Raw genomic sequence first — 144,179 nt, forward strand, 5'->3', positions numbered from 1 at the left:
ATTCCCACTTGACAAAGATTAGTGTTACATTTAGTTAAGGCAGGACAAACATAGTTTTTCACTTTTCAAGTCAGAAAAGTGCAGTAGTCGAAACAATTCTTTTTTACTTGCTAGAGAATTAAAGCAAAATGCTGAAAAAAATACAATTAGTGCCCAGTGAAAAAGGCTATCATTCTATGTACTAGTTATTGTTTTATGACAATACAGGAAATTAATAAAAATAAAATAACACGATCCACCCAGTTACCCCACCCACCCAATTCCCCCCGCTTACCCTCAAAGTTAGTTGTTTGTGTGCGATTTATCAGGAATTTAGAGGAGGCTAGTGCTTCCCACCTTGGTGTCATATGTAGATCTTTATTTTAATAGCTAGAAGCACCATTCTACCGTTGAGACCATCATGCATTCGTAGTAATGCAAGTGAACATTCGCACCCAAAAGTATCTCGGGAATCCCTGGTGCGTGAGAGAACGAAGGCAAGTCTCTGTGCAAGTAGTAACTCAAGAGGGCTCGATCAATAAATGCATGAGAGGGAAAGGGATTGTATGGAGGAGAAGAGCGACTGCAGCTAACATTTTCATTGATATCATAGTTTACCTGCTTCTAACAAAGCACTCCTCAGGTGCTGTCGCTGGGATGTCTTCCTCCATGTTGCCTTCTTTGACATCTTAGCTCGGATAGGAAGTCGAATTTAGTTGCATCATCCAGCATTTCTCGGTTGGTGAAGTGTGACAATGCCTGTGAAATAGAAATGGAATACCGTGTACAATTCAATTTGTTCCCTGAACTTCCAATAACAACTGATATGTAAAGCTAAATAAAAGTTTGTTTCTTTATCCTCAAATACGCTAGTTGAACTGTGAAGTAAGGTTCGAACCAATGCACTGTGTCTTCGCCAAGAATCGAATCCATTGTCTTGATTACAGAGGACATCTTTTTACTACTAAGTTGAAATTCATCCTATGTTATGATAATTGCTAAATGTATTTGTGAAACTACCTTTGTAATAGGAGTTTATCTCTGTTGATGCAGCAACTAAGTAAATAAATATTTTAATATTCATTTCATCAAAAGTTTGTCTTGTTTTTATGTGTAAGTAATGTTAATAGATTTGACGTCATTGTCAAAATTAACGAAGCTTAAAGGAAACTAGTAAAAATGTACTTTCACACAGTATACAGTGCTCGAAAAATTTGTGTTCTTCCTTTACAAGCCTAACAAATGTGTCTTACTTTAAATCTTTATGGAAATATTCATGGAGGTACTAATATTTTGTGTTGCTATTAAAGAAAATTAAAATCAACAGATATTTAGTTCATCACTAATTAGCTCAGTCAAGTGGCTGTCCATTATTAATAATAATATGTATTGAATAGTGATTGAATTTTATAGTCGTGTCATGTTTCTGTGACGACATTTATCATGCACCCCCCTCATTAAAACAAAATAAAATTCCTGATGCAAATGAAATTTCAAATTCTTGAAGTTTACTGAGCGAACAAAAAACAAACATGTTCAATTTCTATTATTATTATTATTATATAACCCTTACTTACATGTATTTTCGTTGATTGAATTTTGAGATTATTTTTTTTAGTGTCATGACAAAACATCTTTCATTTTAAGATGATAAGTTCTATAGAAACAACATGCAAGTATTGTTGCCTTCTAAGAATAACAGAGTTCAGATCAACCCCGACCTACCTCCAAGGGAACCAAGAATTAGTGACACTCTGTTTGTTGTGAGAAATGACATGCAGTGGGCTGCATAAGCATTACCAAGCAAATTGTCCATTACCATGCTTATTTTATGTTTTAGCCAATGAGAGCTTCAAGAATTTAAACAAAGTATCAAACAAGCTGCTGACAACCTACACCAGTACACATAAACATCTATTCCTTAAAAACTCATAGGATTCAAGTGAAATTAATAAAAATAACTAACTAACTAACTCTCTACCCTTCTTAAACCCGAAGGTTCATGGCTGCAGCAACACAGGCCTTCCATCTTTCCCTATCTTGAGCAAGTTCTATATACTCTTTTCCATCCCTACTGATTTCCCTTAGGTCCATCTCAACGTTGTCCCTCCATCTTCGTCTTGGCCTTCCTACAGGTCTCTTACCATCAGGTTTCCCAACAAGAATCCTGTAAACTCCTCTTTCCTCTCCCATTCGTGCCACATGGCCTGCCCACCTAAGTCTTCTTGATTTAATCATTCTAATAATATCTGGACTTGAATACAAATTATGTAGTTCTAAATTATGTAACCTTCTCCACTCATCTGTCTCCTCATCCCTTTTAGGTCCAAAGATTTTCCTAAGGATCTTATTTTCAAATACTCTCAAGTTATGTTCCTCTTTCAATGTAAGGGACCAAGTTTCACATCCATATAATACTACAGACAAAATTACTGTTTTGTATATTTTAACTTTTAGTTTCTTAGATATTAAACGAGAAGACAAAAGTTTATGAAGAGAGAAGTAACATGCATTTCCTGAATTAAGCCTACTTTTCATTTCCTCTTTAATATAATTTTCATTTGTTATAATTACTCCTAAGTATTTGAATTTGGAAACTGGTTCAAACGAGTTGTTATCAATAATTAGATTTTGATTATTACCTAACACTTGGTTTCGGCCTGTAAGCATATATTTAGTTTTCTCTTTGTTAACTTCCAAACCTATCTCTTTAGCAGTTTTGAAAAATATTTTAGCATTATTCTTAATTGTATTCACTTCATCCCCCAGTAAGTCTACATCATCTGCATATGCTAACAACTGAGTCACACCATTTAATTTTAGTCCTTCTTTAGTTTCTTTTACTTTCCTAACAGCATATTCTAAGGCAAAATTAAAGAGCAATGGAGATAATGCATCTCCTTGTTTTAACCCATCATGAATTGTAAATTTGTCAGACATATTAATACCCAGACGAATTTTACTTTCTGTTTCACTGGTGCATACTTTTATCATACTAACAAGCTTCTTAGGTATTCCAAACTCTATTAATATATTATATAGTTTATCTCGTTTGACTGAATCATATGCTTTTTTAAAATCAATGAATAGCTGATGGACATTTTGATTATATTCCCACTTTTTTTCAAGTGTCTGTCTGATGTGAAAAATTTGATCTGTAGTTGATCTGTTACGTTTAAATCCACATTGATAATCACCTATAATTTCATTAGCATATGGGGTTAGTCTTGTTAAAAGAATGTTAGATAATATTTTATATGTTGTTGAGAGTAGAGAAATTCCACGGTAATTATTGCAGTTCATTTTATCACCTTTTTTAAACACAGGAACAATTATGGATTCTTTCCACTGTTGAGGGATTTCTTCTTTATTCCATATTAAACAAATTAATTTATGAATTTGACATATTAATGAATTTCCACCATATTTAATTAACTCAGCTGGTATTAAATCAATGCCAGGTGCTTTGTTATTCTTTAGCCTTTTAATAGCATCTTTAACTTCAGTCAAGTTAGGTTCTGGAACTAAAGGTTCTGCTGTGTGTACTTCAGCCATGGAGAATTTACCAAGTAATACTTGTGCATCCCTATGTACTCTTCGCGACACCTTATTGTCCGCCCTGAAAAAATTCAGTCCTGAATTCGTAAATTTGGCAACATAGCACTTCAGAGCCAACTTGCAACAGTTCTTCTTTCTAAATAAAAAAGGCTCTTGTGAATTTTCATTCTTTCACATTCCATGATGGTAGAAACCCTAAACTAGTAATACAATACATAATTAATTAAACAAAACTCGTAAGTAGATATTTCTTTTTTACGGTTCTTCATTCTGAAATTGAAAGTAGGGAAATTCATGTGCAGTTTGAAACACTGAACAGGTTCTCCTCCACCTGGAGGAAATTATAGACATGTATGTATTGGCTTCGTTAAACTGGTAGCTAAATTTATCGTGATCTACTTGGAGTAGAGATAGCGTGATTGTTCATAAAGAGGGTGGGGTACCGGATTCGATACCCGGTGGAGGCACATAGTGGTTCGGATCCCACTTTAAACTGTAGGTCCAGTCCCGATTAGTCTTACTGTGCATAAAGTGGACTTAAAACACCAAATCAACAAATCAACCAACCATAAAGAGGTTGATCGTAGGTTCGATTCTCTATGGAGGTATGACTTTTCTTTTTCAAGAGTATAGCGTTGGGCGCAAAGTTTATCCTCCATGCTTGGAAATTAACTTTGGTCTGTGTATTTCACGAGGTGAAAGGAAACAGTAAGAGGTGCAGCATTTCCTGAAGCTATTTCGGTGTTAGGAGGCAATCATGTGTCACGTGGAATGCGCAGAATCAAGATAGGTAGAGCTAAGTCTGAGGGAGGTGGTTCTGAATATTGCGAATTTAGTGGAAAGATTGTTAATTCAAATACTTCGTTGAAATAAGACAAGTATTTTGGATACAAAGCAGTGGCGAATTAACGATAATTCTCTGCTTTGCATATCGCATGAGTCTTGGTCGCAATAGGCATTTCCTTACGTGAATTGGTGATTTGCTATTAGTTTTAGATGCATCGGAAGATGGAGGTGAGAGTATTAACATCAGTCAGAAGGAACGGACATAACATAACCAATCTTAGCCACTTGAACCTTAAACATCCCCCTTCGTTACAGTACTGCACTACATTACTGCTTAACATAATTCTCTCAGTGTGTGTGTGTGTTAGTATATCGAAACGAAATAATGAACACTTTAGGTGTGCAGAACAATACAATATCTTAAATAACATTACATACAGCATTCCGAATACATGCGATATGTGAATTGGTCATAATGTGTGTTAAGGGGGGGGGGGGATGCACAGAAGGGACATCCCTCGAAGTGTGCATCAGATTAACTTTTACAGTGTTCTAATACCAAGGGTGTGTTTTCAGTAGAGGCACATATTTTTGGTAAATAAAAAAGCAAAATTTCGGTACAAAAACAGGGTCGATTTCGGATTCAAAAGCAGAAATAAAATAAAATTTCGGTGTTATAGTGGTAAATAATCACATCAAAAGTGCTATATAAAATGACATTTTGGTTTTAAAATTGTGAATATAATCCTACATTTGATTTAAAACCTGCACTTATTACACAAAATAAACTTATCCCTTCTAATAGCACATTTATGTAGTTACCAGAGTATTAAGTTTATTCCTGTGTAAAAGGGTTCAATTTTGCTTCTCAAATATTTACAGCAGAATTAATTAATTTTCCATGAATTGCATAACTCTCAGGATACTTCAGACTTCAGAAAGTGTCGCGTCGGAATATAAACGATAAATTTCGTGTTTAAGAGTCAATTTCGCATTTTGCAGTTCATTTCACATTATTTTGTAACAAAACTGGGTAGAAGAATGCACCTCAGACCTTTCAGAAACATGAAAAATGAACATTACAGCATGTTATTTCATATTTCGTGTTTTTGTCAAAAACAAAATTTGCGTGCCTCTAGTTTTCAGCTAGGAAAAAAAAGAGGAGGGGGTTGGATTTGAACCCGCGACTTTTCATGCTTGATGAAAAACAAGGATACCACGTTCTAACCAACTGCTCTACAAAAACTTACTGAGAACATGCAATTAAAAACATGTTGACGTGTGTGAAAGCATCCACTTTCTTGTGTTCCAAGCACATTTTTCTCCACAAGTCGTGAAAATCATAATTTTTTGAGAACTGTTTGATATCATGCAGGGTATTGTAAATAAAATGTCGCATAAACTCCTCATAAATTTGCCTCTTTCTGCTCAATCTTGATGGCAATTTTCTTTAGGTGGAGAAAAGTCCTATTCAGTGTTTCAAATTTATCTAATTTCAACTCGAGCACGCAGAATCCTAAAAATTCCTCAAGATACTTAATCCAATTTACTATTTCTGTTTGAGTGTGTGTGTTATATTAGCGGTGTATAGTTTCTAAAATCATGGAATGTGCGAAATTGGAAATATTTCACAGCAGCATTTTTAGTCTAGTTGAATGACCAACTCAAAGTTGGCAACCCTCAGCTGGCGCTCAAAGAATTCTTTCTGAGCGGTCAATTAAGAAGTTGGGAAGAGTGCATTTAATTATTATGTAAGCCATACTTACATTCTTTTCCCTTGTTAATTGAATTTGCCAGTTAATCCTGCCATTCTTTGAGACAATTTTACAAGACAAGCTCTAAGAAACTGTTAACATGTGAACATTGTTGTACTGGTACGTACATTGTTGCAAGCCATCAAAATGAATCGGGTAAAGGTATGAATCATTATTCTTTAAATAGTAAATTTTCACTTTAATACCTTGTCTACAGATTTTCCTTCTTAAATTTCCATACACCTTAAATGCTACTTTGAGGTACACATTTTTTATATAGTTCATTAACAATATCGCAACAATGAAAAAGATTTTGCTGTTTTTGATAGAGATATTCTACAAGGGGATAGTATATATAATATAATATCCATTGTTTGTATTGAGTAAAGAAGTACAAAATTATCCACAATATATTTGTGAAATAGGCTATTAAAATGTAATGAAGTCGTAAAACTTCATTGTTGGATATTATATTTATTTGACGTAACATTTACCATAATGCTATAGAACTGAAACATAATAAGTAGGGCTATGTTATTAAAGAAGGAACTGAATAACCTTTATTATGGCCAGAAAGTAAAGTTTATCATAACTTCATGCTTTAAGGTTTGTTCTTAAATTGTAAAAGTACGACAGCTAAGAAACTAAAGTCTCACCATCTACCAATTCATAGCTTGCATGATCATGGAAAATTTACAAATTAGTATACTTGTATATTAGCTCTCATATCGTGAAAGTACAAGGGCAATCACATAATTGTGGATAGCATTGAGCATCCTGGAAATCATATTTTGTTTTATCATGTACATTTAATTCAATATCCTATTGAATTTAAGTAGTCTGTGTACTTACAGTTTGCTTTGAATTACAGTTAGGTGTGAGTATGTATCTTGACTACAACATCAAATAATTATTGTCAAACAATTTTGTATTTCCAACTTCTCGATCTAAATAACCATGTACATAAGCTTGTGATTTTGCAAACTCGAGTGAAGTGTTGCTAAAATATATTAATACAATTAAAAAAAGAACAGTAAGAACTGAATTTCCATTTCATTTTTTTTTTTTTTTACCTCCATCTTCTACCTCTTGCGACAATGAAGACAATGAACACAATGAAACCAGGGTTCGAACCTGGATGAACCTGACTCCATAAACCGTTGGTTGTACTTGCCACATAATATGAAAACATATCCAACGATTATTTTGTATTTTCTGTGAATGTAAGGTCCTCTCCGATAGTGCAGCGGTAGCGTCGTCACTTTGTAATCAAGAGGACTGGGTTCGATAGCCGGTGGAGGCACATGGTGGTTTGGATTCCACTTTAAACTGTAGGTCCAGTCCCGATTAGCCTTGCATAAAGTGGACTTTTAACATCAAATCAATCAATCTATGAATGTAACAATAAGTGCTGCTATTATTTATTAATTTGTGTTGTTGTTAGGTACAAATTAATATTTAACAAACATAATAAAGTTGGATCTGAGGCACTGAAGTGAACTCCTATCGTGAAGCAAACCAGTAACCCTTTAATTACAAGACGATATCGTCAACCACTGTAGTACCATTTAGACCCATTATACTTCCATTTACAGAAGATACATAAGTTTTGTATTCATTATTAATATTTAACTTGTCTAAGGTTGTAACAATATAATGTAAATATATATTTTTAAAATACATTATAAGTTGTCTCATACACGAAGTTAACTTCATTTTTATTCTTCTTTTTCAGATAAGCATTTGGGAGTTGAACTTTTGTAAACGAGGACGATAAAATTGATTGACAAATGCAGCTGTCCACCATCGCAGCTTTAAGATAAGATGCTACGAAATACAAATCGTCAATGAGGATTGTGTGTAATTTACATAACAGAGTAATATACGCTCTTTGGAGTGCATAGGCCTACATTGTTTTTCGTTTCGCCAGACAACTTGGTGCAATGGTGATGATTTACTAGACATCAAGAGTCCATAATCTGCACAAGAAATGATGATGTATTAGACAGAAAGTGTGAATTATATTTTACAGCAACTTAAAGGAAAAACAGGTCCTGTGGTGCGATTTGTTTGTCTTGTGTACTAATGAATGGCAAATAATCATTAAGATATTTGTTAGTTGCAATCTTAAGGGATATTTTTAACCAAAACCTAGGACATTCAGTTTGTCCTGAACTGGATGAGTCTCGCACAGGAAGAAGCATACCTCTCAGAGAACCAGATAATGATTTACAGGTTACGAGGAGAAAATGTACCAAGATACATTGAAACAAAATATTAGCGTAAATTTTGATGATATCCTAAGTATCTAATTTGAGTAGTCTCGGTAAGCAGAATTTGTTGTAGCTACGTACTTTTGACTTTCTAAACTAAAACTATTGTTGTATTGTATTTGAGAAAACTAGTTAAATATGTTTCACAACAACGATAACACTTTTCACCGATGACCATCTTAGGTCTCATAAAATTATAATTTAGTTAATATATGTTTGTACATACAAATATATGGGTAATAAAGTTTAAACTAATTCTCCCTTACTTAAAAATGAAGATCAGGCTTTTATTTTTGTTTGGAAAAATATATTTTTGTAGGAATGCTGATCAACCAAGAAGTTGTGTATTCCCAAGATAATTGTTGGAGATTGCATGTATATGTACTCATGTCGTAGGTGCACTAATATAAATAAGGTAGGGACACATGCAGTTCTTGGTTTTTGGTGATGGAAATATAACAACATTAAATTGTAGATACAGTTACCAATTAGCCTTTCTTTGCATAAAGTGTACTTAAAATAAAAAAATTAAAAAAACATTATTATTATTATTATTATTATTATTATTACAATTTTAATAATCATCCTTCTTTCAGTTCGGAATTTGCTTGACAATATTGCAAATTTGCAGCTGAAGAAAATTCTTTTCAATGCAAAAAGTAAAGAAGAAAAACTAACACTTAATTTAGTTACGAGTTATTTGGAGGATTAACAGAGTTATAGATACTAATTTCAAAAAGTAACTAGTGTTAATTGAAAATCTTGTCACTTGTTAATGTAATTAATTCGTTACTTCCAAGGACTGGATATCAGCCAAAGCTGCTTGAAGGATTTTTTCTCAGGGAGGCAGTAGTGGAGTGATGACATCCTACAATTAAGAAAATACTCATAAATCTTCCCCTTCTAGGATATTTTTTCGGCATCCCACCACCCACTACACGTTCTCCATGTTGTCCATACAAGCTTCAGCTCACCTTTCCCCAAACTGGGTGAAATATCCTCCCCAGATAGGAATTTCCACTTCGAGCTCTTGGGGTGGGGCAGAGTAAGATTTCTTATCTGGCCCTTCAGTTATAAAAGCTCACATTTTACGTTTTATTATTATTACTATTGTTTTACAAATCAAAGAATTGAAATTCAATTTAATATACCATGGTGTTGAACTTCAGACCTGAGTCCGCTTATCGAACTGCAAACTGAACTCGAATTGCTTCCTTTCCATGAACATCAATCACTTTGCCAATGAACAGTTCTTTGTTCTGTGCACTTTCTTTTAGAGATAATATTTTATAAGATGCCTCTTAATTTTCAGTCTTTCGTGGCACCCCTCGATCATGTTTTTACGCTACAATTTCACAATTCGAATTACATGAAGTTTTTCCAGATATCTCAGGGGAGCAAGTGCTCCCCGGCCTCCTTTTCTGCGGGAAATCATCCAAACCTGAAATGTCTACCCAAGAAAATTTTGAGGTAATACTAACGATCACCATCGAAACAAACATGTCTTACTGACTTCTATTGTAGACCCAGGACTCTCTATGTTTTATTTTTTTCCAAAATTGTTGTTTTTCTGTAAATTGTTTTAAGAATGAAACATAACTCCAGAAATAGTAAGTCCAAAGAACTCAATCTTTAGTCACTTACAAGCAAAGGACTGGAGAATGACTAGAGAGTAACTATTAGAAATATTGGTATATTGAAGACTGAATTTCCTGCTGGAAATTTATGAAGAAAATATGGTAAAGATTTCTGATAAAAGCGAGAATTGTCGTCAAGTAGTGTTGTACAAAATGGATTATCTGTAAGTATCTTCAATAGGTTGGTTTCACGTGATGTCAGGATGCGCACAATCGCCATGTTTGCAGCCAATTTTATTCGTCGTTTGCAAGTAAATATCCACCTCGTAGCATTCGTTACATCTGCACCAACTACATGTTTATCTTAAATCACGAATGTCTGTGTTAGTATCTTCTGTCCGCCGCTTGAATTCCGTATTCTTACAAGAACTGGCCTCAATCATGGCTGCTTGAAGTCATAATTCAACAATTTGTGACATAGGTGAAACACGCTTATTATCTCGTAGTCAACGTAGCAGTTGCTTCAAACGTAGTTGTATTATTCTTACTTGCTCTGTTTGGTGTATGAACTAACCACATGATTGTTTTTATTTTTTGTTAATATTGTGGATTATTTTGACTTTTTACTACTTTCCATTGCTGATACACTCCTTTTTTTTGTGATAAGAGTATCTAACTGATCTCATAAAAATCAATAACATTGTTGCACACCTACGAATTTTGTCTAAATTCCACTAATCAACCTGACGTCATCTTTCATCAATAAATACCCTGATCGACAAACCTGTATGTACTTATCTTGATTATGCACATAGATCTGGCAACATGGCACTCAGTTGCCATGACAAATGGTGCTGCCATCTGTTATCGAAAACTTACCGCAAAATCACCTTTAGTACAGCCTTAACACATTTTTCTGCTCCTCCGGAAATTTCTCTCTCTCTCTCTCCTCCTGCCATCACTGGTTTCTGATGCCGTGGTTGTATTGTGCCCAAATAGGCCTAAAAGTTGAGGCCGAAACTTAGCAACAAGATTTCCTGTTCCCGTGCAGAGTTCCATAACGATATCTTTATAAAAAAAAATAAAAAATTAAAAGGTCAATCAAGACAAAATTCTCTGACATTTCCCTGATCTTTTTTGACACCTCAAATTCCCTGACTTTTCCCGGTTTTCCAGGTCTGTCGCCACCCTGTTAACAGATACAACTATCAATATTTGTATTGAGAAGGTACCTGGATGGCCAAAGATAACAGTAAGGTGCAGTTATCACATCGTCCACAGTTGTTGTACCTGTTCGATTATGAAAATGTGTCTGTTGAGTTTTATGGGGTTTGCAATTATGTCGAACAAAACCTCAAGGAGTGGAATGCATAGTAACACTGGTTGGAACACAACTGGTTAGCTAATGAAGAAGTTGTGATCATTTAAACATAGGGAATGATTTATCAGACACCTTGTATATACACAAACCAGTTTATATCACTGTCGATCTCAATAGTTTTCTTCTTAGTGTGAACATAGTGGAGCCTTGGCCACCATTGAATAATCCTCCTAGGCGTTTCTCTGATGGAACCCACATCTGTACTATCATGCAGACGATTATACCTTCAGTAAAAAAAGTAGCCAGAATTTGGCTGTTAAAAGTCCCACGTTGGAGGTACCGAGAATTAATTTTGTCTGTATGATGGCAACACTGTACTGAATCACCACGAAGAGGGGTACAGTAATATATCCATCAGTTTGTGCACAGCAGCTGTTTACGTTAGTTGTGTTGACGAGTGTCCGGTGATTTGAAGAATGGAGACAAATATCGAGCAAAGAATATGTTTGAAATTTTGACAGACTGTCATGTGCTGAATCGTTGAAAATGCTACAAAAGGCCTTTGGTGATTCCTGTCTGTCAAAAACACAAGCGTATGCATGGTACAAGGCTTTCAAAGAAGGCAGCGAAGTTGTTGATCATTTGTCCCGTTCTGGTCGACCTTCCACGTCGACTGCTGACAAAAAAGTCAGAAAAATCAGGACAATGGTGCTTGAAAACCAAAGTGTGAGTGTGAAAGAGGTGGCTCATGAACTTGACATATCACACATGTCCGTTCACAACATTTTGACTATGTGTTAGTCATGAAACGCATCGCGGCATGACGTGTTCCGAAGGAGCTGAATTTCCTGCAAAAAGCAGATCACAGGGATGTTGCTGAAAACATGATTTTGTGGGCCTCTAGTGACTCAACCTTCATGAAAAGCATCATAACTGGTGATGAGAAACGGGTGTATGAGTATGACATGCAAACAGGCCAACAATCTTTGGAATGGCACTTCGAAAATGAACCAAAACCCAAAAAATCATGCCAAAGTCTCTCAAAAGTGAAGGTCATGCTCATTGTTATCTTTGATTATTGTGGTGCTGTGCACTCAGAATTCCTTCCAGCGGGACAAACTGTGAATAAAGAGTTTTATGTGACCGTTATGAGGCGTCTGCGTGAGAATGTTCACCGGAAAAGACCAGAGTTATTTAAAAACAATTCTTGGATTTTGCACCATGATAATGCGTCGTCGCACACGTCGACTCTTGTTCGCGAGCATTTCGCCAAAAAACTCAACACATGTCCTCGCCTAAGCCCCATATTCTCCAGATATGGCTCCGTGTGATTTTTTTATCTTTCCGCGACTCAAGTTACCACATCGGGGAAGGCATTTTGAATCAATTGAATCCATTAAAGGAAATTCGCAGAAGGAACTCAGGGTAATACAGTCTTCTGGATTTGAAAAGTGTTTTGAAGACTGGGCTAAGCATTGGCATGTGTGTGTTGCATCTGATGGGGCCTATTTTGAAGGCGACAAAATAAATGTTGATGATTAACCACATATTTTCTGTTTTATTCATAAATTCCAGGTACTTTTTGTACGTAGTAGTATAAATTAACAATGAATTCCTGAAGATTGAGACAAAACATCAGAGTAAAAGCTAAACTGTAATTACAAGCAGGTCTCGAAATACAAATGTTTATGAAACGGAACACTTTACTTTTGTTACCATGGTATTATCTTTCTTTTTTTTGTGTGTGGTTACTACAGCGATGAGATTAATGACTAGTAAAATGGCATGCTGTACAGGGCTACTATAAATGATTCATTCAATTTCAAAACACTATATTTTCCAAAGTATTGCACATACAGATATGAATGATACATGAAAATAACTGTAAACTCACCCAAGTTTGCATCGTGACACACTAGTTGGCAGCACGAGTGCACTGCCTGTACAAAATGGCAACAAACCGAGAAAAGAGTTTTTGTGCGTTGGAATATGCAAGATGTCCATCTGTTATTGCAGTGCAGCGTGCATTCAGAAGAGAGTACAGAAAAGAACCACCATGTAAACAGAGCATTTGTTTACGTACCCCCACTGCCAAGAACACTGGTAGAGCTCAGGGAATGCATCAATGCTTCTCTGATGACCATTGACAGGGGATTGCTACAAAATGGAACTCGACTACCGCTTGGATGTGTGTCGTGTGGCCAGAGGGGCACACATAGAACATTTGTAGAATGTGAGGAAAACTTTGTAAGTTCACAGATATTTTCATGTATCCTTCATATCTGTATTTGCAATACTTTGGAAAATACAGTGTTTTGAAATTGAATGAATCGTTTATGGTAGCCCTGTATAACAAATAACAATTTTGCATAACCATCAAATAATATAAAATACATTGGACTCCTGTAATTTTCTTTTTTTAAAAAATTTAACAGACAAAAAAAAAAAGACAAAAAATGTGAATAATAATAGATTCGCCGAACTGAGGATTTTTTTTAATTAACTGCACATCCTCACTATCCACAAGACATGACAAATAATAATACTTATCAAATAAAAATGTAAAGAAGAAAACCACAACGTGCTATCATAATCTGCTAGCCTCATGGCAACAATGCATGTCTACGTAGGAGAAAAGCTTATATGAATGCTTAACATGTTCTATTAACACTGAAAAGAAAAATGTAGTGAATTATCTAATATATATATATATATATATATATATATATATATAAAGAAATTAACGAACCGGAACAACATTCCAGTCCACTCAATTTCCAACCCTCGTTACAAGTCTAAGTTAATACAGTAATACTGCATAGATTTCTGTATCAGTTTTCGTAGATAAGTTTACCTTACACTCCCGTTTCATCATCAGAACTAACCTTGAGATCGACCCAAACAACATTGTTCATATTGAAAAACACACATATTCATGAGCTACAGAAGCAGTTTGGGAAATACAGAAAGAGCACATAACATGTATTTTAATGTGTAGTAAATGTGGGAGACATCAACAGGGCTCAAAATGTATTCAGAAATTTCTCTTTGGGGAGATCCACCTCTCCCCTTTTTCCTTGTCAAACCACATACATGAAGTCATTTAGCCTTCACTTTCTCTATTCCCAATGTTATGTACTGGGAAAATAACATGTGTTTACCTCGTGTGCAGTGTGTTTTAAAAGTGATGTATGAATCTAAAAGGCTATTACTTAAAAGTAATAAGGTTCATTACAACAAAATATTGTTCTTTTACACAGAGGAAAATTTAAAATTCCAAGATGACATCAATGCAGGAAAAAGCTATTAGTGTTATGGCTTGCAGAGTGAAAATTTTGTGTTTTGGTGTAGAAGGTTCTAAACAACGTTTGGAAAAACATTTCCAGGCTCCAGTAGAGACAAGTATCAAGAGATAGTACGAAAAGTTTGAGACTATGGGAAGCGTAGATGATTTGCCACGTAGTGGAAAGTCAAGAACAAGTGATGATGTGGTGGATGTAGTACAGGAGAGCATGCAATGGAGTTCAATGAAATCTCTCAAACAAAGATCCTTGGAACTGGGAGCGGCGAGGTCTACGTTACAGAGTATCTTATGCGAGAAAGTGAAAGTCAGGTCCTACAAGGTGATATTTGTGCACGATCTGATAGAAGAGGACTGTGACATGAGGAAGGAATTTTGTGAAGTAATGATAACCCGATTAAATGGTGGTGCCCTTCAGTCTCTCATTCTTTTCTCTGATGAGGCCACGTTTTTTTGGGAAAGGGCAAATTTGGGGGGTTGAGAATCCAGATGAGTTCGAAACACACAAGCAGGCTAGCCTCAAGGTCAATGTGTGGTATGCAGTTTCCATGGTCCATTCTTCGACTAAGACACGGTGAACGGTGCAAGGTACCTGTCACAGACATTCCATGTCCCGGAACTTCAGAGGTTAGGCATCATCAATGAGGTCCACTTCCAGCCTCCCCACCTCACACCACCACTTTGCCCTTAAAGTTCATGAGTTTCTAGATGGTCAATTTGGGGAGAGATGGATTGGCCGCAGAGGACACATCCCTTGGTCCACAAGGTCACCAGGCCTTACGCCTGGCTGTGGTGATATGTTGAGACCCAGGTGTACACAGAAACAGACAGATCTTAAGATAGATTGATTGATTCGCTTTATTTTACTTCGATTTTGTGCCACTTTTGGCTAATTTGCGAAGCTGGGGATGAGTGATGAAATTGATGAATGGACACTCACAAATATCCATGCCCAGGCCAGGATTTGAACCCGGGACCCCTGGCTTCGTAGCGTGATGTGCCAAGGGGGCGACAGATCTTAAGAATCTGAAGTTCAAGATACATGTGATTCACAACATTCTGGATGAGCACAGAATGCAATCCCCTGATTCAAACAAAGATTGCAAGTGCATTTGGAATTGAATGGTGCCCAGCTGTTTCCTCTGTGTAACAAACAATATTTCATTGTAATAAACCTATTACTTTAAAAGTTATGGGTTTTTAGAATCCTACAGGACTTCTAAAACACACTGTGTGTATATATAAATATATATATAAAATCAAAGAAGGTAAAAGGAAACACTTACCTGGGGAAAACATCTACTGCCCTCAACCTCCGCTACTCCACCCACAACCTGGACTTCACTGTCGCCGTCCACACCAACCACCACAACATCCCTTTCAATGACTGCTTCCGAGTAGCGATCATCCATCTCCTACCTAACTAGCCAACACCTCTGTTCGCAAAAGATGGGAGAGGGCCTATATATCGGACATGAGTGCAACCACCCCACCTGGCCTGAACAAGGCCAACCAGTAATGTCCCTACCTTAACCAACCTGATCCCACCCTCCCAACATACCTATCCCTCCTTCCCTCCCGACCCATCCCGCCCACTCACAGTTTTAAACGAGCCTGGTGATGAAACTGTTTTTTTTTCGTTCTACGCACCGCTTCTTCTTCGATGGGGACCTGGCAACTCTGCAGGGCCCCAACTTCCGGTTCCATCTCTTTCTCCTCACACCGATGATGCTACGAAGTTAGCGAAAAGTTTGAATTTTTCTACTGTCCGGTGAGTGTTTCCTTTTACCTTATTTGATTTTTACTTAGCCCTTTGGCCCTCCTTGGTTTTATCCATTATTCCTTTATATATATATACACACACACAATAAATACATAAAGCTTGTCCTAGTTCAATTGTCATGACAAAAATCATATAATTTAGGAAAATAAGAAGAAAATTGTTTCATATATATTTTATAAATATCTGAATCATAAAATGAAACAAAATTTCCATGGGATCAAATCACAAAGAATTGTATTCTTGACAAATATATCAAAAAAGGATCACTACAATGTTACAAATATTATTCATCCAAATACCTACATTTTACTGCAATTCTTTCTAAACAATTAACTCCACAGATAGTATTCTAAAACTTCAACAATTTACAATAAAATTGTAGCACTCACACAACCATGCTAATTTTCTCAAAGCACTTCTACAAACATATGTACATTATATGTATACCTAGAGCAGCAAGTACTTAACATGTCATCTATACAACAGTTATATAAACTCTTCTATAAATTTTATGTTCACAACTATGTTCAAAAATATCCTTGTGTTGATGGAATGTTTGTGCAACTTTATTTTGTGACAACTCTACATCTTTACATTGTAACTTGGGAGTGGAACTTACTTCCATTCAATGAAATATCAGTAGCATGTACTTTAATTCAAATAGGTTTCATTTGGTTACATTAGAGTGAGTGCAAAGCATAATTGAATAATTTTTACTGAAATTATTCACTGTTCCATTTCTCTTTGGCCCAGGGACTAGATTCTGTACTGGAACATCCTAATGTCCTTTTGTTCTTGATCTGTTTGAGCTTGACTTCAGGACTGGACCTACATTTCAAAGTGGGATCTGAACAATTTTGTGCCTCCATCGGATATTGAACCCAAAACACTTTGATTACAATGCGACGACATTAACCACTATGCCATGGGGGGGGGGGGCATAATACATTGACAAGAGTAAGGGCATGGCTAGCTTCGACTTCAGGACAATGAAGAACTTAATTGTATTTTATCCTATTTTACAGTACACATAATTTTAACTTTTAAGAAATCGCTGATTTCCTTTGTTGTCCTTATGAAGAACTGACTGGTTTGAAAATTTAGATTAAGAATACAGGAACGTGTTCCAACTTTGGTATTTTTATTGATGAATTTAACGAAACATTTAACTTGTATTTTCTGTTAATTTTCATTCTTCTATGTGCTGCCTCAAATCAAAATTACAGTAAATAAATGGTACAGTTGGGAGCTGAGAAGACTGCGAGTGCGGGGTGAGGTTCGGGGTGAACAGGGAGGAAGTGTAGGGAGGGGAGCTTCGACTTGGTGTTCAATTTTTCAGTGTTGCCAGACATGCAGAAGTCCCTGTAGGAAAGGGTGAGAATCTGATAATGGAATCGGGACTTACAGTGTGAGGTGCAGGAACTATTCGTGAACCTCCACAGATGACGTCAGTCACGGCACATCTCAAAGACCAGCAACGGCATAGGAATTCACTCTTCTTCAGTGTTTTCCGAAATAAATTTGTTTTAAAAATTGAATGAATGTTCTGGCGTATGTGTATAAGTAAATGTATATGTATAGAGCAGACTATGTCTAGTAAACGAAAAGAGGGAAAACCGGCTCGAGGATTGAGCAAAGGTTTATTCAGAATTTCTTATTTGAGGGGTGTAAGTGAACGCTTCAATGTGCCAAAACTTGAAGTAAGTGAGAATGATACTGCCAAGCTTGAGGAGACATTTTTTTACACACCAAAGCAATCTTGAGAAAAAAATGGAAAATATGATCATTATAAAATATTATAATTTTGAAAATTGAAGATTTCCTGTTGGACCCCTCTGCTCACAGGTGTTTTTTTTTTTAATTTTCATCTTTATTACATGTAAAATAAAAACATCAGCAAGAAACAGTGGTTGAAAAGTGTTGTTAAAAATACTACTAAAAAATATATTGCCTTGTCATTGTAGTATGTCATACCTTCATATGCATATACTAGGGATGGCCAGATCCGGATCCTAGCGGATCCGAAATCCGGATGGTTCCGGATCCGGATCCTAAAATTTTTTGGATCCGGAATTTTCAGATCCGGATCCGGATCCGGTACTTTCGGATCCGGATCCGTTTTGCCATCCCACATGCGCTTCTTTGGAAAGTAAGAATGTGCTTATAACATAGGCCTATTGTTACCTGCTAATATATATATATATATATATATATATATATATATATATATATATATATATATATATACATACACATATATATATATATATATAGTGTGTGTGCGCGCGTGCGCGATTTGTAATTAATTAATACACTTACAAGGGAGGTCTTAAGTCTCCCCCTCCGATTTCCATGAAACTTGGCAGGTGTATAGAGGCCCCAACCCTCAAATGTCAAGATGAGGAGAAATTGAAGTGGGGATCTGACCCCGAAACTACGTAAATATGTCATAGGAAGAAACAGGGGGCATAGGGCCTCTCTATACACCTGCCAAGTTTCATGAAAATCGGATCAGGACACAGGGGTCAGATTCTTACTTCAATTTGTCCTCATCTTGACATTTGAGGGGATTTTGCCCCCTAAAACAGTTTTTAGCTGAAACAAAAAACATGTAATTCTTCCTTTTGGCCCCTCTATACACCTGCCACGTTTCATGGAAATCGGAGGGGAACACAGGGGTCAGATCCCCACTTCAATTTGTCCTCATCTTGACATTTGAGAGGAGGTTGGCCCCTAGAACAAATTTTTTGCCAAAACAAAGAAACACGTATTTCTTCATTTGGGCCCCACTATACATCTGCCAAGTTTCATGGAAATCGGAGGGGGGGACACAAGTCAAATGCACACTTAAATTTGTCCTCATATTGACATTTGGGGGGGGGGGTTGCCCCCTAAAACAGTTTTTTAGCTGAAACAAAAAAACACGTGTATCTTCATTTGGGCCCGTTTATACACACACCTGCCAAGTATCATGGAAATCAGAGGGGGACACAGGGGTCCGATTCTTACTTCAATTTGTCCTCATCTTGACATTTGAGGGGATTTTGCCCCCTAAAACAGTTTTTTTTTTAGCTGAAAAAATAAAACACGCATTTCTTCCATTGGGCCCCACTATACACCTGCCAAGTTTTATGGAAATCGGAGGGACACAGGGGTCAGATCCTCACTTCAATTTGTCCTCATCTTGACATTTGAGGGGGTTTTGCCCCATAAAACCGTTTTTTAGCTGAAACAAAAAAAAACACTATTTCTTCATTTGGGCCCGTTTATACACACACCTGCCAAGTATCATGGAAATCAGAGGGGGAAACAGGGGTCAGATCCTCACTTCAATTTGTCCTCATCTTGACATTTGAGGGGATTTTGCCCCCTAAAACCGTATTTTAGCTGAAACAAAAAAAAAAAACACGTAATTCTTCCTTTGGGCCCCACTATACTGCCAAATTTCATGGAAATCGGAGGGGGACACTTAGATAACCTCCCTTGTTAGTCTTACACTTTGTAATTATTTAACACTGCATATATTATAATGTTTTATTTTAGTTTGTAAAACTGTAACTGTAGAACAATTGTATAATTTTTGTATAACATTTCTATCTTGTTATATGTCTTAAAGGTTTCATCCTGGAATGGAATGTCTCACATTTATGTGTGTTTTCATTTCCAATACATTCGAATGAATACATATTCGTTTCAAAGGCATTTGCACCTCTGACATTTGTGCACGAGTGTGTTAGCCGATGCGTAGCAAAGTATTTTAGGAACAACACTTGAAAAAAATTCTTCTAGGGCTAACGAAAAATTTCTTTGTAATCGAAGATCATAATACCTTTTAAGGTGTGGTAATATTATAATGGGATTGAGATACGAAACTCTCGGATCCGGATCCAGATCCGAAACTTTCAGACCCGGATCCGGATCCAGATCCATAACTTTTGGATCCGGATCCAGATCCGAATGGATCCGGATTTTTCGGATCCGGATCCGTTTGGCCATCCCTAGCATATACCAGTATATCAATAACAAATACAGAACTGAAATATTATCTGTAGTTTTCGAGAAATGATGTATGAATTTCTGTATGTGGTGTGCTGCCCTGAAAAGTTTGAAGTAATGCATCCCTTGTTTAGTAAAAAAACGGTGAATGTAACATGTTATTTTTGCAACAAAATGAAAGTAATATCTCCAACTCCATATGTTACAAATGCTACGTACATCATCACTACATTCATCTTCCAAATCACAAACTCTTGCACAGCCCAGTTAAAACTTCAAACAAGAAACAATTGTATTACATACAGCATGAACACTTAAAGTCATTCAATAGATATGCACGAGGGTTTTCCCTGGAGTTTCGTTAATGTCACCAACATTCCTTTTCTCTTAATGGATACAACATTCCTTTTTAACAGTTGTATCTCTCTAGGGAGATATGGCCAACAAAACCCTGGGCACGCCACCAACTCTTAACTGTATCATAAATATACCAATCTATTTAACACATACAAATTTCGTCCTTGTACTGCCACTCAGGGAGCGAATTTACAATACTTGACCCCTCCCCGATTTTTGTAATATTTCGCATACACTAATTGAGGCCTCCTAATCACGAATTTGAAGTTAAAATTTGGGGGTCACGTGTAGAAATTGCAAAATAAGGGGGTCCGTGATCGCAACCGACAATGCAAGGTTGCTCATTATTTATCGCAAGATTTTGAGTTTCGAATACTTAAGGAACGAAATATATATTCCTGACATTACTATGACCCCAAATTTTAACTATGCTTGCCTAACCTAACCTTACAGAGAATGGTCAGTGGGGCCATCTGCGAATGGTTTTGTGCTAATTGTGATAATGAATCGATAAAAAATCTTATTTTCGTAGCACTTTAACGGCAAACGTTCTTCATCGAAGATGCCATTTTCGAATCCTGCAATTTTACGATCGATTCATTGTTGCCAAACTTACCTGTAATCAAATCGGTCCAGCGACACCAAGGGTCCTGGGTTTGAATCCCGCTTGGGCTTGGTTGTTTGTGAATGTCCATTCATCAATTTCATCATATCATCACTCATCCCCATCTTCGCAAATTAGCTAAGAGGCACAAAACGCGAAGTAAAATAAAAAAAAAAATCAATCAATCAATGAAATAAGTCCACATTCTCTCCCGCCATTCTTACACGATCCATGCTCTCCAAGTATGAAATCAACAGTGTGGCAACGCTGTAGACTGCATAACTAATTGCAAACGTCAATTGTTCATATCAACAAATATGGCTCCCATACTTGTATACAGAGAATCATTGCGAGAATAGAAAAGCTTATTTTACAACTTCTACACGTTAATGAACAATTTCTACACCTCACCCCAACATGTTAACCTCGAATAAATCATCGCGACTAATTATTTTGTGAGTATAAGCAGTAGCTAAGAAATTACAGAAGGGTCTGGTATTGTAAATTCTTGCCCCACTCAGATTTCAACTAAGTATATAATATGTTAAGTACATACTTACATCACATGTCAATATTTTTAAAAGTTCCCTATATGCACAGGTATCTGACAGTATGAACTCTGTCCACTGTAAAATATTGTTATTGTTGACAAGAATTTCACAGAAGAGGAAAGAACTACATTCCCCAAAAGAACACTCAATCCTCGACCAAGAAGGATAGAATTTGAACACAAAGCGTACAGTTTTCTGACAAAAAGTTAATCAGGGAAAATGTTGCAAAAAACACTTTGAAAAGTTACTTGTAATACATGCTTTGACAGTTATTTGTAAATTCTCCTGATGCAAGGAAAAATGCAACTGTAACATTCCTGTTGCAATTGGAGCTTTATATTGTTGCAATTTGATTTGTGCTTTTTGAACAATGTAGACCTGCACAAAAAAAAAGTTTTTGTGCATATAGCCTAAGATTGATTTCATATCATAAGGAATAGGAACTACGGCTGGTAAAAATTGGTGAAAAACAAGGATTGTGCTACAGAGAAGCTAATATTGTATGAAATAATGTAAGTCGATGCATACTATTCTCAATTTTAATCATGAGTTTTTCACTATTTTCTTTCTAGTTTGCACTTTAAAGATGCCAAGCAGAGCTTAGTCAAATGTAGAAGGCATATTATAAATAAGATTATTACTTACTATTAACATTCACGTAAATAAGCAACATTAAAAAAATGCCACATTTATAACTTGGTACGAGAATACCTTGAAGAAGAATAAGTGTGAGGGGGATTATTTGGAGAGTTCAACATGGTTAAAATAAAAAAGGGGAAGAACTCATTCAAATTATTCCGACTGGAGAAGAGTTGTTTCCCCTACAACCTCGTCAAGCAGAATTTATTACTCCAACCATGGCAAATTGTCAACTGTTTAAAAGAAACAGTATCACCATAAACCAAAGTAGCTCTGAAACCCCAAAACTGGCATGTCTCATAAGACGAAAGTAGTCATTGAAGAACTAAATGCAAGACCCACAACTGAATATTCTATACTTATTTCACAACCTTATATCATATATATATATACATATCATTAGATAAACAACATTCAATCATTTCTTGATATCTTTTCAAAATCAATTTCAATATAACCATTAATGATAATTACAAAGAAACCCTGTGTATAAATGGCAACTGGTATTCATGGACATCTAACTACAGTTATTGTCCTATAATAATTGCATCTTATTACAAAACATGTCTCCTTCAAGTAAATATTTATATTTCACGTGTTTGATGCAGCTGTAAGATGTGTTGCACGGTGCTTTACTAAATATTTCTTACGTGGGAATGTGAGTGAGCAAAGTTCGCACGTGTAAATCTTTTTAGCAACGAGGGTCTCCGACACGTGTTTCTCGACGTGACTCTTGTAATGCTCCACACTTTTACATGCTTTGCCGCAAATGGTGCACACGGAAGGTTTGTTTTCGACGTCCGGTACGGAATTGTGCATCTTCTCGTGCTCTAACAAGTTCTCCTCGGATGCGAAAGTCACGCTGCACGTCTCGCAACTGTACTTCTTGTGGTCAACCCGTTCTCTGAAGTGAGTCAGCCGGTGACGACCTAAGTGTTCCTTCCTCGTGAAAGACTTTCCGCACAGGTCACACGTGAACGGCTTGATCATGGCCCAGTCGCCGGTGATGTGACATATCTTGTGCCTGTCTAAGTGTTCTTTGCGCGTGAAGGTCTTAATGCACACGTCGCACGAATAAGGCTTCACTCCCTTGTGGAGGGTCATGTGGCGAGACATGTGCTCCTTCCGGAAAAAACCCTTTCCGCAAAAAGTACACGAGTAAGGCTTATCCTCGGAGTGTGTTCTTTCGTGTCGGAATAGCTCCGCTCTCCTCAGGTACACTTTCCCGCAAAACACACACACAAACTCCTTCTTAATCTTGAACATTGAATCTTGGTTGAAGATAGCTGCTGGCGGATAGCTTGGACCGCAAATGCCACACACAAAAGACTTCTTTGCTATGACATATCGCTTGTGGTTCACAACAGTCTTTCCCTCATCCGCCGTTTTCTCATAAAGATCCCACATGCATGGCACTAACACTTTCTTCTTATACTCACCATCTTCTGATGCACTGCTCCCTTGCATTGCACTTTGATTATTGTTGTTGTTGTTTTGCATGCCATTAAGTCTAGCAAGAATAAACCTGAAAATACAAATATCATGAAAACAATAAAAGCAAGAAGGTAAAATGTAATAAATGTAAAGCATGATTTAAAAATGACTACTAAATTAGTATAATGCATTTTTCGAAATCACCAACAGAGAGGAATTCCACTGTTCATTTCTCCACGTCAGCAGACGAAAATAAAACAAAATTTATCCAATCCATTCATTGATTCATTTGGTTTATTTTACTTTCCTTTATGCCACATTTTCGTTAATTGGAAAGATGAGGATGAATGGTTATAAAATAAAACTGATGAAAGGAAAATAAAAAAAACACAGCATCCACAGATGATTCAGGGTTCCCAAGTGAATTCGAAATGTATTTTCCCTGAGTTTTCCAGAATCTTCCATTTCTTTCCAGAGTAGACAATACATAGTGTAATACTACACTGCTCTCCATAAATTAAGCAACAAATGGTGATCATCCAATAGAATCAAACACAAGCCCGGAGGGTGTACATATTTTATTTGTAACGAAAGTGGCCGTTGTCAGACACTAATAAGGGATATGATCCCTAACGCATTCGTTGCTTTCTTTCGGCGTGCCCACCACTCTTCTTCTCTTTTCTCCAACTGTTTTCTCTTGTTCCTCACATTTTCTTGTTGTTGCTTAATTTCTGGAGGGCAGTGTATTTTAAATTTATTTTACAATAGTCTACATTTCCGCTCAAAAGTTATACCACCCTCACCTTTTTATTATTATTATTAGATTAGATTTCATTTTTGTTGTTTAGCGTTAATAGTGACAATTGGAACATTTGATGAAGGGAACCTCCCAAGAACACCCATGACCAGGCCAGATTCGAATCCTGGACCTCTGGCTATTATTACTCGATATGGGACAAAATAATTGTTACTCTATTGGTATTGGAATATCGGTGTATCAGAAATACTAATGATAATTTTACCAATCTGATGTACAGTGGAACCCCGAATTTACATTCCTGGATTTTTACATTTTCCTGCTTTATACATTTAATCTTGATGGTCTCAACGTAGCAAAATGTTATAAAATTTTCTTCGATTTTACATTTTCCTGCTTTTTAAGTTTCTTCAACTCGTTATCCAGAAAAACGTAAAATCGAGGTTCCACTGTATTTATAAGTATTATTCTCTTGTAGTTAGGTTTTAAAAATCTTAAATTAGGCTAAAAAAATCCTTTAGGAGGTTCAAAAAAACTTAAAATGGTACAAAGTTTCTGAAAAATAATGATTATTACAATTGTTAAAAACAACTTTCACAAGAATCATAAGACATAAGACATCACAAAATTGAAACAGAACTTTCTCAATCCGTTTCCTTTGCTAGTGTCTCTCGCAGAACAATCTAACAGAGGGAAGATTATTTGAAGATAAGATAAATGTTTTGGGTACATTGGAATGGAATCCCACAGGCCCTTTATATTGTTAATATTCGTATGTTTGTGCATGTGAGTGGTGAGAGTCAATAATACGTAAGGTTATACCGCGTTTGGTAGAACCTGTCCCGCTTCCCGCGCTAGGGAGCGCTCAACAGTTTCGGTGTCAATGAGAAACGAGGAAAAAATCGTCTGCTGGGCAGCGAGGAGCGAATGAAAGCCAGAAGAGAGGCGTTTACGTAGACGCTGTTGCGATGTTGCGTATTGTAATTGGCTGCCTGGCTTTGACTTTCCCCAGCACGGAAACTGTTGAGCGCTCCCTAGCGTGGGAAGCGGGACAGGTTCTACCAAACGCGGTATAGAATAGACCTTGCTTGTACCCTTGAATATTTGGAAAGTTTGCCTTGAAAACCGGGAATTACACTTGAATTTTATCATGGTCCTTGTGAACCACCCTGAATCTTCTTTCATGTTACCCATAGTCACACTTCGACTTTTGTCTGTGACGATCATTTTATATGCTGAAAATGATCTTTCAACAGAAACATAGTCAGGGGTGCTAATTTGAATGCTGAAACATTACTTTGCAAGGCGTGAATGCCACAAACATCGAACTGATGCGAAAGTGAGCAAGACCACACAAATCAGAAGTTTGCATTTAGAATTGTGCAGGCAGTATAGGTGATTGGGTGCCAAAACTGGGGAAGGGGAGGGGGGGTGGCAAGGACAGTTTACTTTCACTTAGTAGACAAAGCTTAGCATTAAGAGTCCATAGTAAGGAGGCAAAAAGTAGAAGGAAACTGTCTCCTCTAATCGCCGCCACTGTGTGCACATAACAGTGGAGTTAGTTAGTTTTTTGTTTTGAGCTTTGAAAAATATCACCGATTTGGAGGGAGAGAAATCGACAGAAAACAAGCCAGTCATTGAATTTTTTGTTACTGAACCGAGTAAATACCTCTGTGAAATATAACAATCCTGAAAAACCTAAATAAATATATTAAAAAAATTTAAAAAGGTCTAATTTAGACACATAAACCTTAAGTCAGTTGTTGCCTTTTTATTGAAACACTGACATTACTTGTTATTTATTACTTATCTGCAAAGGAAAAAATAGGTTAAAAACCTAAAATCTGATGTCTAGTTATGACAAGCATAAAAATGCAGTTTTTCGTTGTGATGTTTCAGGAGAACACACACTCCCTCCATCAGACATTTATTTTTAGTTTGATTAAAGATACAGTTATAAAAATGGTTAAAAAAATTTAACAAAAAAGTATCAGTTACACAATCAGGGGCAGCACCAGGTGGGCACGAGGGGGTGCTTGCGTGCCCCTTAATTTTCTTCCGCACCCCCTTCAGCAGCCACTACGTTCAACTGAAAACACTAACATTAATATGTAATATTATGTCATGTTGTCATATTGAGTGCCGAATGATAGGTACTAAAGTAAGACCGTTATTATTGTATGCAACAGACAAGCACTGAAACAAGTGCAGATACTTTTCTGTACTGGCGGCAGCCTCTGTAAAGATCAGCAGCCATTTTTTTTTCTTTCGTCAGCGTTGTTGTTATGATTTTTTTCTTTTTTTGTTTCTTCAAGTGGTCTGTTCATGGTTTTTGATAATTGCCTATAGCTTAATGGGAGTTATGTTTTTCTTTTGTGCATTGTTGATAAACAGTTTGTTCCCTGCCTACTTGTTCTTCCTTACACTGGAGCAAAAATTTCAGCTGCTTTTAAAAAAAACGTCCACGCGTTTACTTCGTTAACGTCTAAGACTAAAGAAACCCGCCGCCACAAACTTGGGTGGGGTTAAAAAGCGGGCGAGTTGTTTTCATCCAATCACACTCAACCTTCAGCCAACGGGCGCAGCTGTCATTCTGCTTGTCTACTCCACATGGAGTCTCAGTCACATGACTGAAGATACACTGTTGCCATACTTTGTACCTTCAATGTGGAAACCGTGGGAAGGTGCTTGTGCGTAGAGGGACAAGTTGGCATAGAGTGGCTGGGAAGAGTAGATGTATGGCAACACTTTGCGATGAATGTGATTATTGGAGCTGATGGGCGTGCTCCATGGACTTCAAAAGCCAGTCGGTAACGTAGCTAGCAAGTCGACTATATCACCAGGTCGTGCTCAGGAAATTATTTTATGCGAGTTGTAACATGAAGGGTAGTTTTCTTCTTAATACGTTCTATGTATTTGTTCCACGTAACATGTCTAGTAAATGTACGTTTCAAGCTTTTTCAAAAACTGTTAGGAAGAGGCTCAATGTTCACGAAGAAATTTTACAGTTCGTTTTTGGGTATAGTGCAGCTAAAGGGATTTTAAAGATGACACAGTTGCTGTGCTCTTTGCATTTTGTCTTGTGGCAGACGGAAGATATAATGTACTATGTATTTTGTGCCTTCATTGGTTACATTGAAAAGGTTCAAAAATTGTGTTTTTTAGGGCAGGATGATTTTATTTTGTATTTCACTACATAGTTCAATAAGACTGCAATGTGTATCTGAATGTTTACACTGTATGGCCACTTTCTTGGAGTAGAAGACTTAATACATATCATCATGGACGTCCATGGGGAGGGTAGGGGGGGGGGGGGGCAGCATCCCTGGAAAATGAATGTTAATCGAAAGTTATACATATATTTCACACATATATTTTAATTTCAGTCAGTAATTTATGTTAATCATTAATCAGTGATGCAGTTGCCCCCCGCTTTTTGCTATTATTGCCCCGGCACTATGCTAAACCTTATCTACCAAGGGAAAGTAAACTGTCTTTGCCCCCCTCCCCCCCCCCTCAGTTTTGGCACCTGGCTCCCCCAGTTTTGAAAGGTTGCAAGCATGTTTCATGTTTTCCTTATTTTCAGAATCGCATCTCCTACCGCACCTCCTCAGCACCCCTAGATGAATAATCCTGGTGCCGCCGCTGTATACAATGGGTGTTGTCAATGTTACATTGTTGTAATATAGCAACTTAACTGTGAAATAATCAGTCTGTTATGTTACTATTTCAGATAAAAAAAAATATGAATCCCAAACATCATCAGGCAATTCAAAATCATCATTGCTTTCACAGATATTCTTTATATTTTCCATTACATTAAATTTTATAGATGGTGGACTATTTTTTATCTGAAATAATAATAAAACAGACTGCTTATTTCACAGTTAAGTTGCTATATACATCGACAACATCCATTCTATAACTGATTCATTTTTGTTAAAAATGTTTAACCAGGGAACGGATTTATATGTAAATACAGTACATATTTATGTACAAAGATGAAATCAGTTATATTTTTTATTATCTTTGCACATCATGGCACGAAGACTCGAAAAATTCAGTTTTAATTTTCTATATTTTTACATATAGGGTCATTCCATGCCAAATCATACCAGCTCCCAACACGACCATCTCAGATTTTCATGAAATTTGGTAGGATGGTAGAGGACATGAAGTAACTTACAAATGTAAAATGTCAGCCTTCAGTGATACACGGTGTTCGCACAGCAAGGTTGCCAACTTCATAAAAGAATGTCAAATTTATGCTTACAAGGTCAACAAAAACTTTTCTTTTAATTATGGTATAACTTTCATCTAGGGGTTATTTTGAAGCTAAGGGAGCTTAGGTTTCATAAAAAATAGTTTCATATGAAAATATAGAAATTTTCACTTCAACGTCAGATGATGTGACCTCTGACCTTGAATATCTAAAAAAAACTTATCTTTAATTTTAGTGGGAATAAGGTATGTTGTAGAGTTAAATGTAATCTGTTTCCTGTAAGTTTCATTTTGGGTTGGCTTTGGGATCATAAAAAAAATCTGACAGTAGTATATGGTACATTCAGTGAACACCTTACAGTCTAGTAAAGTAATGTCGCATTGGGAACTAATTGCAACAGAAATTAAACCAACTGCCTCTATAGTAAAAAAAATGTGAAGAATCCGATTTTGAAGAGTTTACCACTCTCTGACCTGTAGGATTGCTGCCATCGTGAGAAAATAGTGCGAAAATTCACCTTAAAAATTTTAAAAAATAACATCTCTAAAGCTGTGGATTGCACACAAAAAGTCAAAATAAACAAAATCTTAGAGCAGAAAATTTGCTAAATTATGTTTCTTCTTTGATAGAGCTATCTTGAATCCTAATTGAATTAGGAAGCTCCAATTATTTACATATTTTTTGGAATTGGCGTAAAAGTTGGTTTCTGACACAAATAACAACAAATATGTAACAAACTATGTGATTTATGTCCTAAAGTCATACTATGTCCTAAAGAAAATGAAAACACATTTTGTGTTGTTTTACAATTAATGTCAATGTGAGCATACTGTATTTTATGTAGCTCATGCAGTGTCTTATAATATTAAAAAGGTAAATTTTTACAATTTTAAGTCCATATTTAACACCATATTTTGGTGAAAATAACTAAATATGTATTTACATATTTAGCACATTTTTACAACATATAAAACCGTTCACTGGTTATAACTCTATCTTTAATCAAACTAAAAATAAATGTCTGATGAAGGGAGTGTGTGTTCTCCTGAAATATCACAACGAAAAACTGGAGAGGAAAGTGTTCATGTTTTTATAAAACATTAAAATGCTGAACAAGGCAAACTTTTATAGCATAAAAATATACATAAAAACGTAACTTTCCACCTTCTAACAGGGTCTTCTTCAGACGAAACTTCACAACAAATTGATGAAGTTACCTACAGTTTAAATTGGGATCAGAACAACTATGTGCCTCCACCAGGTATCGAACCCGGGACCCCTTGCTTACAAGGTGACAACGCTAACACTGTGCCATCGGGGAGGCCCTCGTAATAATTAGTAAGAACAATACATCATTCAATAATGAAGAGAATTCCTATTATTATGGTGTTCTTATCATTATTAACTGCATTAAATTCTCAATATCAGTGCAAAATAGTATTAGTACTTCTGAATTGCAAAGCAGTCGTTTATAAGAGAAAGTGTTTCTTAATAAAAATATTTATAGCCTTAATTTACACTACCTTTGGAAATCCTTGTCATTGGTATCCCTAAGGTAGCATATGTCCTCCTTGATCAGCATGTAATCACCCAAGCACGGGTGCTCCAGGGGGGAAGCCACCTGGAACTCTTCCTCTCCCAAAGCACTGGACTGTGTGGCTTCTTCACTCACGTTCTCTTTCCCGCTGTATCCGTTGTTCTCGTTCATAAAATGAACCATGTCCATGCCGGTGTTCTCCTCCAAAGGCTCGGACTTTATCTCGGTGGCAGGCTTGGCACTGACACTCACGTTTGCTTCTGTTGTACCAACATCAACCTCTTCTGATTCAGACGAAGAAGCCTCTTTCGATTCTTCCGCTGCCTTCTCTATTTGGGCCTCCATCTTTTTCGGACTCTCCTCCAATATGCAGCACTGCAAAGAAATTCACATGGGTGTTACTGATGAATATAACATGCGTGACTCTAAGATGAAGTTGCACATTTTGAAATGTGACCATAAACCATCTAACTTATGAATTAATACAAAGTAATTAATTGAAGAGGTTTTCTCAGGCAATCAGCCAGGTGATTTCCGGATAGACTTCCAAGAGCTAACGTCACTCTCATCCTCAGGGATTGAAGTGCAGAGAGTGTGGTGTGGGAGGGGTCTGGTGTAGGTGGCGGGCCAATGAGGTGGTGTTTTGCCAACGTCCACACTCCGTCGACTATCGCTAACCAGACTGGGTCCAGTTCGAGTCCCGTGTCCCTGTTGAGGTTTTCCTTTTCCCCATGTATGGCTATTGTTTCCTTGATGAGATGGTCTCAGTAATTTGATGATTTATTGATGTCTTGTGCTGGAGTGTACCAGTAACAGTAAGCCTCACTAACTTATGCCATACATTCTAACGCATGACCAACTCTACCACATCACTGCAGATTTTAAATTCGGTTAGCAACGAGCGAAAAAAATTATAACGCCATGATTTAATGATGTACGTGATAAACACAACACACAAACAACAAGAACACATACTGTTGGTCATCATTTCCTTCAGGGAACTTGTATGTTTTAACACTGAACTTGAAAATTCAAGTTCCAGGTTAACAATTTTCAGGCACCATGTGCCATGTATTTGTCTACCACTGCACCTCCCCCCCCCCCAACTCCTGCTAAAAAATTAACGTTAGATTAGAAAAGTTTTTGATTCTATTCTTCCGAGTTAGGTCCTAAGTTACGCCCATGACGAATATAAGAGTGACGTGGATCTGCACCATTTGTTGTCTTTTGCCTTGGGCATCTGTTTTAATTCAATTTGTTTAATTTTACTTTGCTTTTCTGTCACTCTTGGCTAATTGTTTAGATGAGGATGAATAGTGATAAAATGAGATGAATGAAGGTACAATAACATATTCAATCACGGAATTTTCTAATTCAGTGCTGTATTCTTTTAATATATTACATGTTGACTTATGGAAATCTTCATTAACTTTTTTTAAATAACGAGTACAGTTCTTTTTTTCTGTATCATGAAATCAGAATAATAAACATGCCATTATAATTTTTTTTCACTGTTGCTATAACCGAATTTTAAAATCTGCAGCAATATGTTGGAGTCGGCCATGTATTAGAATGTATGCATAATTATTCATTATTTCCCTTGTAGTCTACTGTTGTTAGAAGTATAAAAACACAATTTGTTGTGACACTTCAGGAGAACACATGCTCCCTTCATCAGACATTAATTTTAATTTCATTCAAGATACAGTTATAACAATGGTTAAACATTTTCAACAAAAAAGAATCAGTTATACAATGGATCTTGTCAATCTTACATTGCTGTAACATAGCAACTTAACTGTGAAGCAAGCAGTCTGTTTTATTGTTATTTTAGATAAAAAAAAAATCACATTTTGAAAAACATAAATCCCAAATATCATCAGGCAATTCAAAATCATCATTGCTTTCACAGAGTTTGTTGGTGTTTTCTGTTACATTAAATTTTAAAGATGGTGACCTACTCCACTTGTGAAAAAGAAAACTCCATAGTGGGTCTATGTTACCATTTTCATTATTTAATTTATTCCAGTATTGTTCTGCAATGATCGAAGCTTCCCAGTCATTCAAATCTATGTTTCCCGTTACTCTCTTTAAAACCCTTCTCTTTTTAATCATATGCTTCTCCTCGATGATGTGAAACCTGTTCCTGGGTTTACATTTATAATGTCCAAATCACGTTTCTACAATCTTATTGCCATTTTCCTTGCTGTTTGTCCTACATAATCGTATGAACATGAACAACTTATATTATATATTCCTGTGGTTTCCACATCTGGCACAGATTTTTTCATTTTGTATTCATTAACCTTTTGGTACCCGATCGTCTCGATCGAGATGCTCTTAGGTAACCCTCGAGTGCCAGATCGTCTCAATCAAGACACTTTGTCAAGGTCGTAGTTTTTACGTTATAACTTCGCTATTTTTGGCTAGAATTCAGATTTTCTTTTTTAAATTGTTCTTAACACATGTATTTAACAGAAATGATTGTTGCACTTTTTTTTCATGAAAATTGCGGAAAAAAGGCAACTTTTGTTTGAGTCTTTTTTTTTTAAGGGAAAAATTTTGCTGACAAAGGAAGGACGGCTTTGTTGTTCTAAAGCAATGTGTTTCCCTTACCCCTGAAAACTGCATTCGAAGGAAGTTTGTTTATCGGTACCCGAGGTCACAAGGTATGTTTTTCGTTCAGGTGCAAGTGGGTATGGGGGTTGGGGGAGCGGGAAGAGGGGTTGTTGAATCTGCATCATAAGAATGTAAGTTCAAGGTGCGCTGAAAAAAAGCCTTTGTTCTTGAGCATAAGTGTTTTTTTGGGGGGATTCCCTCCTCCATATATACACCAAATGTGCATCAATTTTATATCGTCTGAATCTGTGATATACAACGGTATATCATTCATCTCTCTAGGGCAATTAGCCTCTGAGCTACAGTCATTTCAAGGTAACGCTGCATTTTGAAGGTTGAATCAGTGGCGTGCTGACCATGCCTTTTGGGGGTGCAACTCGCGTTACATTGGTTATACGATAATAATGCAAATATTTTTGTGTTCCTTACATGCCAGCGATAATTTCCATGTGCATGTTGATACTGTCATGTACTCTTTTTCTTGAGGGGAGGGGAGAAATCCCCATTTTTTCCTAAATTTTGGAATGTTGGGGTTCTCCCCTCCCCCCACCACATATATGCCGAATTTGCATAAATTTTATATAGTCTGAATCTCTGGTTCATTCCGCATACAACGATATATCATTCATCTCTCTAAGGCAATTAGCCTCCGATCTACACTCATTTAATTGAAACTCTGCATTTTGTTCAAAAAATCGGAACGGGCACTAAAATATTAAATGTACATTCTAAACTCCTAGGTGATCTAAGAACAATTTTGAAATTAAATCTAAACATTTTTGCAATTTTATGTGAGAATCCCTTGTGGAATGGAATACAAACTAATTTCTTTTCAACAGGTTTCTCATCTTTGTCCGCTTTTCTTTTTTCTCTTAATTTTCTTGTAACTTGTTTTTTGATATGGTTTATTCTGTTAGTGTGAAGGCCATTTCCTATCGCTACATGAAAAACTTTTCTTCTTTATTTTTGATTTCCTTATTATTAGGACATATTTTTTGTGCTCTCAAGAAAAATTTAAAAAATACATTATCCATTGTTATACAGGAAATGTTCTGAATTGGAAAGGATGTATTTTTCCCCTGCTAACTTTTTCCTATGGACTGATGTTTGAATTGTTGTGTCAGATCCAGAAAATAAATTACATTGTTATTCATAGGTTCACAAATGAATTTTATGTGAGGATGTGATTTATTTAACAATTTACATACATCCAAGATGATGTTCTCATTTTTAGCATAATTAGCACATCATATACATATAGAGCATGATACTATCTGCACCTATCTGATTCAATTGGAGAGTCTATGTAATGAAGAAAATGCTTTAAATGATTCCAAATACTGGGTTTCCCATTGATAAACCATAACCTAAATTTTGTCTTCAAATATGAAGTAATTCTAATTTCACATACAGTAAACCATCGCACCATTTCCCATGCTTCTACCGGGTTAACCTTCATTTCAATAAGTAATCTGTGTAATGCATCCATTGCACCTTCTGTTGGGACACTATGATATAAATTTTCAACATTAAAAACTTGTAATATGATATTTATTCCAAAAAAAAAATTGTTTGTTTCACTTCATATGCATTTTTATAACTGAAAGGTGTTTGTTAAAGTGTGATGGGAAACCTAGATTTGAATGTCTGGGAAGAATCATTCCATTCAAATAATGAAAATAGTAACATAGACCCACTATGAAGTTCTCTTTTTCACAAGTAATGTAACAGAAAACATCAAGAATCTCTGTGGAAGTAATGATGATTTTCAATTACCTGATATCTGGGATTTATATTTTTTTTATCTAAAATAAGAATTAAGTTTCTATGTTACAACAATGTAACACTGACAAGATCCATTATATAACAGATTCTTTTTTGTTGAAAATTTTTAACTATTGTTATAATTATCTTTATTCAAACTAAAAATAAATGTCTGATGAAGAAAGCGTGTGTTCTCCTGAAATGTCACAACAAATTGAGTTTTTATACTTGTGACAACTGTAGACTACAATAGAAATATTGAAGAAGTTTTCTCGGGCAATGAGTCAGGTGATTTCCCGAAAGGCTTCCGAGCTTTCGAGAGCTAACGCAGGGAATGAAGTGCAGAGATAAGTCAGGGTGACGTTATATGTATTTGGTGTGGGAGGGGTCCAGTGTAGGTGGTGGGACAATCAGGTGGTGTTTCTCCGACGTCTGCGCTCCCAGGCGACTATCGCTAACCAGACTGGGTCCAGTTCGAGTCCCATGTCCCTTTTCCCCGTGTATGGCTATTTCTTCTTTGATGAGATGGTCATTGGCGTTGAGGTATAGGTCGGTGTGAGTAGGTTTCCTGTATAGGCTGTATACACCGACCTATACCTCAACGACAGTTTTCACCATCCAGCGTAGCAGTTAACAGTACTCTAGACATTGTTTCACCGAGGCATCGCCATTAGTGACACAGAGCACCTTCAAGAGGAAATAAGAAACCTACGCACAGCCTTCAGACAGAATGGATACAGTGAAGGCATGATCAACAAGACGCTAAAGAAAGTAAACAAGACGCTAAAGAAAGTAACACACAAGAACAACCAACGAACAAACCCGGATCCACCTGATGACCAAGAAGACAAGAAAATAGTCATCGTCCCATACACCGGTAACCTCTCTGCAGTCATCAGCCGCATTCTTTCAAAACACAACATCAAGACGATCCACAAACCACCATCGAAAGTCAGAAGCAGACTTCGAAATCCCAAAGATGACCTACGACAGAGACACCCGGGGTTTACTGTATCGCCTATGCCTGTGGTAAAGCCTACATTGGACAAACGGGGAGGACAACCGAACAGCGCTGCAAAGAACACGCCAGCTACATAAGGATTTTCATCCCGAAAAGTCAGGGTTAGCAGAACATTCAATCCAGGAGGGCCATAGAATTGATTTCACAACCAATGAGATCATCAATAAATCATCAAATTACTGGGACTGTCTCATCAAAGCAGCAATAGCCATACATGGGGAAAAGGACAACCTCAACAGGGACACGGAACTCGAACTGGACCCAGCCTGGTTAGCGATAGTCTACTGGGAGCGTGGATGTTGGAGAAACACCACCTGATTGACCTGCCAACCTACACCGGACCCCTCCCACACCAATTACATATAACATCATCCTGACTTATCATCTCTGCACTTCATTCCCTGAAGATGAGAGTAACGTTAGCTCTCGAAAGCTCAGAAGCCTTTCCGGAAATCACCTGACTGACTGCCCAAGAAAACCTCTTCAATATTTGCCGCCAGGAAAGCTTCAAGAATTAAATACAAGAGAAATAATTCTACAATGCATACATACAAGAAAAATTATAGTTATTCAGAGGGCTCAAAAAATCCCAGTCACCAGGTTGCCATGGCGACTAAAAGATTCAGCCTGTCGACTGTGATCTTTGGCTGTAATATTGCCATTTTTTTTTAAGTTTGTATGTACGAAATTTTGAAGATTCTAAGTTCAAATTGCAGTACAGCGTAAGTTAGCATATGATTTTTTTATCAACTTTGTGAACATTTTATAGAATCAGTACCTTACTCCTTGTCCCCCAATCCCTAATTTTCTGTTTTCTCACATGATTTAGGGGTGTTCTGAATACGGTGATGCTCAACTTCTTATAGTATGCACAATTGCTAGTAGGTTGTTTCCTGGTGCCTGATTTTTCAGAGCTGGCGCCTAGCTCTGAAGAAGATTTTTCGAGCACAGGTTATTCATGTTGTTACCAGTTGAGCCTTCTATAGTAATGTCACTCTGGTGCAAAAATTAATTACTTTAAGCATATTTCAAAATATCAAAATGTGTAGCTTTATCTTGGTTGGATTCATGCTTTCTTACACCATATTTGAAAACAAAAAGGGCTGGCTCCTGAATGGGTTTTATTTTTGAAGTTCTGTATATATTAATAATATATACATTTTATTTCTTTCTTTACATTGACTAACTCTATTTAAATTATACTTGTTCCTTTTGCATATGTCTGAAAATATTGCTGGTCACAGAAGAGTTTTTTTTAAAAATAATTTTCTACCATTTTCAGTTAGAAGCAGTGATATTGTGCGTTAAATCCTTCACTATTAACATGATTTACTACCTGAGGAAGCGTCAGCCACAGTACTTTTATGCACATACAAACAGAAGCCTCTAAGAGTAGTTGCTGGTCTGTCTCATCATAAAAGGAGACAAAGATAGAAATATTTGTCACAATACAAGAGTTAGAAATAATTGTAAATAGAGTGGGTGGTAAGTGGAGAGTGAGCCTGTGTGCATTGTGATTATATTTCAGATGGATGTGGGGTAATTGATAGTTACAACATAGAGCTATTAGTGGCTTCACTCTCGTTAGAAGAAACAAGTGGAACGTATGTAGAGCAAACACCTGGAGTACTTTTCAAGTACAGTATAACTGTATAATATGTGCTTGTAATCAGGATTGGCGCAGCCCAGTTTTCACCATGCAGGTTTTTTCAGAAACACCCACCAAAAAACCCAGTCAAAAAGTGTTGTTTTTTTTCAGAAAAGGTTGTAAATTATTGCTTTAACCCATATATTCCCATTGGGTCGTTTTCGACCCATTGCGCACTTCAATATTATTTTGTTAACTGTTAATTTTGTTACTACTTTATCTTTCTTATTTTTGAGTTGGAATTAATGTGCATACTATAATTTTCATAATTGTTAAAGTTGATGCTGATTTTTCAAAATTATGATGTCTGCAGTTGGCTTTGAATTTGTGAGCACACTGATTGTGGGGAAAGCTAAAGTACCGTTGTCAAAAGAAAATTATGTGCAATTTTATTTTTTCATACTATACCAAATTTCTTTTACAATATGATTCCTAAAGAATGCTAGTTGTTTTAAATTACAGTTTTGTGACATGTGTTCATTATCTCAAACTATTGTGTGTTTTCATCAGGTGGGTCGTTTTTGACCCAATGGGAGTATCGTTGCTAATATGTATTGTCCTCTGGAATTCTTCACTTTATTCAACTATGTTCTTATGTTTGTAAGGTTTGCATGCATACTGCATATATTATACCAATTTATGCATTGTACTATTTCTATAGTCCCGCACTCTGGCCTTGCAGTCTAAGGCGTAATGCTTTGGGCTCTGGGTACGGAGCGCATGCAGGTTCGAGTTTTCTGGGGGAAGCATAACATTTTTTCTCCTGAGATTTCGGCCCGTGTATGGGACCGTGGCTACCCACCATCTTGAGGAAATTGGAAAGCTATGAATGACAAGCGTAACCTGATCATGGAAACCTAAAACAACGACTGGGGGTTCGTCGTGCTGACCACACGTCACCCCATAACTGGTTGGATTATCCCCACATCGGGTGAGTGATTGAGTAGGATCAGGGAGGAGTGAAGTTGTCTCTACTGACAGACCTCTGTTGCTAGCTGAGATACTTGATCACTTTGAAGTGGAACCACAACATAGAGGAAATACTATTTTTCTTTGTCCTTTTGATGCAAGAGTGGAAACGAATGATGATATGAGGAGAAGAAGATATACTGACAACTGATACTTTGCCTCGCCTTCCAAACTGACAAGTAGACATTCATCTGCTGCTGGAGGAAGAGAGCAAATCAAAATGCATGACGTTATTGGATTGAATAATACGAACATAAGTGGCACTGATCCATTTGACCTCAACTTGGAGTACTCTATATGAACTAAACGTAGCTCAATAAGTCGTAAATGTTGTACATTCCATTGATTTCTTGGGTGGTAAATGTGGCTGTTGTTAATTCTTAGTTGCTAGCTCAACATGCAGGCTACAATGGAGATCTGTTACAGTTTAGAAGAAGTGTTGCTACAGTGGCTTTGGCAGGATATGGAATAACGAGATTCTTCGGGTAAGTCTTCCCCTGTAAGAACATCTCGAGAGCCACCATCAAGCAAAAAGTACTTCAGACTACATCACATGATCAAAGAGAAGGAATATAGGTAAAGATGGGCCAGCTGTAAAAATATATCCAATAGGTATTGTGGCCAGTGCAATGTATTTCTCTATGATAAATGTTCTGAAAATTTCACAAGTAGTAATGTACTCATGAAGTGAGAAAATATGTGTGATATTACAATATATTTCGTGCATAATCAAGTAACTATTGTTATGTTTTATTTTCTTGTGATATCCTGCCAGCAGAACATAAACCTGTATAACGAAGTAAAAAACTGCAGACATCAAATATACATATGTTTTCTTTATTTATTGGTATCAATGCTAGAGTGTGAGTGAATGATTGTGTATGTGAGAGTGAGTGTGTGTGAGTGAGTGATTGCATGAATCGCTAGTGCCTATATTGTTACGAATTATATCCCTATTTTCCCATTGGGTTGAAAACGACCCATACAGTTAGCATCGGTATTCCCATTTGGTCATTTTTGACCCAACCTCCCCTAGCCTGAACACAAAATGATTTTCAATTAGTTTTGATTTCCTGATAATTTGTAGTAATAATAGAGCAAAATACATAAATTTGACAAAAATTGTCAACTAAAAAAAATTCGGGAATATATGGGTTAAATACTTGCGAGGTTCTACAATTGTCAATTTTTTTTGGAAAACTTGTAAAGGAGAGCTTATAATGCTAAAAATAATGAATGTAGTACAAGTCATAATGGTTTTATTCAGACAATTTTCCTCAAATCATGATAAAAATGGACTTTTAACAGAAATAAAAATAATACATATCCAAGGAACAAAAAAGAAATGTATCAGAAATGTTTAGATTAAAACGTTTGCATTGATTGATGCAGCATAGTTGAACAAAGCTTATAATTTTTTTTAGCTTTTTGGTTATCAGTCACTTCCTTATGCGAGGGAGTAATAGTGACACATCATAGTTTCAACTGTGATGATCAATTGATACCATAAATTTTTTTGCATGTTTAAGCATTACAAGGGAGAATTGAGTACATTTTATTCAAATGTCGCTAATTGTGGTTAATTATTTAAAGAATGTTCCCATTTAATTAATGGGAACATTCTTTAAATAATTTTTCTCATTTCTCATCATAATGGGTTGCTTACGCTAATATTAGTTTGAAACAAATTTTCTATACACACCAAACCAGTGGCGTACGCAAGGGGGGGGGTTACCGGATTTAACCCCCCCCCCTTGAGCTTTTGAAATATTATGGAAAATGCTGTAGAAAAAAATTAAAAATGGCTAATTTATAACAGTCAAAGATCTGCGACAGTAATAATAATAATAATAATAATAATAATAATAATTTGAATTATTATTCCCATGCAGCATGAAGAAAAACACAACATTCCAAACTCAATCTAAGCGGCCGCAAAGTTCAATTTTGCAATTTTTTTTGCAAAAAGTCGCGCAGTGACTCTCGCGAGAATTGTGAAAATTCCTTGCTTCGTCCTTATTGCAAACGTTCTTCCCGGTATTGATTTCACATCCCCTTGTGAACTCTCAAGTGATGCTGAGTCTACATCCACATCATTAAATAAAGTTGAAGAAGTCTTTTGTGAATCACCTAGATGTGATAAATGTGTTGGAATGTCTATAAACTTACTTTTCAACGAAAACATAGACTCAGTGGAATTTAGCAACATGTATTCTCGCGCTTCATCATCATCCTGGGTGAGTTCCATAGGTATAAAGGTAATGTGAATTCCCCCGTGCATATAGTACCGTGCCATGAAGGCACACATAGAGGTGTGGTGGGCCCCAAAGATTCTCGATCTCGAACTATTTTGCAGGTGATGTGATCAGCACCATGCTCCGGCAGCCTTCATCTCCCAAGGTTGCTCTCAGGTACCCATTGCTATGAGGCTGGGTGCGGAGACAAGGCTGGATAAATTCCAACCAATTCCGGGAATCGAACCCGGATATCCCATGAAGTTGTCAGACTAGACCAGCGCGGCTCCTTGAATGAGTTTCATATTTCGATTATTTCAATAAATTTAATATATTTGCTTGTTTTTATGGATTTTCTTCACACTTAAAATGTCTCATTTATCATACACAAATAACCGTTGACTAGACAATTATTTTGAAACAAAAGAAATGTAATTTTGTTCTTTTTCTTTCATAAATAGCAGCTGCATTAGTAGTAATTATTAGTAGTAATTAAACTAATTAATTCATTAATTATAAGAATTATTAATTAATTAAAGTATAATAAAACAATGGTAATGTGAATTTGTAGAAAGTTTTCGAAATAACACCCCCCTTGATGAAATCCGGCGTACGCTACTGCACCAAACCAGAGATAATTTTCAGAGAAATGTTATATTATTACACAGTTCTGAGCCTGAAAAGATTATTAGTTCATAAAATTAGTACCAAATTGCAGGCAGTTTAGCGATTGATATTTCCATAAATCTGGCAATTTAGCGATATATTTATGTTGGCTGATGTAATCTGTCCAAACCCAAATAAAGACCGTTAGTAAAATCTCTCCATATATATTTGCCTATGCAAGATGAATGTTATTTATGTCTGGTTAGGAGTTTGTTACCCATGTAAGTCTTGCACCTTCATGATCTACCACAATTCAAGTTTTTAATTTTTTTTCTTACTTTTTTTAAGGGTGTGTAGGGTAGGGTACTCATCAAATACAGTGTACATGTATACTTTCATATTTTGATCATTTTTTACATTTTCAAACCCTTGAATAGGCTATATTTTTTAGCTTCGTGCATGAAACTTACAGGAGCATTATGTACTTGCACTATAATTTAACAATAAAATTATCAAAAGATGGTGCATGAGTTAGGGTGAATAGGCAGAAGGATCTCATCTGTTTAGTGGCCATGATAACTGCAGTAAATTTACAATCATTTAGGTAAAATTATTTCTGCAGCTAGAAAACTTGTGACTAAAATTGGACAATGTGTTTCAAGATGGTGGATGAAAAACTGATTTTCTATGCTATGCTCTACACTTTTTTTGTTCAAAACTGTCTAGAATACATTTTCAGAGTATAAGGAATTAAACTGAGTCATTTTAGAGATTTCATTGGTCCGCAATTTTGGAGTAAAACTTTTAAAATAATATTTCATAGCGTAGGAGAGGAGTTGTGGTAAAACAAACAAACATACGTTGTATTTATGATAACCACCATAAATGGAAAGCTTTTGGGTTGCAATTTTTATAGTTGCAAGATAACTTGAAGGATTAGTCTCAAATTCTATTTGCAAAAACTTGGTCATCATGTTTAAAGATAGTAGACGACAGACTGGTTTAACATGTCTTCCAAGAGCTTTAAATTACGCTGATATTTGACTAGGTTAAATTTTCGTAGATTGAGAAAACAAGTCTCAGCAATGTTAAAGCATCACTTGAGTTTTAAGCTTTTAATTAAAAAAACAAACTGTAATATAGTGTGTGCTTTAGGAAGGGTAGAGATAAGTCACCAATTTTGAGACCATGGTAACTGCAGCAAATTTAGAGGTTTTTAGCTGAAATAAATCACAACTGGATACACCTTGGGAACGATTTTTTTTTCCCCTGCTTGCATTTGCATTTGTTCCAAGCATTTCAAGATTGTAAATGAAAAATTGATTTTTCATATGCTGAGGTAGATTCCAAATTCTAGTAACTGTGTGCCTATACTACATTTCTGGAGATTAAGAAAAGAAACTCTTTTAAGAATTTTAGACAATAAATGTTTTGAAAAATGTCAAAAAAAAGGGCCGATAATTTTTTACGTGGGGTTGGCAACACTGATGAAGTTGAGCATCTGCAGGAGCATGCCCTAATATTCTGTGCTTGCAACAGAGATAGAATCGTCAGAGTGGGGTTGCGTACGTGCGAGTAGCAGTAAGGTGAAATGGCTGCCGTAATACAAAATCTCGCCAAATATGAAGTGAGATCTGTCATACAATTTCTGAATGCCAAAGGACATAATGCAGCTGACATCCATCGGGAATTGTGTGCCATTTATGGACCGACAGTGATGAGTGAAGGGAAGGTCAGGCAATGGTTGAGACAGTTTCGGGAAGGGCGTTCAAATGTCCATGACGATGAGCGTAGCAGAAGGCCTTGTGTTCACACAGATGATCTGGTGGAATGCGTTAACGAGAAAGTGCGTTCCAATCGCTGGTTCACAATATCTGAACTTGCCAAAGAGTTTCCAGAAGTGTCTGCGAAAACAGTGCATCGAATTATGACTGACAACCTGGGGTGTTACAAACTGTGTGCGAGGTGGGTACCAAAAATGCTGACAGATGCTTACAAAGAGCAAAAAAAGGACAGCTGCACGTGATTTTTTGGCCCGCTGGGGGGAGATGGGGATGACCTCTTTTCGGACATAGTGACGGGGGATGAAATGTGGATATCGTACCCCACTGGGGACTCGAAGCAGCAGTCAATGCAATGGGTGCACTCTGGTTCTCCTAAAGCGAAGACATTCAAACAAACACCATCAGTTCACAAAATCATCGCAACCGTGTTTGGGGACCAAAAGGGTGCGATTTTTGTGGAATTCTTGGAACCAGGATGAAGAATTACAGCAGAGGTGTATTGCAAAACACTGAATAATCTGCGACGTGCCATCCAAAATCGGCGGAGAGGAATGTTACGCTCTGGAATTTTTCTGATCCATGACAACGCCCGCCCACACACAGCTGCTCGTACTGTTGAGACAATTGAAAGATTTCGATGGGAACTATTAATTCATTCTCCTTACAGCCCCCAGCGATTTCTTTCTTTTTCTTCACCTGAAAAAGTGGCTTTCATCAAAGCGTTTCAATGACAGTAACATGCTCAAGACATCAGTTCTGGATTGGCTGACTCTCAGGTGAGAGATTTTTACGCAGAGGGTATACGGAAGCTTGTGCCACGCTATCAGAAATGTCTGGAGGTTAATGGTGACTACGTCGAAAAATAGCCAAAGTATGTACTTGTTTATCAATCACAATAAATTTCTTCTCCTATCATTTTTCTTGTTTTTTTTTAAAAATATAGGCACTTTTTTTACATGCACCGATTGCATGTTTGGGGAACGTTGGGGAACAATTGATGGTCACTGATGTTTTGACCATGGGAATTGCCATTTTCATAGCAGCCAGATATTTTGGAGGTTGTATAAGATATTCCAATTTGGATGAAATCAGCCAATTAAATGTGGCAAAATTGAATTTGGCATGTTAATACATGGATAATTCAAGCATGAAGAAAAATAATGGGGAAACACAACTGTGATAAACTGTGAAATAACTGCATTGAAGCAGATTGAAAACATTGTGTTGCATAGTACAGTGCTTTTCACAGTTGAGTCTTCCACAGAGCAGCGGCCATTACATTGGGCTGAGAGAGCGTGTCTGCCGGAAAACTGGATGCAACATCCGCGTAACTGGAACTGCTAGTAATGAAATAAGCTCATACACTTGTACAATTACACAGACAGTTAAAATTAAAATGAGCATGTAACATGTTACGAGAAGTGTTGGAAATTATGTCCTTCAGCTTCCAAAAAGTTACGGCATTTTTTAAGGAAATTTTCACTAACACGTATCAGTTCCTCTTCTGAAATTGCTTCAATTACACTTCTGATATTTTCTTTCAATTCTTCTGATGTATGGTTTCAGGATTAAAAGTTTGGTAGCTCGCCATGCAGACGTTATGCAAATGTCTGCTTCTTGTGCAAGGCACCAGAGGGATCTTTGAAAAGTGTGTACTGATCGTGTTCCAGCGTCCTAGTTTCTCCTCAGTAAGCACACACTGTTTCACCCTTCACCGCTTCTTATCAAGAACTGACCCTTTCTCCAAATAAGTTTTCGAACATTGTCTCTGTTTGGAACAGGAACATCTGAGGATTCTGCTGCCAAATGCCTTCTGACTTTCCTAAAAGGATTCATAATGACATATGAGTCGTACATAAAAATGCATAGTTTTAAATTGTACGTAGCATTATTTGGACAGCAGAAAAGCACCAGTAATACATAAACTGAAACAAAACAATCTAAAACACTTGTTAACATCTTAACACTTCACAAACATGTGCAAACTGGACACCAGCCATCTGGGTACTGAAGCACTGATACGTTCCGTGCCAAGGTCAGCTTACAGTTGTGGGTCTATATGCCGGCAGACACCCTTCCACCACCCAGAATGTTAGTCGCTGCTTCACGGAAGAATCGACAGAGAAAGGCACTGTATTTTTGGATTATTTAATGGTCTAAGGCACATGAAATAAATTACATAAAAAATGTATTTGTAGCTGAACCATTATTCATTCCAACACAGGCACAACAATGCATTTACAAAATATTTTCTCATAAACTGAAGTTCAGAATGGAATATTCACTAATGGTATTGATTAAGAATGTGCTGCATCTTGAAAGGCATATACTTTAACATGATCCTCAGGGAACGTAACCCTGAAAAGTGATACAGCATTACCTATTACACCCTCAAGGAAGAGTAGAATCAGTGTTGAACAAATATTTTTGAACAGAAAATGTCAACAGAAGGAGGAAATTGAGAGGGCAGAGCAAAGCAGTACACGCTGCTGTGAAGGCCAGTAACTACAGTCGCTCTCCCCCCCCCCTTTTCTATGCAATCCAGTTCCCTCCCACGTGTTCATTGGTGAGGCTGTCTCACATCTCACATCACTACTTGTGCAGAGACTTGTTTTCATTTACTTGCTCAAGAGGTAGTAGGGTCAGGGTATAAAGCAATACAAATTGAATGTTATGATACACTACTAGCATGGGAAGAATGTATTTCATAAGTAAAATATATATTTTTAAACACAACCTAAAAAAAAATTAAAAAAAGTTTTGCCCCAGTTTAATAGGGTTATATCTGAAAAAAAATAACCGAAAAAACCACCCAGGTTGGGTTTTTCTAAAAAGAAAAAAATGCAAAATGACAACCCTGCATGTAATAGGCAGTGGTATATTCTCCCATGTTATCTGATAGGAACTGCCGCAAAATTTGAAGTTGTCTGACTCCTGTTTTTGTTTTACTTGCATGCCTTCATTAGTGTTATATTTTTATTATATCTAATTAATATACATTATCTTTATGTACACTATGTGCAAGAAAGTCATTGGACACTACATGTCAACTGATACCATCAGTTTTCTTGCAATCAATAGGAGGTCGGTCTGCCTTTGGCAGCGATAACATCAGACACTCATCGTAGAAAACTAGCCACAAAGTCGTGTAGTACACCGAGTGGCATATTCTGCCATTCCTCCTGCACTATAGTCACCAACCCTGGAAGCGTAGAAGGGTGAGGCGATCGCGACTTCAATCGGCACTCCAGTTCGTCCCATAGATGTTTGATAAGGTTGAGGTCAGGGTTCTGAGCAGGTCAATCCAGTTGGGTGACATAATTTTCTGCATACCACTCCATGGTAGCCCTGGAAACATGACAAGTCGCATTATCGTCTTGGAATACACATTCCTTGTATCCATAGAAACGCCACAACGTTGGGAGCATGGACTTGTCGAGAATATCTCGGTAGGATGCAGACGTCATGTGGCCATACACCGGTACCAGTGGACCCACGCCATGCCAGCAGAAACAACCCCAGAACATGATGCCGCCACCACATTTTACTATGGGCACTACACACTCGGGTAACAGACGTTCTCCAGGTAATCGCCATACCAACACTCTCCCATCTGATCGAAACAGTGTGAAGCGTGATTCATCGTGCCATAGGACCTTCCGCCATTGCTCCACCGTCCAGTGTCTCCGTTCTTTACACCAGTGTAGTCTCTGCCATTTATTGTTCTTTGTTATCAGGGGTTTGTGGGCAGCGGCTCGACCATGATAACCGAGCGCATGGGCCTCCTTGCGAAGTGTCATTGTCGCACTTTGAAACTCTTTTGCAATCGAATGCATCGGACGGGTCCTGTTTTTCCGAATTTCCCTCTTTAACACTCTCCTGTCCCGGTTGTCCAATTTCGTGGGTCTTCCACTTCGTGGTGCATTGCTGCAGTGTCCCTTTTCCTTCCACTTCTTGATGACAAAGGCTACAGTTGATTTAGGGACCTGTCGGGCATCAGCTATGCTACGTATACTCATGCCTCCTATGGAGTAGCCTACTATGATCCCTCTTTCAAACATGCTGAGCTCTTTCCTGTCCCTCATTTTATCAGCGAATGATCTGAGAAGCCTCCTGCTGCCGTATATATACCCGTCTGTACTCTCTTTTCCATGAGGAGTTTGTTTCAGAGTTGAAACCGGGGTGTTCAATGACTTTCTTTAACATAGTGTATATTATGTTCAACATAAATGGGACTTCGGTTCTGTGATGTACAAATAAATGAAATGAAAAATACAATTGTCTAAATTTCTAAGGCATGATATGCAATAAATAAGAACTGTTGCAATAAACTAGTTGAAATTTTTAGACTACCCAACTGGTAATAGGAAAACGAAGGAACAAGTCAACAATCTAACTAAAACAAAATATTTGCATTAATAACAAATGGACACACATATACATCATAGCTGCACACCAAAACATTTTTTTTTTTTTGGTGCCAGTGGCACACACATGTGGATACCACCGGGTATCGAACCCAGGACCCCTTGATTACAAGGCAACATTGGGGAGGCCAATTGGATTTGATGGCACATTGAATTCAAGTACATATGGGTGTGATAAAGAATGGACTAATTGCAAATTTCAATAGGGATGATGGGAATTTGGAAGCCGGCTGGATAAACTTTTTTAAAAAATGGGATAAAGCTGCCGGGAGTAGAGATGAGATGGGCTTCCATGTTACCCCTGAGGTTAGGAAAGCCGCCGAGGTGGAAGTTGAATTCACCTTGAATTGGTGACTCGCGAGCCTCAGTTGAGAAAGGACTGAGGGGAAGGGGGGGGGGAGGAGTTTTCCTTCTCCAGGTATGAGCTGACACCGTGCATTCGCCTACCCCGAGCAACGATTGGAAGTTCGCAGTCATCAGCTTTGAACGTTCTTTTGTTTTTATAGAGTTTTGCGTGGTTTTAGTATGTGTATTTTACTTTCTTTTTTAGAAAGTGTCTTTCCTATACCATTTTAACCTAAATCCTTAACCATCCCTTTCTCGATGAGGCACCATGTCAGGTGTCCGAAAACATCGTTTCAACCTGAAGAAGGAGGTAGTATAACCTTCCAAACGTAGTTCAATAAATCTCATGCTCACATACGTAAGTTACTGATCTTTAATCTTTTAACCGTTAGTTTGTATTTAATTGTGAGTAATCAGCACATTATCAGTATATTTCAATAATCAAGTTTTCTCCTCTATGTTGTAATATGTAATACTGGTATTGATAAAAATCACCATCAGCGAAATTTCCTTATGGTAATTGTAAATGTACGAATGTAACAAGAATGTAAATGTAACACTATACTGAATTGTTCTAATAAAATACTGATATTATCTGTACAGGGTCTGTATTTTAAGTAATGAGAATAAATCCAGAAAACAAAATTTATTACAGATATCGCTATAAACCTTTAGTAGTCTTCAAAGTATGCCCCTTGAGCGTCAACACACTTCTGCAGGCGAGTTTTCCACGCGTCGTACGCTCCCTGAAAGTCAGCAACTGGAACAGCCTTCAGAGCATGCGTGCAAGCTGCTTTGACCGCATCCAGGGTTCCGTGGTGGTGTCCTTTGAGGACTGTTTTCACTCTGGGAAAGAGGAAAAAATCTGCAGGGGCAAGGTCGGGGCTGTAGGGAGGCTCAGGAATCGTTGTGATGCCAGATTTCGTCAGGAACTCTCTAACCACGAAGCACGTGTGACATGGTGCATTGTCATGATGGAGCTTCCAATCAGCGGCAATTTCTGGTCGCACTCGGTTGACCCGTCTCTTCAACCTTTTTAACATCCCCACGAAGGAGCCATTGACTGTCTGTCCTGCAAATCACAAATTCCGCGTGGACCACACCTTTCTTGTCGAAACACACAATCAGCAATGCTTTGATTCTGGACTTGGACATGCACGCCTATTTTGGTCGAGGCGACTGCGGAGTGTGCCATGCGGTGCTTTGTCGTTTTGTTTCGGGATCGTACTTGAAGATCCAACTTTCATCTCAGGTAATGACATTGTCAAAAAACTTCGGGTTGTCTTCAATGCGTTCCAAAAGATCTTGCAACACGACCGCGCGGTTGTGCAATTGCTCGTTCGTCACAAATTTCGGGACGAGCTTGGCACAAATTTTTCTCATCCCAAGATCCTCGGTGATGATTTTGTGAACAACCATTTTATCGAGTTCTAGCTTATCCGTGATAAACCGCACACTGACATGCCTGTCCGCGTTCAGCAAATCTCGCACACGTTATTTGTTGTCTCTGGTTCTTGAGGTTGACGGGCGCCCTGCGCGGGGTTCGTCCTCCACGCTCTCCCGGCCTTCTTTGAACATCTTGTGCCACCGAAACACTTGCGCTTGTGATAAACTGTCACTGCCGGACGCTTGCCGAATCATTGCCAGCGTTGCTGCACCAGATTTCCCAAGGCGAACACAAAATTTGATCGCGTACCGCTGTTCCATGCTTTGCTGCATTTTGCTCTTGCACACACTACTTTGCAGATGTCCACGCCACGCGTGATCATGCCTCAACGGACGCCAGCAGGCAACTGCCGCTTGGAGCGCTTTCCAGGTCACACCCCCCACTACCGACTCCAACCGGTCCCAGCGTGCTCTGAGGTCTAGTCGCAGCAGAAAAAAAATATTCTCATTACTTGAAATACAGCCCCTGTATGTACATCTGCATGCCTTAAATTATTATTTTTTCTTCTCAAAAGCTGAAGCAATATTTAAGGTGCACCTTACATTCGATGCCAGGGGGACACTAAGGGGTGCTTGCGCACTTCTTAATTTTCTTTCGAACCCCCTTTTCAAAACTTATTTTCAACCTGATGAAATGTTATGTTACGTTAAAACAATGTTGTCACTTTGATCGTAGAATGTTAGGTATTGAAGTGGTACCGCTATCATTGTATTCAATGGTATTGAAGGAGTAATTGTATTTACTTTTCTGTAGCGATGGTGATCTACACAAATATCAGTGGCTGTTGTCTTTCTTTCATCACCATTGTTGTTAAGAATTGTTTGTACTTTTGTTTACCCAGGTGCATTTTCAATAACTGCCTACAGCTCGGGTGAGTTGTTTCATGTTTTTATTTCTTTTAGCATTGTTGATAACAGTTTTATTTTTTCACCTACTTGTTCTTCCTCTATTCAAAATCGCACTGCAACAAATATTTTTATTGCATTCAGTAGATCATCAAGTTGTGCCCGGGAAATTATGTAACACGTGTTGTATCGAGCTGGTTGTTTTTCATTGCTGCTGCTGTTGTTTATGCACACTTCTATGTAAGGAAAGCAATCTGATAATTACATGAAACTCATTACATGATTTCGTATTTTTTGTACATGTTATTTTATTTGCTAATGGTAAAACTTCAGGCTGCACACAGATCTTCTTTTACGCAATGCTCAGCAGTAGTCTCTGATAACTGTGCATCCTGAGAAAGTACAAAAAGACAAAGAACTGTTTATCAACAAAATGTTAGATGTGTATGGAAAGGATATGAGGTGAATCCAGTTTCTATTTAAATAGTGCAAGCCTGAACTTGGCACCAACGCCAAAGTATTTTCAATTCAATTTGAATTTTATGATTTGTACAACAGCGACAACAATAATAAAGATATAATATAAATGTTAAGTCCACTTTATGCACAGTAAGGCAAATTGGGACTGGACCTACAGTTTAAAGTGGGATCCGAACCACTACGTGCCTCCTCCAGTTATCGAACCTGGGACCCCTTGATTACAATGTGACGACGCTACCACTGCACCATAGGGGAGGCCCTGTGCAAATATATTTTTGAATATCTATTTCTTAATAATTTCCAGAAACTAATCTTACCAGAATAACTTACTGAATTTAAAAAAACAAAAAGCAATCTGAAAGTATGGATTATCTGAATATTCAGATATCTGGATTATCCATATTAGTCAGACATCCAGATATTCTGTTGCATTGAAAATGGAAACTGGATAATAGGAAATCGAGATATCCATGACTGTATTCGGAACTTGTGGCCATCCCTAGTTTTAAGGGATACCAGTGGTTATTTTAGGGGTGAAAAAAAATCAAAGGATTGAAATTACTGATTTATCTGACCTAATGATATAAAAGTGAAACAGGGAGTCAATTATTATCTGGCATCCAATATTGTTATAGCCAGTCAATGTATGCCTTCTTTATACTGAAGATGAGCTTTGTATAAAGATGAGACGATGCTTTCATCATTATAGTATATGTTTCTGTTTTGTATTAAAAAGGTAATGAACTGTAAACAAAAGGTGACTTAGTAACAACAAAGTGGTGAATAATATAGAAATCAAAGAAAACCTAGCCTTCAAATTTATAAACTTTTCAGTAATTATACAGTATGAAAGAAAAGTTTTGATAACTGTGCTGCACACAATAATAGTTACTGCTAGGTTAGAATGTCCTATCGTTAAATGAAGTGAATAAATCTGGCATCTTGAAGTCGTCCAAAATGCATCGCACAAATTGCAACAAAAAAACAAAAAATCACAAATTGCAGTGAACACAAAATATACTGCCTTCACTTCTTTTAAAAATTTGACAAATTCCCAATCAAAATTAAAAAACTTACTTCTACTAGCATGTGTGACCATTTTCCACCCATGTTATTTCATGACTCCGTCACATGTTATAGCCTTACCTCTGGCTCAACCAGCATTTGCTCCTCTTCATGCTTCAGTTGGTTCTCGAGGAAGCTTTCGGCCTCCAAGCAGGTCTTCTTGAAGCTGTAGAAACTTTCTACTTTTGCCACACACTGCTCGCACACAAGTTTCGGCAGTGGATCCTCGTCAGATATCTACAAAGAAAGTGCATACCAATAAAAGAAAAGCAGAAATTCTTTAGGTTTTTCATGTATTTTTCTCATCCTGATTTCTGCTAATGACAGTAGAGGTATTACAACAACAGTAAGTGCAAGGATGTATTTACAGCAGGGTCCAGACCACACCTGACAGGCTTACAAAGGCCAAAATTAAATAAGCAAAATACTTCTTTTCTGTTGTATAATATGAAGGTGACTTCTTTCCGCACAACTTGCATCAAGGTAAATATCACATTGTGATTACGTACAGCTTTGTGTTACACTGCGTATGAAAATTTATGCACACCATCATTAGCTGGGTATAACAACCATTTTCGTACTTTATATGTAGCCCATTTTTTTCCCCAGGACAACTGTCTCTATACAAATTTCAAAATTGTGTCTTTTCGAGATAACGTTTTTTCGAACTAAATAGATTCAAGTGAAATTTTTACATGTTGGGCAGCATCCATATCAACCAGTGGGAGATGAGTTTGGACTATTTACAAAATTATAAAAAAAACGTTATTCGATTTTTTCAACCTGCCAATAAATGTCCATTGAACCATGGAAATTGCAGGCTACCACTGCAAGTCAGGTACCGACAGCATGTGTGGTGTCCCCACATTCTACACACATCTATACTCTGTTGAATAAAAAGCTGTACAAAATCAATTTCGCAATGTAAGTTAACAATCATAATGGGTTTTAAAAAGAGCTACAAAGAGTTTCAAAACAACACTAAGATAGTATTTGTAAGACTAGTCAATATTAACAAAAGTTGTTTCACAAAATCGATAAGATCCTTTTTTGGCAAATTTAAAAAATCTGAAAATTAAAAAAATATACTTAAAATCTTCCTTCCTTCCTGTGCTTATTTAAATTTCATCACGATTAGACCACAAGATTTTTCTTGTATTTATAGAATTGCAAAGAGTCATTTAAGGAAAACACCAAAATTCACATTTTTTGTTCTCACGATGATAAAGAATCGAATGAATACTCAAAAATACTCAGAGCTTAATGCAGCATTGAATAAGGAAAATTTTCATGTAGGTCTACTGCTTAATTTTTAATTAGAGTCCAAACTCGGGTATTCTTAATTTTTAACTCAATAGTAACCCTGTTCATGCTAAGTAATTGCAAATGACTCCTGTGCCAGTTGACATATTTCACCTGAGCAACCATGAAGCAAAATTAATAAATAAAAATCAACAGGCCCATAGCAAGGGGTAGGATAGAGGAATTGCTTAGGGTGCCATTCAAAGTTTTTTTTCTTTAAAAATAACAACAAAGTAAGAATAAGTGATGGCGAAATTGACACTTAGCAAAGGTATGTTCTGGTAAGCAAAGACAGATCAAGATAAAATTTTCCCTCAGGCAAGATGGATTTTTGGCACCCTCTATTTTAACCCTGCCCTCCCCCAATTATCTATCCTGGTCTTTTCACTTTATACTTTCCTTAAAAATAAAAATCATGAACATATTATATATTTATGGTTTTAATGACAAAATAGAATATCCTTATTTTCTAAATAGCTACTTCAAATGCTACTTTTAAAGAACATGTTTATTGTAGGTATGTGTTTATTTAATACCCACATAATGATATCAAAATAACAGTAATCTCTTAGCTTACGCTGCTACACGATATTGCAATATACTTATATTATGTACTATGTTATGCAACATTAACTTTGGTTTCTTGTCTACACAAATCCAACTCTTTTTAAAACAAATAGCCACACTTATGTAATATGAAATAATGTTTTGGCGATACCCATGTTTGGGGCCCCTGGGAGCGGCGCACCCAACCCTTAACCTTTTGCTGCCCAAGCGTCTCGAACGAGATACCCAAATGTAACCCTCACTGTCCCAAGCATCTCGATTGAGACGGTGTGTCAAGGTCGTAGTTTTTACGTTATAACTTTTCTATTTTTGGCTAGAATTTCGATTTCATTTTTTTATATTGTTCCTAACACATGTTTGTAACAGAAATGGTTTTTTGCATATTTTTTTTGTCTTCATGAAAATGGAGGGGAAAAAGCGGGAAAACGTACTTCTCTTTTGCGGCTCTTTTCAACGTCAAATTTTTGCCGATAAAGGAAGACGGGCTTTGTTGTTCTAAAGCAATGCTTTTCACTCCCATCTGTTAACTGCATTCGAAGGAAACTTGTTTATCAGTATCTGATGTCAAAATGAAAGCTTTCCGTGAGGGTGCATGCAGGGGGTGCAGGGTGGGGGAGGGGGAAGACTGGTTGTTGAATCTGCGTTGTGAGAATGGAATTTCGAAGCACGCTGAAGGAAACTTTTTTTTTTTTAGCACAAGTGTCCACAAGTTGCGACAGGGGTTACCCTGCATTGTCTAAAAATAGAATTTCAAGCAGCTGCAAGAATCGCCGCTCATTTTTCACTGCGTTCTAGCTTTTCGTCCGTGAATGTTGTGCGTAGGTGTTGTTTTTTGCCTAAGTGCGAGGACATTTTGAGGACATTTTTTGGGTGAAGTGACAATTTTTTAAAATAATTTTTGGGGTTTTTCTCCATTCCCCCTCCATATATATATACGCCAAATTTGCATAAATATGCAATTTGACCTTTTTTTTCGGGGGAAACACCATTTTTTTAAGAAAAGTATTTTTGAGGGGATTTCCCCCCTTTCCCCCTCCATATGTATGCCGAATGTGCATAAATTATATATCGTCTGAATCTGTGATTCATTCTGCGTACAACGGTATATCTTTCATATCTCTAGGGCATTTAGTTTCTGAGCTATAGTCATTTCAAGGTACTGCTGCATTTTGAAGCTTGAATCAGTGGCGTGCCCACCATTCCTTTTGGGGGTACAACTCGTTACATTGGTTATACGACAATGATGCAAATATTTTTGTGTTTCTTACATTCCAGCGATAATTTCTATGCATTTTCAACTTTTCATATCCTTTTTTCGGGGGGGGGGGGGGCGAAACCCCATTTTTTAAAAGAAAAAGTATTTTTAGGGGATTTCCCCTTCCCCCTCCATATATACGCCGAATGTGCATAAATTATATATCGTCTGAATCTGTGATTCATTCTGCGTACAACGGTATATCGTTCATATCTCCAGGGCAAATAGTCTGAGCTAAAGTCATTTCAAGGTACCGCTGCATTTTGAAGCTTGAATCAGTGGCGTGCCGACCATTCCTTTTGGGGGTACAACTCAAGTTACATTGGTCATATGATAATAATGCAAATATTTTTGTGTTCCTTACATGTCAGCAATCATTTCCATGTGCATGTCGACACTGTCATGTATTTTTTTCTTGGCGGGAGGGTGGGGGAACCAAATTTTTTTCCCGAAATTTTGAGAGTTACCCCCTCCCCCACCACATATACGCCGAATTTGCATAATTTCATATAGTCTGAATCTCTGGTTCATTCTGCGTACAACGGTATATCACTCATCTCTCTAGGGCAATTAGTCTCCGATCTACACTCATTTAATTGAAACACTGCATTTTGCTCAAAATCGGCTCGGTACAGAGAGGCTAACATGTGAAAATGGCCTTGGGCGCCAAAAGGTTAAAGCGGTCCTGCTGGTAAAATACTGCCAGAATTTTCTGTTTTCAAAATAGTAGAAATAGTATCTTTTTAATATGTTATTTAGACACTAAAACATAACTGAAATATTCAAAATTAAGCTAAACTTTTTTTTAAAATCAGAAATTCAAAACTTGAATCTTTAAATATAACCTATGTCAGTTTTTAAGGTACTTTAGTATTATACAGACTACCTCATTTGTCTACATTAAATTATATTCCCCTCGCAAACACAATTTTGTCGATCCTGAAACTGGGCTAATACTCCTAACCTAACCAGGTAGTCTGTGTAGGATGTAATTATCACAAACCATGGCAAAATAAGAAATATCTAAAGATGTACTTAAAATGCCGGTGCTTGGTACTGCAGGGGGAGCAAGGGGGGGGGGAATTCAATGTGTGTGTGTGTGTGTGTGTGTATATATATATATAAATCAAGCTATTTTATACTGTTTTGAAATAACTGTCTGGTTGTTAAGTTCAGCAAATTAAGTAAGATGTTGATAATTTAAAGTTTTCCCTAAGTTTGGTGTTATTAATTTTACCAAGCATTCTGACATGTTTGACAGTGAAACTACTCTGTGATTTGATGGACTGATCTTGCATCGATCACATTTCAGGTCAAAAGGGTAATGGTTCCAAATGATTAATGTATTTTTGCGGCAGTATTAGCAAGTGCATTAGAAAACTGGAAATAATTGTGGTGTAATTTGAAGCTTGGAAAAACTGGAACTAATTAGCCCAGTTAAAAGCTTCAGTATGTATTATTTACTGGAGAAATTGTAATTTAAAAAGTAGCTTACACAAGTATCTGCATTTTCCAGCAAGCAACCATTACTGGTTTCTGATTATCTCAGACACACAGGTTTGGTGAATTTTCATTTGGGGCTCAAATAGTTTTGTGCTTGGGGTCAGATATTACGTAACTAGGTGTTGTTGGAACATTTAGGAAAATTGTTTTAATGCTATGAGCCCTAAACCTGGTCCATCTAACCTTACAATGAAAACATTTAGCCACATAATATACTTATTCACACTCCACAAACATGGCAGGAGTAATCCACATCCAAGACAACAGTTACAGAATGGCTGTTCACAAACAAAGAGGCAGGTAAGACCGTACTTTATATCCTTTTCCTAAGGAATACGTGTCATATATCGTTGGAACGCTTATTGTATAAGGAATTCAACAACGTAAATCCCAAAGCTAGGAAAAATTACCTGGAGGAGGAAATCGATAAAAAACGATTTCATATCCAGATATGAGAAACTGAATGTACTGAAGAAATTTTTCGATGAAGAAGCACATATTTAGGGGTGAAATGAGTGCTAATGGAACCTAACCTAACCTCGTAGGCATACCTCGTCCCCATGAATGGTTCGTGGAGCTTTCGTGCATGGTTTTTGGAGCTAACGTGAATGGTTTTTGGGGCTAACGTGAATGTTTTTTGGGGCTAACGTGAATGGATCGTGGGGCTACCCGTGAATGGTTCGTGGGGCTATCATGAACAGAAAGTGTAAAAAGAAAAAGGTACTTACCCGAAGAGATGCCGGCTGTCTGCAAGCATGGTTTTGAACGATGCACTAAATTATTACTGGGGATAAACTTATTTTACACTATCTACAAGTTTTTGGAACCTGTTCTTCTTCATGCATCATACACATGCACAACGCACCGCGAACACAAAGAAGCAATCAGCACGCAGAATGCAAATGAGCAAAGTACACACATTCACAACGTGGACACAAAGTCGAGCCTGCAGTGTTGTTAACTCCCATCGGTTACCATCAAAAGGCAATAAGGACGTAAAGTAGAGTCTAGCCAAGAGGCATATATGAGTATAGGAAAGGGAAATATCGTTCTTGAAAAGAAACACTGTAAGTAATCACCGATACTCTGAATTATGTTTAACAGACATAAATACAAACCGAACCATGTAAAAAATGCCTGTGCATCGTGCTGAATTGAAATTAAAGAATCAGAACTTGGGCCTCCATAAGTTTTTGTTACTGGAGCTTCAGGAACACTATTAAGCCTTGCTCTCATGTTTAATAAAACACTAAAATGATGACCAAGGTAAAATTACGTAACATAACGTGTCCCCCTCTAACAGTGCCTTCTTCAGACAAAGATTCACAATAAATTGAAACTACTCTGGGATTTGATGGATTCATCTTACACCGATCACATAAGGAAGAAAACAGAGAAGAGGAAGGGATTATCTATGAGGTGAAGCGCAAATAATGTGATAGTGTTTACATAGGGGAAACAAAAAAAGATGCTGAAAGACAGGTTGAAGCAACATATGGATGATGTTTTTCAAATTTTCCTAGCAGGAAGACTAATTATCGTAGAATTTTGGCAATTGTGGTCACACGAAATTTGAACCTTCCTTAAAGTAATGAGCACTCTTTGGAATTTTATTTTTTTAAAAGTTATGTAAATATGGACAATGTATTCTCCATTGACAAGCGACTGTATTGTAGACTAATGGGAATTAATGTAGAAGTAAATCGGAATCTTAATAGAATGCATTTAGACACTTCATTTTAATGCTAAGAGAAACAAACCTAGCCTGCCTAACCTAACGAAAGCATATATTGTACAAAATCTTAACCTGTAACTGAGAAATATTTTGATATTAATCAAACCAGGTACGTCTACTATGTTACGACTTATTGTAATGCAAATGGCGTGGCGTGGTCCTGTGGACCAGCACCTTGAATTTGCAATTTCCATAATCTATAGAAACTTTTTCACAAATGATCATCTATTTTGGACCTTCTTTATGGAATTATGATAATTTTTTGTCCACTATTTCCGTTATTGCAGTTTTTATTACTCAATTTACGTAATGCTACAAAAATCTGTTCATGTTTTGTAAACAGCTCTGTAAATACATTTTCATGAGACTGTTAGATACAAAATATCATTTAGTTGTTCAATTATCACAGAACATACATATAGTTACTCAATGAAGACAAAATCACATACAAAAATTTTTGCAAAATGTCAAAATGAGGGGGAAAGCTAATCGATCGTAGTGATAGTCAATGGAGATAAGTACTTCATTTTCACTTTTATCAGATGCCAGATCTGATAATTCACTTCCACTTGCAACTTATTAAAGTTTATTTTATATTTCAAGAATATTTCCACTAAAAAACAGATTGTCAACTCTGATTCTCACACCAGGTTCCTCGCTGAAAGACTTGCGCAAATGGCATTGCATGGTCCATGGGATCCAGTTATCTATTGCTCTGAAACTAAAACGCAGCTAGCGAAGTGGCGCTGGCAGGTTACATGATATTCCAAAATATGAAGTTACCAAAAAGTAGAGGGAAGTACAGTTATTGCTTCCGAGAACGCTGTTCTAGGCCGCAGGACCCAGGGACCATGCCACGTCTGTTACGGGTTAAGTAGTCGCTAAAACTCCACAGTATGTGTTAACAGAAGTAAATCGAAATCGAACCATGCTAAAATTGCATTCGTAGCATGATCAAATCGCAATAAAACAAAAGGAACTTGGGCCCAAAAGAGAGACTGAAATGTGATATTCAAGAAAATGGGACATGATATAGAATGGGATAAGGCTAGGTAGAAGAGGAGGGAGGAGGCCAACAAAATAGAGAAAGAAAAAAGAAAAGACAATCAACTGAAATGGGGACTTAAGATCAACAAAGACTGGAAAGGAGTGTTAGGAAGAGTGGAAAGGATTAGAGAAGGGAAGGAGGAAGAAAAACGAAGAAAGGGAAGAAGTCCAGGAGATAAGGAATCTGTCCATATCCAGATGTGGAGGAATTGATAAGGGGTTAATGCCAGACTCTCACCAGGTACCTGTAATCACCTATCAGGCATAGTGGCATTACCTATCAGGATATCAACTAAAGGTTAAAAGATTAAAAATCAGTAACTTACGTGTGTGAGCATGAGAATTGTCGAACTACGTTTCGAAGGTTATATTACCTCCTTCTTCAGGTTGAAGCGATGTATTTTCAGACACCTGACATGGTGCCTCGTCGAGAGTGTTGGTTGAGGATTTAGGTCAAAAGGTATGGGAAAGACACTTTCTAAAAAGATGATGTAAAATACACATACTAAAACCGCGCTATACTCTATAAAAACAAAAGACGTTCAAAGCTGATGAAGGCGAACTGCCAATCGGTGCTCAGGGTAGGCGAATGCAACGGTGTCAGCTCATACCTGGAGAAGGAAAACTCCTCCCCTCCGGTCTTTCTCCAACTGGGGCTCGTGAGTCACCAATCCAAGGTGAATTCAACTTCCACCTCGGCGGCTTTCCTAACCTCAGGTGTAACATGTTACCTATCAGGAGACTCCACTCAGAAATTCCTGATAGGAGAGGTCTCAGACAAGGACTGGTGCCTTCATGTGTTTTGTGTATAGACCCTGCAATGCGAGTGTATAAGTAAGATGATGGTTGACTCTTTATTTCAACATATTGGGAATCCTTGCCTGAAGAAGACCTTCTTAGAGGGTGGAAACATTACGTTTATAGGGTCTTATTTTGCAAAAAAAAATGCCTTGGTCAGCATTTTAGTGTTTCATGGAGCTTCAGTGTCTTCAGTATGTGTTCATAGAATAGATACATTACAAAGTGCGTGCGTGTGTTTTATGATGATGGTGGAACTACACATTCAAACTTCAGCTCAAGATTTATGAAGGAAGGGTGAAAATAAATATGTTGTTCAAGAGCTTGGCCACCGGTAGGAATTATCTACAGTGAAGGTGAAAGAATGGCTTTGGCCTTAGGATACAACTGAGAATGTTGACGGGAAGTGTATTTGGAACCACATAAGGTAATACACTTTTCAAATAACCCAATCGGAAAATAATTAGATATAGCCTATTCAAACATCGACAGTACAAGTACTTGTAACCTGGCAGGTTTCTTTTTACCCATTTATTCATTCGCATTGGGTCATTTTCGACCCACTGCACACTAATTTATCTTTCTTATTTATGAGTTCGAATTAATGTGCATACTATAATTTTCATAATTGTTCAAAGTGGATGCTGATTTTTCAAAATTATGAGGTATGCAGTTGGTGTTGAATTTGGGAGCACACTGATCGTGCGGAAAGCTATAATACCATTGTCAAAAGAAAATTAAGTGCAGTTTTATTTTTTCATAATTTACCAATTTTTTTTTACAATATGATTCCTAAAGAATGCTTGTTGTTTTAAATTACAGTCTTGTGACATGTCTTCATTATCTCAAACAATTATGTGTTTTCATCAGGTGGGTCATTTTTGACCCAATGGGAATATCCTTGCTAACGGAGTAAGCACATTTTATGTCTTGTCTTCTGGAAATCTTTAACTTTATTCTACTATTTTTTTTAGGTTTGTAAGGTTAGCATACATTATACAATTTATGGATAACAGACCGTGCAGTCTAATCCATAATGCTTCGGGCTCTGGTTCGAGTTTATTGGGGGGAGTGTAACAACTTTTCTCCTGAGATTTCGGACTGTGCATGGGATCAGTGGCCACCCACCATCGTGAGGAAATTGGAGAGCTACGAATGACAAGCGTAACCTGCTCATGGAAACCTACAACAAAGACTGGGGGCTCGTCGTGCTGACCACATGTCACCCCATAACTGGTTGGATGATCTCGCACGTCGGGTGAGTGAGTGAGTAGGATCAGGGGGAGTGAAGTCGGCAGTCAGTAGGTGGGACTGGGCCCTCAACAGACTATTGCGCCACGGATTATTATTGTAATTTTCAAATTTATGAATTATTATTTTATTCGATAGGCATTTTTGTCATTTTTTATCATGAAGAAAAAATTTTGTGACTCACTTGTACAAGAACATGTGTTTTTCTGTCGCTACGCTAGCTGAGATACTTGATCACTTTGAAGCGGAACCACAACATAGAGAAAATACTATTTTTCTTTGTCCTCTTGACGCAAGAGTGGAAACGGATACTGACAACTGATAATTTGTCTCGCCTCCCAAACTGACATGTAGACGTTCATCTGCTGCTGGAGGGAGAGTACAAATCAAAATGCATGTTATTGGATTGAAAATTACCAACATAGGAGGTGTTCACTGATTAGACCTCAACTTGGAGTAATGTATATACTATATATGAACATGTGAATAAGAGGTAAAATATTGTACATTCCATTGATTTCTTGGGGGTAGATGTGGCTGTTGTAAATTCTTAGTTGCTAGCTCAACATGCAGGCTACAATGGACATATGTTAGAGTTTAGAAGAAGTGTTGCTAGTGACTTTGGCAGGATATGGAATAAGGAGAGATTCTTCAAGTAGGCTTTCTTCTATAAGCACATCCCGAGAGCCACCATCTAGCATAAAGTGCTTCAGAATAAATCACATGATCAAAGAGGAGGAATATAGGTAAAGATGTGCCAGCTGCAAAAACAAAACCAATAGGTATTGCAGCCAGTGCAGTGTATTTCTCTACGATAAATGTTCTAAGAATTTTCACACGATGTAATGTACTCATGAAGTGAGAAAAGATGTGTGATATTACAATAGGCTATATTTTGGGAAACAGTTCTGTATATCGGACACACATCAAAATCGGATATTTTGTGTTTCGAATGATTCGTACTTACCAATTGTGTATTGCGGAACATAGTTCAAGGTGCCATTATGCTTTTTACACGAAAGCAAACACAACTTTTCACATAGAGAGTAGTTTTTGTTATTCCCTTTTTCACTTCCGTAACACACAATATGGCAGGCACAGGTTAATTACTGTTCTAGGTATGCAGTGTTTCCAACCTTCTTCACCGAAAAATACCTACTATCGTGTTCGTCACGTGTGCAAATTGTACATTATGCACAGGTAGCCCCACGAACCATTTCTGATAAGGTTAGGTTAGGTTTGGTTAGACAAGCATAGTTAAAAAAAAGGGGGGTTGGAAACACTTACTGGGGGGTTACATCATCAAACGTATGCAGCATCCTGTTCACGTAGCGAAAGCAATGGCATTTGTGTCGGTGAGATATTTTTCTTGAAAAATACATGATTTCTAAGTCAAATAAATTCCACGATGAAAGAAAATACCTCGATGAACGTTGGAAACCTTAGAGAAACTCATTTCCGTAAGTATTTTCGGTAAAAGTCTAGTATAGCACAAACATATTTCTTCACTTTTCCAGGAGAAACTACTTACGGAAATTAGTTTCTGTAGCATTGTTCAACTTTCTGAAGGTGTTTTGTATCATGTGGGAATCTATTATAGCAGTAATTCATATTTTTTTCCTCAAAAATATCTCTCAGACACGCAATTGCAGTTGCTTTGATTTGCTTCCCCGGATGTTCCCTGCATATGATGACATACCCCCCTATTAGTGTTTCCAACTGCAGTGATATTACTACGACCCTAAAATTTTTAACTATACTTGCCTAACCTTACCGTGAATGGTTTGTGGGGCTATCCGTGAATGGTTTCTGGAGCTATCGTGATCGTGAATGGTTTGTGGTGCAATGCGATCACTAACCACAAGTTCAAAACCGGAAACAAATACGAAGTTAGTAACACGGAAGTATATATTTTTCCGTTAACAAAGTTGGAAACACTGCATACCCACTTCAAATCGACAAAACACAAGGTTTACGTACCGTATGAAGCGAAAAAATGAAAGAAGAAATTACTCGTTAATTTGAAAAATGGAAATTATTTTCGTGAAAAAAAAAAACATGACACCTTAAAAAATGTTCGGAGCGAATGTAACACGTGCGGCAGTGAAACGGGAAATTTTGAAACCTCCACCAGAGATACAAATTTATTCACAGCGATATCAAACAAACACAACACGAATTTACGATGCTTGCAATTTTGTTATGAATGTTTCTGAACAACGTGCACATCTTGCACAGACATGTCACGGCACAAAATGGCCATCACTTGAAAATTACATCAAGCAGGTGGCCCACATTTTCTGTCACACACATGCGAAGTCTTTTACGAAAGTTCGACATCACATCTTGCAGGATTGGCACTGGAATTTGATGAACTTCCTCCCGAATGCGATCCTTCAGGTCCTGGATGGTGAGTGGTGGGTCACAACGGAAGATCTCTGATTTCTAATAACCCCAAAGGAAGAAATCACAAGCCGAAAGGTCAGGGGATCTTGGAGGCCAAGAAATGTCAACGTTCTTGGAGATGAGATGACCAGGAAAGATGTTCTGTAGTACGTTAATGGAAATCTGCGAGGTATGGCATGTGGCCCAGTCTTGTTGGAAGAATGCGTTTTCAGTTACAGGAAGATCAGCGAGCTGTGGCACTAGGAAATGGTTCAACATGTGAGCACAAAAAAATAAGGCCCGATGATTCCAAATGATGATAAGCCGCACCAACTACCACTTTCTGACTGTGAAGTGGCTTTTCATGAAGCATTTGAGGATTTTCATGTGACCAGTATCTAAGTTTTGCTTGTTAACAAAGCCTGACACATAAAAATTGGTCTCATCGCTCATGATCAGATTGTTGCACAGGTCAGGTTGTCGTTCATGGGTACCAACAATTCCCGGCAAAAGCGTAGTCTCTTTGGGTGGTCGTCAGCATTCAGTTTTTGCTCTATCTGCATTTTGTATGGGTGGTATTGCAATTCCTTGTGCAATATTCCCTGTACACTACGATCCGATATGTCAAGGTGGAGGGCATGCTTGCGTGCAGAATGCCTGGGACTTCGGATGAAGGCTTCTTCCAATTTTGCAACATTCTCTGGTGGCACACACGTTTTGCACTTCCACCAGTCTTTCTCACCATATCACCAGTTTCCTCAAAGTTCTGTGCCCACAATTTGATAGCATGCGACGACGGGACTGGGGCAAGACGTGCGAGATGGAAATGGGCACGAAATACATGCTGCGTGGCCACGTAGCTGTCATTGTTTTTGTAAAATACCTTCACAGCAAAAGCACGTTGTTCACCATTCCACGATGCCATCTCAACTGAACATCAATATTAGTGTCAATGACAAAGGTCTGTTGTCCAGATGGCACCACTCCCATTTTCTGATTCCTTACGTAACTTGCTATTTCCAGGGTTGCCAAATCGCCCGTTTCACTGCCGCACCTGTTAGAATATAGAGAATGTCTCTAATTTCGTTAATATTTGGAATACTAACTAAATTTGGCTTTCTAATCACGAATCTGTTGTTAAAATTCCATGGGCACATCTGGAAATCGTGAAAAAAGCTGATGTGAGAAGATTTAAAAAAAAAAGAGCTTTTTCGCATTGTTTTACGAATAAAATTTTAACTATGCTTGCCTAACCTAAACATGCCGGAAATGGTTCGTGGGGCTATCCGTCAATGGTTTGTGGGGCTACCCGTGAATTTTTACACGCGTCCCCGGCATTTTAACAACAGATTCGTGATTAGAAGGGAAAATTTAGTTAATATACCAAATATTAACGTAATTAGAGACATTCTCTATATTCCTCATTCATACCAAATGTTCTGTATAGCATAATAGGTAAGTATGAATGTTAAAAATCAAGGAAGAAGCAAAAAAGAAACGAAGAAAACTTACTCGATATGTCGCAAATAGAGCTTATTTCTGTGAAATAAGTGCCACCTTCAACAATGTTTCTGAATGCAGTATACGTAAGTACAAATATTCAAATTAAATGAACTAGCAAATTTCATCCGTTTGTCCGATACGAGAAATTTACCGGTGTTTGTACTATACTAGACATTTAATGTAGTTTCTTCTGTAAATATGAAGAAATGTGTCTCCGATATAGGCTACCGAACTGTTACCATATTTTGTGTAAAATCAAGTACCTATTATGTTTTATGCATAACAAATTGAAAAACTGTGGACATCAAATAAATGTGTTTTCTTCATTTATTGGTATCAAAGTTGGAGAGTGAGTGAATGAGAGAGAGAGAGAGTGAGTGAGTGAGTGAGTGTGAGTGAGTGAGTGAGTGAGTGAGTGAGTGAGTGAGTGAGTGAGTGAGTGAGAGAGAGAGAGAGAGAGTGAGTGTGTGTGTTTGTGTTCGTGAGTGCATGAATCGCCAGTGCCTATATTGTTACATATATCCCTATTTTCCCATTAGGTCGAAAACGACCCTTGCAATTAGCATCGGTATTCCCATTGGGTCGTTTTTGACCAACCCTGCCCTAGCCTGAACACAAAACGATTTTCAAATAGTTTGGATTTCCTGATGATCAGTAGTCATAATAGAGTAAAATACATAAATTTGACAAAAATTGTCAGCATAAAAATATATGGGTTAATATACTTTAACGTATAATCTTAAAAATTAAATCGATTTTTTTACCTGCATCACATAAATCCACTTACTGTTATTTGCAGCAAATAGTGTATTTTACTAAGAAGTTGTTTTCGGACTCCGTCCTCTGCAAAAACATGCAGATTTTTATTTCCACCACAAGCACATAACCGACATAAGTTTGGTTCACTCGCTTTGCTTCCATTTTCTTCACACATTTTTCTTCGCCTCTTCATTCGTCCCAAAAGAAGTAGTTTTAAACATATCGCTGCATGCTCAATATCTTCTTTCAAACGGCGGAGGTCAAAAAAAAGAACAGAAAAAACCGTTTCTAGCGTCAGCTGTTCTCATAAGATTGCATTTTATCCGTCCGCCACAGACGCTTACCTGTATTTTTATTCTGGGTAAACGACTTATTGTAAACACAGACTATAACCTTCAAATTAGTTTTTGATATGGCCTACCTTTATATATCTATCAACTTGTTAATTGTAATTTACAAGTTTATACTTCACAACACACTGCAGTTATGTTCAGCACATCTTTAGAACAGAATTTGCATTATACTTCACAAAGATTTCAAGGGAATATTACAGGAAATTAACTCGTTCTTGTCGGTCGCCGGCGTTGCCAGAGGGGGGGGGGGGGCACATATGAATTTTAAACCAATCTCAACAAGCGTTCTGCCTCTCGGGACAATGGCAACCCAAAGAAGTTACTTTGGACAAAAGGCGATTGAATATTTGAGAAATTCATTAATTTCACAGATACTTTTAAATATCTTGAAACGCTATGATTTAGACATCAAAATAGACTTTCATGATCACATAATACATAATCTGTGAATTGCAGTAACAAAATATTTTCAAAATAAGATAAGTTTGGAGACAAGTTGTGGAAAAAAATTATGCGGCATATAATTTTCTTGCACTTAACTGTTTGCCATTCTTTTTTGCTACTTTTAATAGAATAATTATGCATTATAAGGTGAAATTCAGAACACATAAATAAATAGTTTAGGATTTATTTCAAAAAGTGCTTAATACAACACAAATGCTTTATCTTGCAATTTAAGGTAAAAAAGGTAAAGTGCCCCCCTGTACTTAGCACCATGCCATGAAGGCGTATAGGGGGTGTGGGGGTAACGCCCCACACTTCCTTGATCCGGTCGTGAGTGGGGGTGATGTGACCACCACTGACCACCTTTACCCCCCCCCCCCCAGGTACCCATGTAACTCGACGCTGGGTGGGCGCTGGGGCCGCTTCCGTTAGAAAAGTTCCCGGATTTGAACTGGCCAGGAATCGAACCTGGGACCTTTAGCATGGTATTCAGACGCGTTACTGACTGAGCCACCGTGGCCGCAATTTAAGGAATTTGTGTAAATCAGTCTCATACAGGAGAAAATATATGAATTTTGGAGGTCGAAATTGCCAAGTTTCCAGAACTCCGTAAAAGGTGTTTCTCTTTGATTAGCTGGCAGTTATTTAATCAATGCTTAGGGCACATACAGTCTTTACCAAGAGCAGCTGCTTTCACCTTTTTCTTTGCAGATGATATGTATTCATGCCCAATGTTTTGCAAATTCTTCTGTTAATACCGCACCCTCTGGTCGCATATTTCCCCTGAAAAGTTATATTGAGATTTAATGTAGCAGTAACTTTATCATCCGAGGTCATAGGAGCAGTCTCTAACGGCAACACCGAAACATTTTTCAGAGAATTTAGGAGCTAGATAATGGTATTCAACACAAAACCTTTTCTCTGCGCAACATAATGGTTTGCAACACAATGAATGGAAACGAAAGAAACAAATACTTATACATTCATAACTATCTGAGGAACTTCCACTGCTTGATGACTTATATGATGAATCACTGCTTCAAAATCATTTATATCTTCAAGTTCACTTCCCAATCACTTCAATTGACGTGCACACTTCCCAGAATGGCAGCAATCTTGCCTTGTGGGTTACCACTATGTTGCTATGAAAAGGTGGTGATGTAATAATTTTGTTCAAGCCAGGAAACACATGGTAGTATCACATGCGAACTCTGACAAAATAGGAGGGAAGATAAGCATAGGCTCGTGAAACAACTGTAACTAAATTTCAGTCAAACTGTGGGTTACGATTACCTTGCACCAAGGGGCAGAATTAAATTAAATGTTACTACACCCTCATTATACACGGGTGTTTTAAGCCAGTGCTCAAAGTGACAGGGTGGTATCCCGTATAGCTATCAAAATTTTCTCAAAACATCCACTCTGTTGTCTCATTGTCACCATGTTAATCCAAACAAGCATCCCTCAGTTAGCCCCTAGGCTTGTCCAAACACCCCTTCCCCCACCAGCTAACATTTTCCACTTCAGGCGTTTACCCATAAACACTACACTTAAATAAAATCACACCAATATTACTATTTTCACCCATCATATGACACATTTGGATTTATATTAAGGAATACCTTTATTTACACATTATATAAACTGAATGATAGTACACAAAATTAAAGTAATTTTATCCATTTGTTTATTTTTTCACAATGACATGATGCACTGATGAAAAGGGAGAACGTTACTAGCTTTTTGTTTGTAATGAGAATCACACAAAAAAAGAGATATGCCAGCGGGACGTCCTTTGCTTTCCAGAAGCTCTTTGGGTATCAATAATGTCATTTTCCTCATAGTTATCTTTCACTCAGAACTTTCAGCATCACTGGATAATTTCAGTGTTCATCACACTCTCACCTAGCTCACTACCAGCTCTTTTGGTTCCTTATCTTCACAATAATATGTCATCATTGTAATGCCAAAATGCAGTTTTCAAAATAGAAAACTTGGAAATATAATAATTATAATAATACGAATGTTAGCACTACACTGTCCAGTGACATGCGGTGACCTCCACACTATGGCTAATCTTAAAGCATCATGCAAAATACACACCCAAATGCATAGATTGCAGTGTTGTTTTAATAAGACGAAAGAATTTAGCTATTTCATGAAAGTGGTAACTTAGCACTAAACCGAATTTTAATTATCTGTATCCACGTTTGCAAATACCTGAATCCTCTGAAGTTTCACTTCGAAAATTAAGCACAATTTGCATCTAACGTTATAGTAATAGAACAGAGATTCTACATAACAAATACAGGGTCCTCTGTTCAGCCATGAGTGCCTTGACGGCGGCACGCTTAACGGCCACCAGGATGCCAATTCCCATCAAATCCTGTGCGATATCTCCGCTATGAAAGACGCTAGCTTCAAAATTATTTCAAGTTCTCAGAATTATAGTTACAATTACATTCGAAATAAGCACGTTCATTGTCACGGGGGATGTTGGAAATGTTGTTCTTGTGCATCCACTCGTTTTTGGCACGGTTTTAGGAAATTTGTGGGCTGATCCCGGAGATTTGTTTTAAATTTTATGCAATAATAGGCTAACGATTTGCCATAAAATGCCTTTTCTTGTTCCTTAGCCAGATAATGTAGGCGTTCATTTTTAAAAATCATCTCGTGACATTTCTGAGTGGTATTGATTGATTGAGTGGCCACGGTGGCTCAGTCGGTAACGCATCTGACTACCATGCTAAAGGTTCCGTGTTCGATCCCCGGCCGGTTCAAATCCAGGAACTTTTCTAACGTTGGAAGCGGCCCCAGCACCCACCCAGCATCGAATAACATGGGTACCTGGGGGAAACCCTGGGGGGTAAAGGCGGTCAGGGGCATGATGCTGATCACATCACCCCCACTCATGACCGGATCAAGAAAGTGTGGGGCGTTACCCCCACACCCCCTATATGTCTTCATGGCGTGGTGCTAAGCCCAGGGGAGCACTTTACCTTTTTTTTTTATTGATTGATTGAGTTGGTGTTTTAAGTCCACTTTATGCACAGTAAGGCTACTCGAGTCTGGACCTACAGCTTAAAGGGGGATCCAAACCACTGTGCCTTCACTGGGTATGGAACCTGGAACCCCTTGATCACAAGGTGACGATGGTACCACTACACCATCGAGGGGGCACGTAGAGGTAATCTCGTCGCCTTGTAATCATGGGGTCCCGGGTTCGATATCCGGTGGAGGCACATGGCACAGTGGTTCGGATCCCACTTTAAAAACTGTAGGACCAGTCCCAATTAGCCTTATTGTGCATAAAGTGAACTTAAAACAACAAATCAATCAACCAATCAATCAATCAAAAACCATAGAGGAGGCACAAAAGTTGCAAAAGAATGCACTGGCATCCCGTGAAATTATTTGCACCTTATTACATCAATATTGATTACAGCCTGCAAAAAAATTGGATCCAACAATGTTCTTGCACGCGTCATTGTTCTCTGTAATGCATTATAAATTACCAGAACCACTATGTGCCTGAGTGAGTGGTATTCATGTTTCACAGGTATATTGTTCCTTTGTGACCATTTTAATCAAAAGTGCTTCTTTCGAAGATAACAGCTTTTTCAGTGCCTAATCCATGAAAATAATGAAAAATGTTCAGCACGATTAGTTTGATTTGATTTCATTTATTTTACTTCGCATTTTGTGCCACTTTTTGCTAATTTGCAAAGATGGACATGAGTGATATGATGAAATTGATGAATGAACACTCACAAACATCCATGCCCAGGCCAGGAATCGGACCTGGGACTCCTGATGTCGCAGGGCGATGTATAGAACGATTAGTACCTATTTTGGATTTTGTTCTTATTTGCCTGCTTATTTTGCGAGTTTTTAGTGCCTATCAATCCTCATCCTGTTTATAAGCCCTTATTTAACCTCACTTAGATCGGTAATAGTGATGACCGTGGATGGTGTAAATTATATAGGATGCTGAAAAGTCTCATATAAAAATTATGTAACATTTTGAAAACAGTTAGTAATTAAACTTGCGAGAATTCTTTCAGTCTTTAATGATGAAAACTTTTCTTAATCGCAGAGACTTTATTTCTAAAAAAATAAATATATAACAGGCAAATTATTGTGTGGGTTCGAGCCCCACAGGCTCATTTAAGTTGACGCCACTGGCACTGTCCCCTATTTTCGTTTCACTAAACTACAATAATTTCTTTACGCTGGGTGCACTTCTGGCTTCATGGCAATATTGGTGTCAAAAGCGTAGGGACAGGAGGGCACGGCCCTTAATAATTAAGAAAAAATATTTTGGAAGGTGGCAGATCAGACTGTCAGAGATGATAATTTTTACTGTAATGACCTACTATGTTATGATAATTTTTTTGCAAATTCATTCCTGCCCCAAATACAGTTACAATCATTAAAGTGTCAATTACAATTATAATCAAAATAAGCAAGTACCTTGTCACAACTGATGCTGGAAATGTTGTCCTGATGCATCCACACAGTTTTGGCATGTTTTTCGGAAATATCCATTTACACACAACAGTTCAGCTTCTGAAATTGCTACAGTTTCTCTCCTGCTATTCTTCTTCAGTTCTTCTAATGTCTGAAGGTTCATTGCATTGACTTTATTTTACAATTTCCCCCACAGATAAACATGTTACTAACGCTAACCGATAAGTCAGGGTGACAAAAGAGGAACGGGAGAAGAAGCCACGTTAGTGTAGGGATTGAGATGTTGCGGGTTCGAGTTATGAAAAGAGCGCAAAACACTTACGTCCATGTAGCCATGCACACTGAATCGGTTGATTTCGCTAAATTTGGCGGGAAACTGGGAAATGGCACAACATGCGATAAAAATGTGAGAGAAACATTGCAGAAATGCGAGATTGTTAAAGAAAGTTAAATTTAAACAAGGCTGCAAATCTGAAACTTAGAAAGTACAACAATGGAACAAAAGCTCTCTCTCATTGATGAAAAACGACAGATGAAGGAAGACACTTCTTGTGATCAAAATGTGATAAAAGTATTGTAGGCCAGCGAGTTATTTTCAAAGAAAATTAAATTTGAAAAAGGCTAGATATCCCTTTTCATAACGAGTTCAACAATGAATGAAAGGTCCCATTGGTGCTGGGAAAGGAGAGTTAAAGTCACAGTGTGTGATCAAAACGTGATAAAAATATTGCAGGATAGTGAGTTTTTTTCAAAGAAAATTAAATTTAGAAAAGACTAGATATCCTTTTTTCAAAACTAGTTCAACAATGGACGATAGATTCCATTTCTGCTCGAAAAAGATATATAAAGTCACAATTTTTTATCAAAATGTGATAAAAGAGTAGTTTATTTTCAAATAAAATTAAATTTAGAAAGATAGGCTAGATATCCTTATTCAAAATGATTTCACAACGGAAGTAAGGTTCCATTGTTCCCTGTAAATGGAACCTTGCTTCGTTAGAGAAGAATATTAATCGTGGATCAATTACCCCAGCACTAACATTCCCCATAATTCATTTACAGAAATTTAACCAACTCTCGTTCTCAATTTGTTCACAAGGTTTCACATGGTATTTCTGTGTGGAATAGGCACACCTGGGAATTCTGTTGAAAATCGCCTATGAACATCCCTTTAAGAATTTGTAATCAGATACAAATCGTAGATAAAAACGTTTCGTTGTATTGATTGATTGAGTTGGTGTTTTAAGTCCACTTAAAGGCTAATTGGGACTGGACCTACAGCTTAAAGTGGTATCCGAACTAGTATGTGCCTCCACCAGGAATCGAACCCGGGACCCTTTGATTACAAGGCGCCATCAGGGAGGCCCTACGTTTTGTTGTAATGTGTGTGCCATTATTAAAACTATAGCGAAACACAAAATAACACTTGGAACACTATATGCTTAATAAACACTGTATAAAACAATAGAAAATTGCAAGAACACTTGTAACACGTACCCACTTTCAAAATACGACTGAACTGAGATCGCAAAGTTACTAAAATGGAATGGGATTAAGAAAGAATTGGCACCACGAGCTGTTAGGAATCTTAAGTTCCCTTTTAGTGTGTCTTGCTACCAAAGCTACGCGAAATTTCATAAAATCATTCCAAAAAACAGTGGATGCACGAAGACAACATTTCCAACATCCCCCGTGACAATTACCGTGCTTACTTTGATTGTAAATGTAACTACAATTCTGAGAACTTTACATCATTTCGAAGCTAGCGGCTTTCATAGCGGAGATATCGCATGCGATTTGACGGGAGTTGGCGTTAAGCGTGCCGCCTTCAAGGTGCTCATGGCTGAACGGAGGACCCTGTACAAACTGCAAAGGGGTGTTATGGTGGTTATAAATTCCCTTTGAACTTATTTTTTTTTAAAAAATAAGTAATTATAATTATTTTGCCTCATTTTCCTACCAATGCTGACATTCAAAATACTTTTTTCAACAGCGTGACCTCCATTTAAAACTTTCTGCACACATGGGCTGACCCTTTTTTTCAAGACACCAAAATGCCAACCTCACTTCCATGTAGTCCATGTAGTGCCATCCTCAATGGCATTTGTGTGTTGTTCATGTGTGTTTGGGATTATCCCTTCTCCCATCTAATCTAATCACAATTCCTTCTCAGCTTCCCGATTAGCCAAAAGTGGAAGAAAATGGAAGTAAAATAAACTAAATCAATCAAGCAAGTAAACATACACATAGACAGAGAGAGACAATCAAAGAATTTTAAGAAAGCTCTAACAATAAGTACATGGAAGAAAGGTCTCGAGTTAAAATTCAGTATGAATGTTTATGTCTCTCTCCCCTCATCACTACCATGAGTTCATTAGCCAATTCCATTTTTATTGTTGCATCGCAATTTAAGTTCAAAAATCAGAAAAAGTGATGTGAAATTAAAAAATGCAAATTAACACAGCGAGGAAGCTGATAAGAGAATTTGCGCCTTGTGTATTTTTCACTGGAATATTATTCCATCATTTCACAATAGACAAAGTGCAATACACCATTTCCCCACCCCACCACACATATACATAATACAGATTGTTAGGCTTATCAAAATGTATGGATTGGTTTCATATTTTGGGCAAGAGATGAGTGTAGAGTTAATACTAATAAAACAAAAAAGATAGGTTTTTGTCTTTTTTATGTTATAATTACATTCCTCACCAGAGAAAAGGAACTGTTTCAACTAATTCATCCGCACACAAAATACTTACTTTCTTATTTCATAAATAATAAGACTTGAAGCCAAATGCATCATTGGCCAACGGGTCATTCCATGCCAAACCATCCAATAGTGGTTGCATGACCATTTTACAAAAAAATCATTTTTAGTACATAGGTTTGTACATGTTTCTAGATATCAAAACCAATGTTCAAAAAAAAATATTGTCTTTAGTTCTCCTGGGGCAGCCATTTTTCCAACATGGCGCATGTCTTTTTTGCTCATGCAGCAGTATACAGAAACCTTAATATCTCAAAAACCATTAAAGCTAGAGACCTGAAACAAAATTCATTTTGTAGCTAATGAAGTATACTTCCTATGATATTCAGGTATGTTTTGCTTGAAATTGCATCGTAAGTACGAAAATTATGGTGGAAAATGGGGTAACAATAGTTAAAAAATTGCATTTTTAAGCCCGATTTTTTTAAATGAAGGGGTTTAGTCTAAGGCTTGATTTTTTCATGTGTAGACCTACCTGCAGGGTGTCTGTAACTAAAATATCAGTGCTTAGAAATGCATCCCTTTTTTATAGCAAGGGCTCAAACATGGCCGTTCATTGAATTTTGACAGTTTTCGGGGTTAAATATCTCAGATGGGTCCCCTTTAAAAACTCTGAAATTTGGCACATAGGAAGCCCTTCATGAACCTAACTTACACTAAAAATCTCAACTTTTAGATTAAACTCGTTTTGGTCAATATGAGGTAACATATGTCACCTAATTTCTGACGTTGCAAAGTAAGGTTAAACTACATTCCATAAAAAAAAAAAAAAAAAGTAAAGTGCTCCCCTGTGCATAGCACCACACCATAAAGGCGTATGGGGGGTGTGGGGGTAACGCCCCACACACTTAGAATAATGAATTATTTTCTTTCTTTTTTAAATTTGGATTAAATAAAGGCTCAGAAAATATAGTAAGATAAGGTTTTAAGACTTGAGTTACCATAAATTGAAATTACAAGGTATGACAATTGAAAATCTGCGAAATTTCGTTGCAAAAGGTTTGATTTATTAGGTACCCACGACCAGTTGGTATTGTCAGCTCCAAAACTGAGCTTCCCCCATATTTTTATCAATGTAGCAGTACATGCAGCTTAAGATAGGCAGTGGCATGCCAAGGAATTTCGAACGGGAGGGGAGGGGGGTTACATATACTTTTTTAGTATACAGCCCTGTTTTTCGCCACATTATCCTGCCTTTGACGTAATTGTTTATGGAATACTAGGCCAAAGGTATTGGGTTATGACCCCCACAAACCCCTCCTTGGGCACTCCACTGAAAGTAGGCTATTTATTTTGGAGTGTCAAAGCTGGTAGAATATATTATCTTTTGTTTCCTTTATTTTCCACTTTTTTTTTCTTCCAAGAAAAGACATTCGTTGAAATAGATGTAAGTCATGCACAGCAGAAGATTCAGAGACATGTTTTGATAGGATGTGAGGCAAGCCTGGAATTGATCTGTGCATGTACAATCTCTGCTGTTATTCTTCCTTTGCCTAATGTGCCGAGAGTAGTGACTTGTGAATGTTCGTTATCTGTGACAGGAAATGGAGTGTTCTGTAATATTTTTAACTGGAGAGGACTGTCATAAATACCCTTTTGGTAAGGTTCCCAAAGACCTAACTAATCTTAACAAAGTCAGTAAAAATGATAACACTTCTTAGGTCAAGACTACAGGTGTATGGATTAAAGACAATATGCAAATACCATTAAATATTGCTTTTTATATGGTAAAGTATGTTGTGATCTTCAGAAGTACCACTTAAAGAAAAGGTTAAGTAAGGTAAGGTAAAGGAAAGTGTCAAGAAAGCCTTATACCAGTTAAATCAATATGCCTGATATGTTGGGGTAAAAGTTTCATATGTGGAGAAAGTGACTCACTTAAATGCCAGAATTGAAATCATGTCTTTGTGTCAAGCCAAGGAAAACTAAAGGAAATGCATGAAGTCTGTTCTGTTTTTTATGCATCTCCCGTTTTAAAACTGAGGAGGCTGATTGCAGAAAAACAATAAAGTGATCTTGCTCGAAAAACTATTCACATCCTACAAGGAGTGCAAAGGAAACTGGAAAGTTGCTTTTCACTAAGTATTAAAACTGAAGAAAAGGAAAGCAAGTGTGACAATCCTTTGCGTGGCCAGTACAATCATATAATTGAAATTATAAGAAGAAAAATGTACATGAGCAAAAAACTAATGTTGAAAAGGTCAGAATCATCAATTTGATTGCTACCACTTGGTCAAGAAAAAATATGTGATGAACTGAAGATTTCTGATAATTTACTTAGGAACTTAGTGAAAGAACAAAGAATCCTGCCTGATTTAGCAAAGAGAATGAATAGGAAACTGGAGCTGACAATACCAACTAATCGTGGGTACCTATTAAATCAAACCTTTTGCAATGAAATTTCGCAGATTTTCAATTGTCATACCTTGCAATTTTAATTTATGGTAAGTCAAGTATTAAAACCTTATCTTACTATATGTTCTGAGCCTTTATTTAACCCAAATTTAAAAAAAAGAAGAAAAGACTTCATTATTCTAAGTATGGAATGTAGTTTAACCTTACTTTGCAACGTCAGAAATTAGGTGACATACGTTACCTCATATTGACCAAAACGAGTTGAATCTAAAAGTTGAGATTTTTACTGTGTTAGGTTCATGAAGGGCTTGCTATGTGCCAAATTTCAGAATTTTTAAAGGGGACCAATCTGAGATATTTAGCTCACATTTGAGGATCAAATTTTAGGCACCACTAAAAAGGCCATGCGTCTCTTAGGTTTACTGTAACGTTTCACTGAAATTAGTGACATCTCAGCCCTCACCTTGTACTTCAAATCATTCATTTCCCAAATATTAGAATACTGCTCTCCTGTCTGGTTTATGGCATGTCCCACTCATCTCTCTAGATTCAATTCAGGCTTTCACTTCATCCTAGCTATAGTTCGATACAGGGTTCCCACATTACGCAATTTTTCATCTCCGCATCTCTTGTCTTTTCTAAACTTACAAACTGCTTATCAGCAACGATTCCAGAATGATTTAAGTTATTTATACAAAATTGTGAATGGCAAAATATGCTACAGCACACTTCTTGAGGAATTCCACTTTAGAGTACCTATGCACTCAACTCGCAATGCAAGATTATTTTATACAAAAAAACCTAGACTTGAAATTCAAAAAAAGATCTATCTTTTACAGATTTGCCACACAATACAATGATCTCTCATCAAGAATCGATATATTTTCCTCAGAGTTTGCCTTTCGGTCTTCTATCAGAAGAAATGTTTGTAAATAATATCAAATAGTGTCATCTTTTACTTATTTTTTGTTAATTTGCTATTCACTTTTGTTATTTTTTGCTTATTGTTATTATTGCATTTTCATTGTTGACAATTTCAGTGTAAAATGGCCGCCTGTGCTGTATCTGGAATTTTCTCAATAAATATAATGCACAAAATTTGTGGAGTAAATATTGGAATTACTCTCCTGAGTTTCCTGGGTGAAATGAAAGAGAATAGGAGGAAATGGATGCTCTATCAGTTGTTATTATGTGATAGACTGGGGTACCTGAAACCACAACCTATCAACCATTGCACTGGCTAGCAGGTTTGAGACAAGGAGGTGGGGGGAGGGGGTGGAAAATCTTCCTTTTTCCTTTCCGAGAACCCTTTACCTAACTGAAACTGGTCTGGCGGTCGAAGGTCCTGCGATCAGCACCATGCTCTGGATACTTTTACCCCACCCCCACCAGGTACCCATCAATTTGAGGCTGGATGAGCCCCAGAGCTGCTTTATGCGGGGACAAGGTCAGAAAAATTCCAACCTTAGATCACCCATCCCGGGTGGCAGTCAGATGCCCTACCAGCTAGTCCACTGGGGCTCTTTTTCTTATTATTGTGTAACAACAATTATTACAACCATGGCAAAAATTATTATTGTTGTTGTTATTTTTTCTACTATTCAAGCTTGATGCCACTGAGCACCACTTTGGGAAGAAACAGCACAAAGTCTGGCAAACAGATTTGCATGTGTTAAGAAAAGTGCACAAGAAGCCTTCTTAAGAGACATTTGCAATATTTTGTATGTACACATTCCTCATATGATCATGATAATCATACCTTGAATCACTTCGGAAAAGATCAAATGCAAATTGCTTACCCTGCATGTTTTTAATGCAGGATCTGAGCTGTTTGGCCGAAATATGGCACTGGAGCATGATTTCACGCAATGAATTGTGGGAGAAGTTGTTCGCTGAAAATTTTCCATTAGCCTATCCGATCTGCAGCTGACTGAATCATCACTGAGAAATGTTTTGTAGAAAACAAATTTGTAAGATGACATTGTTTGCAAAAATGGTGTTTTACCAATGAACCAATGGAGTAACCAATCAACTCAATTGTAAAATGTTTGTGCTTAAAAAATACTGGGTCAAATAATGTGAAGTCTGATTCATAACTGATTACTCAACCATTTTACAAAAACTTAATATTTTGTTTACATTTTATCAAGCTGGTAGCATATTATTTTATCATGTCTGGTTTAGAAATTTTCACCACAATGCCTAGTGAATTTTGCAACAAGGATGTTGCACTGTTGTTTAAATGCAATAACAGTTTAGTTTACTACAAACACAATACAGTTGAAACCCGGTTTTACACTTTTCCCCATTATACAGGGTGTCCCAAAAAGTCAGGCAACCGAGATTTTAAATGTACGAAACTTTTGTACAAAAAGTGATACATAGATGAACCTTGCACTAGGTATTAACTTTGTCTGAGAGGATGTTTTCTTAAACATTAAACAAGAAAATTATTCTCTACATGAATGTTCAGTATGGGGGAAAAGTTACTAGGGTGCAAAAAAGTTTATGTACGAAGTAAAAATGAACATGAATAAAAGGGAGCTATGGAGTAGCTTGCAATAATTTTTGATCTGTAGGGATAGTGTCCCTGAGTATTTATTGAACTGATGAAAGAGCAATAAGTTTTAACGCATTTTGTGCATTACAGGACAATTTAAGAGGTATAATTATGACATATTCATGCAAACCATGTTTTTCGAAATTAGGTGTACTGGCAACATTGGTCGTGTCAGAGGGCAGTTCCATGTGTGTCCAACATCTGGGCATTTTATTCAATCAATGACCAGATAAAATAAAAGATTTTAAATTTATAGTACAAACCTACGTATCTATTTGTACGATAAATTTCAAATATTTTATTTCATCTGGGCATTGATTGAATAGCACAACCAGGTGTCTGGTACACTTGGTTCTATCCTCTGACATGACCAGTTTTTTTCAGTACACCATCTGCTTTTGAAAAAATATGATTTTTTATGAAGGTCATAATTAACTCCTTAAATCCTTAAATAGTCCTGAATGCACAGAATGTGTTAAAATTTATTCTTCTTTCATCAATTCGATAAATACCCACTGAGACCATTGATACAGTTGTCTTTCATTCATGTTTGTTTTTACTTTGTACATAAACTTCATGTAGAGAATAATTTTCTTGTTTAATGTTTACAAATGTACACAAAGTTAATACCCAGTGCAAGGTTCATGTCTCTCTTGCTTTTGGTACAAATGTTACACATGTTTAAAATCTGCTGAGCAACTTTTTGGACACCCTGTACATTCAATCCTCATTGTCCCAATAGAGAAAAGTGGTATAGAATTTTCCCAAATTATAAATTTTGACCTTAATCCCTTGAAAAACATAAAACCAAGGGTACACTATATATTGTAATGAATGCGGTTCAGAAGTTGACCTATAGAATGACTTTAAAATTCATAAAAAATTACCTAAAAAAAATGTTTGCTCTAAATTTGAAAAGTTGATTTAATTTTTAATAAATTACAAGAGAGCATTGGTCAGCATCTGAAAATACAATCATGTCTTGCATGCATCAGATTATAACTGTCTTGATGTTGTGGCTAATTTTACTTTAAAAAGTTACAGATTAAAACGATAATAGTGGCCAGCAAGGAAACTTCAAAGTGGGCTTCACCGACAGTATTTTAAGTTTGCTGGAGGAAAATAAATCTACTACAATAAATTATTTAATCTATTGCCAAAGATTTAAGTTAGAAAAGGATATTGTGCTTCTGTTGATTAGTGTGCTTGTTAAAGACCAAAATTATGTCTCTGTATTTCAGGTCTATCTTTTTTAAAACTGCCAATATTTTAACCATGTTTCCTTCCATTCTCAGTTAATTTTAGTTTCAAACATTGTTTATGGACATTTTGCACTTCTTGTGGTCACTATCAGAATAGCCATGGGGAGCAGTTTAGTCTGTGACAAGGTAATGGGTGGTGAGTGAGAATTTAGTAGGATTGTAAATACAAAAAATCCTTATGATATTTCTATTACCTCTTGTTTTCTTTTAAAATTAGTGTTCTTTAGCACCATTGATTCCCTGTGAAATTTTCACTCTTGTATTAAACAGTAACAGTGGCTCACTAATATTTGTTTAAGTGCGTACTACAGCAAATGTTCAATACATGGTAGAACCTTCTTCTGTTGTGCGCCATGCAGCAATACTGTCACCCATACTGTACTCACCAGTAGTAGTACTTGTACAGTCACGGACACTGCTGGCTTGTAATGAATACATTGACTTTCAATGGAATCGTTACAAGCCGGCAGTGTCCGTGACTGTACATATTACACATAATCTCTACATGCATTTGATTCATGATGATGTGAATCTCTTTAAACTTTTAGAAAATATAATAGTTACTGTGATATTTACTTAGTCATAATTATTAACCTGTTAACTGTAAAGGTGTGTTTGCAAAGCATGCAAAGGCTGATTCATCTAGGACAGATCCGATGTTTGTGGAGACTGCCTATACAGGAAAGAATGGCCGATAAAATACTATAAAATTAAATATGTTTAAATTAATATAAATTAGATTTTTGCTTTTTATAAGAAAAAGTAAATGTAATAAAATGTTTCTTTCAAACTTAGTCTTTTCTGCAATTTATTTAATTCTTTTAATCAACATAACTCTTATTTTGCACTTATGCTGCTACTAGTATTATTATACAACACACAAGTACAACTACTAATGGCTTCTCCATGCAAAAAAGATTCCATGGAACTGCATTTTAATCACATGCATTCTTCCACTACAAAAATGAATGCAAATGCATCACAGAATCCTATTTGCACTGAAGTACACATATATACTGAGAAAACTGAAACAAATATTAATCAAGATATTCTTAAACAAATAAAGCGTGATAGTTCAAGGCACCAATGAGAGCACGAGGCTCACCTCTTCTTTGCAACACGACCTGACCTTTCAAAAGACAAATTTTCTGTTCAACCCTCGTTACCAGCGTGTCTCTTATCCCCTCCATCTTGCACACACTTCTTCCTTTTATGAGGTACGGCTGCAACCATTTCCCTGTGTGGGATTTCCACACGAGAACCTTGATTCGCAGATTTTGAAATTGTTGTCCTGAGTTTCTTGTTGATCTCTTTCAAAGTTCTTCGTGATTCTGTAATGAGGTTCACGTCCTGGCACAGATAATACAGGTTCATTGTCTCCCGGAGTTCATTGCAGAACCTGTGTTTCTCCTTCTTAAGCCGGTCGTCAGCATTATCCAAAGTGATGAACTCTTCATCCGACTGAGGATGATTCTCGTCCATGTCCATCATTTCTATTCTGTCGTAAAAACCTCTTCCCCTATGATAATATGATCCCCTGATGTCGTCGTTCACTTGAAGGAAGGGACTTTCTAAATATGCCCTCGACAACCTTTCAAAAGACCAGCTGGACACAAACAAAAAGACAGCGCAGAAATGCACACAAGGATACATCCACGTTACAAAATCTTCACAAGAACATTTCACTGGATCAAAGCTCACTATGTAGAATGAGTCACCCTGGTCTTGTTGCACACAAAACATCCCTTCGGAGATGTGACTGATCTCACCCCTAAACGCTTCAGCACATGCGAGTCTGTCCATCACGTGCCGAACAAAGTGATACGGACGATCTTCCAAGAATGAAGGTACATTAGCTCCCCACTGCCTGTAATCTGGGCTTATCTTAACGTTACGCGTGGAGTAATCCCTCATGGTGTCTGGAATGAAGTGCTCAACAAGCACCGTCAGTATGTCAGTCAGTGACTTGTCAACATGTTCATCCAAGAAATTGTGTTTCAGGATGATGTTCAGTTCCTCGATGCCGTTGTTCATTTTGAAGATCATGCGGAACTCCTGGTCGAAGAGGGCATCGACCCATCGCTGCGCAATCGGCATCCATTTGAGCTTGAAATAGTCACGTGCACGACTTGAACTCTTCCAGCTGTTATGCTTGAACAAAAAATCACATCGTTCCTGGAATTCCGTTTCGGTGGTTGACTGTGCTATTGTCCGGCACATTTCCACCACGACAACCTCACTGTCCGGGTCCAGACCACCGCCTTTGGCCAACCACTTGTTCCATGCCGCTTCCCTATGGTATGGGCTGATGCAGATTTTTGTCTCTGGAAAAACATTTTCGATTGCAATTCCTTTACTCTTCGAAGCATCCGTAACAAAATACTTTGGTTTCCACTCAGGGTTCCACATTGTAAAAATACGCAGAGCATTCTCCACGGTTTCCTTAGATTCATTTTGAAGAACGAAGCTTCCAACTATGCAGAAATTAACATTGGTTTTCACAAGAATGAAAAACAACGGTATGTCCACCTTGTACGTTGAGTCGAGAACACAAACATAACCCCCGTACGTCACCAGCAGCTGTTGCTGCCACTTTGTTTGGTAACAGAAAAGAAGTCCAGCAGCTCCCTTTGCTTTGTCCTCATACGGTCGGTACACTATGTGGTCCTGCGGCGGCGCAGACTTCCATCTTTCGATGACCGACCTCATCGCTTCTTGGTCAATTTTACTTGCCTTTATTTTCAAAGAAGCAAGCCTCACGTGACTAGAAATAGTTCTGTTGCTTGGGAAGAAGCATGCATTTTTTGGGTTGGGCTTCATGTCACAGTGGGCAAACATGCTATCCACGACAAGTTGCAAATGGAACTTGATGCTTTCCACAGACAACACGTTAGCTTTAACAAGATTGTGGACTTCGTTTACCAGCCGTGGGTGCAGCCTTGCTTCCGACATGGCTATGCTCGCTGGATGGGTATGCTCGGATGGTACCGATAGGGCAACATATAACCTTTGGTAGCTTTCCACCTTCTGATTGTTTTCCAGAGCTGCTTTCAACTGCTGCATGACCTACAATGAAAACAACAACAACAATAATAAACGTAAATTGGGAAAACTTTCCAATAAAAAATTAAGAAAGAGGGACACGAAATGAGTATGAGAATTGATGTCTTAACACCTCATTAGGCACGCATGTGACCATTGTGAGATTGCAACACTGAAGTATACTGTCCATATGTGCTACTTTGTTCTCAGTTCTAAATCTGCTGCACTTGTAACCAACCTAGTATTATAAATTTAACGTCTGTTGCATGGTTGGGTGACATTTATCTATGCTCAAATATTTAACAGGAAAAATTTCTAACTGTCAAAAGACAGAACACAGCAGATTTGGATGTAATACAGAGGTGGGTTAATGGAGAAGATGAGAGCAGGGAGATGTGCCTGTGTGAGTTGTCTGTATTAGGCACATGATAAACAACTATCACCTAGCCAAGTAACTCCTGTTAAATTTATGTTACATTGCTTAGAAGCCAGTCAGAACTGTGATTCTGCATTGCATGGATCTATACCCACAGAATAGAAAATGTCAATTTTCGAGTGCTCATATCGTTGGAATGAGGTCTTAATGGATGTAACATTACAAGCTGACCTCTGTGGCAGAGTGGTTATCACTGCACGCTTCGACTCCAGGTTCGAATCACAGTCTGGGCATGGGTATCCCTTCATCAATTTCATTATATCAATCATCTTCGCCATTAACCCAAAGTGAAAAAAAAAGTTAAGTAAAATAAACCAATCAAACGTTACAAGACAAGTGTATGATGTCATTTACAACCTTTGAAAGTTTGTCAGTGTTTCACTCACAAAACAAAAGACACTAGATTTATTATTTGCACACAAGATGCCTCTTTTCCTTGAAAACTCCAAACCAGCCAAAATGCAAAATTCTTTTCCAAGTTACTCTTTGCCATTTATCACGACACTTCAGAGTTTCTCCTCTTTCCTTGTCTCATTCTCTCTCTCTTTTATCCTCACTCTGCATCTATCTATCTCTTGCACACAGACACACACATACAAACATACATTTATTTATTTATTTTGCCTTGTTTTCCATGGTGAAGTTAAGGCTGAGAATCATTTGCTTCCACTTGATCATGTCTACATGTACATTTAGCAGACTACATTTTAGTCGTTACGCAAGGTGAAATATTTTTAAAAAATACATAAAAATACAAAGCAAAAATTACAAGAATTAAAGTCTAACCTATATGCATGGGAACACAACAACAAAGAAAACAAAGTTTTGTGTAGAAAACAGACAAGTGATCCCTGTATTTCAGATTCAGAAGACAAAGTGAACACAGATGTTGTGTGTTCGTTAAACGGGTTGAGCCAGATCATCTGATAGGTTGGAGTAGACAGAATTGCAGTAATCAAAGAAAAGACATGTGATTCGAGGAGTTTTGATATTAATGCTGATGGGTAGAAAATGTTAAGCTGGACGAGGGTGTGTAGTGTTCTAAAAGCTCTTCTACAGTTGAATTTATATGGTCTGACCATGAGAGATGCTGATTAAATATTACGCCCAGACAATTTGCTGTTTTAGTTAATTTTATGTCTTCCCCTAACACCTTTATAGCCGGGAGGGAAAAAAAACATACACAGAAAGCATTTTTTGTGAGCCTACAATAATACTTTGGGTGTTAGATGGATCATAGCAGCACACACACACATGGACACTCACCTTCCTCCTCAACCTCCAGTGCTCCTCTGGCCCACTGATGGTATAGGCTGGATACACCCTGAGATACTTTATGGCCATTTTAGCTTTGCAACCAATTCTCTTTGTTCCTCTTAACTTCCTTTGCTTATTCCCATCACCATCCTGAAACAGCCAAATAATATGTCACAATTATGTTAAATATTATTCACGTAAGTTCAACAATGAGATTCTATACATGATGGAGAAAGTTCTGTGCTTCCCTGTAGCCCTTTGGGTCCTTGTGACCAATTGATTTCAAAGGTCCACACTAAAATTGGCAACCTCCAGGATGGGGTGCGCTACATCAGGGGTCCCGGGTTCGAATACTGGCCTGGGTGTTTCTGTGAGTGCTCCTTCATCACCCATCCTCATCTTTGTGATTAGCCAAAAATGGAAGAAAAATTTAGGGTGGGTACTCTAGTACCATGATAAAATTCAAGTAAAATTCCCGGTTTTCAAGGTGAACCTTCCAAAAATTCAAAGGTACAAGCAGATGTTTCCTCCCCTCACCACCCACCCACATACACATACAAACATATTAGCAATATGAAGGATCTGTTCGATTCCAATGTATCCAAAAATTCTAATTCAAATCGATTAAACGGTATACAGCATGTCCGTAAAATCATGGTGCACTTTTGACCGGTCACAGGAATGCAACAAAACAAGATAGAAATGTGAAATCTTCACCAAATAAAAGGAAAACTCTCCAAGTTTCCGTACTATGATGCGCAAGCGTGTGCACACACAGGTGATGACGCAACATATTATATTTAATTAAGGTGTGGAGTTTACATTTTACATTTGCCATTTCACATATCCGGACTCAAAATACATCTACAAACAGAAATGTTATGGGATTTACTAATCTACGAAACATTGTTAATTGTATAAGAATTTCAAACTCAAATTTATCTAACCAACTTCCAAATATCTCATATTGCAATAATCTTCTGCCTGTCAGATAGATTGTTCTGCAAAGGCAATAATCTTCTGCCTGTCAGATAGATTGTTCTGCAAAGGACACTAACAAAGTAAAAGGATTCAGAGAATTCTGTTTTATTTTCCACGCAGCTTCCACCTGCGGGCACTCATGCCTACGCTACCTCTTTCTATCGCAGGGCCTCCCCGATGGCACAGTGGTAGCGTCGTCGCCTTGTAATCAAGGGGTCCCGGGTTCAATACCCGGTGGAGGCACACAGTGGTTCGGATTCCACTTTAAACTGTAGGTCCAGTCCCGATTAGCCTTCCTGTGCATAAAGTGGACTTAAAACACCAACTCAAACCAAACCAAACTCTTTCTATCGCTTTCTCTTTCTCTCTCCCCCTCTTTCTGCCTTTCTATCTCTCCCTTTCTTTTCTCTATTTCCCCATAATTTTTTACCGATTTAAGGGAACAGCTATTCGAAAGAATTTTTCTCCTCAATTTTTTTTTCACATTTCGCGATTTCGTGCATTGTGAAAATTCAATGTCCCTATAAATAAGATTGGCGTAGGGTTGTGACGACCTCATCGCCCAGTGACTTGTTCACTGCAGTTAGTCAACCAACAGAGTGAGATGGTCAACATTTTGCTCTGTTGGGATTTACAGAGCTGTCCTGTCATGGCTCTATGAGCGTCCCACAATCGGCAGAAGTGAGGTATGGTTGGTGGACTACAATGTGATCCTCCCAGCTAGATCCAAGGGATCCACTGACCAACGACAGGGTCCTCCATTCATATTGGGGGTTAGGCGTAGAGCTGACAACTCTGCACTGTAAAAAGACATGTCAAGAAACAGGAATATGAGGCCATGGATGTTCCCAAGGTAAAATATTCCGGAGGTAAAATAGTCCCCCGTTCGGTTCTCCGGGTGGAGACTACTTTGGGAGGTCCCTGGACTAAGGATAAGATCTATGTTAGGAATAAGGATATTAAATTAGGCACCTGGAATGTTCTGAGCCTTTACCGGCCTGGGGCATTTCAGTGTACAGTTAATGAGATAGTTAAGTATAAATTAGATGTAGTAGCTGTCCAGGAAGTTAGGTGGCCAGGAGAAGGGAATTGTAAAACTAAAAATTATACTTTTTTCTATGGTGGTACTGAAAATCATAATTTTGGAACAGGCTTTTTCATAAATAATAGAATTATCTCGGCTCTTAAAACAGTAGCATTTATTAATGATAGGATATCATATGCAGTTTTACAGGGTAGGTGGTGTAAAATTATTTTAATAAACATACATGCTCCAATGGAAGATAAAGATGATAATACTAAAGATGATTTTTATGCAGAGTTAGAACAGGTCTTTGATAAATTTTCTCAGTATGATATGAAAATAGTGTTAGGTGACTGTAATGCACAGATTGGCAAAGAAGAGACATTTAAACCCACGATTGGTAAAGAAAGTCTTCATGAATTAAGTAATGATAATGGTTTTGGTTTTGAGTTGGTGTTTTAAGTCCACTTTATGCACAGTAAGGCTAATCGGGACTGGACCTACGATTTAAAGTGGGATCCGAACCACTGTGCTATGTGCCTCCACCGGGTATCGAACCCGGGACCCCTTGACCACAAGGCGACGACGCTACCACTGCGCCATCGGGGAGGCCCCATAATAATGATAATGGTATAAGATTGATTACTTTTGCAACCTCATAAGAATTTAATTGTGAAAAGTACCACTTTTAAACATAAAGATATCCATAAATATACCTGGTCTTCTCCAAATGGTAAAACTCATAATCAGATAGATCATACTCTCATTGATAAGAGAAGGCAGTGGCGTGGCATGGATTTTTAAAAGTGTTACCGGTTATCAGTAGGACATTTAAGGGAGACTTGGGCGCCTCCCCACCTCATGCCCCCCCCCCCAATGTCTTCCAAGTAGTTCATATAATATTAATCTGGTACGTATGCAATTCAATACTAGATTTTGGTAAAGTTATTAATCAGAAAAAAAAATGTTGACATAAGGACTAAAGTGAAATCGCAAACATTGGTTGTTGACACAATAATACGTAATTTGATACTTACAGAAACATCGAAGGCTACTTATAGAGCAGATCAATCCGTCTTTGAAAATAGTTATATGATGCTGGGATCCCGGGTTCGAAACCTGGCATGGGCGTTTGTGATGTCTATTCATCAATTTAATCATATCATCACTCATCCCCATCTTCGCAAATTAGCCAAAAGTGGCACAAGCGAAGCAAAATCAATCAAATCAAATCAAAAAACTTCTATGATGCTGTCATAAAGAGAAGTTTTTCATTTGAATTTGAATTTTTGGGTGCGTCATGGTCATGGTCCATGTTATCCACATCTGAATTCGACACTTTTTTTTTTTCACCCGAAAATAGCCAACAAAAGAGTTTAGAAAACTGCACACATCCACATAACCACGGATAGTCGTTATACCACGAAACATTGAAATGTCGGTCATATCCAGCAGACGACTTGGTTTTTAAATCGTTAAAAATAGGCTTTGGCCTCCCTTTCGCAACAATTTCGATGTTTTCTGCAAAACAACGAACCGAAAGATTGCTTCAAAATATCTTCTATCGCACGATTACACACACTGTCCAGATAGGATGAACCCGCCACCTCGGAACTCGGGGCAAGCTTCATAAATTAATTGACAATGCCCGAAAACAACATAAAGACGAAAGACACCAGTCACAAAACTCCCACTGCACAGTCCCTCCCACAAACCGTTGTTTACTTTTGTAACATGTGAAGCACCCTCCTTGCCCCCTCCCCTCTCAGCATCGGCCCTTCCCCAATATTTCCTTTGGAACCTGCAAGAAGTCCAGTTCTACTAATGTTGCCATCTTAGTTCTTTTGAAACCAGATTTGCCCAAATCGCGAAACATTTTCGTTTCAAATAAGACGTATGTAGAGTAGATGTAGTCTTCATCTGTTTCCTAACTACTCCCACTCCCATGTTTCGCTAAATCCACTGAAATCTCATTTCTGACACCACTACTATTTCGTATATTTTACGTCCTTTGCTACCTTTAAGACTTTCGCTTTATAGGATAATCGTGACGATGACGATGCGTGGTGAATTATTGAAATAAAATTATTATTTCTTTGTGTATGTAATTATTAATTTTTATAATTATGTAAGTAAAATAATAACAACGAACATTGAAATAACCATTTCTTGCTGAGGATTCGAACCTGCGACACCTGACACTTCAGAGCGTGCTAAGATAACAATCGGGAAATTATGCTTGTAAGTATTGTTTTCACCCAAAAACAGTTCTACCACCTTAAAAACATTGCTTCAATCCGAAATTATTGCATTCCTGCGACAACGTATGTCAATGTCAATCTGTATTATCAACAATTATCACAAATTCCTGTAACCGAAATAATATTATATGTGTGAAATATAGAATTTTAGGTTGACATTTTTAGAAGGACAGACCCCTTGACCATACCCATCCCTCTCCTCTCCTTCTCGCCCATGATGTCGAAGAAGGACAAAGAGGACTTTCATAATCGCTGATATTTAGTGTAAATACAAATTATCACTTGGTAGTTTGCTTTTGCCCCAGTGTGATTTGATTTTTTTAAATTTTGATTTGGCGATTTAAGTCCACTTCATGAACAGTAATGCTAATCGGGACAGTTTAAAGTTGGATCCGAACCACTTGTGCCTCCACCGGGTATCGAACCCGGAATCCCTTGATTATAAGGCGGCGACGCTACTAACACTGTGCCATCGTTCCCCAGTGTGACTGGACACCTTCAGAGTAAGATAGACCCGATTAGGAGACTTAGCTCTTTTCTGTCAATTGAATATGGCAACACTGGTATGTTTCCTGTAAGGATCACCGGCAACTGCGCCGGCTAAACAGCCTGCCTCCTCCTCCCGCCCTAACAGTCTTTACCGCTACGCCAAGTCTTCCTTTGGTGGGCTCAGGGCCCTTCCCTCATGTTGCCTGTGGAGCGTACCGGATCAGTCCTCCTCTTCGCTTTTGCCGGTGTCAGAAAAAATGTCAGTCTGCAATGTTTACTTTACGACAATATTACCAGTTTATGTACGTAATAATATTTTAAGACAGGTTCTTCAATTCTTTATATTTTAGTGTTACCTGCGGTAACAGCGGCTACATGCACGCCACGCCTCTGAGAGAAGGCATACTAATATAATTGACGTTCGTACACATAGAGGTGCTGACTGTGCCAGTGACCATTATTTAGGAATTGCTAAATTAAGAGAAAGACTCGCAGTGATAAATCATAAGCAACAAAATCTAAAAGTTATAAAATTTAATACAGGAAAATTTGCTGATGAAAGAATTAAGAAAGATTACCAAATTAAATTTGTCAAATAGATTTGATGTTTTGCAGGATTTAAATGATGATGAAAATATAAATGAAACAGATGTAAATAAGAATTGGGAGCACATACGTAATGCAATAGAATCAGCAGCTAAAGAAAGTATAGGATACTATAAACCAAGAAAAAGTAAGCCATGGTTTGATAATGAATGTCATAATCTAATAGAAATAAGGAATCAGGCTAGTCTTAGGTGGGTAAATAACTCTGAGGATACAAATCTAAGCAATTATAATAGACTAAAGCGAGAAGTTAACTGCACGCTTAGAAGTAAAAAAAGAGATTACTTGAAAAGCAAAATTAACGAAACTGAAACAAACAGCAAAAACAAAAATATCAGAGATTTATACAAAGGTGTAAATGAATTTAGAAAGGGGTGGCAACCTAAAGTAAACTTGATAAAAGATAAAGACTGTGATTTTCTAGTTGACCCAAGCGACATTCTAAATAGATGGAAGAACTCCTTTAACTCTTTCGCTGCGGTCGTCACTTTTATGCACAGCACGCAAGGTGCCTTGCTCCGTGGAAATCGCATTATTGTGAGTTCATACTTACACTCGCTGCGGGTGTCGCATTTCCGAAGTACGTTGCTTTTAGTGGCCTTCTGACATCTGTTGATAGTATTTTGAACTATTTGAACTTGTAGTTTTGTTTTTATCCGTATGATGTCGCTAATTACGCCTCCGTTTAGAATTCTTTGACATATGAGCGTTGAGTGCTCTGACATGCATGTTCGAATGTAAACAACATGGCTTCCTCATGTCGTCAACACTTGTCTGATAATGATGTTACTCAACTGTTATTTGCCGACTCAGAATCAGAAGGTGAATTAAGTTATGACGATAAAAGCGACAGTTTTTATGAGACTTCAAGTGGTGACAGTGATTGTGTAGTGTCTGATGAAGAATTGGTACCGCCGTCCGTAACATCATGAAGCAAGAGTGCAAAACAGCATTGATCTAGGTGCGGGAATTTCAAATTTTTTCAAAATATCATACGACCAGGGACTACAGAATGGTTTGCCAGTGCAAGGAATGACTTTTGTAAGTTCTCTATAACATATTTTGCAATGTAATTTTGTAAAATTATTCTTTCTAAAAAAATGTTGCTTTTTTTTCAAAATTTCAAAAGTTTTCAAAATATCATACGACCAGGGACTACAGAATGGTTTGCCAGTGCAAGGAATGACTTTTGTAAGTTCTCTATAACATATTTTGCAATGTAATTTTGTAGAATTATTCTTTCTAAAAAAATGTTGCTTTTTTTCAAAATTTCAAAATTTTTCAAAATATCATACCACCAGAGACTACAGAATGGTTTTCCAGTGCAAGTAAAGACTTTTGTAAGTTCTCTCTCATATATAATGCAATGTAATTGTGAAAACTAATTTTTTTATAAAAAAAATATATTTTCAAATTTAATTACGCAGCCAAGGGATATTGTGTGCCAGAGAATTCCGCAGCGAAAGAGTTAATGACCTTTTAAATGTTCATGCAGGAGATAAATCAGAAGTAAATGAAGTGCACACAGCAGAACCTTTAGTTCCAGAACCTAACTTGACTGAAGTTAAAGATGCTATTAAAAGGCTAAAGAATAACAAAGCACCTGGCATTGATTTAATACCAGCTGAGATAATTAAATATGGTGGGAATTCGTTAATATGTCAAATTCATAAATTAATTTGTTTAATATGGAATAAAGAAGAAATCCCTCAACAGTGGAAAGAATCCATAATTGTTCCTGTGTTTAAAAAAAGTGATAAAATGAACTGCAATAATTACCGTGGAATTTCTCTAATCTCAACAACATATAAAATATTATCTAACATTCTTTTAACAAGACTAACCCCATATGCTAATGAAATTATAGGTGATTATCAATGTGGATTTAAACGTAACAGATCAACTACAGATCAAATTTTTCACATCAGACAGACACTTGAAAAAAAGTGGGAATATTATCAAAATGTCCATCAGCTATTCATTGATTTCAAAAAAGCATATGATTCGGTCAAAAGAGATAAATTATACACTGGCTGACAAAAAAAGTTAAGCACCCAGAAGGAGTGGTTGGACGTGAATGAAACTACATATGCTGAAAGTCCATGTACCTTTATTGAACTGATTACAATATAGGATGCAAGAGTCAAGGACGTTGGCAGTTACAGGTGGAATGGTGGCGCCAGGTCAGTAGGGTGTCACACCCCCTATGGCCGCAATGCATGCCCTTATGTGGTTCGGATTAGTGTCAAACAGCCTTTGGATCCTCTCCTGAAGCACGTTCGTCCACAGGTGTTGCAGCAGTCCCTCCAGATCCCACAGGTTGGCACTAGGACGGAGTCCCCGTCCAATGTCATCCCACACATGTTCAATGATGGAGAGGTCCGGGGATCGTGCTGGCCACGGGAGGACCTCAACATGCTCTAGGCAGTCCATAGACACATGGGCTGTGTGTGGGCGTGCATTATCTTGTTGGAACACTGTCCCAGGGTGCTGTGCCATAAGGGGTAGGACGTGTGGACGCAGAATGTCTGTGACGTATAGCTGTGCCGTCAAAGTCTGCCGAAGCACTATTAGAGGTGACCTGAACGCATATCCAATGGCTCCTCACACCATGATGCCAGGGGTCACACCTGTGTGTCTCTCCACAATGTAGACAGGATGTGCCCTCTGCCCTTGATGCCGCCACACCCGCACACGATATTCATCGAAGGTCATGGAGAAGCGGGACTCTTCACTGAACATGATGCGACGCCATTCGTCCTCTGTCCATGCCTCCCGAGCACGGCACCACACCAACCGCAAGCGTCGGTGTTGTGGTGTCAACGGCAACCGGCGCATGGAGCGGTAGGACCCGTATCCGGCAGATGCGAGTCGTTGAAACACTGTGCACGAACTCACAGGATGTTGTAGAGTGTCCAGTACATGTTCTCGGATGACGGGTGCTGAAGTTGTGGGATCCCGCACTGCTTGGAGCGCCATACGACGATCCTCCCTCGGGGTGGTGTTTCTTGGTCGACCTGAACCTGCACGACGTGCATGGATGCCCTCATGTACCCATTGATTCTAACATCGGGCCACTGTGACATCTGAATGGCCCACATGCCTGGCAATTGCCCAATACGACCAACCCGCCTCATGCAGTCCCACAATGCGGCCTCTGTCAATTGCTGGATCGGCTGTCTAACGCGTCTGTGAGGCATCGCCGGTGCTTCGTTTTCCTCTCTGAACTTCGTGCTGCACTGTTTGACGCACAGCAGGTGACTGGTTCCACCTTATCAGCAACAGGAGGTGACGTCACAAATGCCCTCTGGTGGGCGTTCTACACATTACAGATCCTTGTATATCTAATCATTTACTCACACATCAACGGTATGCATGTATACCGAAATGGGGTAATCTTCGACCACTCCTTCTGGGTGCTTCACTTTTTTTGTCAGCCAGTGTATAATATATTAGTCGAGTTTGGAGTACCTAAGAAGCTTGTTAGTATGATAAATGTATGCACCAGTGAAACAGAAAGTAAAATTCGTGTAGGTATTAATGTGTCTGACAAATTTACAATTCATGATGGTTTAAAACAAGGAGATGCATTATCTCCATTGCTCTTTAATTTTGCCTTAGAATATGCTGTTAGGAAGGTAAAAGAAACTAAAGAAGGACTAAAATTAAATGGTATGACTCAGTTGTTAGCATATGCAGATGATGTAGACTTATTAGGGGATGACATAAATACAATTAAGAATAATGCTAAAATATTTTTCAAATCTGCTAAAGAGATAGGTTTGGAAGTTAACAAAGAGAAAACTAAATATATGCTTACAGGTCGAAACCAAGTGTTAGGTAATAATCAAAATCTAATTATTGATAACAACTCATTTGAACCAGTTTCCAAATTCAAATACTTAGGAGTAATATTAACATATGAAAAATATATTAAAGAGGAAATAAAAAGTAGGCTTAATTCAGAAAATGCATGTTACTTCTCTCTTCATAAACTTTTGTCTTCTCGTTTATTATCTAAGAAACTAAAACTTAAAATATACAAAACAGTAATTTTGCCTGTAGTATTATATGGGTGTGAAACTTGGTCCCTTACATTGAAAGAGGAACATAAATTGAGAGTATTTGAAAATAGGATCCTTAGGAAAATATTTGGACCTAAAAGGGATGAGGAGACAGGTGAGTGGAGAAGGTTACATAATTTAGAACTACATAATTTGTATTCATTTTTAGATATTATTAGAATGATTAAATCAAGAAGACTTAGATGGGCAGGCCACGTGGCACGAATGGGAGAGGAAAGAGGAGTTCACAGGATTCTTGTTGGGAAACCTGATGGTAAGAGACCTGTAGGAAGGCCAAGACGAAGATGGAAGGACAACGTTGAGATGGACCTAAAGGAAATTGGTAGTGATGGAAAAGAGTATATAGATCTTGCTCAAGATAGGGACAGATGGAAGGCCTGTGTTGCTGCAGCCATGAATCTTCGGGTTTAAGAAGGCTAGAGAGTTAGTTAGCAGCTTCCTTGTCCCTTCCTCGATAAAATTAAAAGCTAAACTATAAAAAATTTGCCTCGGGGCATTTGTACATGTATGAATTTATTTCGATTAATAAAAGTTGCAATTTTGCATGTCTACGGAGAAAAATTCACGTAGAATTCACGCATAATTTCCAGAATTCAAAGAATTCCTGCTGAGTAGCCACACTGAAAATGAAGTAAAGTAATCCAAATCAATCAAATCAAATTACAGTAACATTGGTGTTTCATAACCAAGGGGTCATCAATTCGATCCCTGTTTGTCAACTCTCGATTAGCCTATCTGTACACGAAGTGAACTTACAACAAAATCTCAATCTCAACTCGAAGGTCCACTGGCTTCATTATCACATGTTATAGTGTCTGCCTGGAGGTGGTATTACGTCATGAACACTGTTTACACTTGGTTTCAGAGAGACCTGATGGGGTCACAGCCGATCTCAAAATTTTGAGAAAGTGAAAATTTTCAAAGGAAGCAGTAAAAAGTCAGGAAAAAAAACAGTAGGGTCATTCCATGTGAAATCAACCAATTGAAGAACAAAAAATTGTTTCATAATCACAGATTTACTTCCATTATTTTCGTACTTATAGATACTTGGTCCAATATGACAAATATGTAATATCAGACCTGTCCAACAAATATTTTGTAAGTTACAAATTTTTGAAAATTTGAAGATTTTCAGAAATTGGGTGGACAAACGAACACACCATGTGACACAACACATTTCATATCACTGAAACTATGTGGAGTATTGTGATGATTGAGGTATTGTTGGAGAGGAGAAGGACAGTCCTAACAGAAAATAACTGTGTTACCAATCTTAACTGTTCATAAAATAGAGAAATCTTTAAAGAAAATATTTTTTTGTGAAGATCAATATACTCAACTTTGGGTAATTGTTTGATAGGGAATCCCAGGTTTTACTACAATGAAAACTGTTGCACAGCATAATCAATACATGTCAAAGATAATATTAAAAATCTGAAATGTATTATATAAAAATATCACGGGTTTCAGTATTGGGTGTATGAACCAATGTTTCCACTGGCATACAGCTATATTTTTGAAAATTGCCCTAAAACTCTCACAAATTACTACTAATATGAGTACACATGATATTGTTAGAAATGTGTGGGCCCTATCCCCACACCCCTTAAACGTGCCTACATGGCACGGTGCTATTAGCACGTGTTAAAATACAAAATTACATGTGAACATAAGAATGAATGGTGTTACCTCTCTCTGAGGTCTAAAACTAAGCCATCAGCCCTGAACATGACGTTTAAAACAAATAGTAAACTTTTAATAAATCTAAATGGGCAAGAAAGTTCCTCCTCTACCCACAAGTGCTTTCAGTATTACCTGATGTTAAGAAGCCACAGAGGAGGGGCAATATTGTCTTTTTGCTACCCCCCCCCCCCACCAGTCACACCCTGAAAAATGAGACTACATATATTTCAACTTATCTTGGTTGTGAATATTTGGAAAAATATTTTTGCACTAGATTTGTGAACGTGCACTCAGTTTTCGTTAACAAGAAGCATGTGACATCACAGTCAAGTATCCACGTAGGAATTATCTGACCCTGTTTCCAGTTTTGCTTTGAAGCATGCCAGGTTTTGTACCTACAAGTGCGCTCACATATAACAATGCACCAGGGAGGGCACAGAGGACAGAATAACTGTAAATCTTCCAGTGCACTTTCCGAACACAAGCTTCCTTTAGAGACCCGTTGCTGTCAAAAAGGCCATCGGCCATAAGAAAAGGTGCACCTTTTAAGTTCTTGGAAATTCAAGTCTAAGCTAATCTCCCCTTCGCTTTCCAAATTTAGACTTGGTGATCATTGTTCAGAGTAGAATAACTGCAGAAGGTGTGTTTCGGCATTTACTCTGCAAATGGTAGTGATGAGTTTGGATTTCCTTCCACACCAAGCGATATAACTGTGCACATATAGTTAGTTTATACACATTTAAATCATTTGCAGAAAGTAGACCGACTGCAAGATCGCGCATCAGTGCACTGCAATTAGTCTCCTGATATAGAATCAAGAGATTGGTAAGTTTTACTTCTCTCCTTACGTTTTCTTTACAAATTTATATTTTCTGTGTGAAAGGACATAAAAAGACGAGACTAGAGACAGACAAGTATCGTTCCGATACACCATCAGCTCTCTGCCCTTTTGGGCTTTAACGCTGTAAACTTTGGAGTGTATGAACCATCTCCTCTCGTGGGAAGGGGGTGGAACTTTTATTTCATGGCCACTTGGACTTATTAAAAGTTTACTGTTTTATTTTAAACGTCATGTTTAGGGCTATTGGTTTAGTTTTAGACCTCAGAGAAAGGTAACACCGTTCACTCTTATGTTCACGGGTGATTTATTTTTACGTTGGGGGGGGGGGGTAGTTTTAGGTGGCAAGGTCGAGGCATGATCGATATTTTAGACTTCTCGGGGTTGGGGGTAGTGGCGGTCACATCTAAGAGTGACCATTGATCTGAAAAGACATGTAAAGCTCAGACTGATTTCATTCAAACACAATACCAAGAACCTAGCTGCTACGATAATTACAGATCAGAATATAGCCATAGCTGGCGACTTGCCTCATATTTGACACCTTGGCCCTCTCCAAGCATGCACTATATTTGAAAGCCTTCGTTGCAAAACTTTAGCCTAGAAATACTCTAAAATTACTGATAATCTCATTTCTTAATCTTAATCTCTGAATAGCAGTTTGGGATTTGAAAATATCAGTAAAAGGTGAAAGAATCGTTTTGTTACGCCATTTTAGAATCAGAAATGTTTTGTATGTTGAAATATGAAAAATATAGTGCTTACCAAATAAAAGATACCATATTGCCCCAATCTCATCGACTGCCTTTGCGATCAGCCAAAAATGGTAGAAAAGTGAAGTAAAATAAACTAAATCTATAATTAAATTATTTCCTTTTAACTCTTTCATTCATGTAATTCTTCTTTAGTATGCGACGTTTTTGTTAAAATTATACTAAGATTTATAAAATGATGAAATGGTAAATGAGAACATGGCCACGGACAACTTTCTTTTTAACACATCGATCAGAAATCTTCAGAAACATGGATTTTCTGAATACTTTCGCACGTGTACTTCGCACCCTTTTAAAAATAGTGTGATTTCAGTTATGTTACTAATCATTAAAGGAATGCCTCAATACCATCATGCTTCACAGCATGCGAAGATCGAGTACCAGGCAGGGGTGGAAATTAGCGGTAATTATTGTAAGACCTAAAATTTCAGTTTTCATGTATTAAGCGCCATTTAATGGAATTATAAGTAATAAAATATTCCGTAATAGAGGTCTCTGGGCCTTCTCTTATCTCTTATGAGGCTTTATCACTGTGGATATTCATATATTCAATAAGTATATATTTTTTATTTATGTAAAATATATATACATAACAATAAAATAAAATAAGCTATTTAATAATAATTACTATATTATATTACTATACATACATACATACACACATACAGGTAAAAAAAACTGCTCCCCTGTGCTTGGCACAACACCATGAAGGTGTATAGGGGGTGTGGGGGTAAAGCCCTACACTTTCTTGATCCGGTCGTGAGTGGGAGTGATGTGATCAGCATCACACCCCTGACCACCTTTACCCCCCAGGGTTTCCCCCAGGTACCCATGTTATTCGACGCTGGGTGGGCGCCGGGGCCGCTTCCATCGTTAGAAAAGTTCCCGGATTGGAACCAGCCAGGGATCGAACCCGGGACCTTTAGCATACACACATAGTGTGTGTAACATAAATGTATGTCCCTACTTAGGGTACATATTCCTCACATGGAGGCGATGAAATAATGTTATATGAATATGGGTCGGGAAATGCGTCAATGACGCGTTGGAGTGCATTTTCGAAAACGCTGCACACTGTGTATGAGGTGAAAGCGGTGTAGTGTGGAATGTTGTAAAAGCTGTCAGATGCCACATACCCCACATCTGAACTGGCGGCAAACATTGTGGGAGACATTGGCATTGACCCCAAATGAAATTGGGGGGGGGGGAGTTCGAGAAACACATCGTAGTCAGGAAACGCATTTTGACACATTACAGTTCGTATGCTACTACATCACACAACACCCCATAGAACACTGCACACCAGACCTGTAGGTAACAGACAAACAGGTTCACAAGAAATGCTCAAAATGTCCGCCATGTGCACAGACACATGAAGCAACCTGGATGCACTTGTGAATACCTGGATAATTCCATTTCGTATCGCATCTGCCGATAATACGGACACAAAGACTCTCAGCATCGTGCACCAACGTTGCGTACACAAGAGCCTTTAAATGTCCCCACAAATAAAAGTCTAGTGGGTTGAGGTCTGGAGAGCATGGAGGCCACGTAATGGGTCCACCTCTACCTATCTACCTACCACGGAAATGTCGATCCAGAAACTGACGAACATTCACACAGGTAAGGTGTCCCGTAAGAACGCTTCGTATGTCCGTCTGTTAAGCGGGGGGGGGGGGGGGGACATAGAGCCCCACCACATTGAAGGCGAACCGGTGTTGATGACATGATTGCATAATCACGTCGGCCCATACGTGCAGATTGTGGAAATTCACAATCTGGTCACAGGGTGTATTTTTAATGGCACCCACGGACCACGGATTTGTATAGAGGATATCAAAACAAACAACTTTTCTCAGTAACAGCCGTTTCAAAAAGACCGTTTTGCCGCCTGGATGCTGGCAACCCAACACAACATTTGATCGTATCTGTGACGTCATTTTCTGCTGCGAAACAGCACACGGCAGGGTTGCAAGTAACATGCAAATTTTGTGAAAAATTACAAACTACCAACCACATTATTAGATGTAAAACGAAAAGTGAAATGAGTCCAGAAGACCGAACATCATAGCCTACCAGCCAGAAGGAAGCCGGTTTCACTCGGATGATGATGTCAAGCTCGAAGCAAGGATTGGGCTCTGACAACAGATAATCATCATAAGCCTCATGTAGCGCTGGGATAAATTCCTGAACCGGGGAGGGACCATGTTGAGAAGTAGTGTATGTAGTGTCCTTTCACGTGAGTCCGTCTGTATTCATCTAATAAATACCTAGTGAATTTGTAGGATTTGTATTCTATCTTTCCGATCATCCTTAGTGTGTCTAAACAAGCTCTGGTGGGGAGCACAAAATTTATTCAAACATTGCCTATCTCATTAAGCTACATTGCCTACAGTTTCATGTGAAATCCTACCACGCTACAGCACAATGCAAAATGTAACTCTACTTACGATCTGTCTTGCCCTTTCTGCAGCCGAAGCTTCTTCAGTTTTACCGCCTGCCCGGACTTTCCCATGAACACACCAATAGTAGATAACATCCTCCACTTCAAAGACTGGACCAAAAAATGGAATGCCATCTCCTACCTTCCGGTGAAAGTACAAGTGCCCTTGAAAGAAATGAAACACAATCAGATGTAATGAAATTCTGGCAACATCATTTTCCAACATGTAGAGGGGTTACAAGTAGGGCTGAGCCGATTCGATGCTGATTTATCAATTTGATTTGTTATTTAGCGTCGCTTTGTGGCACTTTTGGTTAATCGCGATGATGAGGATGAATGATGATGGGACACTCAAGAAGAACAGCCATGTCTAGGCTGGGATTTGAACTCGGGGCCTCTTCCATCACAGCATGTTGCGATAACCACTCTGCCAATACCAGTGATATTGGTATTGGAAGGTATCAGATGGATTTTATTTACAGATATTGGCCGACACTTTAATTTGCGAAGTCTGGAACACTCGTAGAGTCTAATTATCCTGGAATTTATGGAAAATTCAAAGTTTACATTGATTTTACCGCAATATTATATATTTTGATGTAATTTGTGAATATTTTAAAGCAAAACACTCGTAAATTGATGCTTATAATCACAATTGAATACTCAGCCACTAATATTAATCAATACTGTGAACAACTTTGATATGTTAAAATCTTGAAGCATTAGCATCATTATTGGTTCAAAATGGTATCAGCTCAGCCTTAGTTACAAGCAAACTAGACCAGCCATTTATCATTTAAAAAGAGTAAACTATACCTTGAAAATGATTGTAAGCAATGTTGAGTGAGTGCAGTGCTAATTTGGCCAACATTGTTGGATATTTAATGAGCTGGTCAGTGCTCATGTGCTTGATCGACTCACATTTATGCACTATTCTTCCTTTCCTGTTCATTTACACTGATACCTGGTGGATTCACATAGGACCCATCCCGATTAGCCTTTCTGTGCACAAAGTGGGTTTAAAGGCAAAACTTAACACCTTAGCACACAAAACGTGTCAAAACAACTGCAATTCTGTTGTTCAGTTTGTTAAGCCCACTTCATGCACAGATAGACTAATCGGTGCTGGATCTATAGTTTTATAGTGGGATCTGAACCACTATGTGCCTCCACCACATATTGAACCCAAGACCTCTTGATGAAATGGATAAGGCGATACAACTACACCATTGAAGTCTCACAGCTCTAACATTGTGAGAATGATAAGCTAAAGAAGCCCACCACGTCTGACTTAAACTACACGAGGTGGTAACACCAAGCAGTGACACAGGTCACAGCAAATGATTCAGCAACAACAGCACGTCTACCAGGTGTGCCAGTTATTAATTCTTAATTTCGTCGCTGGAAGCAAGGATTGGTGCACGGTCTCAACTGTTACGTCAGTGTGTTGCCAGGACAGTACTTGTCAAAATGCCGTGGATGTGCAACCGAGTGCGAGTGATCGTGATATTGGGTTTCTGTGGGAAACATGTTGACCTTCAAACCAAATAAGGAGCATGTGCGGCACATCCTGCCTTTCTTGTTCAACCAAAAGAAAAACGTGAGTGAAAGCCATCGTATCCTTGTGGAAACGTACGGTGACAATGTCCTAATGCAAGATGCATGTGTGCGTTGGTTTCGACGATTCAAAAGTGGTGATTTCGACTTGAAAGACAAAGATCGCTAAGGCCAGATGAAAAAAATCCAAGATGCCGAATTGCAAGCACTGTTGGATGAAGATGATACGCAAACGCAACAACAACTGGCAGAGAACCTAAATGTTGGTCACCAAACCATATCTGATCGTCTTCATGCCATGGGAAAGATCCAAAAGGCAGGGAAATAGGTCCCACATCATCTGAACGACAGACAAATGGAAAAGCAAAAAAAAACTGTGTGAAGTGTTGATTTCTTGCCATGAAAGAAAGTCTTTCTTGAATTGGATAGTGACTGGGGATGAAAAATGGAACTACTTCGAGAACCCAAAATGCAAAAAGTCATGGCTTGACCCAGCACAACCTTCAACATCGACCGCAAAACCGAATAGCTTCAGAAGGAAGACAATGCTGTGCATTCGGTGGGATCAGAAGGGTGTGGTGTACCATGAGCTTCTGAAACCAGGTGAAACAGTGAATGCCATTTGCTACCGTCAACAACTCATCAATTTGAACCATGCATTGATAGGAAAGTGCCTAGAGTGGGAGACAAGACACGGAAAAGTGATTTTGCAGCATCACACACAGTGAAAGGCATCAGACACACCATTCCGGCACTTGGCTGGGAATTCTTGCCCCACCTGCCATACTCACCAGACTTAGCCCCTTCGGACTACCACTTGCTTTCATCGATGTCTCACTCACTTTCCCAGCAACACTTCAACAATTATGAAGATGTCGAACAATGGCTTGCTGACTGGATCACCTCAAAATGTGAATGATTATTATGGAAGGGCATCCACAATTTGACGGACAGATGGGCACAATGTATAGCTAGCGATGGCGCATACTTTGAATAAAGCATTTGTTACCTTTCTCCCCAGATACACTTGTTTTCTTTCGGATCAATTAAGAATTATTAACCGGCACACCTGGTAGAAGCCATCAGCATAACAACACAGACTTGAAAGCTTCCACGCTGACAACTACGAGTTCCGATGTTGATGGTGACAATGGTCACCAAAATTAATTCAATGAAGTAAGCCATTGTGTAGACACATAACTACACATATCATTTAAACAACCTACTTTTCTAGTTTCTATTTTATAATAGCTGTAAATTATTTTTGTTCATATAAACTGTTTTTCTTCAATTTGTATGAGAAATATATGGTTTTTGGTTACTTTATTGATCAAAGTTGTCCTAGCGTTGTGCAATAAGGAAGACACTGACTTCACTTGTCTTCCTTATGGCACAATGTGAGGACAACCTTGTGTTGCGACGTCTCTCAAGGAATGTTAGGTTAGCTCCATTAGGTTTGGTTCTTCTAGCATCAATACACTGTAAATATAATATATTTATGCTAAGATAACTAAGCAAAAAAAACCTAACATAAGAAATTAGGCATTTAACTTACATCTTCACATAAATCAGGCTCATTATGTCTCATTTTTAATAGAGGTTCCTCAAACTTAATACTACGTTTATTTCCACTTCCTATTGTTTCCTCACCAGAAATCCTACATTTCTGGAATCCTTGATTCATACCCTTTCCAACGATGTATTATACATGTTTTTATTAGGAAGGATCGATTCTACACCCTTACCGTAAAAAAATGCCTGTACATCAGTCCCATACCCAGGATTTTTTTTGAGTAGGGGGCAAGCCTGAAACATTGGTTATATATATACATATACCGGGTGAATCACCTAAAACTTGCACCCTAAATATTTCTTAACCAAAAATAAATATTAAAAAACTGCTTTGGTAGATATAAAGGTATGAGGGGCACTCATGAAATTAGTGGACACAATACGTTCAACTACTTAAGGAAGTACGATTTTCAACACAAACTTAGCTTTTTAAATGGAAACCCCATTTTATTTTTAGCTCATTTGAAAGTACGAAAAAAATCATTAAGAATGGCGTTTGTTACATCGCAATATGTCACGTAGTTCTAAAGTAATTGTAACGTGAAGTTGAGCTTGAAGGTGCATCTTTTACTATGATGTCGGCAGAGCCGAGCGCAAATGCCGTCATGCATACAGTCTGCATGCTTGTGCTGCATTTTTCCTACACTCACCAGAGATAAATGTAATCTCATCCTTTTCAGAGTTAAAAACAATATATCACTTTCTCAGAAACAGTTCTGACGTACGTACACTAATGTCTGGTTAATCAGTGTATTTTGCAACACCCTTACTTACTCAGAAAGATGTAGCAGAAACTTTTAGATAATTTGTCAAAACTTACTAATGTATAAACTACACACTTTATTGTAACCCACAGTTGTTCTAAAGCACAACACACAGTATGCAGAAGAGTGTAAAAAATGATTTCTTAATCATTTTTTTCTGCAATTTCAAATGAGCTAAAAATAAAATGGGGGTTTCCATTTTTAAAAAAAACTAAGTTTGTGTTGAAAATTGTACTTCCTTAGGTAGTTGAACATATTGTATCCACTAATTTCATGAGCCCCTCTCATACCTTTATATCTACGAAAGCAGTTTTTCAATATTTTTCTTTCTTTTTTAAATATTTGGGGTGCAAGTTTTAGGTGATTCACCCGGTATATATATATATATATATATATATATATATATATATATATATATATATATATATATATATATATATATATATATATATATATATATATATATATATATATATATATAAACACACACGAGGGGGCTAATTTTTTCTTAACCTCCGATGGTGCCGCCAGGAGGCATGCGAAGTGCTAGGAAGCGGAGCATCACGCAGCATGTTCGGTGTCTCCCCTGGCAAGGCTTCAGTTGAAGCTGAGCGAAGGGCACGTAGAGATGTCTGCTACAATAGACTCTCCCGCCAAGTGCAAGGTGTGTGGTGTGATATGATTTCTACAGGCAGAGGGGCACAATGCAGCAGAGATTCACCGTCGAATGAGCTGTGTGCCGGAGAGGAATGTTGTCTTCGGGCATTGTCTTGCTTCATGACAATGCCCGGCCGCATGCTGCTGCATCAACCCAAGACCTTCTTCAACGAATCCACTTGGAAGTGTTTGATCACCCTCTCTACATCCCAGACCTGGTGCCGAGTGACTTCCCAACTTTTCCTGGCTGAAGAAGTAATTGGGAGGACAGTGCTTCCACACCAATGCGGAGCTTCAGCAGACCTGGCTCAACATACAGGCGGCATCTTTCTTTGCAGAGGATACTGGAAAGCTGTTGCATCAGTACGATAAATGTCTGAATCTTCTTGGTGATTATGTTGAAAAGTAGTTTATACGTGTACATAACTTTTGTCAATAAACCCATTTTGCTATTCTCTGTGGTTATGATTTCATGCCCTATCGGAGGTTAGCCCTCGTATATAAAATTGTCATGAAATATATGTCAATTATGAAATAATTAATTAATTTATATATATTTATAAACACATACCTGTATAAACAAATTTATTTGCTACATTCATAAACTAACAAATTAATTCCTTTAACGACTGGTTCAAAATGTCAAGAAATTAGAAGATAGGTGAAATGTTTTTAATAAGTGTTAGATATTATTTAATTATAGCTTTTTATTAGGTGTGTGTTATTGTTCACATCTGTAAAATCGATTGCAAATTAAAGATAACTAGGTGGAGGGACAAAAAATTAGACACTTTAAGAAGACATTAGTTTCCTATTAAATTAACATGTAAGTGCTATGTTTTACTCCATGAAAAGAGGTGAGAAATGGAGAGAAATGACAGGTCGGTCTAATTTCTATGTTCCAGGGAGCTAGGGTGACAATGACAACAACTTTTGCAGCTACGGCTCCATTTCTTACTAGTTCAATTGGATATAATTTTAAAATCTTATCTACGACTGTAGAAGTACGATTTTACCCAATGCTGTTACCAGCCCTAAAAAAAGATATATATATATATATATATATACACACACACATGTATGCAACATTCACACACAGGCTGACATTATTCTTTGTTATTCCTTCTTTGTATGTGTTTATGATGTTTTATCTTAGTAAAGTATGTTTGAAGTACAAACCAATTGCTTATCTTTGTTGTTAGGGTACTAATCTGATATTCCCCGGACAGATTTCTTCATTTTTACAGAAGAAACTACTTACGGTAATAAGTTCCTGCAGCATTGTCTAACATCCGGAAGGTGTTTTGTGTGATGTAATGGATTTCTTCAAATTTAAAAGTTTGGGGCTCATTTGGGGCAGATGACTCCGGCCAATTTGTAACATGCGTTTAACAGGGACTCTATAGATAAAGCCGAGGAGGCAGAGCAGAGGCGGGGCCACGTTAGCAGTGGGGGGGGGGGGGGTAGGTTAATTACCCCAGGGGCGGAGCCCGGAATCTGTGGGAAATTTGGACCCAATAATTTTTTTGTTTAAATTTCCCACCGATTCCGGGACGAAAAACATGAAAACAATGTTCCGTGCAGCAGATAGGTAAGTACAAATGTCAAAAATTGACAAAACAAAGAAGTTATAGGTGTCCGGGGAATATCAGATTTTTACCGTTGTTAGCATATAACACAAACTCTTACCCTCAGAAAATTTTAATAGAACAAGATCGTTGGTGGGAAGGTGTAAGATCCCCCTTCCACCATAGGAATTCATACTCTGAATGTGACCACTAACGCTATGAAATTATCCTTATAATGAAGAACATGTCTGAATATGAATTAAATACAAAAATACATCTTCTCATCAAGACTGCAGTTTGAAAAATGTCAAAAAACAGGGAGTAAATATGGTGAACTGCCCCGACCAAATTGGAACATTTACTAGCTTCCCATAAATGGTTAAAAAAAACTAAAATTAATAAATATAGTAGACTGCAGACTTCTGGAGTCTGCCTTTCTCCAGAGACAACCCATTCATTTATACAAGAAAATAAAATTAGCCATGTTATTTTTGTAGGTTTCCATCAAAATATTTCATGGCTCAAGGGACGGGGCATGGCTTCCTTGCCCCCCCCCCCCCAGGTACGGAGCCTGCTGTGCACCATCATAAATTTGGAATTATTTGTTGTTTCGGTAACATTATAGTATAGGGGTGATGGATTTCTTCAAATTTACAGGAGAAAGTACTTACGGAAATCATTTTCTGTAGCATTGTGGAAGTTTGTGAATGTAGTAATAATGTCTATTTCTTACATTAACGAGTACTTAAAATGGTTAGTATGGTTAATGTTAATGGTTAGTGGGGCTAACGTCAATGGTTTGTGAGGTATTAGCATAATTTCAAATCTGGGCACGAAAGTAGGTATTTTCCGGTGAACGAGATTGCAACACTGCATCAATCGACAAAACACTCTGCACAATGCGCCCTGAACCGGCACGCTATCGCCCTCCATAATGTGTTACAGAATCGAAATAACAAGTAACAGTAAGTACTCCTAAATGTAAGAAATAGACATAATGCATTTCTAACTATTATCTTAGTTAGAAATGCATTATTTCACCTTAGGAAATGTTCTGCATTCCAAAATCGTACGTTAGCAATGTAAAAAAGTGTGAAATATATGATTTATATGTGTGACCCCCATACTATAATACTACTGATGTTTCTATATGTTGAAATACATTTCAGGCTTTGTAAAACATCGCAATCTGTACACTGAAAAAACCTGTACATATTTACAAAAGTGTATGATTGGTCACTGGCCCCGTACCATCTACGTGTGTAAATGTGTTCTGCTTTACCAAAATAAAACAAAAAATATATTGTGATCCACACGTAAATTTGAAATTTCGGAACGAGTTTACAATACCGGACCACTCTCCAATTTCTATGAAATTTCGCCTACTCGCTAATTGAGACCTCCTAATCACGAATCTGCATTTAATAATTGGCGGTCAAGTATGGAAATCGAAAAAAAAAACGAAATAAACTATGTTTTCTTAACGTAACATAACCCTACCATAAGAACAATAGCTCCACGGAAGACGCCCTTTTCCCAACATGAAGAAATCAACAGGCAAGACAAGGTATAGTTCGCTTAGCTAAAATAGTAATTTTTATTTGTATTTATGCTAATGGAACCTAACCTAACCTCGTAGGCATTCCTCGTCTGACGTCAGCAAGATTGTTGTGCGTAAAGGAAGGCCATTAACGAATTGTGAAAGAAAGGTGGTTCCGAATTGCTGTGTATGGACAATCACCGTGGTAAATCGTAAGGTTATTTTACAAGTTCTACACGTAAATGTACAATTTTAAGAAGTGACCGCCAAATATGAACTACAGATACGTCATCAGGACATCGAAATTAGTAAGTAGACGAAATTTTATAGAAATTGGAGAGTGGTCCGGTATTGTAAACTCATGCCGAAATTTCTCAAGTGCAAGGTAGATTTGACATCTCCAGTGCCCGAAGTAGCAATTCCGGTACTACTTGACTACACCAGACACACCTATCAATGATTTATTTCACAATTTTTTACATTCCTAACGTACTATTCTTCATTGCGGAACATTTCTTTAGGTGAAATAATGAATTCCTAACGAAAATAATGTCTATTTCATACATTAACGAGTACTTACTGTTGTTCCTTATTTCCCACAAACCATCCACGGGTAGCCCCAAAAACCATTGAGACGTTAGCCCAAAAATTCACGATAGCCCCACGAACCATCACGGGAACGAGGTGTGCCTACTAGGTTAGGTTAGGTTCCATTAGCACTCCTTTCGTTTAATTTAGCATATACGGAAAACATCGGCTTGTAGTAGCAGCAATAGCGCGTATTGTGCTCTCCTGCAGAAAGCAAATGGCGTCAGCAGCAATAGCGCGTCGGAAATAGATTTTCGTAGAAAACCACATGCATTCGCATTAAAATGGATCAAAACTACATTCCCGAACATCAACAACGCTACAGAAAATGATTTGCGTAAGTACTTTCTCCTGTCAATTTGAAGTAATGCGTCTGCGGTATAGTAAAGTGTTACCGAAATTCCTAGCTAGGAAGAGATAATCATGGGCAAACTGCAATAGGTCGGGGGATATGCATGTGCAAATTATCCATTACTAGCATTTTCATAAAATTCGAATAATTTGGTTTATTTTTTATTTAATTTTTCTGCCAAGTTTTGCTAATCGCGAAGATGAGGATTAACAATGACATGATAAAGGGACACTCACAAAGAACACTCATAACGGGATTCGAACCCGGGAACCGTGACATCGTAGCGTTCTATGCCAATCATTCCGCCAAGGAGGTCGCCGCCCCTTTCAATTTAAAGTGTAAAGCATCACTATAAAAGTGTCCATACATTATGCAAATAAAAAAATCACTTACGGGTTTCTTTATCGGGGCGCTTCGATAAGTTTCTCCTGAAAAAAAATTGGCCCGAAGCACTGAGAAAAAACATAAATTCATTCAATTTCTCTTCATCTTCAATGAATCCCCTGTATTCATTTTCCTCTATGCACACATCATGCAGTCTGCTACGAACTAGCTCGTCAAATTTCGCCCCGTAGTCTTCTTCCATGTTGTCATACGAATAACACAGCACTAAAAACACCGAAAAATACAAAAATACACGAACAACTCGTTCATATTGGAAATAAACACAAACCGACGACGCAAGAAACTAGCGCACAGTTTACCAGTTTTCGTGTTTTAAAATGATAGATTTCTTTTGTTTTTTCCTTTCATCATGGCTGGTCTTTAGATGGCGTCTGCTGTCTTGTGCAATGTGACGTATTAGAGAAATCAACTTGTTCATCGCATCAATATTGGGCGGTATCTCATACATTTGTTTGTTTTAAACCGTAATTTATGTGAGATACTATGGATTACTTTTTTGGAGCAACTTTGTGTCAGGAGAAAAAAATAAGACTCTCATGAGTAATCTGTGACAAAAAAATAAGACTCTCATGAGTAATCTGTGACAAAGCTTTAGGAACGTTCAACCACTCTCTGCTTTGGCTCAACATTGGAGCAAAGCGAGGTAGCAAAGGATCCACGCGCTATCTGCGGTCAATTTAGACAGTGTCCGAATAGTGGAAAACGGCGGAAAAGCGCAAGTGCAGTACGGCTTTATAAGGATATATTTCACAAAAAGGTAGGTTCTGTTAAATTCATCTATGTTTTCATAATGATAAATTCGGTACATAATATTTTTAATAGATATTGACATAACTTAATGTAAATGCATCTTCTTGTTTACTTGAGATGTAGTGTGAAAATATGAATTGCAAGATGATTGTCAATTGTCTTCACCATTTGCTTCCTTCTCTTCAACTCTGCTTCGAAGAAATGCCTTAACCCCGTCTAGTTGGCTGCACTTTTTGTCACTCGGTGCAGTACAGGTACAGCGCCTTGAATAACGTAGTGTGGAAACGACCCAAGAAACTGGTTCCCGAGACGGATGAGAGCATAGATGGCGGTGCGATCAGTACGAGTGCTAATTTTCTTATGAAAGTAATGTGGCTTAGTTAGTTTTTGGAATATATTGTGTAGATTTGTTTGTCTTGAAATGCGGTACGCGAATTGATGGAAACAGTTATATTTGTGGAGTGATTTGCAGTCACGAAACGGCATTAATTTGGAAAGAAAAGCAAAATATAATTAATAAATAAATAGCATGCGTAACACAAGAAGAAACATCGCAATGTGATTCCGGACGTCAGCTCTTGGACTGTGTATTAGAGTTTATTTCTCTATGTTATTAGAATATAAATAGTATCCTGAGAGATATTTCATACCGAGGCGAAAAGCCACAAGTGTCGCTTGGAAGCGAGCAGTCCGTAATCAATATAGCCTTTCGAACCTTAGGGACACAAGCTCTGATTGCACCGTTTCCTCAAGGAGATTTTACACAAAAGCGACACGCGACAAACGATACGAAGATTTCACAACAAAGCGACACGGCTCCTTCGGTCCAAGGCAATTTTCATACCGAAGCGACACATGTTGCTTGGAAAGAAGCCAATCAAGAGCAACAATTCACATCGTAGCGACATGACGAGAAGCACAGGCGAGCGTTCGGTTGGTGAAATCCTCAAGCGATAAGTGTCGCGTGCCGCTTGTCGCTTGTCCCTAAAGCAAGACACTCATTGCATCGCGCATGCGCGAACAACAAACCACGGCAACATGCTGCAAGTTATTGAGGAAATGGCCCAGTTTGAGCGACGCACAAGCGACACGTGTGGCTTATCGTGTCATCTAGATCTGTTGTTGTAATGTGCGGTTTATCGTGTCGCCTATCTGTTGTTCGCACAATTTGGTGTATATCTTTAAAAGAAATGATGATAATGATAATAATATAATGATATGATAATAATAATAATGAACATAATTCATACACAAACATTTAGTTGCCATTGCCAAGAGCATTCCACGCGAATTTTTAATCGGTCTTATTAACGAAGGTATGACGATAACAGGACGTGGTCGACTGTCTAGAATGTTCGTTAATATCTTCGCGACCACAGTACCAAATATCATAGCAATTATCACATTCATACAAATGCTTCATGTAAAAGAATCAGACGTTGCAGCGAAAACTCCATTTACTTCCATTATAAGCAGTAGCAGACGAATGCCATGGACCTGTACCGACACCAGCGCCTCTAGCGATATCCTTTTTGAGTGGAACCTGCCAGGTGCCAGAGGTTCAGCCAACTACGGAAAGCGGTGGATAACATAGTGTGGAAAACGCCACGGTTCTGCGCTCTCTGGCTGGTTCCACTCGAAAATGATCCGCTAGAGGCGCTGGTGTTGAACCCGGTGCTTGGTGTTCGACTGCTTATAATGGAAGTAAATGGGGTTTTCGCTGCAACGTCTGATTCTTTTACATGAAGCATTTCTATGAATGTGATAGTTGCTATGATATTTGGTACAGTGGTCGCGAAGATATTAACGAACTTTCTAGACAGTCGACCAAGTCCTGTTATCGTCATACTTTCGTTAATAATACGGGAGAAAAATACGCGTGGAATGCTCTTGGCAACTACATTTTTGTGTATGAATTAGGTTCATTATTATCATCATCATCATTTCTTTTAAAGATATACACACTGAAGCATTTGTATTTTTGATATTTACTGTCTCTTTTCTTCCGCTTTAAACTAATCGCGGTGATGATGATAATGGTGATTGCATGAAACGACAAGGGGAACCCCACAAAACTTTCTTAGTGCCATCGACATGAGTGTAAGGCAACTTTCAAACCAATGGGATAAGCGACACGGGATGTTCACACTAGTGACACACACTTCCAGATTGTAAAATAGCATTAATTGCACATGAGGGTCCAAACAGCAAAATACACGTTCATATGTCTTATTCGCATGCCACTTGTTACTTCGGTCGGAAAGCTCTTTAAAGGAAGGGTGCCGAGACCGAAGCGACGCGCTACAGGGGGAGTTCCCAACTAAGTGACAAGCGACATGGTGCCTTCCAGTCTATTAGCAAGCGTTGCTTGTGCACAACAGATAGGCGACACGATAAACCGCACATTAGAACAACAGATCTAGGCGACACGATAAGCCACACGTGTCAGTTTGTCGCTTCTGCGTCGCTCAAACTGGGCCATTTCCTCAATAGCTTGCAACATGTTGCCGTGATTTGTTGTTCGCGCATACGCGATGCAATGAGTGTCTTGCTTTAGTGAGATTGCGCACCAAAGCGACAAGCGGCACGCGACACTTATCGCTTGAGGATTTCACCAAGCGAACGCTCGCCTGTGTTTCCCGTCATGTCGCTACAATGTGAAATGTTGCTCTTGATTGGCTCTTTTCCAAGCAACATGTGTCGCTTTGGTGTCAAATCTTCGTATCGTTTGTCGCGTGTCGCTTTTGTGTAAAATCTCCTTGAGGAAACGGTGCAATCAGAGCTTGTGTCCCTACGGTTCGAAAGGCTACATTAATTACAGACTGCTCGCTTTCAAGCTACACTTGTGGTTTGTCGCCTCGGTATGAAATATCTCTCAGGATACTATTTATATTCTAATAACATAGAGAAATAAACTCTAATACACAGTCCAAGACCTGACGTCCGGAATCACATTGCGATGTTTCTTCTTGTGTTACGCATGCTATTTATTTATTCATTTTATTTTACTTTTCTTTCCAAATTAATGCCATTTCGTGACTGCAAATCACTCCACAAATATAACTGTTTCCATCAATTCGCGTACCGCATTTCAAGACAAACAAATCTACATAATATACTCCAAAAACTAACAAAGCCGCATTACTTTCATAAGAAAATTAGCACCGACATTGATCGCACTGCCATCTATGTTTCTCATCCGTCTGTAGCGGTGTTCAAGTTCAGAATATTCAACAAATGCCTGTCTGCTGCTTTAAACTGTGATTTGATTAGTTAGCACAAAGAGTTAGCACGCAACACGTAACCATACACCATGCATACACCGGTCCGGAAGGTAGTGCTGTGCAGACACCAAATATACTAAGACTCCAAATCAACGAACTAGACGACTCTGAGTTGCACCGTGGAACCCAAAGAGAATAGGATACTTTTTGCGTGCAACCCTTCGGTGCAAAGAGAGTCAAAGCCATAGAGTCAAAAAGTGCATCCAACTAGACGGGGCTATTAATGTTGTGCGCTAATGGAGACGCTGGCCTGGGATTTGCATCAATGAATTGGTGTGTTTGAGCATGGTTAGGACTACAGCGCCTTGAATAACGTAGCAGAGCGTATAGAAGCAATAGTGTGCGCACTCCCTGAGTTGCCATGGTCCACCGCCTAGATAGCAGTGGTGACGTTTGAGAGGGCGCGGAAGATGCTCGCGTTGCTTACATAACTAACTACATAAGAAACAAAAATGCGTGTTACTTACGTTTGGAGAAAAGCTCAGCAGCTGAATAGTTTGGAGAATTTCCGAGATGATTTTGCTGTCTTCGAGGCACTTAATTCCTTTCTTATCTCCTTGGTGCGGAAGAAAAATCGACATTTCAGATAGTGAAATACGAGTTTAGGTAGGGTACGCAGCACATAATCTTCACAGCATCCTAATTGCGAAGTTTTTCCAGCAACTATATTTAAATTGTCCAAACACTCAAAAAATATATCACCCCATAAACTATTAGCACATGATATTTTTTCTGCAACAAATTCTTCCACTCGTAACAGCACATCATAAACACTTTTCGATGCATAGGTAAGGTATTTACAGCCGTCGCCCGAACCATAGTGTTGGATTAACGGAAGTATTTCCCCGTGCAGGAAAGTTGTACACAGTTTACAATCCGTCACTTTGGAAATATACCGCACTATGTATCCTGGCAAATGATATGCCAAGTATTCTTTACCAACACTTTGTTCATTTAAGTTCGGTATGTTGTTTTCCCAGTCCGGTATTTGAATTTCATCTTCAACAATGGAAATTTTTTCCTTTATTTTATTTTCAGCTTGCTTCTTCACCGAAAGATTTTTATTTTCTGTTGCTCTTGCCAGAGTTCGCATTTGATTAACAAAAGACGTCAGAGGAGATTCAGTCCTGTATTCACAGTTTCCGCCCGAAAATAAAGCAAGTTTTGCTGGTGCGTAAATTGATTGCAGCAAATGTAAGTGCAGAAAATCCACAGTGGAGGGATGATCATCACAATTGAACGACCGCAATATACCAAATTGGCGTTCTAGGGGATCTTCATTAAATTTTCCTATCAAAACGTACTTGTAATTGTTCTTCCACAAATATTCGGATACTTCTAAAGTACTTTCTAAAGTCACTCTTAAGGACTCTAGAGTTTTTTCTGAAGCGAAGGAATTTCGCTTATCTCTAAGGACAGCATTCCATTTTATTAAAGTTGTACGTGCTTCTGATATAGTGCCTGTGCAGGAGTGAATGAATTTAATGCGTCAACCAGGCAGTTTAGGTCCCTTGTGAAATTTTCCGTTGTTTCACTGCCTTCTAACCCCTCTGCATTAATACTCCGATAAAATGTTATTCCATTAGCCACAGATCTTCTGAACAGCTGCATTGCGAGTATTACATTCATTCGTTGGAATGAATTAGGATCCAAATGACCAGAGGTCACTTTGTAGCAAGCTTTCATACCGGAAAGTTCAGTAGATGAATCATGTTCATACACTTTTCTGTAAAATGAATAATCAACAATATCACCATTATAGTACACCTGCACTTTACCATGGAAGTTATTCCTTATGCATTTAAATATATGTGGTGCGTCTGAAAATGCCCAAAGATTTCTACTAGAGTCAGCTGGATTGGATATAGAGCACTTAAGATTGTTTCTGTTTCAGGAAATTACTAAGCATTTCCATAACTTTTTGTTAGATTGGCTACCGTCAGATGCAAACCAATAATCTGACCCCTGCTGTATCTCATTCCTGTCTTACTTTTCAGTTGGCTTTCAATAATTTTTTTTTTATTTTTGATAAGAGACGCGAACTGTTTTGTCTGTGTGACCGTTGTCTTTAATTTAGCATCTTTAACGCCTTTTTCAAGCAAATTTATTTTGGCCTGTGGGACCTTTAGTTTATTCTGCGTTCTAATTAAATTGCGTTTCTGATTCTTAAGTTTTTTCTTTAGCAATGCTATTGTCGTGGAATTTCTACTGTATCGCCATCCACTATGAACGAATCCACTTTCACTAAAAGGTCAGTGGAAAAATGAATATCACACACATAGCAATTATGACTTAGTTTTTTATCTTTTCTTAGGGATGGCACTCTCCCATTTTGAGAGACCATTACTGTCTTTAGGTGGCCTAAAAAATGTCTACTGCCTGAAGAACAGCGGTCATATCCAGATCTACAGCCGGGTACGAAACACGTAGGCATCGTGTAGTTTTCGCTCGCTGCTGTCTCAAACACAATAATAATGCGTTGACCACAACACAAACTAGTCACAACGGATCAATCACAAATTTAACGACACTAAACTCAATAACGTAACAACGTTGTCATTAATGAAAGTACACAATGTTATTCTAGCACAAAAAAACACAACGCTCTACATAAAGCGCGGCCGCACTGCAAGCAGAAGACGCTCGCAAGCGAAGGTGCTGCCAGTGTTTCGGTGGGGCACCGCTGTATTCACTTGGCTTACGGGAAGAAAACGAAGTGCACACACTTTCTCTTCTATACGCTCTGAACGTAGTGTGGAAAACGACCCAGAAACTGGTTCCCCGAGACCGTAGACATCCAGAGACGATGACAAGTAGATGGCAGTGCGATCGACCCAGGTGCTAATTTTGTTATGAAAGTAATGCGGCTTAGTTAGTTTTTGGAATATATTGTCTAGATTTGTTTCTCTAGAAAGGCGGTAAGTGAATTGATGGAAACAGTTATATTTGTGGAGTAATTTGCAGTCACGAAATGGCATTAATTTGGAAAGAAAAGTAAAATAAAATGAATAAATAAATAGCATGCGTAACACAAAAAGAAACATCGCAAAGTGATTCCGGACGTCAGATCTTGGACTGTGTATTCGAGTTTATTTTTCTATGTTATTAGAATATAAATAGTATCCTGAGAGATATTTCATACCGAGGCGACACACCACAAATGTCGCTTGAAAGCGAGCAGTCGGAAATCAATGCAGCCTTTCGAACCGTAGGGACAAAAGCTCTGACTGCACCGTTTCCTCAAGGAGATTTTAGACAAAAGCGACACGCGACAAACGATACGAAGATTTGACACCAAAGCGACACGGCCCCTCCGGTCCAAGGCAACTTTCATACCGAAGCGACACATGTTGCTTGGAAAGGAGCCAATCAAGAGCAACATTTCACATTGTAGCGACATGACGGGAAACACAGGCGAGCGTTCGCTTGGTGAAATCCTCAAGCGATAAGTGTCGCGTGCCGCTTGTCGCTTTGGTGCGCAATCTCACTAAAGCAACACTCATTGCATCGCGTATGCGCGAACAACAAATCACGGCAACATGTTGCAAGCTATTGAGGAAATGGCCCAGTTTGAGCGACGCAGAAGCGACAAACTGACACGTGTGGCTTATCGTGTCGCCTAGATCTGTTGTTCTAATGTGCGGTTTATCGTGTCGGCTATCTGTTGTGCACAAGCAACGCTTGCTAATAGACTGGAAGGCACCATGTCGCTTGTCACTTAGTTGGGAACTCCCCCTGTAGCGCGTCGCTTCGGTCTCGGCACCCTTCCTTTAAAGAGCTTTCCGACCGAAGTAACAAGTGGCATGCGAATAAGACATATGAACGTGTATTTTGCTGTTTGGACCCTCATGTGCAATTAATGCTATTTTACAATCTGGAAGTGTGTGTCACTAGTGTGAACATCCCGTGTCGCTTATCCCATTGGTTTGAAAGTTGCCTTACACTCATGTCGATGGCACTAAGAAAGTTTTGTGGGGTTCCCCTTGTCGTTTCATGCAATCATCATTATCATCATCACCGCGATTAGTTTAAAGCGGAAGAAAAGAGACAGTAAATATCAAAAATACAAATGCTTCAGTGTGTATATCTTTAAAAGAAATGATGATGATGATAATAATGAACCTAATTCATACACAAAAATGTAGTTGCCAAGAGCATTCCACGCGTATTTTTTCTCCCGTATTATTAACGAAAGTATGACGATAACAGGACTTGGTCGACTGTCTAGAAAGTTCGTTAATATCTTCGCGACCACTGTACCAAATATCATAGCAACTATCACATTCATAGAAATGCTTCATGTAAAAGAATCAGACGTTGCAGCGAAAACCCCATTTACTTCCATTATAAGCAGTCGAACACCAAGCACCGGGTTCAACACCAGCGCCTCTAGCGGATCATTTTCGAGTGGAACTACCCAGAGAGCGCAGAAGCATGCCGTTTTCCACACCCCTTAGGGAATATATGATCTGTGTTCCACGCTGTAGTTTGGGCCAAAAGGATACATAGGAGCTTTTTTAAGAGGTATTATGACAGTCCAATCTAGACTTCAACCTATTTGTACCTATCAAAATTATGCTGCCCAAGTTCCTTTTGTTTTATTGCAATTTCTTCATGTTAGTATGCAATGTTTACATGGTTCCAATCGGTTTACTCTTGCCGCCAAAATGTTCGATGAATTTGTTCAAGACATGCTTTTGTAGTTAGGTTAGTAGGGTCACGTTTAGTTCCATTAGAATTTTAAAAATAACTAAATGCTTTGTGGTTTGGTTAGGCAGGTCAGGTTTAATTCTCAGCATTAAAATAATATTGCTAAATGCTTTCGTAGTTAGGTTAAGTGGTGGTCCGTGTAATGCGTCAAGCGTGCGACATTGGAGAGTTTTGCCCGCAATACCTCTAACACCTTATTTTATCCATAAATTGGACTTTCTCGAAATGAAAACTGTGCTGATTGGTTTCAGGAAAGTTCAAAATTACTTCTACATTCATTTCCACTATTCTACGGTTCTTCCTGTCGCTTCTATCAAAGTAGAATGCCTCCTTGTACATGGGGAACGTGCATGCTTGGGCCAGGTAATTTTTAAGTTTTTTTTTTTTTTGACCCAAGTTCCTTTAGTTTTATTGCGATTGCAGCATGCTACAAATGCAATGTTTACATGGTTCGATTTCGATTTTTCTGTTAACACATACTGCGGAGTTGTAGCGATTACTCTAGATTTTATTCGGTACTAATTTACTATTGTTCGGACAGATTTCTTCATTTCTACAGAAGAAACTACGGTACTATTATAGTATAAGGGAAACACCTATAAATCATATTTCTTACATTACTAACGTACAATTTTGGAATGCGGAACATTTCCTAAGGTGAAATAATGCATTTCTAACTAAGATAATGTCTATTTCTTACATTTACGAGTACTTACTGTTACTTGTTATTTCGATTCTGGGTAACAGTAGTATAAGCCGGAGACACATTAAACTCGTTTGTTTTGAAATAAAAATCATTCCTACTTACCTCATATACATAGCGGAAGATTTTTCAAGCTGGCGATAACTTTTTTCCATGAAAAACACGTTACTTTTAACATTATAATCATTTATTGGTCGTTGCTAATTCGGCGGGCAAATCTTGACTCACGTTGTTTATCGTCAGCTGATATGCAGTATCGTCAGCTGATCTGCAGTGTTTCCAAACTTATGAACCGATAAATGCCGCACAAACTATTCACAAAAGGTTTTTAATCGAAAATTGAGGCTAAACTGTACTTTACGTCCTTATCTGCATGGTGATTGCTTCTTTGCGTTCGCGGTGCACCGATAAATGCCGCACAAACTATTCACAAAAGGTTTATAAGCGAAAATCGAGGCTAAACTCTACTTTACGTCCTTATCTGCATGGTGATTGCTTCTTTGCGCTCGTGGTGCGCGATGGTGGTGCAGCACCCGACATCTCTTCGGGTAAGTACCTTTTTCTTTTTACACTTTCTTTTCACGATAACCCCACTATCCATTCACGGGGTCGAGGTATGCGTACGAGGTTAGGTTAGGCCTGTTAGGTTAGGTTCCATTAGCACTCATTTCACCCCTAAATATGTGCTTCATTATCTAAAAAATCCTTAGTATGTTCAATTACGCATATCCGGACATCGGTTTTTCTCGATTTACTCTTTCAGGAAATTTTTCCTACCTTTCGGATTTACGTTGTTCAATTCCTTATAAAATAAGCTTTCCAACGATATATGACACATATTCCTTAGGAAAAGGACGTAAACTAGAGTGTTACTTTAAATTGGAACAAAAAACCCGCTCACACGTCATCTTGTAAAACTACCGCGTGGTTGCTACACTGTGAGGGGGTTACATAACTGAACGCACGGAACATTTGATTCACGTAGTCGACGGTAATGGCGGCACGAGCTATCGCACAACGGAGATGCATGATTGACGAAAAATACCTTATTTACAGGCAAAATACGTAGCACGATTCTAAAAAACAATATCTCCGGCTTCAGAAAGTCCTCAAGAACACAATTCTGTAAGTACTTTCTCGTCTTTTCTCCTGTAAATTTTAAGAAATCCGTCTGGCTTATACTACTGTTCCGATTCTGTAACACATTATGGCAGGCGATAGCGTACTGGTTCAGGGTGCATTGTGAGTGTGTTTTGTCGATTGATGCAGTGTTGCAACCTCGTTCACTGGAATATACCTACTTTCATGCCAAGATTTGAAATTATGCTAATGCGTCGCAAACCATTGACGTTAGCCCCAAAAACCATTTTCCATAAGGTTAGGTTAGGTGAAGTTAAGTTAGACAAGCATAGTTAAAAAAAAAATACTCGACACGCCATGTTCTAGTGAAAACACTGACTATGGGGTTACGTCATCTTAACACATGGAACATTGTACTCTCGTGCAGAATGCAAATGGCGGCAGCAGAAACAGCATGTCGGACACAGATTTTTGCAGAAAACTACATGTTTTCACATTAAAATGGATCAAAACTAGATTCACGAACTTCCACAATGCTACAGAAAATGATTTCCGTAAGTACTTTCTCCTGTAAATTTGAAGAAATCAGTTTCTGTTATACTATAATGTTACCGTAACTACTTACCGTAATAAGTTCCTGTAGCATTGTCTAACATCGGGAAGGTGTTTTGTGTGATGTGGGAATGTATCATAGCGGAAATTCATGTTCTTAGTTGAAAATTCATGCTCCGACAGAGAATAGCCTTTAGCACATACACCTTCATACATCATCACGCTTCGTGATTGCATTTTGTTCATGTTTATTGGGTATCCAGTGTTTCAAACTGTCTGTGTTTGCAACGAAAGTTAGAAACATGACGTGTCGTGGATGCATGGTGAAATTCTTAAATTTAATTGAACAGTGGATCTTGAAGAAAGGGAAGGAATGTCGAAAATGTGGCAGTGAATGTAAGCTACTTGTTAGAAGGGATGGGGTGTGGGTATATGCCTAATATGACGTGTCGTGGATGCGTGGTGAAATTCAGGTAAGTTTTCCGTATCCTGGAAATTGATTTCTTCAACTTTAAAAGTTTGGGGTTCATTTGGGGCAGGTCACTCCGGCCAATTTCTAACATGCCTTTAACAGGGACTCTATAGAGAAAGTTGGGGAGCTGGAGCTTAGCGAAGCGGAGGCGGGGCTGTGTTAGCGGTTGCGGGAGGTAGGTCAATTACCCCAGGAGCGGAGCCTGGAATCAGTGGGAAATTTGGACTCAAAAATTTCAAACGAAAATAATTTTTTAGTTTAAATTTCCCACCCATTCCGGGACGGATAGCGCCACGAAACATTATAATTTTCTTCGTAAAACAATGCAAAAAAGTTATTATTATTATTAAAAAAAATGGACCAGATGAGCTTTGTTCACGGGTATTTCTTGGGTTCCGAAGGTTGAAACACTGCATAATAAATGAAAATCGACAAAACACAAGCACGACGCGTGATTATGTGGGAAGGTGTAAGCGCCATATTGTGTCTCAGGCAAGTGAAAAGACTACGAGAAAGAAGTACTCGTAATGTGAAAAATTGCAATCACTTTGTTGAAAAAAAACTTCAATACACCTTAAGGAATGTTCCGCGAAGCAAATAGGTAACAGGGTGGCGACAAACCTGGAAAACCGGAAAAAGCCAGGGAATTTGAGGTGTATAAAAAAAGTCAGGGAATTTCGTCTTTATTGATTATTTTTTTTAATTAAGTTATTTAAAGATGTCGTTATGGAACTCTGAAGGAGAACAGGAAATCTCGTTCGTAAGTTTCGGCCTCAGCATTTAGGCCCCTTTTATGCGCAACACAACCACAGCCCCAGAAACCAGTGATGGCAGGAGGAGAGAGAGAGAGAGAGTGAGAAATTTCTCTCACCCGGGCTTCTCGGCGGGAATTTTAAATTCAAACACTCTTTGGAGGAAAATTGTTATAACTCTGGCACTATGGGAGCAATTTACTTCGGATAACTTTTGTTTTGCAGCTAAACATCAGCGCATGCAACCGTGTACAATTCAGAACACCGGACTGAGGAAGGGGGCTTGGGGGCACGTCCCCTGAGTTTCAATGGAAAAAACATAAAAATATTGAGTTTGCTCCCTCTTCTCCTGCTATTTTGGGGAGAAGGTGCAAACTTTAGTTTATTTTCAAAGGATGGACATTTATCAAGAGAATGAAACAACAATTTCAATGAAAAAAACCATGAAAATCTGGAGTTTGCCCTCCTCTTCTCCCGCAATTTTGGGGAGAAGGCGCAAACCTTAGTATTCTCCTCAAATAATTGACGTTTCCAAAGAGAATGAAACATGTTTCATGTTTTTGGGTGCCATACAAGTTGAATAATAAGCCGAAGACTATGTTCTAATAATAAGGATATCAAAAATGAAGAAAGGCTTTTTAATATAGCGAAAGAGAATGGGTTTAACACTAACAGAATAAACCAAATCAAAAACCAAGTTGCAAGAAAACTAAAGGAAAAGAGAAATACAGACAAAGATGAAAAATCTGTTGAAAATAAATTTGTGTGCATTCCATTCCACAAGGGATTCTCACATAAAATTTCCAAAATTTTTAGATTTAATTTCAAAATTGTTTTTTGATCACCAAGAAGTTTGGAATGTGCATTTAATGAATTCAAAATGAGAAACTATCTACCAGATGTGGAAACCACAGGAATATATAATATAAGTTGTTCATGTTCAAAGGATTATGTGGGACAAACAGCAAGGAAAATGCCAATAAGATGGCATGAACATGATTTGGACATTGTAAATCTAAACCCAAGAACAGGTTTGTCAGCTCACATCAGCATTTGATTAAAAAGAGAAGGTGTTAAAAAGCATTGATGGGAAACAGAGTTAAATGTCTGGGAAGCTTCGTTCATTGCAGAAGAACATTGGAATAAATTAAATAATGAAAATGGTAACATAGATCCAGTATGGAGTTTTCTTTTTCACAAATGGAGTAAGCCACCATCCTTAAAATTTAATGTAACAGAAGACATCAAGACACTTTGTGAAAACAATGATGACTTTGAATTACCTGGTGATATTTGGGATTCATAATTTTAAATTAAAAAATGTGATCAATATTTTTTTTATGTGAAATAAAAATAAAACAGACTGCTTTTTTTCACAGTGGAGTTGCTATATTACAACAATGTAACATTGACAACATACATTATATAATGGATTCTTTTTGTTTAAAAAATTGCTAACCATTGTTATAACAGTATCTTTAAACAAAATGAAAATATATGTCTGATGAAGGGAGCGTGTGTTCTCCTGAAATGTCACGATGAAGAACTGTTTTCTTATGCTTGTAATAACCGTAAACTACAGGAAAATAATTTTAATAGCATATTTACTTGAATCATTCAATCATAAAAGCAAATAACTTTCTTCAATAATTGACTTTTCTCTGCCAGCCCTGCTAAATTTTCACTTTCCATCTACTGATTTATACGAGAGGTGGCCAGAAAGTAATTTCCAATTAGTAGGGACATTGATTTTTCGCAAACGCCAAAACCGTGAAAAATGGTAATTGCTGTGAAGTTATGTTTAGGAATGTGCAGTGATGTCTGGATACATTTTTCGGCCGCTTGCTATATCAAAATAATGCGAATTGTTGGCGTTCTTAGCGATTTTTTAAAAGAAATGTCCTAAAACAACAAACAATTCCATGAAATCCAACATTCTTGTCTTTTCTAGGCCATGTTTGTGTACATAGAACATGCAAGTTTTCCAACATTTTACTTAAGAGAAAACTATAGAGTTAAACGATTTTTTCAACTTCTATCAGAAACATTTGCATCACAGAGCAAAGTGGCAGGGTTCTAACAGGAGATCGAGTATGTATCTACCGTCACACGGGAGCCACATCTTCGTATTTGTCGCAAGAGATATGTTTTGAATTACCAAGCAAAGTGCGCACTATCGGCATTTGTCGAGCGAGTAATAATGGAGTTCAGTCGTTAGGGCATCTGATTACTATGCGAGAGACCCGGGGTCGATCCCCTGCGGGGGAGAACCGGGATGTTTTCCACCTATTCAAACTGCTCGGGCACCCACCCAGCATCATATGAAGCTGGTACCTTGAGGAAACTTTGAGGGATAAAGGTAGCCAGGAGCGTGGTGCTGATCACATCACCCCTGCCTTCAGCTGTGATCAAGAAAGTGTGGGGCCCTAACTCAACACCCCTACTTCCTCAAAAATCTGTTCCAACATATCAAACTGTCACGAAAATACGTAGACCATGTGATGTACAATTTAAAATAATAGTTTAAAAGCACAATGGAGTATTAAGTTTCGGTATATTTGGCAGAAAAATGTTCTAAAACAAAAACGCGAATTTTGGGAAACGTAACACTAACAAGTCAAAAAAAAAGATAATGCCAAATTTTGGTGCCATAATATATCGGTATCTGTCACGTGAGATTGATTGATTTTAATTTTTTGGGTGCATCGCCACTTATGGTCATTATGCACCCTTATACGGGGAAATTCCATTATCTAAAATCCTTACCTTAAAATTAAAAAGGGGGGTATGGAAAATAACTTTCCCAAAATAACTTTCAAGATATCAAACTCTCACGAAGAGGCGTAAGCTATGTGACTTACAATTTGACACAGTAGTTTAAAAACATCATGAAGGTGTAATTTCAGATATTTGCCAGAAAATGCACTAAAATGGAAATGTGAATTTTGGGGAAAATAACACTGTATAGTAAAAGAAAAAAGAAAATACACCAATTTAAAAAAAAATAACAAAATGTCAAGGTCCCTACCGATTAGGCATAAATAAAACTTGAATATCAGTTGTAATTTATTGCATTAGTAACAGTGAGTCCTAACCTAATTTTTGGCATAATCACCACCGTTGTTCTGGAATTTGCGTAGCATGGCTGTCAAATCCTTGCCCTGCCAGAAAGCTCTTCAGTTAAACAAAGAGGTGAAAGTCGGTACATTCAAGGCCAGGGCTGTACACGGAGTGGTCCAAGATCTCTCACATGAAGTGATGCAAAGGGCCCATGTGTACTCAGCTGTATGGGGTTGTGCATATTCGATTGGTCTTCCTTGAATTGTCTGCATCATCGTCTGACCATACTATCACTCACGACATCCGGTCTGCACACCTCACACGATCGCTGGTGACTCTGTCAAATTCTGAGCGTCCAATGTAGGCTACATCGCAGTCGGTGGGAGACTGTATGAGAGCTGCAATCTTTAACCTAGAACTGTCCTAAAACTGCTGCATTGCAGCTGTACCAGATTACAGCTACATGCCACTTCTTCCTGCCTGCATGTGTGGGTGTCTATCTCTGACCACCTAGTGCTGCGTATAGGCACCATTGGAGCTTTTTTCAGGATGCCCCTCGTATATGAACTTTCAGAAGCTTTTATTATTAGTGTTTTCCTGTTTTAATGTGTGGTTAGCTAAATCGGGTACCTATACAATGCAATTCTATAAATTCCTTGCCTTTAATGTCTAATACCTACATATCCTTTTCGTCAGCATTAATGGTATAACTGCATGTTGTCAGTTTCACAGTACTTCACTTGGATATACTGTACTGAAGCAGAAATCCCATTGATAATGTAAGGAAATACACTTTATTTTGTTCATTCACTTGTTTCGCTTATATGCTAGAGTTAAGTTGTTTGCTTTACAGAGAAGAGAAAAGTAGCTTTATGCACTGAAAAATGAATCCGCACTCATGGTTCTTGCAAGCAGAGGGTTCCAAACCTCAGTGGAAATATCAACATATAATACCGAGAATGTATAAGGAGACTGATAAATTACAAATTGTATTTCTTAAACATTCACTCTTCTCATTTAGTCGTAACTTTAAAAATAATCAAGTATTTTATTTTAAACTTACTGCGTATGACAAAATTCCGTAATCCTTCCCTAGCTTGTGAATTGTAATAATTTTCCAAATTCACTGTTTTGCAGTTTGAATTCAAATCATAGAGAATAGAGAAGATAACATTGGTACTTAACAAAACCATACGTGGATCTGTGTGAGTTTATTATTTCTATTTGCAAAATTATCGATTTAGTTTATTTTGTAATTGTCAGGGAAAAATGTAAATTTTGTCCTGGGAAACCTGGAAAAGTCAGGGAATTTCATTTCTGCTTGTTTGTAGCCACCCTGGGTAAGTACGAATGTCAAAAATTGACGAAACTAAGAAGTTATAGGTGTCCGAAGGATAGTAAATTTGTTTGGTTCTCTTATCATTAAAATAAAGCAGGCCAGCTTTTTGGAGCGATTTTACAATACCGGGAATTTCTCCATATTGTTTGAAATTCGGCATACTCACTAATTTTGGCCCCCTAATCACGAACCTGCAGTTAAAATTTGGCACTCAGACGTGGAAATAGCAAAATAATCTAAATTAAGTTCTTATTTCTACACCCTCGATTTCCAAATTTCCCACAGATTCCGGGCCCAGCCCCTGGGGTAATTGACCTACTGCCCCCAACCGCTAACGCAGCCCCGCCTCTGCTCCACTCTAACTCCCCAGCTTTCTCTATAGAGTCCCTGTTAAAGACATGTTACAAATTGGCTGGATTCACCTGCCCCCAAATTGGATAAATTCCCTGTATTGTTAAATTATACCAGCTTTTTTTTTAAAAAAAACCCGGAAATTTTGGCTTTTTACCAATTACAGCTAACCTATTCCACTTGAAGTTACTGTTATGAGTTTACAGGTTTGTAGTGACATATTTTACAACTAGCTAAAATAAATTTCCATGATGTAGCAGTAAAGAGGCAGATATTGGCCAATCCGAGTGAACACATATTGCATAGTGGTTCAGATATAATTTTAACCCCAGCTTACCGGGGATTGCCTTGCAGGCACAAACCTCTGTTATTTATATTTTACAACTGTTTGAAAGTAGATTACATTAATTTCCTAGGATGTTCCCAATATTTCTTTCAGAGTGATTTTACAATACTGCAAAATTCCCAATTTCGTTCATATTTTTCATACTCAATAATTTAGGGCTCCTAATTACGAACCTGCAGTTAAAATTTGGTGCTCACATGTGGGACCTGCTAAATAATTGGGTCCGTGATCCCAACCGACAATGTACAATTGCTCATTATTTATCGCAAGATTTTGCATTTTGAATACTTATAGAACGAAATATATATTTCTGATATTACTACGACCCCAAATTTTACCGGTTTGTCTAACGTAATTTTACCGTGCATGTTTCGTGGGGCTATCCGTAAATGGTTTGTGGGGCTACCCGTTCATGGTTAGAGGGGTTTAAGGCTCATTGCAACCACACACTGTCAAAATATGTCAGTTTCATAGCACTTGATCGACAAATGTCAGTCACAGAATCGTGATCAAGTGTCCTGAATTAATAAGTATGCGAAATATGAACAAATGCCCCCTTATTATTAATATTTACCCAACCGAAACTAGCTAAAAAAATGGCATTACCAGTTCGATCTCCACCGAACACCTCTCACTCATTTATTTTGTCATTTTTAACATTCGTATTTACCTATTCTGGATTGCAAAAGATTCTTTAAGGTGGAATTTTGATTTTATCACGAAAATAATTTCAATTTTTCACATTAACAATAATTACTGTTCTTCCTTTTTTCGCTTCTGTAACACACAATATGGCGGGCACAGCTTGAGTAGCGCCGCGGATCATCAGTGGCTATGCAGGGTTTCCAACATTCTTAACCGAAAAATGCCCCACAAATCATTCACGGTTAGAGAAGTTTAGGCAAACATAGTTAAAATTTTGGGTCGTAGTAATATCAGGAATGTATATTTCATTTTTTCCTCTTCTTGCAAAACAACTGCGTGGTTGGAAACACTGACAGGGGGTTAGGTCATCAAACGTACGCAACATCCGGTTCGCTTACAGAAAGCAAATAAGAGCAATGGCCATTGTGCGTTGGAGAGATATTTTTCTTAAAAAATACATGAATTCCCGGTCAAATAGATTCCACGATGGAAGAAAATACCTCCACAAAATTTGAAAATGCTACAGAAACTCATTTCCGTAAGTTGTTTCTTCTCAAAATGAAGATATGCGTTTGGCGGAGATCGAACAGTTACCAAAATAACTTTTTCCAAAGCAAAGATTAAGGAAAAATGGACATTACTTCCTTCCTTCAAAAGATGCCATCTTCCTAACATGAACAACTGAGGGTCTTACTTATAGCACAACACTTTAGCAACCTTGTGTAAAAGCAACGTAACAAGTAACTGGTCTCTCATATTGCACAACGCTTTAGCATCCTTGGGTACTGAACGTAACGAATTGCGAACGTCACTTGTTCACGTGAGAAAAATGGCTCCCATCGTTGTTTATGTATCGAGAATCAGCGTGGTTTTTCACAACGTTATTTTACAACTTCTACATGTTATTTTAAATTTAATATAAAATTTCTACACGTGGCCACCAAATCTTAACTGCAGGACTCCATAATTAGTGAGTATGCCTTTCTTTTGTATTGTAAAATCTCAACCTTCTACATTTTATTTTGCAAGTTCCACACCTGAGCGCCAAATTTTAACTGCAGATTCGTGATTAAGAGGTCTCAATTAGTGAGTAAGCAAAATATGAAAGAAATTGGGAAAGTGTAAAATCATACCTTCCTTTATTACTTTTGTTTATAAAAACATAAATGTACTTAATGTAGTCAGGCACCATCTTTGAATGTGTCTCATTCGAGATACTCGTGACAGTGACAGTGTACAATTGGCTGGTTATGATGATAATTATTATAATTGTCATATTTAACATACAACTGCACTTCTGTAAACTAAAAAAACATTAATGAGTTTTAGTGAAATGTAAAATATATGTGAGAGACTCATGACATAATTGGTTATTATTTTTTATTAATGATAGTAATTTTTGTAATCATTATAATTAATAAATAACTGCACATATATAATCATCAAAGAAAGCACTGATTCAATTATAAATTGATTTCTTGAAATTTAGTGATGAAACAAAGTGTGGCCTGTGAGCCACCTCCTGGTATGTAAGTTTCTCGTATGGCGTGGGTAAGCTAGGGTTAAAACTAAACGTGAAGTCCTAATGAGCCCATCTGACCATGATATTGACTTAAAACAAGCTTTTTTACATGTTTGTCTCAATTTAAATGTTGATGTCCTTAAATATGAAACAAATGTTAGTATCAAAATATCGATGTTTCGGGAAAATTAAAAATCTTTACTGTTCATAACACATATGCAGAAGTATACGTATTACGTGAATGTGTGTATATATCATCTTTGAGCTTTAGATGGAAGTGACTTGTGGCTCTTGTAAACCAACCCTTAGAAGTAAATGCAACCTTTTGAACCGAAGCAACATAAGCTGCAAGTGTCGCTTGGCCTGGCCTGTACCATTTTCTCAGGGAACTTTCAGACCGAAACATCAAGTGACATGTGTGACGTGGAAGCAGTAATCCATTCAACCTTTTGAATTGACGTGCGACAATGAGCTAAACATGTCTCTTGCATGTTGCTTGGACTATACCATTTTCTCAATGACATGCATCGTGCACGGTTGCATCGGTCTGTTTTTCTTACATGGACGGTGTCTATATAGATAGTGAGAATTAATGGTTGACCTGGAGGATTATTCTCGGTGGCCAAGTCTCCACCTCGTCTGTCTATCACAAGGATTTTGGTATTTTAAAATTAACACAGTGGTTAAAAGTCCAAAATTAAGAATGAATAAATCACCACTGATCAGCTACAAAGAAGAAATGCATGGTGAATGTTTTGCTTTATATTGAAGAAGTCTGTGTCGCTTGTCATCTATGACTTCAGTCTGCAAGCTCCTTCAATGGCACACATCATGTCGCCTCGGTCTTGTTTGTGCATGCATGGTGGATGCTTGCTTACAGACTGAAGGTGCCCGTGTCACTTGTCACTTCAATGTGACCCCCTCCCCCCCTTCCCCACACTGTCATGTGTTGCTTCGGTCTGAATATTCTCTATACTTAAGAAGATTCTTAGCTACCTCATCAGAGATTAAGATTTCATATAGCCTGTAAATCACAGAGAACATTCATTCCACAGAGTATTTGCTATTACCTTTTTGATTAGTATATCTTTCATTCCCCTTGATGTGAAGAATGACCTCTTGATCAAAAAACAATTCAAACAACTCATTTGGACTCTTGTTTCTGACATTATCTGAATCAAAAGGAGAAACAAAATTTTCCTGCGAATGTAAGAAGGCATTATTTTCACTCAAATCACTTTTACACCACTTATGGACCGAAGAACTTTTCCTACACACTCGTTTCTTTTCTTGAAGTGTTGATTTCGATCGTCTTCAACACTGTCCATTTCCTGTGTACCAATTTTTATTTCCTCACCATGACTTATCACAATAGCTTCTGCAGAAGCTCGAAGTTGCTTTTCTGACAGATTATTGTATGTGCCTCCTCCATCTTCTTCACCACTAATGCTGGACAAACTTCTGGGGGGGGGGGGGGTTATGTACACAAAACCAGAATTCATCTTCTAAAATGTCCGCTATTTCCGCCACCTTTGGATTCCGAGACGTACAAATAAAAAACGAGACATTAGGAAACAGTAAGTATTTTTCTATATTTGACACTGTAAGTGCCCACTGGTGCAAAAACAAACCACCCTTTTTTTACAGCTTATTTTACAGACACTGGGTGAAATGATTGTAAATTCGAAATCATAAACGTATAGAGCATTCCCTCATCATTACTTTTACACAATCTATCAGAAGAATTTGAAACAATCGCTATAATTGTATATTTCTTTTCTGGGTGCGCTGCATTTGGCCATGTTGATAGAATGACTTCGCCATTATAAGAAAGATGCAATAAATAAATAAGTAAGTTGTGACGCACTAAGATTGCTACAACACAAGAGGGAGAGTTCAATACAGTCTTCGACCGTTAACTGCAATCAAAAGAACAAGTTTATCAACAAAACAGCTTCAACAATAACCCTAATTGTCGACAAGTAGCTTTTACAATTCAACATCGACAATGGTGCGAGAAGGAACCAGTGTTCATAAATAGGTTAATGTTTATTAATGGACATTTTTGCCATATTTATGCCTTTCCTACACCAATATTATTACCTAGGAAAAATACAGCTATTTAAATTTGTTAATACACTTACTGTAAAAGGGATGTAGAGAGATGTCTTACCTTAATCAACTTCTTAACGAATTGTAAAGAAAAGCACATTCAACCGACATCACAACTTTACTAAAATTGCAGCATCTGTAGATTTAGTAAGCGACAGGCAATTGTCATTCATTGGTACCAATACATCAAGTAGTAAATTTCCAACACAATAAAAAAAAACCGGATTACTGAAATTCTTATGTTTTACATATTTTCGTCAACATGTCCACTACTGGAACAAAATTTAAGCGTGTCCATAATTGGTGGTTTTACCTTATCTCTACTTCTGGACACAAGCAATTTTCAAGAACTATATCTGTATCTTTATAATATCTATAGCACTTGTTAGATACTTAAATTATAATTGATCATAAAAAAAGGTAAAGTGTTCCCCTGTGCTTAGCACCACGCCATGAAGGTGTATAGGGGGTGTGGGGGTAAGGCCCCATACTTTCTTGATCCGGTCGTGAGTGGGGCTGATGTGATCAGCATCACGTCCCACAGGTAACCATGTCATTCGACACTGGTTGGGTGCTGGGGCTGCTTCCAATGTGAGAAAAGTTCCCGGATTTGATCCGGCCGGGGATCAAACCCGGGACCTTTAGCATGGTAGTCAGACGCTTTACCGACTGAGCCACCACGGCCATATAATTGATCATAAGTCTACAATTACCATACACACATCTATTCCCCAGATCAAAGAAAGAATGCGTAGAAATATGGCAGCTCGTGGTTCATAATGTTGGTGGTTGCAGCCATTGGCGTGCCCAGGATATTTGATGAAATGGTGAACTTATACTTTTATTTTTATATTTTGCCTCAATTCCTACCTTTGGCTTGTTCTTATGAACACTCTGCCACAGGAGGGTTAAAAACCCCACATATCCCTCTTCTCTTGGGCGTGCCACTGATGTGTGTCTGTTTTGAGCACTTACAATTGAGATGAGTCCTATCTGTTTTATATACATAGAGATATAGGGTGTTAGCATTTAATGATATGTAAATTTTATGAGAAGCTTATCTCATTTAAATAGGAGAGTTGATAACATGGCTAAAGCAGATAACCTTTCTTGGTCCATGGTGTTTCTTACAGTTGAATGTTCGAATTGCAACTGTCTTTGATTCAGAAAAGGATAGGAGCTGTATAGTGCTTTTACGGTTTCAGTTGAAAACTTGGATTTATATTCTGAAAATTGTTCTGATGCAAACAATGAAGCTGCTACAAAATGGCAGGTAAAAGAAAACTTATCCTTAGAATGTCAAACAATTACATCACACACTTCTTTGGCTTCTATCTAAAGTTCATTTCTGCGAAATTTGACTCTTGAGTGTGGGTAGGAATGATCTGATTCATGTTCATAGAATTTTTCTCTTATTTTTACAATGTTGCTTTCAAAGTCAGAAACACATTTTTGTGCAACAGCAGGATCAATTTCCTTTTTTTTTGTTACTGCCAAAATAAAAATCTCTACATGGAGCATGATCTGACGAAATATGTTGAGCTGTTAACTGGTTAGTGAGGTGTAAGGGGTGATGCTTCCACGTAGTACACCCAATTGCCAATCTCACTTCCACATAGTACACCCTGAACTGCATTTTGCAGACTAAGGAGGCTCTGGCATCTGGACCAACGGCCAGTATAATCATCGTAGGACTGTGTGTGTGTGTGTGGTCCTGTGTCTTGTCTTTATATGTGCTGAGTGCCTTTTGACAGCCTCAGCTTTTAACCAAGGTAAGAATATTTTAATCCTCAGAAACTTGTTTTATTTTTGTAATGATAAGGGACTTGGTCCCATACAGTGTGACGGGTGCAATATAGCCTAAGTGCAAACGTACCCAAAATTTTTAATTCGAATTGAAACGTTACTGAGTAGTGTATATTGGTTGTTTCAAAATAGTACTTAGTAGGTATGGTCTTTTTTTACCAATTGAATATCACTTTTTGACATATTTTGACAATTTTTTGTCGATGTTTTAGCGTTTAGCGATGTTTTAGTACAAATTTTCACTATACTCATTTTTCCCCCACTCGTACTTGGTAGGTATATCATGATGTTACGTGATACAACTTAACCTATCCTTTTTTTACGATTATTTAATTTTTTTACGATCCTAAGTGATATAACTTAACCTATCATTTTTTTTATTTAGGTACTGTTTGAACGTTATTATTTGAGGATCATATTTTGTAGGTATTTTTTTCATCAATCGAATATAAGTTTTTGACATATTTTGACAATTTTTTGTCGATGTTATAGCGTTTAGCGATGTTTTAGTACAAATTTTCACTGCACTCATTTTTCCCCCACTCGTACTTGGTAGGTATATCACGATGTTACGTGATATAACTTAACCTATCTTTTTTTTTACGATTTTTTTAATTTTCTTACGATCCTAAGTGATATAACTTAACCTATCATTTTTTTTATTTACGCACCGAACTAACCTACAAGGGGGACTCCGTTTGTTTTAATATTTCAGTATTATAAGGTTTTCACAAATTTTATATAACCTAAAATGTGTTGGATGTTGATTTTTAGTATGTGGCAATTTTTTATGAATTTAAAACTGCTCTGTGACCCTCTCGTTCTTCACGTCGTAGGCGAAGGACTTCTCTGCAATCAGGATGACACTGCATAGGGTATCCTCGGGCAAGGCATCGTGGAACTCGCAGACGATCTTGATGTTGGTTCGATCGTTAACCACAACCTTCTTTCTCTTAGATGTGTTGATGACGGTCATGGGTCTCCGTGCTTTGAACTCGCTGGGCGTGTAGTACATGTCCACGCTTCCCTCGGTCACGCGTTTGTAAGCCGAGAACGCTTCGTAAAGTTTGAGGTAATCGTTTTTGGTCACGTCGAGGTTGTAATTCTCGCGCGGGAACACTTCGTTGCGTCCATTCTTCAGATAAACGTTCTTGATCTTGCAGTCGTCGAACTTGCTGGAATCTTTTTCCTGATTCTTGTCCCTCCCGGTCTGAAAGAGCACTACGACGAAATCTGGCATGTCGAACTGTATGTTGTTGAACTGCGTCGTCACGTCGAATTCCATGTGACTTCCCGACGCAACCTTCTGCACGCACTGGTAACCGTGAAAGTGAATCAACACCTGCGGACTTTTCAAGATCTCCGCTTTGTACTTGAGGGCGTAGTTCGTTTCGTATTCCACCACCGGCATTCTCAATTCCATGCTCCGGATGACGCACTTGGCCGCTTCGGGTAAAGTGTTGGGCAGCGGCGTGGTGCCGTCCGGACCCAAAGTAGCGTATTGCATCAGTGCGTCGTTGTCGTTGGCTGCTCTTCGAAACGTGACCCTCAGTCCTCCCTTCCACATGATCTCCTTGTAGTCCGAGAAGAAACCCGGCAGCAGACGCATGGGAAAGAGCACCGTGTGACTTCTCGTCGATATTTTGATCCCGGCTTCGAATCCCCCGGCCTGGTAGTACGCTGCGTCCGTTTTGGATAATTTCAAAGTTCCCACCGCCGTCGACGTGATGCCTGGATAATCTATTCTGTCGATGACGGTGTTGTGTTTCCTCACCTCCACCTGCGAGAACAGGTGAGGCACGAAGTTGTCCACGAGTATCAAGTTTGCTGCTGCGGGAAACGCGTCTCCGCTTTCCTTCTTCACCACGTCGAATTGAAGGTAGAGGTCCGCTCTGTGAGGATGAATGAACCCGTCGCCTACGTCCACGTCGTATTCGATCTCCCTGTTCGCCTCGTTCAGATTGGCGAACGTGCGACGGTTGGGAGGGAAAGATTGCAATTCGTAACTTTCGATTTGCTCCATTTTACATGTATGGTTATTTATTATACGTTGATCTCCACGATGGCCGTCGTAGTGGCACCTGCGAAATCCACCACGTCTCCTTTCTCGTTCGTCACCACCAACTCTATGTCGTCTATGCGGTTGCGACATACTGGAAAATAGATCGGCGAAGAGGGCGTGTAGATGATCGGTTCCATGAACTCGGAACTTGGTTTGAAAGTGGCTATGATTCCCGTCTGCTTGTGACTTCCCAGTAAACCGTCCGAGGATTTCGTGATCATACCTTCGGCCACGTTGCAGTGTACGTTCAGAGTTTCTATGGCCAAGAATTTAGGAATGTTGGTTGCTACGTGCTTGATGCCAGCTTCGAGTTTGGTGTTGTTCTCGAAACCTAAAAGTTCTCCCATGGTGCCCAGGTCCACGGTCTCCGTCGCGGATAGGATTTCCACTCTGTGGGTGACCGAATTTTGAGAAAGATATGTGCCTTTGGGTAATTGAGCTTGCAAAGTGGAAAGATTGTATTGGCCTGGCGTGACGACGATGTGTTCGCTTCCGACGCTAATTTTGTTGTTGTGCTGGGTGACGTTAGGTATGAGGTACATGCTGTAGAATGCACGCAGAGCCACGGATTTAGGATAGACGATGTCGTCGTGCAGCGTGAGTTTCAAGATTGAAGATTCGCTCGTGAGATGGAACACGCCCATCCTAGTGATGCTGTTTGAGGTTCCACAATGCTTTCTGGAAATCCTCGATCGTAGGGTTATTTATTTTAGAGAGAAACGCGAGCACGGAGAGGCAGAGATGACCGCAGTTCACGTCTCCGAAATCTTGAATGCGTTCGTCGTTGTAGTATATAAAAATTTTGTTCGTTTTCAGATAATAGACTAAATTTGTAGGTGGAACACCTCCGAAAGAATCGAAAACGAATGCTTTGTTATTGTCATTTTTGTGGTAACATATCCAATGCGTGCCTGGATTTTCTTGACCGTCCAAGTTGACTACTCCGCATTCTTTTTTTTTAACGCTTGAAGGTAGCGAGTCGGACATGAAAACTCCTCTGAAGTGTTTGATTTGTAACGGTTCGATCAGAGATTCAATGTCTCGGTTGGTGAGTGCTTCTGTTTCTTTTTTTTAAACTTTTTCATCACGCCCTTCCCCTTTTTCTCCATGGCCAGGTTGTGACGTTTCTGTTCTTCCAACTCGGCCTTGTTCTTCTTCGAGTCGATGACGGTTTTCGCGATGGCGGCACTTCCGCCGGCCAAACTTCCAACGGCCCCCAATGCTGCTAGGATGGCCGGGATGCTGAATATGAAACCTCCGACCTTTTGCTGTTTCCGCGAACGCTGCAATCTTTTCAATTGAGGTGTGCTGAGCAGCAATTTCATTCCATGTCCTTTCGACAAGCAAGAACGTTTCTTCTCGCGTTGTTTCTTGGTGAGTAACCCATCGAGGGCACCTAGATTTTTTAGATTGGAGTATGGTATCTGGTACACGACACCCTTGGGATTCATGTTGATGCTCTATGTGTTATTTTCACGGTATGTTATTTATATATATATTCTGAGATTTTTTCTTGTGTAGTTTTTTTACGGTATGTTATTTATATATTTTCAAGGCCTCGCAGTCGTTACACAAATTCTATTACGTGCTTCGTTTTCTTGCCAAGAAGTTCCTTTGTCCCCTTGTACACGATTCGAGTTTTGTTCTCGATTAAAATAGATAGCTTCTCGTCGGATAACATGTTAGCGTATCGATCTGGTAAAAATAGACTGTATTGTGCGTTGAGCAACAGACGTACCTTGGGGCCATACTGGGTAGAAACAATTGAACCGGAAGTTATCGTGTAAGGTTTGTCGACTTCCAATTCCTGAATTTTTACATACTCGACTGACAAATTTAGCATTTGTTTTAATGCTTGGAGATCACTTATTTTTTCGGTCGTCATATCAAAAAAAATTTCAGAGTGTTAGAGAGAAATTTAATTGTTTTTCACGATGTGTGTTATTTATATATACCGAAGATTATTTTTTTTCACGATGTGTGTTATTTATATATCAAGTTTTTTTTGGCACGTATATATATTATTATTTTTTTAACAGAGGAAGAAAGTTCGTGCTTCGGAAAACGCGAGGATGTGCGTAGTGATATCTTCCTTCTCCTGCATAGACTTGTACCAATCATCAGTATACTGTCTTCTTCCCTGCATCGCCTCGTACAGTTCGTCCGACCTATCGTTTAATTTTTCCCCTGCAGCCGAAAACAGAATGTTGAGATCACCGCACCTCAGGCCGCTGATCTCCCGAAGAAGGTCCTTGAGAACCATTTCACAAGGGATGCGAAATTCCGGCATTGTTTTTGCCATGCTTACAAGTTTATTAACATCTCCGTTAACTACTTTCTTGAATATTTTAGATAGTAGCTCCTGCGGCAAATCAGTTATGCAAGCCATGTTTTTTTTTTACTGTATGTTATTTATATACCCCACCCCAATTTTTGTTTTGTGTTCATGGCGATGGTGGTGCCTAGTGCGGCGACCCGTTCACCCAGCGATGCGTCTCTGCTCACGAACCTTTCGAAAGCTGCGTGCTCTAACTTTCTGTCTGCTTCGTGACGTGCGTCCAGATCCGTCTGCGTGGTGTTGTAGGCGATGTCGTGATCTTTGCATGCGGCGTCCAACGGATTCACACCCTTGTCTCCTCTCTCCAATCTTTTCTCGAGTTTGGTGCCCGGTCCGCAGTACTGGTAGCCAGGTAGATGCATCTCGAAAGGTAACTTGTTGATGATGTCGTTCACGAGTCCTTTTCCTTCGGCCACGTTCCAAAATTTCGGAGGCAGCGTGTTGATGATTTTGATCAGGTAACCTATGCCCTTGTCGTCGTTCACGATAAAGTTGGAAAGTTTCGTGCTGATCATGTCCACGATGCCAACCTTCTCGTTGTAGAAATTACGGTTGCCTGCATTCTCTTCGCCGGCTATCACCAACAATCGGTCCACGAGTTTCCTAACGTCGTCCACCCAAACGAATTCTTTGGGTAGCGTGTTGTAGCGTTTGACGCCGCTGCCCGTTTTGACCTGGTTCCAAATCGGTTTGATGAGATTCCTGTACTTCTCGCCGCTGCTCGATTTCACCCTATTCTGCGAGGCGTCGTTGTTCTGGTACAAGGCATCCGTCATGATCAGAATTTCCTTGTAACTTTGGTAATCTTCGTCGGTGTAATCTTTCGGCTGCTTTTTGGCGACGAGTTCCCACAGTCCCACCGTACCCGGATACCTGTTCCAACTATCCTTGTCGCCTAAATTGACTTTAATGTCGTTGCCTTCGAAGGTCACCTTCGATTTCCCAATCTTCCACACCACACCGCCGCCTTCGCTGGTTTCCATGCTGGGATACAATCCGAACACTTCATCTTTGTCGAATTTCCCCGTGCTCAGGTAGTCTCGTGCCAAAGGTCCCAACTCGATTTTATCCGAAGACGACGTGCTGCCTATGGCTCGACGTCGTGCCGGTGCATCCTTCAGTTCGAACGGCGTCGATGGAATGCTCGAAATGGGCGTGGGTACGGCGTAACTTTTAGCTGCGAGCGGTACGAGTTCATTAATCAAATTTTTATTTTGTTCCGTGACACTTTTAATTTCTTTACCTAGACTGCTGATGGCATCGATCACGGGTTGATCCTGACGTTTCTTCTCTTCGTAGAATCCGCGATTCTCGGATTTCCAACCTTTGAAGCGTTTCGCGAGGTAATCGCGAAGCTTGAGATTTTCGTCTTCGATTTTTCGTTTCGTCATGGCGTTATTTATATACGTCGTTTCTCACAACGTTGCAACGTTTAGAAAGTCGTTGATTTTGTTTCTGTATTTTCCGTCGTTGGGTTTCCTCGTCATGTCGATCGTCGCGAATCCGAAATCGTCACCGTTCCAGCAAGTAGAGCAGCAGCCTTCCGAAAATTGATTGTAGTTCATGTCTCCGCCTACGTAGTCATCGTACGCGTGCTTGAGGTTGGTGTGATCTTGACGAAACAAACATATGAAATTGGCGTTGTCGCGCACTAACTGTTTTGGAATTTTGGAAAACGTTTGAGCTAGGTAAAAACAATCCATTCCTTTGTGACGACCTTGCGTGAAAAAGTTGCGAATTTCATTTTGATTTTCCAGGATGGCGTCGTCGAACACAACAACTGAATTTTCACGACAATCGTCGAGTGGTTTTATTTCCGAGGCGAACGTTGCAATGTCCAGACCATCGTACAGTTTCATCAGTTGCTGGTATTTGGATTGCTCTAAACTTTTCGAGAACACGTACAGGTGCCTGTTCTTCCAATCTAACCAATTCGGTGCGAGGAGAAAATTGTCCACGAGCAGTGTCGTTTTCCCACACCCCGAAGGACCTACGATCAGACAGCGGATGCTGTCGGGAAGCAACTCGCCGTTCTTTTTCTTCGTTTGACTTTCCGGATCCGGTAGACGCTTCACCACGTTCCACGTACTCACAAGATCACTTCGTTCGCGTCGATCCAACTCTTTTCCGGAAGTCCCAGCCATTTGACAAACAGTTTGTCACCTTTCCTACGCAATACTTTCTCGATGAGGTACGTGTCGGGGTGTTTCGTTTTAGAGAGTTCCTCTTCGTAAAATCTTCCTTTCAAAATCTCGCCGCCACTATCTTTTATTATATACGTGTGTCGGTTTCCAGGTAAAACTCGAACCACGGTAAAGAGTTCCGTGCTCCAATTTTTTGTGAATCCCTTCTCGAAGGTGCGTTTGAATTTGCTGATCCTCACCTGGTCTCCAATTTTGTATTTAGCTTTTTTTGTCGTGGGTGTGTACTTTGGACAGTAAACTGTAGAAATTAAACGCTGCTCGTCGGACTTGGTAACGTCGGCTGGCTTCATGCCTATCGTTCTGTGTACCGTATCATTATAGGTGTCGACGAGTTCCGGCAGGATGTCGACCCATTTGTAATTTCCCCGAAGCGTGAATCGTTTCCACATGTGTGTTTTCAAGGTTCGATTGAATCTTTCCACGATGCTGGCTTTGATGTGACTGAAGCTCGAATAATGTCGAATCTTGTGTTTTTGAATAAATTTTTCGAATACGACGTTGTAAAATTCTTTACCGTTGTCCGTTTGCAGAAACCGTGGTCGTCTGCCGCCGCTTTTGCGAAAAATTAATTTGAATGCTTCCGTGATGCACGTTCCCGTTTTCGCCTTCAAAGGTAGAGCCCATGCGAATTTCGAAAACGTGTCTATGACGGTGAGGAGGTACTTGTTGCCCTTGTTCAATTTATGCACGTTTTTCAAATTGCCGCTACTCATCTCCACGAGGTCACTTTGCCAGAGGTCGTCGATGCCCTTGGTTACCACAGCCAAACGTTCGTAGTTGCGACGTGCAGGTTTATACAATTCTTCGACGATGGCTTGCCTAGACATTTTCTTAGAGATTACGTTTCAAGAGAAGCACAAGCGTGATGGGATTCAAAGAAGGTGGCACTTCGCTCGTGTTTTGAATGATCAGCTTATCGCCGGCACTCACGTCGAAAACAGTGAGATCTTCGTCTTCGTGTATTTCATATATGTTGCGCGTTTCGTTCCAACGTGCCAGAGGAATGTTTCCTGCTTTCTGGACACCACGATTCGATATCAAAGTCATGGTGGGAACGCTAGCTTTTCTGCCGTGAGACCAGTACGAAAATTCGTTTATCTGAATCGTGCCATCGAGGAGAAACTTGTAGTACGGATGATAAGGATGCAACATGTACAGTTTGTTACCTTCGACGAACGTGGAGATTCTTTGTTGATTGGGTACGCTGTTGATTTCGATGGCTTGCAGAGAATGCAGTTTAGCGAATTTAGTGTCGACGCTAACGAGGTTACTGTGAACTTGTCCGAGTTTATTTTCGATGGGCAGCAAATGCTCGACTATGGTATCCGTTACGGCAGAAAACGACGGTTTGATTTTCACTTCCACGTTCAACTGCTTGTAGTTTTCGTTGAGTTCTTGCAACTTGGCACCGAAAGAAGCCAGCGTCGATTCCTGCGTGGATTCCAGCACTCCAACTTGATCTCTGATGTTGGCGACGATGTTCTGAAGGTTCTCGACTTGATTCAATTTCGAGCTCTTCTCGGTAAGATCGTTCACGATGCTTCGCATCTCTGTAAACTGCGTGTGAAGGTCGGCGACGCTCTGCGAAGTGGGCAGCGTCGACACCAGCGAACTAATTTCGTCTCGAATCTGTTCCACGTTCGCCGTTTCTGTTTCTAGTCGTTTCAGCATTCGAGATATGTTTCTTTTCAAAGCGTGCAATTCTTTGGAGGTGGGGAGATTGGCCGCTTTACTCTCGAGATCGCTCAATGAACTTTTGATGTCGCCCGAATCGGATAGTGCCGTCACCGCCGTTTTCAATTTTTCCAAATCTTCGCTCGAAGGCACGCTCGTCCGTAACGATTCCAAGTCACCCTGTATGTTGTCGAGTACGTGATGAAAATGAGCGAGATTCGTTTCGACGTTCAAATTTTCTAAATATTCGATCTTCTGCTGAACCGTGCTCAACGTGTCTTGAATGCTCGTCAACGCTCTCGCTTCACCGTGAATATTTTTAATTTCTTCGTTGATCAATTCCAAGGACGCCTGAAGCGTAGCGATGGTGGTTTGAATGTGTTCGAAATCTCGATAGGCCTCCAATTGAATTTTTATGTTCGCGACGCTTTTACCGATGACCCGCAGTTCGTCCGACGATGGTAGGTTCGTCATGGTATCTTCCAAAGTCTGCAACTTGGATTTAATTTCTTCCAACGTGCTGGTGAATTCTTCTTGTAATTTGGAAACAACGACATGCAAGCGTTCTGCGTCTATATTGTTCACAACGGTTTGAAGTTCAGAGAAATTCTTTTCTATTGCGGAAGTTCGTTCTTCGATTTCGAGTTTCAATTTTTCCAAATCTTCATTTTTCGATTGAAATTGCTGTAATTTGGCCAAATCATTTTGAAGCGAATCCACGCTCAACTGTATATTTTGAACGTTGTCGTAAGAAGGTACGTCGACATAATTTTTTATGAGCGTTTTCAGTTCGGAATCGATTTTCAGAATGGGGTCGAGACATTGCGTTTGGAGCGTAGCGATTTCCGACTCTAAACTTTTGTTTAAGGTTTCCTGCAAAGCGATCAAATCGGTCCTCAACTTCTTAACTCGAATGTCCAACATGAGAATCTCTTCTGCGTGGTCCACACGCTTGGTGTTGCCGAAAATATCGTTAGGCATTTTTGGTTAACGGTTATTTATAATAGGATAGACGATTCGTAATTCTACGAAGAGAGGAATAAGTTTGTCGTAATCTCCGAGGAGTTCTATGTAAAAATAATCTCCTGCAGACACATCGTACGTAATGTTAGAAAGCATCTTGTCGTGCTTGATTCGAAAAATGTTCTTGCCGGTAGAAATTTTGGTTTCGCCTGCGTTTTCCGGATTCACGGTGATTTGAAGTTTCCCGTCGATCGGAATTTCGTAGAAATGTAAATTGTTATTAAAAACATAAAACATCTTGCCCACATCGTCATTCAGTTTCGTCCAAATGCTGTTGAGGTGAATGATCAACAGACCGTTGAGTTTAGGTAACACGGAAGGTAAGACTTCATGATCTGGTATGGTTTCCATGATGATCTGTTTTTTGAAACCGAACAAGTTCATAGGCATGCTGGTTATTTAAGGATACGAGCATAGTTTTATTTTGTAATGACAGTCAGTGTTTTTTTTACTGAGTAACAAAAGGTTTTTTTTTGAGTTAGTAAAAATTGTTGTGTGTGGTGGTGAGTGCTAATTATTTGCACTGTGCGCAATTCTTATTTATTTCTAAACGACGATGTCCCCAAGGCAATGTGTGAATACCACACTCGAGGACGCACCTCTTGTCGTCGTTGGGATCCAGGGCAATTTTCCTAACTTCGTTTGTTGTAATCACATGGTTGACGCTCTGGATTCTTTGTTCTATGCTTAGTATCATCGATTGCGAGTAAAGGCAATCGATGTAATCGTGGAAGGTGAGTTTGTCCTCCACCGTATTTTTGCCCACACCTTTTGCTTTCTTCGTAACACTACTCTCTGTTTTTATGGCATACATCTTCGAACGCAAACCCGCGAACTCGACAATAATATCACCGTTACATTCATCTTTCAGCTTACCTAGGACTTTTTTGTTGAGGGAAGGAATTCCAAATCTGTTGGGTTGAGGGTACGCAGAAGTATCGAAATACTCAAGCATGGAAGGATTTTTTATGTCTTCGTATAGGTTGGGTGTTTGTATGCTGTAAATGAAGCTGTCGGTGTCCGTGTACAAAAGTGATATTTTATCATTGTAGAAGGGTTTCATCACGTCATAATGAAATTCGAACATGTAAAGTTTCGACAAGTCGAGAACCGTTGCGCCAACGTAAATTGGTTTTCTGAATTTCATCAATTTTATATGTAGATTGAAAAGTGCTAAATTCTCGTTGTAAATTTTTCTCGACTTGAATCTAGGATCGGCTATCCACTTCCGACATTTATTCTTATCGGAAATTAATTTCACGTCTACGTGCTTTCTAACATTCTCCATGGTCTTTCCGTACACCGCATTGTTCATTAATTTAAAGAAGTCCTTGTCTAAATCGGAAGTGGCAGCTGTTCTATGTTGTGTGTTAGTTTCTATGTAAGATCTTAACCACGTGGAATGTTTAAACTTTAGTATTCGTCTAACATTCACTATCTGAACACCCTTCCCAATCAAAAACCGGAGATTCTTGTAGTGGACGACGTATCTCTGTTTAGGATCCAATGTTAACAAAAGCTTGTCTTGAACCGAGTCGGGTGGACATTTGATTTCGGGAGTCGGAGGCAAATCCGAAAACGTGTCGTGCAGGTGGTGGGAGAATTGGAGATCTACCTCTGCGAAGAAACCACACTCGCTATCGTCGAAATGAATAATATCTATCGAAGTGGGATCTAACCATTCGAATCCCCCGTAAGGAAGTTTCTGAACCATGGCATGTCCGTAGAGATTATTAACGTCAGCGTAGAAGATGTAATTCGATGCTCGATTTGAATCGTAATCTTCTTTCATGTGTACGTTATTAGCTTTTGCATGTCTCTGTACGCATTGCACCATTCCACCTCGTATCCCTCTTTCGATGAATAGCAACATGTCAACGTCCGATATCAGTTCCAGCTTGACCTTTGTCTGGAATAACATTGCCGACCACGCTAATCCCGGTAGACTGTAGAAATATGCTGGATCTAATTTATAAATATTCGTTGCCGTTTTCCTGAACGCTTGAAAAACATCCGCGAGTATCGTCACATCCAATTTTAAGTATGCGTCGTGGTAGTCTCCGAGTGTCCTACATTCTAATTTCTCCCACATGAGTTGCGCGTGTTGGTATTCTTCGTCCGTGATTCCTTTCTCTCTGAGTCTGCTGTAAAATTCTCTTGGAAGTGGAAGAGCGTCGTCGTTAAATTTAGAACCATCACTAACATATTCGTAAGGATAAATCCCTTTACGTCTAACGAGTTCTACGTCTACGTTGGGAAAACTAGCTCTAGTTATTTTAAATTGATCGTCGGTGAGTTTGTTCGCTAAAGCATCCAGACTTGCAGAGAGAAATCTATACGAATCCAGGAAGCGCATCTCGATTGTATTTTTCGTTCCCGGAATCGACACTTGCTTGCTGAGACTAATGTAACGTTCTTCATTCTCGGCCAAGACACCTATACGTTTCGGATCGTAGCCAAGATGTCTC

General features: G+C 38.4%; 2 protein-coding genes across 2 annotated transcripts; both read right to left on the bottom strand.

The window, feature by feature from the left end:
- Window positions 1-21,700: 21,700 nt before the first annotated feature.
- On the bottom strand, window positions 21,701-66,113 carry LOC145996574 (uncharacterized). Its single transcript, XM_083133079.1, has 4 exons — window positions 65,817-66,113; window positions 51,765-51,920; window positions 30,416-30,804; window positions 21,701-24,004 (listed from the first exon to the last, which is right to left on the bottom strand). The coding sequence occupies exons 1-4, from the start codon at window positions 65,979-65,981 to the stop codon at window positions 23,071-23,073; spliced, it is 1,644 nt and encodes a 547-aa protein (XP_082989205.1). The 5' UTR covers window positions 65,982-66,113; the 3' UTR covers window positions 21,701-23,070.
- Window positions 66,114-80,804: 14,691 nt separating this feature from the next.
- Window positions 80,805-109,319, bottom strand: LOC145996575 (uncharacterized). The gene is made up of 4 exons (XM_083133080.1): window positions 108,915-109,319; window positions 99,931-100,088; window positions 84,750-84,890; window positions 80,805-83,071 (listed from the first exon to the last, which is right to left on the bottom strand). Exons 1-4 carry the CDS (start codon window positions 109,105-109,107, stop codon window positions 81,158-81,160), a joined length of 2,406 nt encoding a protein of 801 aa, XP_082989206.1. The 5' UTR covers window positions 109,108-109,319; the 3' UTR covers window positions 80,805-81,157.
- Window positions 109,320-144,179: the final 34,860 nt, after the last annotated feature.

Source organism: Lepisma saccharinum, chromosome 12 (assembly GCF_977018435.1).
Source record: "Lepisma saccharinum chromosome 12, izLepSacc3.1, whole genome shotgun sequence".
Lineage (NCBI taxonomy): Eukaryota > Metazoa > Arthropoda > Insecta > Zygentoma > Lepismatidae > Lepisma > Lepisma saccharinum.

Excerpts from the sequence above, each read along its gene's own strand:
- LOC145996575 (XM_083133080.1), bottom strand. The coding sequence starts at position 109,107 with ATGGAAGAAGACTACGGGGCGAAATTTGACGAGCTAGTTCGTAGCAGA. Across the intron at positions 100,089-108,914 it reads GCGCCCCGATAAAGAAACCC|GGCACTTGTACTTTCACCGG; the intron begins GTAAGTGATTTT and ends ATTTCTTTCAAG. Across the intron at positions 83,072-84,749 it reads ACTGGAGGTTGAGGAGGAAG|GTCATGCAGCAGTTGAAAGC; the intron begins GTGAGTGTCCAT and ends TTTTCATTGTAG.
- LOC145996574 (XM_083133079.1), bottom strand. The coding sequence starts at position 65,981 with ATGAAGAGGCGAAGAAAAATGTGTGAAGAAAATGGAAGCAAAGCGAGT. Across the intron at positions 51,921-65,816 it reads ACTATTTGCTGCAAATAACA|ATATCTGACGAGGATCCACT; the intron begins GTAAGTGGATTT and ends CTTTCTTTGTAG. Across the intron at positions 30,805-51,764 it reads AAATGCTGGTTGAGCCAGAG|TGCTGCATATTGGAGGAGAG; the intron begins GTAAGGCTATAA and ends ATTTCTTTGCAG.